A 144,179-nucleotide genomic window follows, 5' to 3' on the forward strand; every position below is an offset into this window, starting at 1 on the left:
CCGAACTCAGACAGGAAATGAGTAGAAATCAGTTTAGGGTGGTCCTCCTTTAAAGTGTCCTTTGCAGGCCTCTCTTCAGACATCATTTGGTGTAGATTAATGCTTCTCACAGCAAGAGAGTACCAAATCTGAGAACCCACAACAGAGGTACAACAAAGTTGCAAGGTTCCTGCACTTAGCTCTCATCAGCCAACTGAAGGAGTAATCAGGAAAAACAAAAGGGTAGCCTTCACATTAAGGTTTCCTCAATTATGCAAAACAGAGTCTGCAGTCCCACCCTTCTGTCCTACCATCTAGTAAATTGTAGTATTCAGGATGATTAATAAGCAGCTCCTTGCTAGCAAAAGGTCAAATTGGATTTCTATAAGGGTCCTTTCTCCCTTTCCTTCATGCAGGTTCCAGGCCTCCTCCCTCCAACCGCAGGAATCTCCAACTACTTCCACTGTCTGGGAAATCACCCGCAGCTCCATCTTCTGCAAAGATCAGGCCTGAAGTATCCACAATAGATCCTACAGACCCCCATCACTCTGACTCACCTAGACATACCAGGCCTGTTCCAAACATGTAACAAATCCTCACAACCAATAATTGGGATCCACTCCAGGTGCACAGATAAAAAGTTCTTGTCACAACTATGGATTCACTAAACAGTATTCTGCCTCCAATGCTCTATGTTTTAAATCCACCAGGTGGACAGTAGTCCTCTGTCAGTCAATGAGGACACACTTGTGTGTTCTCAAGATTACAGGACAAGTCCAGGACCTACTGTTGTAATGATTCATACATGCGCTAAGCCTGAAACTTCGGTAGCATCGAGACTCGCGTTCTGGAGCCTGGTTGATGCCAAAGTTTCAGGCTCGACAGTGTCGGTTGGATCGGTGGGAGCCGTACATCAGCTCGGCTCTTTGGGTTGTTATTCATCAATAAACTACTTTCTCGGAATTGCTGTACCGTCCTTTCATCTTTATAACACTGGCGACGAGGGACTAACAACCCGGAACCCACGTACTCACTTTTTTGGACTTCGAGCTGCATGTTTCAATCGGATGTCCGACAACCGGCTCCCATTGCTAATATTTGCGGATATTTAAAGCTTGGAAAAACCGCCATTCCTGAATGTCCTTAAAGTTCATCCTATCGTCTATTTCTTCGTGTAGCTGAGCATTTCCAAGCCGCCTCTCCTCCTGTTTTGAAGTGTGAGCTCTCCGTGTGCGCGGCTGACTTCGTTAATCCTACGCATTTTGTTTTTCTCCTCCTTCAAGCCGTCGCTGCCTATTGCGCTGCCTATTTCCTTCGGACTCACGGTCATCTGTTTTTTCTCATTCTAATTTGTAATATCGTGCCTTCCATTGCGTGTATATTTTTTTTTACTTTTTAAATGACAATTGCTATTGGCTCAACGTTACGTGCTTTTCTGACCTCAGCTGTTGCTAGGCAGGATTCTGAACATCGAAAAATAAACTAGACTACGTCCAATGATTCCCTGTTGGGGTAATTTCATTTTGTTTCCTTCCTTAATAATAGTGAGCATTTTTAGGAATAATAAGGTTACTCACTATATATATATATATATATATATATATATATATATTTTTTTTTTTTTTATTATCTTTTTTCCTGCTTTTCCTTCCTCGTTTTGTGTATTCAATTTCATTGATTGCCATGGCTACACCAGCCATGTCTCAACCACCTCCTTTTTTACTGGACAAAGGTGATCCAATTCTCCCATGGAAGCGATGGAAAAATATTTTTGACTCGTACCTTATAGCCATAGGTGGAGAGAAGTTCTCCCCAGCTAGGAAACAAGCTGTTCTTCTACACAATCTTGGGATTGAAGGCAGGAACATATATGACAGTCTGGAACCTCTGACATCGGTGGAGCTGATGGTGAACCCAGGGATGTCTATGAGATGTCAGTAGCAATGTTGGCAACCCATTTTGAGTCCAAAATAAACGTTGTTCTGGAAAGGCATAAGTTTTTTGCCAGATCCCAAGGCAATACTGAAAGTGTGGGCAATTTCATCGCTGCGTTGCGTACATTAGCACGCACTTGTGACTTTAGTGAGATGACAGACTCTCTTATACGTGATCAACTAGTGCGTTGCACCAACAACAAAAGGGTACAGGAGAAACTTTTAACTAAGAATCCCGATTTGAGAGAAGCAATTGCAATTGTTGAAGGCATGGAAAGTACTAGTAACTGGATCAAAGAAATGAATCATTCTGAGGGAGACAATCTCTCTGTGATTCAAGAATCGAGAATCCAAGAAGAGGTTTTGAGAGTTGGCATGGACAACAAGACGCAAACATCTAAACAAGAAAAAAAAAGAGACAGTAAGGCCCTCATTCTGACCCTGGCGGATACAATCCGCCAGGGCCAACGGGGGCGGGAGCACCGCCGACAGGCCGGCGGTGCTCCCTTGGTCATTCTGACCGCGGCGCTTTGGCCGCGGTCAGAACGGGAAAACCGGCGGTCTCCCGCCGGTTTTCCACTGCCCCCAGGAATCCTCCAAGCCGGCGCAGCTTGCTGCGCCGGCTTGGGGATTCCGACTCCCCCTCCCGCCATCCAGTTCCTGGCGGTTCTCCCGCCGGGAACCGGATGGCGGGAGGGGGAGTCGCGGGGCCCCTGGGGGCCCCTGCAGTGCCCATGCCAATGGCATGGGCACTGCAGGGGCCCCCGTAAGAGGGCCCCTATAAGTATTTCACTGTCTGCTTGGCAGACAGTGAAATACGCGACGGGTGCAACAGCACCCGTCGCACCTTCCCACTCCGCCGGCTCGATTACGAGCCGGCATCCTCGTGGGAAGGGAGTTTTTCCCTGGGCTGGCGGGCGGTCTTTTGGAGACCGCCCGCCAGCCCAGGGAAAAACTCATAATACCCTCCGCGGTCTTTTGACCGCGGAGCGGTATTATGGAGGGCTGAATTCTGGCGGGCGGCCTCCGCCGCCCACCAGAATCAGAATGAGGGGCTAAATCTTTACGTTGTTACTGCTGTGGTAACATGGGTCATGCAGCAAATAGTCTTAATTGCTTTGCACGAAACTCTGTGTGCAGGAAATGTGGAAAGAAAGGCCATTATGCCAGGGTGTGCAACAATGACAAAAACAGCATAGATTCTTTCACTGGAAATATTAGCAAAGTTGTTTTATATGTTGGGCAAAAGGTTGATCCAGTGGAACACAACGTTAGTATGATTGATGGAGGGCCAGTGATCATGCCTGAATGTACTATTGAACTTGACAATAAGGCTGTTACTCTTCTAGCAGATTCGGTTTCTCCACACACCATGCTTGGCGATAAGTACTGGCAGACATTTTTTGGAGAGACTTTGGATTCGCTTATTGAACCTGACATCAACCCTGTCAGTTATGGAGGTGCCAAGATTGATGTAGTGGGGTACAAGGTTATGAAAATTCAGTTTCGAGACAGAAGTACTGTAGGGAAGGTATACGTGACCAAACGGGGCAATAATTTACTAGGTTGGCGCCACCAACGGGACATGGGTATTAAATTGGATCCTAATTCAGAGAACCAGGTTATGGTGGTGACAGAGGTAAATGAGTCCTCAGAATTTGCAAGGAATTCCCAAGTGTGTTTAGCGACAAATTAGGTTGTTTGACAAATTTTGAACATAAAATTATTCTTAAGAAAAACGTAACCCCGGTTGTTCACAAAGTCAGAAGAGTACCTAAGTTGATGATAGAGCCACTGAAAGTTGAACTTGACAGGTTATTAGAGGCAGATGTCATCGAAGAGAGAGAATCCTCGGAATGGCTAGCCCCCGTTGTTTTGGCACCGAAAGACAATGGGAAGCGGATCCGCATGTGTTTTGATCTCAGGGATCTTAATAAGTATATTTGGATAGATCGTCAACCTCTACCAAATATTACTGAAGAGTTATCATGTTTAGGTGGGTCTAGGGTATTCAGTGTGTTGGATTTATCCTCGGCCTATCATCAGATAGTGTTGCACCCTGAGTCCAGGCATCTCACATCCTTTGTAACACCTTTAGGTGCGTATCAGTTTTTGAGGATGCCTTTTGGCTGGCCTCTGCGGCTGCATGTTTTCAACGCGTTATGAAGAAGATTTTAGGGAGGATTCCTGGCACATTATGTTTTCAAGATGACATATTGATTCACAGTGGAACGGTGAGGGAACATGACAAAATTTTAAGAGAAGTTTTGTGCAAATTAGCAGAGGCCGGTCTTACTGTAAAAAAAGAAAAGTGTAAATTTAGAGTTATTTCTGTGACATACTTGGGGCATACCATCTCTGGTGAGGGAATCAAACCGAAGTTGGAATTGGTTGATTCCATAATTCGTGCTCCTGAGACGAACAAGGATGATGTGAGGTCATTCCTAGGGTTGGCAGAATATTATTCCAAATTTATTCCCAATTTCGCTAGTGTGACACAACCGTTGAGAGCATTGTTGAAAAAGGGTTGTGAATTTGTTTGGAATAAGGAGTGTGAGACTGCTGTTTCGCTTGTAAAGAGTAGTATTGGGAAGATGCCTACCTTAGGGCATTTTGACGTGTGTGCTAAAACATACTTGTACACTGATGAGAGTGTTAAAGGGTTGGGGGCTGTCCTTACCCAGAAGGAGGGTGGTAAAGATAAAGTAATTGCTTTCGCTTCCCGTTCCCTTAAAGAGACAGAACAACATTATTCTATCATAGAAAGAGAGGCTCTTGCGTGTATGTGGGCGATCAAGCACTTTAAGTTTTATCTCTGGGGGTTACCCTTTGTAGTGAGAACTGATCACAGGCGTCTCGTACAAATTTTCACCCCTAAAAATAATGAGGTGTTGACTCCTAGAATACGAAGGTGGGCGGAGGGTTTATTGGAGTACAATTTTGTTGTAGAATATGTACCTGGACCGAGGAATATTGTAGCAGACTTTTTGTCCCGCTCTTCAGTCGACAGTAGCAAGGAAGAAGGGGATGAAATTACTATCAACTGGGTGAGAGAAATGGCTATCAATGAAGAAGAATGGAAGTTGGCTGTGGAAAGAGATTTGGATAGACATAAACTTGAAGTGTTTATTGTCAAGGGATGGCCAGAGTATAAGGACGTTTTTGACTCTTTGAAAGGTTTTTGGAATGTGAGGAATGAACTCTCTCTTAGTGACCAATAATGACAAAAGCAAAGTTGTGACGAGAGCTCCACTGTCTCCTGTAGAAGTTCCTGAAAAAACTTGGATGAAATTAGGTCTTGATTTTATGGGTCCTTTCCATCTCTTACCAGCGAATGAACAATATGTCTTGCTTTTGGTGGATTATACGTCCAAGTGGGTAGTGACCAAATGTGTGAATTCTGTAAATACCCATACTGTAATTGAGTTTCTTGAGGAGGAGTTCTCTAAGGAGGGCATACCTAGCCATTTAGTCACAGACAATGGAGTACAGTTGACTTCACAAGAGATGAAACATTTTTTGGATTCCCTAGCTATTGTGCATTTAAAGACAGCTTTATATTTACCACAGGCTAATGGTCTAGCTGAACGCATGAACAGAATGGTCAAAGCTTGTGTACAAGAAGCTATTGAGACTAGAACTCCTTTGGATAATCTTCTAAAGGACTTGTGGTGGGCATATCGTAACACTCCGAACAGCATCACCATCATAGCTCTTTTTGAATATATGAGAGGAAGGTTAGGTTGCTCTAAGTTGTTTCCAGCTTGGTTTGATAACAATTTGGCATGGTTTGATCTTAATCAGGAGAAATTTGATATGGCACCTGGTCTCAGGAAGAAATATCAATGCAATTACAAATTGAGTTTTGATTCTAAACATTGCGTTTGTAATGCTAAGTGGAAGGTTGGGGATTTGGTGTTAGTGAAGAGCCCTTGCTTTACAACCAAAGGGAAATCTGTCTTCAAGGGCCCCTTTTGTATTAAAGAAATAAAGGGAAACATTGTGATTCTGGACAATGAAGATACATGGAGCATGTCCAGGATCTTGAGGTGGAAAGGAGTGGTGGAAAACTCCAACTTTCCTGTGTTGCAAGAACAAAGAGGAAATTTCATGGGAACATCTAAGGAGTCATCACGCCCTAAAGTTTCATCCAGGTTACGTTCTAAACCTCTCTGGATGAAAGACTATACCACTTGACTCTTTTGTTATGTTGTTTGTTGTTTGGATATTATAAATTTTATGGTAACTTCATGGTAACACCTTAGGTGTCACCACTCTCAAGAATTCATTCAGGTTACGTTTTAAACCACTTTGAGCTAAAGATTTTATCATCTTACTCTTTTGCTACATTGTTTGTCATTTGGATATTTTGTGAGGGAGGGGGGATGTGTTGTAATGATTCATACATGCGCTAAGCCTGGAACTTCGGTAGCATCGAGACTCGCGTTCTGGAGCCTGATTGATGCCAAAGTTCCAGGCTCGACAGTGTCAGTTGGATCGGTGGGAGCCGTACATCAGCTCGGCTCTTTGGGTTGTTATTCATCAATAAACTACTTTCTCGGAATTGCTGTACCGTCCTTTCATCTTTATAACACCTACTTATGTCAAGAGACAAGCTAACGCCTCTACACACCTGCTAAATGAGTGTTACAACAAGGCCAAACATCCAAAACCAAGAAATCAGATACACGCAGTCAGGCACAGAAACATGACTAAACATCATCTAGTAAATAGTCCCATCCCAATATTTGGTCGGTACGTGTGTGTGCCATAGACTCTGGATATAATAACCTGATCCATGTCAGAAGTCATTCTTCAGTGCCCATTCTATTTAAAACTAGGCATTAATAATTCCAGTTGAGGTTATGGAATGATTGTGCCATGTCTTTGGACACTAACACTGAGAGGCAATCTAGATATGAAGCATTTTCCAGAACTTGAAATAGGCACCTGATGTTAGCTGGTTTATTTCTAGCTGGGATTATCCCATTTTGGTCAAAATGCCTCTCTTGAGACAGTACAGGTAATAAACTCATAGCTAATATATTCAATATTTCACAGTCTATGTTGAGCACTAATAATGGACTGGGAGACTTTTTATTCAAGGAATGACGTTTAGGTTCCGTAAGGGCACTATGACAACCCAATTGGTTGCCTCCTGCAGTAGACCTTTTTCTTGAGCTTTTTCTAAAAGATGAGCTAGGTGGGTAGCTAATACGTTTACTGATGTCATACAGGATTCCAATCCACTCCAGCTGGATTTGTAAAGCGCGACTAATCACCCCTGAGGGTATCAGGTGCTGATATCTGTTGCTGCCGGGCTCACTTAAACAACCAAGTCTTGAGTACTCTTGTGAATTCCAGTGGGGAAGGTGAGTTCCGTGGGTGAAGTGGGAGGCTGTTCCAAGATGTTGCGGTGGTATAGGTGATGGAGTGTCCTTCACTGTTGTCGCGACATATGCAGGGGGTGTGGGTGAGGGAGAGGGAGGTGGAGCACAGGTGTCTGGATGAGAGGTGGAAATTCAGTCAGTGGCTGATATACTCGGGTCCTTGGTTGTGGATGGCTTTGAGGCGTGGATCAATATCTTGAACTGGCCTCTCTTCTGCACGGGGAGCCAGAGGAGCTTTCTGAGGTGAGGTGTAATGTGGGTCCGCTAAGGAAGGGTAGATAATGAGTCTGGCTGCTGAATTCTGTATGGTCTGTAGTCTCTGTAGGAGTTGTGCAGTGATCCTTACATATAGAGTGTTACCATAGACCAGTCAGCTGATGATCAGGGCTTGGGCAATGGTCGCCTGAAGTCAACAGGGAGCCACTTAAAAATCTTGCATAGCATGCGGAGTGTGAGGAAGCAGGAGGAGGAGACTGCATTGATCTGTTTCCTCATGGTGAGTCTGTTATCCAGGACGGTGCCAAGGCTGCAGGCATGGCTGGCTGGTGTGGGTGAGGTTCCTAGTTCTGTGGATAACCATGTGTCGTTTCATGAGGAGGTGTTTCTGAAGATTAGTAGCTCTGCCTTGTCAGTGTTGAGTTGGAGGCAGTTGGTTCTCATTCAGTCAGTGATGTTTGTCATGCACTTGTGGAAATATGTTAGCGTGGTGCCAGGGTCTTCAGATAGTGAGTGGATGAGTTGGGTGTCGCCAGCGTAGGAGATTATGTTCAGTCCATGAGATCTAACAAGGTTGGCCAGTAGGGTCAGCTAGGCGTTGAACACGGTGGGGCTGAGGGATGAAGGATGAGATTCCAGTGAGAGCCTATCACATTCTGCAGTCTTCCGCTTAGCCAGGTTTGCTATTGTTTTTCCGATTTTCCCATATTGCTATGGAAGCATCCAGTATTTCTCTTTCTTCTATAGACCTACTTTTGATGATTGGTTAACTATGTAGGTTAAAGTGTTGGGCAAACTGGAAGCAGACTGATCTTTTACAACTGTGAGTAATATTTTACAAACAATTCAATGATTCCTAACTATGTATGTTTCAGAACACCATCTTCCCTCTTTAATTGTGTTATCAGTGATACTCGCAAATTGGTGTTTGACAACCATGCCAATAATCTATCAGATGTGTCCCCCTCATCAGGAGCTTTTAATAATAATTGCCTATAATCACCTTTTCTCACACTGTCCATGATTTCAGCATATTTTAGCATATTCCCCCTTCTTACTGAGTTTGTGTTTCCACGCCAGTGAGTTGTCAAATTGTTGCATTTGTGGTGATCCCATTCAATCTTGGTTAGTCTCTCATTGAGGGTTATTTCATTTCATATACTGTTTTATTGGCATTACTTCCCTTTACAACTTTAAATGCATCGCATTTTAGAAAGAGATTTCCAGTGGAACCACTAATGCCAGAAATTATAATTTTCTATTTACCTTCTAATAAAACACTTGGGTACTGTATCCTCTGACTCATACGCATGAAGGTGCCAAGATGATATCACTGTTACCAAAGGGATTGTGGGGTGACAATGTTTTGGACAAGAAAAGAGCATCTGTAATCCTACTTGCACTTCCTAGTACATAAAAAAAACACCCAACCTTGTATATCAATCATATATATGGGCATAACATTTGTATTCATTTTTCTTTGGATAAATCATTCTCCGGACATTAAGCAAATTCCAGTTCACGAACCACACTCGAAATTCTGTAGTTAGTGTCATCTGTGGCAAACCGGATAATAATAGGTAGGGTCAGTCCCTTTTTGGGTATAAACACAGTGGAGCTCCCCTCTCCATATCAACATATATGTGGCTTTGGCAGATGTATGTTCAGACGCCATCAAAATTCAATCTGGCTAAATATTAAGTTGTACATATTCACCAGAAACAGATTTTTCCCATCTTACTTACCCCTCATCTTTATGTATAAGCACTCTGGATCTATGAGCACTTTGGGCGGTTCAATGGGGACTTCTGGATACAGCCACATAAGTGTCCATCTAGCGAATCTAAAGTAGGGTGTTGTACAAAATATTTTGCCTCTCCATTTTCTCTTCTTCCTGTCCCCTTGGTTTCTATCCATGTGTGTTTATTTTGAAAACATTATTTGAATTGTGTGACTCCTCAAGTATTGGGATATCTCTTAAAGTATGAGCCCATCCCTCTGATGTTCCATGTAACAAAGCCTCAGTATGTAAAGCATACTACTAAGTCTGAGACGCTGAGGAAGAGCTTGGGAGCTGTTTCTGAAGCAGTTTCAAGAGTAGGGCATTGTTACAATCTATTCTATTGTTAAATAAGTACATAGCATGTCTCCAGTCATAGCCTCAAAGAAAACAAGCCCTTATGATGGAAAGGAAAAAGACACTATGACCCTCATTATCACTGTAGACCGCCGAAGTCCTGCCAGCCACAAGACCGCCAGTGATGGAGGTCATCGGACAGCCATATTATGACTGCTGGTGGCTCTCTGCCATAAATTGGGCGGAGAGCCGCCAGCAGCCATACTGGCAGTTGACGGTGCAGTGAAGGTTGCTCCTCTGACACCGCCACGTCAACAAAACAACACCACGCCTATTATGACGGTGTTGTGTTGGTGGGGGCGCTGGCAGCAGAGCAAGCACCATGGACCCCGTTCCCTCACAGACAACCACCAGGTAAGGTGATCGACCAACAGGGGAGGGAGGTGTTGAGTGTTGTGTGTGTGAATGGGGGGCTGTGTTTGTGTGAATGGAGGTGGGTGGGGGTGTTGTGTGTGTTTGTGTGCGTGTGTATGCAAGTGTGTGTGTGCGTGTGGGAATGCATGTTTGAGGGGTGGGGGGAGTGTCAAGGCCATGTGTGTGTGAATGAGTATGCGTGTATGTGTGCGTGTATGTATGTATGTGTGTGTGATGTGTGCCTGCGTGGATGTACAGGGGTGGGGGGTTTGTAATGGGGATTGGGGGGTTTGGAATGGGGATCGGGGTGGGAGCGTCACTTCTTGGGGGGGTGAGGGCTTCAGATGGGGTCAGGGGTGGGGGGAGGGTCCTACATGGAGGCGGGTTGGGGAGTCCTGCAGTGGCGACAGGAGTCACCAGTAACGTTACCGCCAGGGATTCTGTGGTGGGGCTGGCACCACAGAATCCCTGGCGGTAAGGATGCACAAAATACAGTGGGTAGTGTTAGGTGGACTGTCAGGTCAAAGGTGGTCAACATTCGGCCAGGCAGTCCTACCCCCCTGGCGGTACAGGTTGTGAACTGGCTGCAATACAGCTAGTTCACTTCCATTGTCATAATTTTGCGGTCCTCCACTGCCATGCTGTGGGCAGTCTGGCTGCCACTCCTGGCATGGCGGAGCAGGACCTTCACGGTCATAATGACTCCCTATACACCAATAGCACGCTATCTCCCCTCACAGACTAGCATTTACAAATGATCCGGAGCATTTATACATCCATTACATAGAAGCAGTTTTGGACTACCGGGAGCACTCCAATACCAATTGGAGTAGCAGTCACATATTACAGAAGTATTCCCACACCTCTCACAAATTAGTAGTCACACATAAAGGACAGCACTCACATCCCTCACACAGTAACCATCTGACACTACTGACAACACTGTCACACCTTTCACGCATTAGCAGTTTCACACTACCAAGAACCCACTCATTACCCTTACAGAATAGGCACAATCCTGAGTCAACAATCTCACAGCCTTCACAGACTAGCAGTCAGACACTATAGGAAGCAGTGTCACATCCCTCCCTCACAAACTTGGAGCGTGCCATTAGTGCCTCTTCATTGATTGGAGATTTTGTGTGCGTAATTTTGTAAATTGGTCAGTGGGTGAATGCAAGAGACAATGTATGAATGAAAAGATGCATGAATACACGAGTGAATAACTGGGTGTATGGGTGGGTAGATATGACTTCATGGATGGAAGCACTTATACCCCCGATCTATTGGCTATGTCGATGTTTTTTGCTTAGATGAAACGAGATCAAAGTGCTTAACAATTCATAAATGATTAACTTACAGAGGGATCATTGCATAAAGCACTCAAAAATAGGCTGCTCCATAAAAAACTGGATCTCCCTAGGAGAGTGCAATCGTTAGATCTACTCATGCCAGCCTGCTGGTACTTTTTGTATGCAGTCTCATTTCTTAATAAAGAATTAAACCAAAGTACTATTGAAGCAAAATTGTCCATCATGTGGGTTTCTTGCTTTTTTTTCCAAATGCACTTTTTGAAAAATGACCCCTGAGATATCTTTCCTGAAAGCATAAACAGAATCACAACAATCTCTGCAAAGCTTTTTTATTTTTAAAATCTGAAATTCACCCCTTGTGTACTGACAGTTACACATTCACAGATAAAAACAACGAATTGCTCTCTATTCCATTTCACAAAGTGAAATCTACATGTTAATGCTGAGAAACTGTTTGATTCAGTTCCACAGCAGTTGCATTAAGGGAAGGAGAACTAGAAATACGTTAATACATGAAAACGTCTGGAAATAGGCCTGGGCATGGTTACAGCACCCATTTGTACTGCCGGAAGGATGGCCAACGTGGAAGTTTGTCAGAAAATGAAGGTACCTGCTTGAATTAAGATATATGTTCTTCTCCCATGTACATCTGGCCTTTGTAGATTAACCTGAGAGCAATTATCTACTTGCAGTTTAGCTTCGCACAGCTTGGTTAATTGAAACACAGGGTCAGGGCAGTTTACCATGCCTAGCTTGCATAAGTAATGACAGACTTTTCTACATGAGAACCTTTTCCGAAGTTATAAATGTATTAAATATGGGGAACAAAAAACTGGGAATGGGAGTGCTTGAAACTTTGCATTGCAAGTTACTGGGAAAATATATGGTCTGCATCCCATCACCGGCTTGCATGCAAAGCGAAGACCTATGGAAATACTTTATCCCGACTTTAAGAGCAGGTTCCATTCTCTCTAAAAAGAGCAATACGAAGCCCCATTTGCATGTCTACTGCTTTCGGCTTCAGCTAAGTTTGTGTCTAGAGGCACATCACTGAAGGCCATGTCTGGAATATTGCCTACCATATACGCTTACAATAGAATTCAAATGTTGTGATGGAAATTCTTTGAATGACACTGGAGACCCTACTCTCTGAGCTGTGTTCCATCAACCTTAGTTTGCTCGCTGCTGTGCCCTTAATGAATACATCTGTCTAGGTCAGGGTCTATGAAGGTGAGACTGTATCAAACCATCTATGGAGGGCCTTCATCGGCTACTAATTGGAAATACATTCCAGTTTCCATACTGTGCATTGCCCCATATATATCCGTCAAACCAGTACAGGTCACGCTGCCAGCAATGGGCAGACATCTTTCACCTTATAGAAGACACTGAAGTAAGCTTTTCTCTGCGTCGAGGAATTGGAGTGGCAGAAGGAGATACATAACTGTGCAATGATCTGCCCCATCAGCTCAATACATTACAGCCAGAATAATGATAACAGCTAAAACCCCAGAGACAGAGTAGCACACCGCACTGCTATAAAGTTGAGCGATTTACGTGTAACGTTATGTGTCTGTGTTTCCGGATCGCATGTGTTGTTGGGAAGAGAGCACAGAACTCAACAGGTGTATCATTGCCGGCCTCAGTCAGCAGCGAGGGTGTAACGCTGAATGTCAGGCCTTTTATCTACAGCGGCCGCCAAGTTACTAGACTGTCTCTCTATGTGGAAGGGGCAGTAAGGAAGGATCCAGGACCGCTGATGGTTGGGTTTCTCGGTGGAGTGCAATAGGATGGAGAAAGGAGTGAATAAGGCAATGGGACAATAGCTACCATGGGGACTTCTGATCCTGTGATACCAGGAAGGGATAATAACATGCAACAACCATAAAGAGGACAATGACGAGGATCATGATCCATTATGGAGTAAAAGGAGAAAAATATATAAATGGAAGCATAAGGAGGAGGTGCCAGGGAGAGAGAAAAGGCATAGGAAAAGAGTGTTGGGAAGGAGCTAGAGCTGGAGACATGCCTTTAGGAACACACAGTGGAAGAGAGGAGGTGGGAAGGAGGTTCCGGGAGTGAGGAAGTAGATAGAGGAGAGAACAGTGGTGGAAGGGGAGAGATAGGGCGGGAAAGGAGGACATTGAGGGGAAGAGAATAACAGAAGAAGAAAGGGGAGGAAGAGGAGATTCGGGGGGAGGGAAAAGGAAAGAAGGAGAGAGCAAGGAAAAGAAAGGGAAAGGTAGGGAAAGATAAAGATAGAGAGGGCGACCACGGGGCGGGGGAGTGGAGGTGGGGGTGAGGTGGAAAGGGAGGAAGGAAAGGGATGGAGTCATTCGCAAGCCGAAGGAAAAGTGCCCAAGTATTCTGAAACACCTCCGTCCTGTCATGTATGGCATAGATAATGCATTCATGGGCAGCTGTTTGGAACATTGTTGACAGCCATTCACCATGAGAGGGGGTGTCGGTGCTCGCCAGTGTCCTAGAATACAAAGTTTAGCCATGGTCAATGCTGTGTGGAGGAGGCAGAGTTGTGTGCAGGAAATACCCCGGGCATCACCAGTATCATGCAGTAGAAGCAAGGGGGTGACTGAGAGGGCGGTAGCGGTAATACCTCCCTCAGCGTGGCCCCAACTGACACCCAGTATGGTTGTATACATGGACAGTCACATAGTATGTGTAATGGGTCACAACGTGAGTGGGTACAGCGCCAGCATTGCGTGTGGGGCAACATTCCAGCAGATCTAAGTTTCTGTGGCATCCAGTACCAGTCGTGCAAGGTTTTAAAGAGGTTACATTTCTGACCCCTCTTTCCGCATCTCCAACAGGACAATCCAGTCTTCCATATCATATTCCACCTGCAAAGAAGTTTGTCATTTAGCCTTGAGGGCGAGTAGGAGGGGGAGAGAGAACAAATGTTGATTCAGTAGCTTCTGCAGGCCCAACGTCACTCCAGGAAGGACCCCCAGGTTCACAAGTAATCAAGCACCTGTGAGCGGTGCAGTGTCCATGGATAAGACCCCATGTGGCTACGAAGACAATATGAGAGTTGTTGGTGCTGCCAAGAGTAATGATTAGGGAGCCCGAACTCAGTCTGCAGTGTCGGAAACAGGCTTTAGCATCCCATCAGCGAGAAGTTGATCAATAGTTATAATGCCCTTAGTCCGCCAGCCCTCCCAGTCGACTGCCTTTCCCCCTATCAGTAAGCTAGTGTTGCCCCAGAGTGGCGCAACTCCTGAATCTGAGGGTCCCCTCCTAGAAGACGGTGAGCCCGGCGCCATGTGTGCCACATGGCCTGCAACACTGGGTGCAAGGGTTGGGGTGGAGGAGCTTTGATGCCGTATAGCACACCCAGGTCTCTGGGCTTACCCGAGATTGAGCGTTCAGTCCTAACCCACTGTAGTGGGTCCAGTGTATCTGGGAGTAGATAGGTCAACTGAAATAGTTGAAGCACCAGCACATAGTGTTCCACAGAGGGCAATCCTAGGCCTCCGCATTCCCTCCACACCAGGAGTGTAGCTTTGGAGAGCTGTGGTTGCATTGAACCCCACATAAATTTACACATACAGGTATCTACCTTCCTGAGCGTTGGCAGGGGCACCAACAGCGTTAACATCCCAAGGACGTTTGTATATTGTGGTAAAGTAACCACACGAACGGCCTGTACTTTCCCCCAAAGGGAGAGGCCCAGTTGGGACCATTTTGCAAAGTTTTGTTGGGTGCGAACTAACAATGGCTCCAGATTATCCTGTACCATCTGCTCCAGGCCCCTGTAGAGAAGAATTCCTAGGTATTTGAGTTGTGATTGTTTCCACAAGATGGGGAATGCTGTTATAGCTGCGCTTTTGGTCACCAGGGATAGGGGTAGGGCTTCACTTTTGTCCCAGTTGATTTTATAACCCAATATTGCTTCAAATTCCGTCAGGATAGCATGTACTGCTGGGAGGGAGTGAATGAGGACAGTGAGCTGTAAGATGTCATCAGCATATAGGTATATCACAGAGCGGCCTCCCGGGACAGTGATGCCGGTAATCGATGGGGATATGTGCATAACCGCTGCTAATTGTTCAACAGACAAAAGAAATAGCAGTGGGGACAGAGGACAGCCCTGCCTCGTCCCTCGGTTAACTATGAACACATCGGAGAGGAATCCCCTGCAATTTACCTGCGCTGTGGGTGAGTCATACAGCCACCAATACTTTTTTAATAAAGCTGTCCCCTAATCCGAAGCATCTCAAAGTTTTGAAGAGATACCACCATTCTCATTCTATTCTATCGAAGGCTTTCTCTGCATCAAGGGAGAGAGCCTATGCCTCTTCCCTTGAATCCCTAGTAGTCGAGAGTATGAAGATGGTTTGTTGACAATCGCACTGGTACGAATTCTACCTGAGTGTGATGAATAAGGGACGGGATGACCTTTTTGAGACGGGTCGCCAAGATACTATCCAGTATCTTGACATCTCCATTGAGAAGGGAAATGGGACGCTAGCTGCCACATAGTAAGGGGTCGTTCTCTTGCTTTGGCAGGACCACTATGGATGCCCAATTGGAGAGAGGGTTCAAAGAGCCTGTCCGTTCAGTGCCCTGGAATGCTTCATATAAGGAGTCCACCGTTTCCGGTCCTGTCCATTTGTAAAACTCCACCGAAAAACCATCCTCCCCGGGAGCTTTGTGGTAGGGTAGATTGGAAATGGCCTGCAAAACCTCTTCATTGATAATCTCTCATTCTAACAGAGCCCTGCCCTCTCCTGTGAGATTGGGTATGCAAGCCTCATCAAAGAGCGCCACTAGGCCGTCATGATCCATTGCCGTTTCATGTGCGTATTTTCACCCTGCTCATAATGCCTGGCTTTCATCCTTTGTAGTGGATATTCTGCATGAGAGGTTTAGAGGGCATTAAGCTCCATTTGTGCCTTTTCGAGGGGACAGCACGTGGCCGCGGTGGGGTTCATGGTGTATTCATGTGTACGCTTTACTATCATGTCCTCTAGTTCCTGTCTACGGGAGCGTCTCTGGGTGTTAGCAAGGGTAGCATCTCTAATAAGTTGTCCTCTGATCGTTGCCTTCGCCGCAGCCCATAAAACCTGAGGGGAGGAGACTGAGCCTTTGTTGTCAGTTAGATAGGTAGAGATGTGGGCACGAAGTTGGTTCTTGCCCTGTGGTGTACGATATCGTGATACATTCAGGCGCCATGATTTGCGGCCTGGTGAAACAAGACCTAATTCTAGTGTTAGGAGCACCGAGGCATGGTCTGATAGTGCGGCTTCCAGAATCCGGGAATCCCAAACCATGGGAATCAATTTATGGAAGGTAATGAAATAGTCCAGCTGAGACTGCATTCCGTGGACCAGAGAGATAAAGGTGTATTCTCAGTCAAGCGAATGAGAGAGGCTCCAGTGGTCCACTAGTCCATGGTCCGCCATCATATCCCCCCATAGGGCTCTGTCTGCATTGTTACCAATATCTAATCTGCTGGTGCGATCTAGAATCATGTCTTGAGCCAAGTTCCAATCCCCACCCAGAAAGTAGTGAGAGCCCCCGATCTCAGTCAGGAGACAATTAAAATGTAAAAGGAATGGCTGTTTAGAACCAGTGGGGGCATAAACAGATCCTATGCAGAGTTTATGATCCTGAGTTTGGGGAGAATGTATCTACCCTCAGGATGGGTCCATGATTTGAGCATTTTGAATTGTAAAGAACGACACAGGAGGATCACCACCCCGCACTGGCGCACTAAATCGGAGCCTCCCGAGGTGGACGGTGGATGCTGCTATAGAGTACGCAGACCACCCATTCCCGATGCAGTTTTTAGGATTCTGAGGAGGACAGGTGTGTTTCTTGCAATAGGGCAACATCTGCATCTTTGGATTGCAAGTAAGATAGGACTATTTTCCTTTTGATATAGTAAGGCCATGAATGTTCCATGATATTATCGTTAGTGGGAGGGCAGCCCCCATATCTGGAATTGACACTTGGGTCTGCGGGGATAAAACTGGCACTACCGGATCTATGAGCTGAGGAGGGGCAATTCGGGCTGGCTGAAGGGGTGTGCAAGGCAGAGAGAGCGGGTAGGGGGCAGGACGGGGGAGGGAGGGCGGTGCTCGCGGTTGTACTCAGGAGCGTAGGACCTAACAAAAGAGAAGGATGAGAGAGGAGAGGGAAAGTGGAGAGAGGGAGGGAAGAGGAGACAAAGCGAAAAGAAGAGAGAATAAGAGAAAGGAGAAATGAGAAATGGACAAAGCTCAAAAGGGATGAAGAGAAGACACTTCAGATCTGTGACTGGATCAAGAGGTACAGCGTATGTGAGACTAATGTCTGTAAACCGTGGGTCTAACCCTGTAAAATCCGCGGGTGGGAGGAGTCAGGTTTGCTACCTCACAAGGGAAATCGCGGGCCCGCCAACAACCCAGGGCCCCGAGAGTGCAACAGCCATGCCTTTGCCCTCTATGCCGTGGTTCTGGTAATGTGTGCTGCCAAATGTGCCACAAATATCGAGGCGTAGACTTGTCTGCAATCGAGGGCAGTGTCAGAATCTAGTCCTAACGTGGGGTTAGATCAAATTGAGCCCACGTCTGCTCTCCCTTTTGCCGGCCACTGTCCTTTTCTTCGTCCCAGGCTTGGCGGCAGCCACCTATGAGGCCTCACCCCTGGCCCCCACTGTATACTGCTGTGATGTTGTATGCGCTGTAATCAATCCCACGGATGCTGCCTTCGTTGTAGGCCGCGACTTCCACCCACATCCTTAAGGTCTCGGTATTCACACATGGGGCCTTTGCCGCGGGGCACCCTTGTATGACTTCAGGTCAGTGCAGTCTTCTTTAGCGAGCCTGCGGTTACTGTTCCACGCGATACAGGCCACGTGCTTCACCGATGTCCCTGAAGAAGGGGCAGCAGCACGTGGGACCCCTCCTCCAGGTCTGTGCTGTGTGCTGCCAGGGCTCTGTGTTCCTCGTAGCTTAATATATGATGTGTGAGACCACGGTCACCACCTCGTTAGGGACTGCGGTCTCCTACATCCACTTGTGTGATGCAGCGTTCTTGCTCAGGACCCTCCTGGTGAGCCCCACTGTTCGTCGCCGAAGACTCACCCACCTCCCTCGAGATCTCACCTGGCCGCGGAGCTCAATGCTTAGGCAGCCACCATTCTCGTGTCCAGACCACGCCCCCCCACTTTTCTAAAGATATGAAATAACCCTACCCAGTGACCCTTTGAAAAAACAGGTCTACAGTGCAGCACAAACGAGGCATGGAGACGTTTGCCTACACTTGGATAAGTGAATGACCTTTAATTTTTTACAAACGCTATTCAGTACCTTGCATATACACTCTCTACTCTTTTGCCCTTTTGGATATTGTAATAGTAATATTATTTTTACAGCAAGGTTAGATACCTGGTTGACACTTTGTAGATGTAGGCATCAATCACACTGTGTTCCAATTGATAATAGTACAGCCTTTGCTCCCTGTTCTTTTCTGTTGCAGTGAATTCTTGTTTACATCAATCAAAGGATTTAATGGTGCTCTTTACAAAGAGATTACATTATGTACACAGCCATCTTGATTGCATCATTCGCGTGCAAAAGATGCTCAGTGATAATCACTAGCACAACATATAAAGCGAGAAGTTGCTAATCCACAATGCCCAGGTTTAGAAAATTGAGTTACTGGTTGAGTGGGGTGATACCCTACTCAAGCAAAAACCACAATTATTGTCAGAGTGAAACACAAGCAAACCCCAAACTAGCCTGTGCTTAGACCTCTTGTAGTTTGCCACAAAAGCAGGCAGACTTAATTTAGAGGCAATTTGTAAAATATTTATGCAGCACATAAACAGTAATAAAGTAAAAACACCAGACCAGAAAAATCCCACACCACTTTATAAAAATAGAGTACATTTTAACAAATGATTAAACACAAAAATGACAAAAATCCAATCTGTAGTACCTGAGATATGCACATGTAAAGGTTTAGGAAAAAATAGTGCTTAAAAGTACAAAGGACCAACTGGGGTTATCTGATTGCACCGGACAAGGACAAAGTCACAAGTACAGGCCGACTGTGATGGAGGGCTGGCGAGATACAAGGACCAAGTTAGGCCTGCTGAACAAAGGATCTTAAATCCTGGTTGCAGAGTATTACCATTTCTGGCGGAAAAGAATGTCACACAGCGGCGGTTTCAGGAAACTGTGAGGCTGCGATGTGAGGCCTTCCATCTACGATACATTGCACAGGAGCAGTTCTGAGGAGCTGCGGGGCTGTTATGCGAGGTCCTACGCCAAATATGTATCCTGCAGTGGTGGTTCCAATGATCTGTGGGGTGCGATGTGAAGTCCTGCATCAAAGAAGCATTTTGTAGTGGCACTTCCAATGTACAGCTATGAAGTGATGCGTTGAGCTACGTCAGTCCTGGTAGGACCATAGTTGGACTGGCAGAGTACCTTCACACCCACTTCCAAAGGTCCCGGACTGGAGTGACACTACACAGGGGGCAGGACTCACAGCAGGCAGAGTCCAGGTGCAGAGTTCAAGCTGGTTGGAGCCTTTTTCTGTCCCTGAGGCTCTGATCAGGATGCCAGCCAACTAACACTTGGAGTCACTCTACTGGTCCTAGGTTCAATATCCAGGTCCATTCCTTCTCATTCTGGCAGCAAGGCAGCAGAGTAGCATGGAAGCAGAGTAACACTCCTTCTTGCAGCCGAGCAGCACAGCAGTGCTTCTTCTGAGTCTTCCATAGGCCCAGCAGTGCACTAAAGAGTTGGGTCTGAGGGTCCACTAAATATACCTTGTGCCAACTCTTAAAGTAAGAGAAGCTTCTAGAGCCCTTCCCCTGCAGAAGTGTATGGAATTTCCTGCCTCCCTGCCCTGGCCCCAGCTTGCCTGGGGACACAAAACAATGTGCTGTAGCAAAGCATCTGTGATGTGCAAGTGTGGCAGGTGACAGTTCCTCCACCGCATCCTGCCAAAGATAGCCCATCCTGTCAAGACATATTCCCCCTTTCCTTCACTGCCAACTTCCAACTATGCCTAGTCATGTGACCTGGGATACAGGCTCCAGCAACCAAATGGGTTGGACAAGAAAATGCCAGCTTTCGAGAAGTGGTGTTTTCACAATTATGACTTAAAATCCAGCTTTACCTTTAAAGAGCATTTTAAATTACAATTCATTAGAGACCAAAATCAACATCCCTACCTGCTCCCAATTGAAAGCTAGCACATATTTAATGTAATAAGGTATCCCAGTGTTATCATATGAGAGAGGCAGGCCTTGCAGTGGTAAAAAACGGATATAAGAGTTGTTCACTACCAGGACATGCAAGAGTCAAAATGACAGGTTCAACTTTTTAATTACACTGCACCCTGCCCTACGGGGCATTAGGGCCTACCCCAGGAGTGACTTATATGTACTAAAAATGAAGGTTAAGGCCTGGTAAAAGATTTATATTTCCAAGTCAAAACTGCAGTTTAACACTGCACACACAAGCTGCAATGGCAGGCCTGAGACATATTTAAAAGGCTATTTAAGTGGGTGACCCACTTAAGTTATAATAAGTGCTGCAGACCCACTTAGGGTGATAAATGCAAAAAGAGCAGATGATGGACGGAATGCTGAATAATGTCAAACATTCCTCCAGTCACATATCTGGGCCTAAATCTATTGTTTCTTTGCTCGTCAAGCCATTCCATTTTGGACCCAGCCTTATGCAAATCAGTCTTGACCCTTCTCCCCATGAGAACAGTCTCGCCCGAACAGCCAGGTCCTCCCATAGACCAGAAACTAGCATCATGGGACCGCTTTCAGGGTATCACCCCTCATCAACTAGGATAGAGGTTGTCCTTCCCCTCTTTTCTTCCTACTGTTACAATACCAATACAATTGTGTTCTGTATCTATTATATGTCCATTTATACTCTTATGAGAACCACAGTGCTTCAGAAAATATTGTTATAGCCCGTGTTCTTCTTAGGTAGGGCTGCCTTTCTTGTGTTGTAGAAAATAGTGAAATTATAAAGCATACAATTTCCCACTGCACCAGTACTAAAAAGCCCTTTTTATGTGATAGAAGTCCACGGCTCATCCTGGATGCGTAAAGAATGCACACCAGAAGCCCTACCCTACCTACAATGTTTTGGGTTTGAGGCAACCCAACTTCTGGGATGAGCCCATAGAATCCATGTGTTTCAAAACTTCTCAAGTTCACTACAAATGTACACTGTAATCACTAGGGTGACTCTGGTCATCACTTAATCTTATATTATAAATAATAGTAAATGATTTATATGTGCTTAACACCACTAGTCCTGCAATTGCTGACACTTCTGCTGATGTTTTTGGGTGGGACTAGGTTTGTATTACATGGGATTCATATTTCAGGTCCACAAATCCTGTGCATTGTTTATGCTTCAATTGATTAGAAAAGCACATTGCTTACCTGTCATACTGAAAGAATGACAAAAACTTTACATGCAATAAATAAATAAATAAGTGGATTTTAGTGGTCAAATTATATGTATTCATCCTCATAAGCAAACAGTGCCCTTGCTCCATTGTAAGTCTTTGCAGAGTTCATAATTTCACAGCTGTTCCACTGAAGGAAGGCCCTTTTTTTAAAGAGTCAGTGTTTTTTCACTTCTCAACCAACTCACGCAAAAACTCCAGACCATCCAAAACACCAAAGCCAGACTCATCCTAGACACCCACCTCTCTCTCCCTGGCATGAATCCTGCGCATCCCCAGAAGCAAGACAAGACAGGAGGGTGAGCATTCTCTTTTATCGCCAACAAAAACTGAAACAAACTTCGGCATATATATGACAACTATATTGGGACCAACTAGTTATTACAGGTTTCACACTTCAACAATGATATGGCATCTTTACTCCAATCATTACAGTGCTTTCTGATTGGGAAAGCAGAAGCTATATCACAAGAAGGAACTGCCCTCAACATCTAGGAGAACTGCTCAGCTGGTAATAAAATCAGTCCGTTGGCAGCATCAGAAGAATATTTATATACATGGTTCCATGACATAGCAACATATCGTAGGCTTTGTCGAAACCATATTTCTCTGGGCAAACCTCACAACAAATAAATCCTCACCATCAGCAGTGCAATTACCCCTTTTTTGGTATGTCATAAACGTTATTTCTTTAAGTCTTTTGGCCAGTAGTGGCACAACGTGCATCTCTTGTTGCTAGGGCACATAGCCTAACTCAGAATGACAGTTCTACCTCAAGTACTGTTTCAGCCCTTTCCAATCTTCACGTCCTGCAAACCTTTAGGAGGTCTCCAAGGGCTCTGTTTCTAATTCACTGGGAGAGAGAAGATAAAGAATGGACTGAGGCAAAGTTTCCTACTTGTAGTGTCATGGCTTGACACAACTGCTTGCCCCCAATCCCACCGACCTCTAGTCCAGAGAATTATTTACCACTGGTGTTACAGGAGCCATGCCAACCATGATTGTGGATAGAACATGTGTTCCCCAGTTGTGACCCCACACCCATCACCTGCAGTCAATTCTGTCCCCATACAGGCACCACAAACGCAGTAACAATATGTACAGTCTGAGTGGCAGGCAGCAGTGAGAATCGAGGACCTGCTGCAGGATTAGAAGGTCCCTGGACTTGATAACCTACTGCACTATTTCAGGATGCCAGGATTCTGGGAGCTACTCAGGAGTTGAGGATCTTGCAGTCTATCAAAGCTACACCCAGGGCATGGCCAGGCACTTGGCATTCCATCTTGTTGATTAGAGGAAGCCTCTGTTTGGGCTGGGCTCTCCACCATGAGTATTTCTCTGCTCGGATTCTGCTGTTCACCTGAGTTTTTGGCTCTCCAGCTGAGACGATCATCAAGCCAGATGCTGAGTTCATCTTCTCAGATATTTTCTGCTTGTGGGATATTTCAGTTCTTCTTCTGCAGCGTTACTCCATATAGTTTCATTTTAATTTTGGAACTCATCAAAGAATTTCCTTGAAAATCTGTAGCCTTCTTGAGCACTGTCCTCAGATGCCCCCAGCTAGTTATTAGCTAAGAGTCAGATTTATTGATTTGGAATTCTGTTGAAATCATGAACTGCCCCTTGCATCTATGTTCTGGAACTTGGCCTGCCCCTTTAAGTTGTGATGTACGAAGTGTCTATTGGGCCTGTGCAGACTCAATTACAAATCCTGAGTGAATTTTTGTTTCTGTTTGGTGCATCATGTTGTGGAGCTTTAATAACTGTGAATTAGACATCAGAACAGGACCATTCCCTTGACAATTTTCTTTGCTCTAGCAATATAAAGGTACAGTGTCATTGATACATTGAGACTTTACTGTAATGCTCTTCTTGCTAATGTGATTTTTGGATATTTTTCCATTTGTGTACAGTGTTATCATTCTTGTAAAAATCCATGTAAAAGAAACATCTTTATGCCATTGGAACTGATGTAAGAGGAGACAGTAACAATAAATGACTGTTTTGTTTAGTATAAAAGAGTTGTCATCAATACTCTTGGTTACTTCTGAGACACTGCAGAACACCTGAGAGAGCCTCCATTTGATGACACAAAAAGGTGTGGTTATTACCCATCAACATCTCTTGTGTGCCTTCTTCATTATCCCTGTACCTTTGACCCCATTTGATCTCAGTATCAAGCAGGGTCTTAGACGTGTTCAGAACTGTCAATGGGGAAGGAGACTGGTGGGTTCCACACCTTCCTGAAGCAACATACAGGTCTAGAGGTTGGTGGTAACTTGGGTCTGACACCTAGGACTGGAAGACTGAGCATCATGGTTTTCATTTCCTCTTGTAGGGTCACTCAGCTGAGGTATATATGGGAATTGTCAAGTGAGGAAACAGTGTGCTATTGTGCCTCCAGGACCAAAGTCCAACAGGGAGGTCACTTGAGGAATACCTTTAGGTCAACAGGTGTGATTGGCTTAGATCACATTCAATTATCAGTGATTTTCACCACAATTTGGGATGAAATTTAATAACAAGAAATGTTTGACAAGTTACCTATCTGTCTTCACCCTGCTTTTTGGAACCTTTGATTTTCAGCGTAGGGTTAACAGGATGAAAGTTATAAGATTGCTATAACATATGACAATAATGTAATAGCTTTTCTGTATTCATTTTGCTGTTTATGTTATCAAAAATGTAGACATTGCCTCCATTTCTTTAGTGTTGGACACTATAATGCTTTAGAATCTAACATTTATTAACCGATTCTTTGTTTAATACATGCTCCTGTGGAATATATACAAAGATACAAACTCAGGGATTCTGATAAATCCCAGAACTCACTAAGCACTACCAAGGTGGAAATATATCACTTTATGGCTAACTTTCACGTAGCAGGGATCTGGTGGTGCGTGTGTTGTGGCATTCACAAACTGTTTTAGCAGCGGAAGTGCATTGTAACCGCTTTTCATTTTTCTTTGACTTTTAAAATTTTTCCATCCAAACGGCACCTATTTTTCACATGTGGAATAATATTTTCCTCCTGATGAGGAGAAATACAGTCTCGATACGTGTTTTGCAAATGGCTATCTGTATATATGAGAATATTAGTAATTGGTTACCTATTCTATGATTCATTTGAATTTTGGGGGGGGATCTTTTTTAATTGGATGCTTTTGGAAGAGTAATATTTTTAACTCGAACGAAAACAGTTTTTGTTTCTAGTTTAGAAACACATTTATTTTGTTTTACATGATCTTCACTACATAAATACTCTTTCTTGGACAACTGATATGAGATGCTGAATTAGTGGACTCTGTTTTAAGTTGGGTTAGAGATTTGCTCTCCCCATCAGCTGTGAAACCCTTGGCAGCGTGCAGTACATTTTGTTGTTACCACATATGCTATTTGCTCGATCTGCGACCAGAAATTCATCTGTTAATGCACACTTTGAGTTGGAGTCCCATTTTTGTGTGATGTTCCATCTAGTCTGTTTTCTTAAACCATGGTTATTGCTATTTGTATGATTGAGAATTGAGCAGAGAAGGCGTCCTTCAGATTTTAGCCTCGACCACATTATATACAATTTGGGGAAAAAAGATCAAAGTAATGTTTCACTATTATGGTTGATTTCATAGTAAAAAATAACAAATACACGTTGCTTTCGTTTTTAAATGGGATTTGTTTGAGGCACAATTTATTTTCTAAATCCAGTGTATTCCATCTTTCCCAGTTCCACAAATCGCAGTGTGGTAATGGCTGAAGCAATATATGTTTGATCAGTACCTTATTTCACAAGCAGCAAAAAAAGGTTGCTTATTTTTTTGAGAGGTCAACTTATATGCACTATGGCATTAGGAATTCACGGTTAAAAAAAAAACTCAGCGAGGATCAGTCTCTCCTGTGAAGGTTCTAACTTTGTCGCAAGCAGTACTACTGAAAGTCAGTTGGACTACGTGGTAGTAAGGGGCATATTTGTACTTTTTGATGCAAAACTGCACTGATGCAGTTTTGCATCAAAAAGTTTAGCACCAGCTTGTCCCATTCCTGAGAGCCAGCCGTGCGCCATATTTATGGAATGTCCCAAGCCGGAGCAAAGGGTGGGCTAGTGTAAAAAAAAAAAATGACATTAGCCGGTTGGGGGTGGCGGTATGGCAGAGGGGGGTTTTGCACCAAAAAATGACGTTAGACTGGTTAGAGGCAAAAAATGCCTCTAACCAGCCTAGTGTTATTTTCTGATGCAAAGCCATCCATACCACATGACTCCTGTCTTAAAAGAGACAGGAGTCATGCCCACCACCCCAGTGGCCAGCACCGGGGACTAGTGTCCCCTGGGCATGGCCATTTCACCCTCTGCCATGCAGGGGGCCCCAAGTTTGGCCCCTGATGGCACTTTAATTAAAAAAAATAAAAATACTTACCCTATTTACCTGGGATGGGGTCCCCCATCCTCCAGTGTCCCTCTGGTGTGGGTGGGGGTATTCCTGGGGCTTGAGGAGGGCACTTGTGGACCCATTCTATAATGTTTAACCATGGAAATAGGTCCACAGGTCCGCTAATGCCTGATGCAAGCTTTGCACCACTATTTAGCCCCTCTTCCCACCTGTGTGTAATTTTAGCACGGGGGATAAAAATGGGGCTATGGGTTAGCACCATTTTTTTTAGATAGAAACGCCTACCTTGCATCTCATTGACGCAAGGTAGGTTCACGCATCTAAAAAATGGAGCAAACTCCAATATTTTGACATTAGACCCGTCTAACATCAAAATATAAATATGGAGTTAGTATTGCGCTGAATTTGCGTAAAAAACAATTATGCAAATTCGGCGCAAATGGAGTATAAATATGCCCCTGGGTTTGCTGCCCTTACAGTGAGTGGCAGCAGCGCGATGCGTACTCTGGTGTATTTTATGCCGTCTGAGGTTAGACTCAAGATAGAGATAGAGCCTAATTGTTGTTTGTTGTTTCTTGATGTGCACTGTGTAAAGGTGATGATTGGCTGACTTTGCAGCAAGGGTTTTCCAGCAATTTGTTCATGTATTAGGAGGGTGTGAGGAAGTCTGATGCATACAAGTTCAGGTATGTAATTGATATCGTATGTGGGCGTGCTTTACTAAGCATTGTTCTGCAGAATCAGTGACACTTGAATCTAGAGCTCTTGCAGACGGGATACATTAGGGTTTTGCATATTCATTGGCACTGTAGAACGGGTCCCCTTCTAGTCCGCAGATTATTTGTTTTAGACCTGCAGTTGCATGTAACATATTGTGTACAGGTGTCATCGGCAGTACTTAAGCCATTATGGGGGTTATTCCAACTTTGGAGGAGGTGGTAATCCGTCCCAAATGTGACGGATTTACCACCAGCCGTATTACGAGTTCCATAGGATATAATGGACTCGTAATACGGCTGGTGGTATATCCGTCACTTTACCGTCACTTTTGGGACGGATTACCACTTCCTCCAAAGTTGGAATAACCCCCTATGTGTGCTTTAAAAACATCAGCATCTTCTCCTGCATTTGTCCTGTGCTGGAGCAAATATGCTAATTAGAAAATTATTAATGAATGTTTATGTGTTTAACCAATGAAAAACTCATAGAAAATAATGTGCACGCTTGAAAATGTGCCCACGGTCAGCCACTTATACGTGATTGTACTAATATAACTGAAATTGTGTGAAATAATGAAAATGTATAAGAATAATGTAGTAATATGTCATATTAAAGTGTATAACCTATGTTTTATATTAATTTGTAGAGTTAACTTAGCAGTGGATAAGGCCTAGCCTTTTTCCAGGCCTCACAAGAAGGGCTGAAACACTAACGCTCTGTAGAGAAGCAAATGCATGGTTTGACCCTGAACTACCCGATGTTAAAGTTGCTTAGCTAGAATGTTCCGCAGTGTACCGGCGGACAGGAGATGATGAAGACAATTTGATACAATTTGATACAATTATGTGTAGAGTAGGCTAAATGTACTTTCCCAGGTCTTGAACAATGGAAGCACCGACTGAAGAGGAACATGCAACATTTTCGATACTTGAAGAGCTGGATGATGAGGACATCGTATAGTGGACCAATCCGCGTCTTGTGAAAGGACTGATATTAAAATTTATAGATTTGGTAAATTAATGTTATAGGTTAAAGTCATATCTGCGGAAAGACTGACCAATTGGGAATTAGGGGGAATGGAATGGGAGACCCTAATAAAAAGTTGTGGCAAGGGGCTAAAACTTCAGATGAGAGGGGAGAATTGGTGACGTTTTCAGACGCTGTTCGAGATTCTGTTGTTGGGCTCATACTCTTGAAAGCCTGATGCGATTCTGATCTATTGATGACCTGAAGACAAAGACTGACTTTGTTGCTGATCCATTCTGTGGATAGGTAGCTATGGAAATGTGACTGACTAACTTGTGCCTTTTCTTCTAGGTACCAACTGTGCTGTTTTATACATTTTCACTTAGAAAGATGTTTTCCAAATTCATGCTTTCCTAAATTGTTTTGCATGAAGCCCCACATGCTAATGCTAACTTTCGTTAGGTAGGCTTCCTGGGGTGATGTTGACAGTGACAAATAACTGACAAACTAATTGCTGAACTCTGCTATTGATGCTGTGTATTCATTTACTGACTTATGTTAAAGCATTTGAGCATATGTTTCTTAAATTTGATTAGATTATGTTATTGAGGTTCATTAATGAACTAAGACTGAGATGAATGAATAAAGATGATCTAACTCAGTGACTTAGTATTGTAACCAAATAGGGAAATAAAAGTTGTTAAACAATTTTATGAGTTGTGGTTATTTATGAATATATGGTTTTAGTCATTCTCATTAAAATGGTGTTATTTGTTTTTGCTAGTTATTAATGCCATTGATCACCACATGATTAGGATATTCCATGCGATCCAAAAGGTTCATTGACCTATACGCGTCCTCTCGTAAGTTTACTTACTAAGGAACAGGCGCGTTAGCACCTCCATTCAGTTATCTCACAATGCATCTTTATTAAAGGGAATAAGTACCAACCCAGACACGTGACTTCTATATAACCACATCCTGAGTGTGCTATTACAAGGTTATTGTGGCAATACTGGAGACGTTTTCTTACATCTAACCCCCTCTCATTCTAATAAATTATCTCATATTGTTAGCTGACCCCAAAGTGTTGATATGTAATGTTATGTTTCTCGCAGTAGTTTAGCGCTAATGACTATTTCAGCGACATTATAGCTCATTCTCTACTTGTCATAAAAGCTTTTCTGTGCTTTTTGAATCATATATGGCCGTACATACGTGGATCTGCCCATCATATAAAGGTGATAATGTTTACTCTTATTGTTGTGGTGTACTAGATTGATATAAAGCATGTCAAGGCCCTCACGAGTGATTTGCCGTGCTCTATAAATGTTTGATTGATTGACTGAGATGAAGGGTGTGCGGTGGTCATTGTCACCTTTTGGATGAAGAGGCATTATGGCAGACGCCTGTGTGGAAGGTTGTAGTTCTGCACTTGGACTAAGGCTACTTATAGTGTCCTAGATTATCTTCTTTGATCCTGCATTTCCGCTCATTAACTAGTGTTGGTTTTCAGGTTTCAGAGAGAAAGCAGCGCAGCTGTACTCATAAAATAATGCTGTGCTGGAGAGGCAGATCCTCTGCTCTACCATCAGTGCAGTTTCAATTGATTTTCTTGCTAATTAAAATAAGGCTAACTATTTTGCCAGGAACTACGCACTTAATTCCTGAGAATTTCTCATCCATGCGAGCGTTGGTAGGTCAAACCGATGGCAGTGATTGCAGAGTGTCAGAGATGGGCTCAAAGCTTCTTTGAGTGGATTTCTTGCTATTACTGTACCATCACTCTGGGCGGCGGCTCTGGAAGAGTCAAAACATTGCAAATTAAGCACTACTTATAAAACTTACATTCCCAAGGCATAGCAGCACATCTGATGAATGCTTATCTGTGGATTTAGTACAGAGAATTCAGTATGATGCCTGTGAACTCCTCATGCTGATAACCTCACCCAATGCACGGCTTTTACTTGGAATGTCAATGTTTCCCCCCTACTCCCTCTGAGTCCTCTATGTTTTTTTATCAGTGCCTGAGAATTTACCTCAAGATCCCCTGGTCTTGCGAGGCTTTCCCTTTTGCACACACGCAATAACTTTTTAGAGTTTCCCCGCAGCATGCCGACTGTTGCTGGCAGTGTTGGCACAAATATTGGCCTGCTCCCAACTTCACTTCCTGGTTGGCTCATATACATCCATTGGCCACCTTCCTGTCTGCCAGTTCAAATGAACTTTTATACCTTGTTCCACTTGGTTGAACCCTTGTGCTCATCCTATTTGTTTCTTTTCCGGTCTGCTGCAATGAATATGCCATGGTGCAACGCTGGCAGGGATATATTGTGCAGGGAAATCTATGGGCGCTGGAGCTTGCCCCCTTCCATTATGAATCAAGATATATTTTTGACAAGATCAACATTTTCTCACATGCTAAGTTCAGTCAAACATCAGGCTGTCTCTAGCTGGGGTGAAGAGGTACTTTCTCACTCATATGTATTTTTAAGTAAGTATATATTGATCACCAAATCCTTGAACCAGTTACGAAAGCAGTATGAGCTCTTTCTAAACACAAGCACATTTAAAGGGGGAAGGAGTATCATGTGACTATATTTGTTTAAAACTTTTAGCAATTCAAAAGGCTAGGCCTTGGGGTATACTTTGAAAAATGTGTTAGGAATTCTAATATGAAAATGATTGCTGAGAGAAAACAAATGTTTGAGTCCACCCAGGCCCAATATAGAATTATAATGTAAGCAAATGTGCAAAAACTGACAATTGTGATTCTTACTATGGTCAGCATATTTCAATTTTACAGTAGTCATACATTTTCTATTTAAGAACTTGAATTGCTTACGTTTATGTGTAGAATTTGTTCACATTTATTTAACTTCTTGGTAAAATTGAAACCCTATTGTGTTTTCAATGGGATGATCCTTGCGACTTCTCTGTTTAAATTTGACAGGGACACATTCACATTTTTATAAATAATAGACATTGTATATTTACTTATTTTCAAACCTCAGATCAGGCAAAAAACTGTGTATGTGAAGATAGAAGGAGCTAATTGTGGATTTTCAGGCTTTCCATGGCATATAATCAGCGATGCCTTTAATATTTATTGTGTTTGGCCATGAAGTGTTTGGGTATACAATCATGAATCGTTACTTTTATCATTAGATATGCTCTGTTGATCCACACCTAGGTTTACACTCAAGAGATATCAACACATATGTTACATAAATACAGGGCCTGATTTACAATATATGGGATAAAGTATCCCCTGCTGTACATTATAAAGATATTGCAAGACACAGAGGATTTCCATAACTACAAAGAGGAACGAAGCTGAAGGCCAACTTCCTTTATACGGGTTTGGAACTCTGAGGTGACTTGCAATATCCTTATTATGTACACCTCTGGGTACTTTATCTCATATAATACATAGTCAAACCATAGCCTTTCCCGCAAACCACTTAAAACATTGATACGTAGCTCTTAAATATGAAAGAGTAAGCATGTTTGCAAACATGAAGTATAAAAGAGATATTGGAAACAAATAAATACACGTTTTCTTTTTTAAACAAATAAAAGCTGCAGTAGCCCTGAATGTGTAGAAACAGGCAGAAAGATTGTAGCTTTTCTCTATCTCAGAAGTGCAAAAAATAAACATGTGCTCTCTGCTTGTCATTGTAAGCTAGAAATATAGAGCAGAGGAAAGAAAATCAAGGTTCTGTTTTCATTCCTTTAAACGGCCTTCAATTACGCTCCCTTGGCCTGACAGGCCTTTCACATTGGCTGCTGGTTCTGGTAGCAGGCATTGTGATATCAGAACACAACTGTAATAACTTATAATAGTCGAGTTTGACGTTTCTTGTTTATAATCAGTGACTGGGTGTATCACAATTATAAAGAAATTAAAGACTTGCATTTATATGGGGATTACAGAACCCTATGAGTTATAGTGCAGGTACGTACATATGTGGAGCATTTTGCTTCTCACAGATGTGCAAGTGCATTTCAAAAGTGACATTGCTATAACTCAGTTTAGAGATGGTAATGTAAGCCTCTGCCCCAAAGTGGATGGCTTGCACAGGTCTGCAATTCAGGCAGAGGATTGTCCCCTGTCTGTACTGTATCTTCCTGTCCCAGGACAGTACTTCATTAGAGAAGAGAAATATAGCAGGCACTCATCTGTGCACATATTTCTGTGACGGAGGGATACACACAACACGGAGGGATACACACCACCTTCCCATTGAATACTTACACATGCCAGTTTGTGTCAAATGAGTGTACACAAAGTTGTTTGTGCAAGCGCAGTAAATGTTGGACAGGACAAATTTGTTTTGTTAATTTGAGCTTCTCCTCAAGCAGATTGAGGAAAAAGGTTTTGTGAATTGGACCCAGAGTGTACAGTTCACACAAATAATGTGTGCAACTGAGTGAAGAAATGAATATAGCTTTTTCAAAACCCTTCACAGTGGACACAGACCAATTGGCAAAAAATTGGTTGTGTGCCCTTCTGCCTACTGCGCATAATGTTACCCTGGTATGCCTTGGTTTAGTAATGAGGATCATTCCTGGCACCGTAAGTGTGCTAAAAGCAAACCCAATCTGAAGACACTGACACCTGTTAAAGGTTAGAGCAGGTTAGGGCTTAGATACTTGTGAGAAATTGGCTATATGGTTGAGGAGAGTGAATCATACTCAAGAAACAGCCACAATCCTTGTCATGGTGAACTACAAAAAGTCACTAATTTAGTCTGTGTTTAACCCTCTGATAGACTGGCACAAAAGCAGTCAGCCTTAATCTAAAGGCAATGTGTAAGGATGTATGCAGCACTCAAACAGCGATAAAGTGACAACATAAGAAAAATCCAACACAAATTTGGAAAAATAACGTTTTAATAAATTATATGACACCAAAGCAACAAAAGCTCAAACAGTAGAACCAGATGTATGAGGTTTTAAACCTTAAAGTGTAAAATAGCCCCAAAAAGATCAAAGCGCCTACCCGAACGTTATGGCCAACTGTGATGGAGCACGGGTCGGATGCACAAAGTAGATAGGGCTTTGCCCCGCTTAACTTTAGACTTAGAAGAAATTTTGAAGAAAAATGTCTGAGACAGTAAAGTTCAGCAGGGCAAGGAGGCTGGGGTTGTCCAAGAAGGAGGCGTCACCATCAGGGAGCCACTGGACAAAGTTGCAGTGAAGACTTCTATGTTCAAACATACTCACTTTAATAGAAGTAAAAAAACTCTAGTGGGATGGAGCTGCAGGCTGTAGCCAACCAGTGCTCCACGAGGCTGCATATCCGTGGTGCGAGGAGCCGCTGAACATAATTTGCTGCTGCAGAGAAGAACCTAGCGGTAACTGACACAAATCCAGGCTGACTGGCAATGCACCTTAGGTAGATCAGTAAGCAGGTAGGTGGAAAACTGCAGTAATATAGAACCATCTACTCTCTGTTCTTTGAGCACTTTTTGGGACAAAACCATCCAAGTCCCAGGGTTTGGATTGGGGATATCTGGGTACCCTTAGCACCATTTCCAAGAATTCAGGACTGGAGGAGCACTTCTTGGCGGATCAGGAATCACTCAGCCTGGGTCTAAGTGCAGTTCATGATGTTTGGACCCTTTTCTGTTCCCAAGACTTTCATCAGGAGGCCAGTAAGATAGCCATTGGTGCCAATTTGGAATTCTTGGGTTGAAGCAGAAGAGCAGGTCTCGTGCTGCACAGGGCCTCTGTGGGTTGAGGGCAGGCTTTGGGAATAAGGCCAGCTCTCCTGGTGCAGCAGGGCAGTCCTCTGAAGTACACAGCAGGCCACAGGCAGCAGGGTGGTCCTCTGAAAGTCCTTCTGCAGGTCCAGAAGTAAAAGGAAGAGTGGGTCTGACAGCTCTATTTTTATACCTGATGCCCCCTTTGAAAGGGAAGAACTTCCTCCTAACAGACGTGTCTGGAATTCCCTGCCTTCCTGCCCTGGTCCCAATCTGTCTGCAGGCACAATAGGCTAGTGTGAAGTTCTTTGTGTGTGAGGTGAGGCAGTGTCTCTGAGGTGCAAGTAGGGCTGTGCACAGCTCCTCATCCCATCCTGCCTCCAACAGCCCATCCTGCTAACATCCAGTCTCTCTATTGTGTCGCAGATAAGGGGTAATACACAAAGGGGAACTTCCAACTACACCTAGTCATGTGACCCAGGAAACAAGCTGCTGCCACCAAATGATTAGGGCAGGAAAATGCCAAATTTCTAAAAGTGCCATTTTCAGAATTGTATCTTAAAATCTGACTTTACCGCTTAAAAAGATCTTAAATTACAATTCACTAGCCACCAAACATGACTTCTCTACCTACTTCCAAACAAAGGTTATTACTTTTTAATTGTAATAAGGTAACCCAATGTTATCCTACGGGAGAGGTAGGCCACACAATAGTGAAAATCAAATGTTTTGTTTTTCACTACGGGGACATGTAAAACTTAAAAGTACACATCTAACTTTTTAAATACAATGCAGCCTGTCCTATAGGCTATTAAAGGCCTACCATTGAGGTGACTTATATGTATTGAAAAGGGAGTTTTAGGCTTGGCAAAAGGTTTATGTTGCCAAGTTCAATTGGCAGTTTAAAACTGCACACAGGTTGCCATGACAGACCTGAGACATGTTTTACAGGGACTACAATAAGTGCTGGCAGCCCACAAGTAGCACTTAATTTACTAGCCCTTGGTATTTGGTATTCCACTTTACTAGGGACTTATACATAAATTAAATATGCCAATAAGGTATAAGCCAAATTTACCATGTTTTAGGGAGAGAGCACAAGCACTTCAGCACATGTTAGAAGCGATAAAGTGCACAGATTCCTAAGACCAACAAAAACAAATTCAGCAAAACAGGAGGGAAGAAGGCAAAACGTTTTGGGGTGACCAAGCAAAGAGGGCCAAATGCAGTAAAGTGAGTGAAAATCACAGAATAATGATGGCTCTCCGTGGGTCTACAAGATGGCATTCTGTTTGCATTTCCATGCAGTGAGGTAAGATAGCTTTAGTTTCCTTGAGTGTTTAATTTTATCCCACAGTGCACACTGAATACGTTGTCAGGGGTAACATCTCAGATAGTTTTGAATGGAGAATAAATGCAAAGGCATCACTATGAATTGTGTGCACAGAAAACTATTCTGGATATGTCAGAGAATATAATATTTTGCACTCTTTTAATACAGGTATAGAACAGGTTTGGGTGGATAACCATATCATAACTAAACTATGTGAGGAGGATATTGGCACTACTTTACGTGGACCACTTACGATTCAGACACAAAACTGAGCATCTTGATCTTCCCTACAAATACAGAAAACCAACAAACGTCAGCATTGTCATAGCAGAACCGATTTAGGCCTGAGAATCCCCATTTGTAAAGTTAAACATTGGCGTATTAGAGCTTTCTCCTATCTCAAGTTACCCCCATCTCACTGCAAGTCAAAGGAGAAAAGTAATTCCCAAGATTTTGTTTTGTTGTGAAAACCTCCCTGTTTCCCAGTTCCAAATGTTGGCGTATGTTCCTGCTGCGGTGTTGAAAGTCCAGGGAGGGGGATAAGGGAGAGATAGAGCCATTTTTACTTTGTATCATAAGAGTAATGTTCTCCATACACCCTTAAAGATTTACTTTTTGAGTGCCCTAGCACTCAGATATTTTTTCAGATTTCTTTCTATCAACTGCAGACATATAATTATGAGAAGACACGAAACGATGACTACCAGGTAACCATTAAGTACACACATTGTTAGTGTTTATAACTGTTATCCAGAAGTTGAAATCCACAAAAACTAGGGCTTTCCTGTCACATGGATAGGTTATTCCAACTGTTGAAAAAATCACTGAACAGTAACAAAATAAGAAAGCAATTCCTCATACAAAAGTTTGTACATTTAAAAAGGCAAATATTTTACAAGAAAGAACGATGTGTTTGAGACATATTTGTGGCTATTTGATATTTGCCCAAGAAATGTGTTATGAAGGAGTTGTCATGTTCCTTGGTTTCAGATGCGGGCAAAGCATTGACACTCCTTTCCACTGAGTCCACCTCTACTGGCCGCTTTAAACTAGCTTTCATTCAAAGGAAAGTGTGCGAAGTGGCTTTGCACAAGAGAGGAAAAGGTGGCAGGTGCGTGTTTTGTAAAAACACCAGGTTAGTTCCACATACATTTACAGCAGGTGAATTAAGAATTGCCAAACCCTAAACAAGTGCGTGCGAGCCTTAGACCCCAGGCGTGGAACAAGCTGAGCCATCTGTGCGGCTGCAAAACACCCAAGATTCAAAGCGAAGCTTCTTTTTCTTCGGACAGGCCCTGGTGACCTAGAAAACTATGAATAAGCACAGGTGCTCTAAATGTTTCGAAACAAAAAACATTCCTCTAGACTTCCATACACCCCCACTGGGTCCCCTCCTTTCACTCTTAGCGCCACGAAGCAGCCTGTGAGCAGCAGGCAGCACAGAAGCTCAAAGGACATCACGAGGCATATAACAAATGTAAAGTAAATGGAATGTTTTACCATATTTTGTGAATTACTGTAACACCATTCTGATTTCTGCACGCCTCTCTTACCCTCCTCGCCTTACAACCCCGATGAAAAAAAATAACAAAATAAAACCAGTGCCTCTATTTGTGGGGATGTCCTGTGGTATGTAAAAACATGACATTAATATTCGTTTTTTAACCATGAACTTTGATTTACAACTGCAGAGTGAGGAGATGGGCGTGGTTACTGCTAACACTTACCATTGTGCATTTTCTAGAAATCATCCCAAGAATGTTTCTGCCTCCAAGTTTTATTTTTAGACTCTCAAAGAATGTACGTAGAATCTAGGCGTTGGCTTGGGTCATACATGTCAGCAGTTACAGGCCTGGTTGTGGCCTAGCTGCACCAGTACAAGATGAAGTTTTGAGCATACTTTTTACGAATAACATAAAAGTGAAGGGACGGTCCCACAGCACATAGAGATGGGGTTTTATTCCGAAACCTGAGCCACTGCGCTGTAGAACTCACTATATTGTGAAAACAGACCTCATTTATATAGCGTCAGAGAAACAAGCAACGCAGGAACTACTCACACTCACGTTTTGTGTGCTAGAAACCTCATCATCGGTTGTTCCCTAAAGTTTCCAAGTTCTGATGGCCGATACGCTCAAAATGAATAAAATACTACATTTATCTCCACTCAGAGGTATTTACCACTTAATGGAAGTCGATTTACTCTCCTTGTGAAGTCACAAAAGTAATCCTCGTAACGCCTGGAAACCTGCAACAGTCATTGATCTATAATTGACTCCTGAAATCCTTTTGTTAATTCTATTAATGCTGCAAAAATGGACATGCATAATTTTTGTGTGGAAACCGGAAGCAAGCTCAAATGCGCCTTTTTTCTCTCCAGTGGTAAAAGATGTTTTTTTTGCTGCAGAGAAGCCGATTCGGTTAAATACCCTTCCCACTCTTATCAAGAATACATTTACGAGGTTTGTTGTTTTTGCACTCATTTTGCACTAGGGAATAAGGCTATTTGTGTATGTGAATTTGCTTACACGCAACTAACTTTTAAGACTCGAGCCCATAGAGCATGCCATTAACATTACTATTTAAGGATATCATAAATGATCTGTTTTTATAATTGTTGCTTCAATTGCTTACTCTAATGGTGGTTTGTTACATATTCCCGTAGAACAAGTGGAAGAACATGATGATCCACTGAGTTCTCTCTTAACTACAGACATTTCCTAAGACATTCAATACTTATTGCAATACTGATGATTGTTAAAGAATTTCAAAGGGCAAAACAATACTGCAAATTAATGTGAAAAGACTCACTTTTTCTGTTAAATTTTCAAACCAATGATATATTGCAAATGTCCTTTGCGTCTCATTTGGAAAAATACATCTCCTAAAAATATGTTTCTGAAACTTGTGTGACAAGTGCACACTTTATAAAACAATCATTGGCAAAGCCAATAGGTTTAGTCTATACAAGAGCTTATGGCTTTGGTAATTTGCTTTGCCATGTTGTACACCACCGTGGCTGATGTTCAGCATAGCCAAAAGTTAGTGGCGTGGAGTGTCAGAGTGGAGTGGAGGAGTAGAGTGTCACAGAGTGGATTTGTTTGAATGTTGCAAAGTGGAGTAGAAGGAGTACAGTGTTGTAGAGTTGAGTAGAGGGGAGTAGAGTTCAGTGGTAGAGAGTGTAGTAGAGTGAAGTAGGGTGGAAGAGGGTTGAGTGGGCTTTAGTGGATTGAGGAAGTGAGGTGGGTTGAATTGGAGTAGAGTGGGGTGGATTGATGTGGGTTAGATTGGATTGAAGTGGATTTGAGTGGGGTGGATTAGATTGGAATGGGTGGGTGGTTTAGATTGGAGTGGTAGGGATGGGGTGGGGGATTGGAATGGAGTGGGGTAGAGTAGGGTGGATTATACTGGGACTGGAGAGGGATGGATTAGATTGGACTGGAGTGGATGGATTGGACTGAAGTGGAGTGGAATGGATTGGAGTGGAGTGGACTGGATTGGAATGGGTAGGAGGGGTGGAAAGTATTTAGGTGGGCTGGATGGATTGGAGTGGGGCGGTCTAGATGAATTGAAATGGGGTGAACTGAACTGGGTTGGGTGGGAATAGATTGGTTTGGGACAGAGTGGGTGGATATAAATAGAGTATGGTGGATTAGAGTGAGTGGGGTGGATTGGAGTGAGGTGGATTGGAAAGGGGTGAATTGGATTGAAGTGTGGTGGGCTGCAGTCGGATGGATTGGTTTGCAGTGGGGTGGGGAGGATTGGAGTGGGATGCATTGCATTGAGGTGGGGTGGGTGGATTGGAGGGAGGTAGGGGTGGGTGGGTTAGATTGAAGTGGGGTGGACCAAACTGGGATGGGGTGGGGAGGATTGGATTGGGACAGAGTGGGTGGATTTGAGTAGAGTATGGTGGATTGGAGTGAGTGGGTGGATTAGAGTGAGGTGGATTAAAATGGGGTGAATTGGATTGACGTGTGGTGGGCTGCAGTGAGATGGACTGGATTGCAGTGAGGTGAGGTGGATTGGAGAGGTGGATTGGAGTGGGATACATTGCATTGAGGTGGGTTGGGTGGATTGGAGTGAGGTGGGGTGGGTGGATTGGATTGGAGTGGGGTGGAATGATCTGGGATGGGGTGGGGTGGATTGGATTGGGGTGGATTGGGTTGGAGTGTGGTGGGCTGCAGTGGGATGAATTGGAGTGGGGTGGATTGGATTGACTGCGGTGGATTAGATTGGCATGGGGTGACTTAGATTGGTGTGGAGTGGATTGATTGGAAAGGGGTGTACTGGATTGAAGTGGGATAGATTAAGGTGGTTTGGAGTGCAGTGGTTTGGACTGGAGTAGGGTGCTTTACTGTGGACTGGATTGGACTGGAGTGGTGTGGATTAAAGTGGCTGGTAGTGGAGTGGGGTGCATTGGGGTGAGGTCGATTGGGTAGTGGCAGACGTGATTGGAGTGGGGTGGATTGGATTGGAGTAGGGTGGGTTGGATTGGAGTGGGATGGAATGGATTGGAGTGAGGTGGAGTGGGATGGATTGGAGTGGGCTGTTTTAGAGTGGGGTGATTTGGAATGGAGTGAGTTGGATTGGACTGGGGTGGATGGATTGGGGTTGGGTAGCATGGATTGGAATGGGATGAGATGTATTGTATTGGAGTGGGGTAGATTAGACTGGGCTAGATTGGGGTGGATTGGATTGGTGTGGAGTGAACTGGATTGTAGTGCGGTGGACTGTGGTTGATTGGTGTGGGGTGGGGCAGATTGTTGTGGATCGGAGTGTGGCAGGTTGTTTTGGATTGAAGTGAGGCAGATTGGAGTGGAGCAGATTGTTTTAGATTAGAGTGGGGCAGATTGTTTTAGATTGGAGTGTGGCAGATTGTTCTGGATTGAAATGGGACAGATTGGAGTGGGCAGCTTGTTTTGGATTGGAGTGGGGCAGACTGGAGTAGGGCAGATTGGAGTGGCACAGATTGTTTTGGATTGGAGGGGGCAGATTGGGACACCCGTGGGGTGGGGTCGAGTGGGACAGGTTGTTTTGGACTGAAGTGGGGAAAATGGAAATGGGGTGGATTGGGTTGGGGCAGATTGTTTTAGATTAAAGTGGGGCAGCTTGGAATGAGATAGACTGAAGTAGGACAAATTGTTTTGGATTGGAGTGGGGCAGATTGTTTTGGACTGCTGTGGGGCAGATTGTTTTGGACTGGAGTGCAGTAGATTGCCATGGGGCAGATTGTTTTGGATTGGGGCAGACTGCAGTGAGGCAGATTGTTTTGGATTGGAGCGGGGCAGATTGTTTTGGATTGGAATGGGGCACATTGCAGTGGGTTAATTGGGAGTGGGGCATATTGTTTTGAATTGGAGTGTGGCGTATTGTTGTGATTGTAGTGGGGCATATTGTAGCGGGCCAGATTGATTTGGATTCTAGTGGGGCAGATTGTTTTGGAGTGGTACAGATTGTTTTTATTAGAGTGGGGCAAGATGGAGTGGGGCAAATTAGATTGGCATGGGCTGAGAGGACTGGAGTAGGGGTGGATTGGAGTGAGTGGGGTGGATTGGAGTGAGGTGGATTAAAATGGGGTGAATTGGATTGAGGTGTGGTGAGGTGCAGTGGGATGGCTTGGAGTGGGGTGGGGTGGATTGGATTGGACTGCGGTGGATTAGATTGGTATGGGGTGACTTAGATTGGTGTGGGGTGGATTGATTGGAGAGGGGTGGACTGGATTGAAGTGGGGTAGATAAAGGTAGTTTGGAGTGCGGTGGATTGGGCTGGAGTAGGGTGGTTTAATGTGGACTGGATTGGTGGGGTAGCGTGGATTGGAATGGGATGAGATGTATTGTATTGAAGTGGGGTAGATTAGACTGGGCTAGATTGGGGTGGATTGGATTGGTGTGGAGTAAACTGGATTGTAGTGGGGTGGACTGTGGTGGATCGGAGTGGGGTGGGGCAGATTGTTGTGGATTGGAGTGGGGCAGGTTGTTTTGGATTGAAGTGAGGCAGATTGTTTTGGATTGGAGTGGGGCAGATTGTTTTAGATTGGAGTGTGGCAGGTTAGAATAGGGCAGATTGTTTTGGATTGTAGTTGGGCAGCTTGTTCTGGATTAAAATGGGACAGATTGGAGTGGGCAGATTGTTTTGGATTGGAGTGGGGCAGACTGGAGTAGGGCAGATTGGAGTGGGACAAATAGTTTTGGAATGGAGGGGGCAGATTGGAGTGGGGTGGGGTCGAGTGGGACAGGTTGTTTTGGACTGAAGTGGGAAAAATGGAAATGGGGTGATTGGGTTGGGGCAGATTGTTTTGGATTAAAGTGGGGCAGCTTGGAATGAGATAGACCGAAGTAGGTCAAATTGTTTTGGATTGGAGTTGGGCAGATTGTTTTGGACTGCTGTGGGGCAGATTGTTTTGGACTGGAGTGCAGTAGATTGCAGTGGGGCATATTGTTTTGGATTGGGGCAGATTGCAGTGAGGCAGATTGTTTTGGATTGGAGCGGGGTAGATTGTTTTGGATTGGAATGGGGCAGATTGCAGTGGGTTAATTGGTAGTGGGGCATATTGTTTTGAACTGGAGTGTGGCTTATTGTTGTGATTGTAGTGGGGTAGATTGTAGCGGGGCAGATTGATTTGGATTCTAGTGGGGCAGATTGTTTTGGAGAGGTACAAATTGTTTTTATTGGAGTGGGGCAAGATGGAGTGGGGCAAATTAGATTGGTGTGGGTTGAGAGGACTGGAGTAGGGGTGGATTGGTATGGGGTAAAGTGGGTTGGATTGTAGTGGGGTGGATTGGAGTAGGGTGGATTTGGGTGTACTGCATGATTATGTGTTAAAGCATCATTTCAGAAATAACACATAATAACAAAACAATGTTGCTTTGCAATACTTCGAACAAGGTAATTGTCATCTTTTGAGCAGAGCGCCCACGAGCAAAAACAAAAGAAAACATGAGTGAAAAGTGAGAGAAGATGACTTGGCAAAATATAAGAAAATTTGCATTAAAAATAAAACTTTGCAGTTTTGTTTGTCCTGCTTGGCACATTTATGTCAGTCACAAGCCTTCTATTTGCAGTGCACTAGGAGTTAAAAAGAACAAAATAGCACCTCAATCACGTCGGGAGCAGCAGACCTGCACTAATTAAATTAAATCAATCAGTGCTTGGTCCTTGCTCCAGGGGCAGGAATGGAAATTATGCCAGGCTTAAAGAAGAGTAAAGAAGAGTGCCATGCAATTCAACAAATGTTAAGTGACAGGGGGGGCTCCAAGCCCTTTACTGTACACAACAGAGTCTCGCAAGCAAGGGGCATGCGCCTGCCCATGCACTCGCAGGCTTGACTCTAAAAGTGTGCATTTGGTGGCATGGCTTGCCTGTCAGCTAGATGGCCACTCCTTGGAGCCCTTCTTCCTCAAAGCTTCCATTGATAACAAATAACTGTTGCTTACACCTCACAAAGGTTGATTAAACTATAACAAGGATCTTCCTAGTAACATGCACCAACAGTCTCCATTAGACCTAAACTGTTCCTGTGTTGCTGCAAAAGGATTAATGTGTCCCCCAGTAGTGCGAGGGGAAAATAAACGACTCTGTCTGCAGAGGAAGGGCATTCTACATGGTACAGATCTCCGCTGTGCTATTGTGAAGTGATGTTGAGCCTGGGTTATGTGTCATCTCACCTAGTTGAGGACAGAGTGCCTCCTGGGGGACTTTACGATTAGGATTTATAGAGCTGGGAACAGCAGACTGCTGAAGTTACCACAGGAAACTAAAGAAATGATTAGTCCTTACCTCAGTAAATGATTAGCCCAGGAGGGATTCCTTACAAGCCTTGTTTTGGTGTAGTTTCCTCCAATGCTGGAGACCAAGCTGGCACTTGCATGTCCACATGGCAACAATGGACAGCAGGATTAGAGACCCAGCATGACTTTGCATTGGTGGTAAGTGGAGTTCTGTACTGGCAGACAAATGCTTTGAAACCCACTGATTGAACTGAAAGGGAATGTGACAGAGCTTAGGTGAGCAACAAGCTACTTCGAACTGCTCCTGGTTTCACAATGGAAGCACTGAGGATGCATCACGGGAATAAATGGACATTATACAGCTTCATGCTTTAAGACGGGTAAAACATCCCATGGAAAAACAGCAAGAGTGGAAACCCCTTCTCAGTTTAATTTAAATCAGTCTTCATTCAACTTTTATCTAATTCCGTCTGGGTGGAGTCAGAAGGCAGACAGAGGCTACGGTGCCCCAACTCTGGAGGTTGATGTTTGCCACTGCGGTGGTTGATGTTGTTTGCCACTGGTGTCCTGAAGTCCTTCCCACAAAAGCTCTGTAAAGTTGGCAAAGTACAATCCTTTCCACACTTGATTCTCTGGGATGTAAGGGCCTGCAGTCACAGGCTTCTCAGGAAGTTAGTGTAGGGGTGTACGTGCTATAGCTGTGTCCAAACCAGTGATTGTCTTTTAAGAAAAAATAGTACTTTTAAAGCACACAGCAGTACTAAATAGTTCACAATTCAATCCAATATACTGGAGAGTGATCCTGCTTACAATTCTTCCTTTTGGTACTATACACACTGATTTCCCTCCAGGTGACCCCTTTATAACCTGTCCGCCCCCAGCAGATAGGGCAGTGGCATGAATCAGACATAGGTGTAGTGCCAACTACCCCAAGTGTTAAATGCACACTCAGTTCATGTTTCTCAAATTTCCCACCCCTGTAGATGTAGTGGGTAATGCATTTAATATCTCACAGTGGCCTTGCTCTCCTCCCACAGGCAGAATCCCATTGCAAGCAAAGACAGTCTTAGGGGCCGCTGTAGAGGCCAGATACAGCCCACATCTCCATACATGTGGTTGACTGTCTCACTTCAACACTGAGCAGGGTCCCTGAGGCTACACCCAGGAGTGGTCCTGGCTGCTGCAGCTCTGCCTGGCCATGGAATGGGAGCCACCCCAAGCCAATTCCTTAGCCGGCTCAGGTACGAGCCACAGCAGGACCAGTGTAGCCACCACAGCAGCTGTAGCCCTTAGAGGGCCAATGCATTCAGTTGCAGCTCCCATCAGGCTGACGCAAGCAGTTGCAGCCCTAGTTGGGGCAAAGGAAGCAGTTGCATGCCCAATCAGGCCATCACAATCAGAAAGACCTGAAGAAGTACCTGTCATGCTCAGATTTACTAATGCTTTGCACCGGGTTTGCATCACTATCCAACACAAATCAGGATTTGTCAAGGAGATGTTCCAAGGGTGGTGGGTGGCCAACCCATGGGTTTTGATGCAAATTTCTATCTACAAAAATAGGTAAACAATGATTTGCGCCAAACACCTGCTCCTCCTCTCTGTAGGCATAACAAGGAGAAACATTTTAATTGCTCCTTGTTCATCCGACATCGCATGTGTGCTGCAAAGTACAGCACATACACAAAGTGGGAAAAACCTGGAAGTATAGTTTTTAATTGGAGGCGAACCCTAAACAATTACCCTAAACAACACTGGTGGTATAGGGATCCACCATTCAATATCATCCATAAAATAATTGGAGCACAAACTGTTCAGTCCAGATGCCTTGGAGTTTTTCATCCTCTAAATAATCTTGAGAATAGTATCAGGATTTATAGTTATCTTTAGTGATCTATAGGGGGCTGATCTTGTGCTTGCACCTTCCTGTTGGGAGGGAATCTGGATTCAATATACACAACCCATGTGATTTTGGGGATAGCCCCGTCCAAACATTTTCTAGTGATTTCCTCGTCCATTTTGCTACCATCTCTTGCATTATAGTCAAGTGTGTATTGCATCATTGTTCCTTCTTGAATATTTTTTTTTATATTGCTGCTTAGCTATACGGATCGATGCCATATCAGGATTTCTATATTTCCTTCAAAACCTCTTGAGCTTCGAGAGAAGCTTTCCCCAGCAGCTTTCACTCCAGCACCAAATCAAGTGTATTGCGTTGCTCCCAGGTTTGCTCATTTGGACCTGCATATCCCCGCCATTGAGGACAGACATTGCGTTCTGTGCTTTAAGCTCACTGGTCGCTGTTTAAATGAGGCAGAAACCACCTTTTCTTTAAAAGAGAGAACAAAGATCCTGAGACAAACGTATAATCAATAATTGAAACAGAGGCGCACTGTGATCTAGTAAAATATCAGGCATCTCACCAGAAATGTTGGCATGGAGTCGGAGATTTTCGTTTGGAAGTATTAGCAACAGTAAGAGATGCACAGAAAATTATATTTGTAAAGGGAAAAAGGAGAAGTGTAGTCAGTGAATGTAAATGTATTCCCTCCTTCAGCAAATAACAGTTGCCTTCTGGCAAAAGGTATTATCTACTCTTGTTACAACTTATCCCAACCACACCTGCTTCATAATCTTCCCCTACTTAGAGGTCATCACCAGTCACAAGGAACAGCCGTACGTACCTCTGTGTGCCCGCTGAAGCAGAGGGCGCACACTTAGTCTCGTTTTTTGAGTGCGGCATGAAATATTTTATACCTTTATTAATGAATCATATTTGCTGCCATTGTACACAGGGGAAAATATAACTATGTGTGGTATTTTATGGGGGAAATTGTAAGTAACAGTGAGATGAGTTTTTATTATTGTGGATTAATTTTTGTTGAGAGATGACACAAATAATCAAGCTGAAAAAAGTATGGAGTTAATAAATAGCAACATAGTCTCACTTGACAGGAGAAGGGTACGTCAAGCGCAGTAAACAATGCAGTGTGACGTGGTGAGTTCATTTGGAGGTATCAATTTTCACGACTAACCCTGGGATTTGAAAGATAAACTTTAGCAACTGCGCTGTAAAGCTTCAAAGTTGCTACTCACGATAATAATCTGAAACACAACTACACACTATGCTCTAGGTTTACTTAGGAGATCCGCTGATGCAATGGCTGGAATGAATAGCCTTTGTTAATTGTTGCTTTCCCATCTGATCACAGTGTCACATTACCCGCTCTGCTTGTCTCCAAGTGAAGTAAAAGATTGTTAGAAATGGTAACAATGCATGAATGTGGCAGAGCTGGGCCCCTCAGGGGCATAGCTTGGTCAGTGAGATTGAGGGGTGTGAACTTCAGATTTTCTGACAATGAGGCTGGCATATGATGGTTAAATACATTATACTACAAGCAGCATGCATGGGAGAGACTTAAGGTGTAGCAGAAAGAGAGAGGAACGCGGATTGATAGGGATACTTAGGGCGATATTTATACTTTTTGACGCAAAATTGCGCTAATGCAGTTTTGCGTCAAAAAAATTAGCGCCGGCTAACGCCATTCTGAAGCGCCATGCGGGCGCCGTATTTAATCAATGACGTTAGCCGGCGTTAGCCGCCGGCGCTGCCTGGTGTGCGTGGAAAAAAACGACATACACCAGGCAGCGCCGGCGTAGGGGGATATGGAGCTTGGGCGCCAAAAAATGGGGCAAGTCAGGCTGAGGCAAATTTTTCGCCTCAACCCGATTTGCGCCATTTTTTTCGACTCCCAACCCCCATAGAAATGACTCCTGTCTTAGCAAAGACAGGAGTCATGCCCCCTTGCCCAATGGCCATGCCCAGGGGACTTCTGTCCCCTGGGCATGGTCATTGGGCATAGTGGCATGTAGGGGGGAACAAATCAGGCCCCCCTATGCCACAAAAAAAATAAAAATAATTACTTACCGGAACTTACATTAATGTCCCTGGGATGGGTCCCTCCAGCCTTGGGTGTCCTCCTGGGGTGGGCAAGGGTGACTGGGGGTGTCCCTGGGGGCATGGGAGGGCACCTCTGGGCTCCTTCCGAGCCCACAGGTCCCTTAACGCCTGCCTTGTCCAGGTGCTAAAAAACGGCGCAAAAGCGGCCGTACGTCATTTTTTTTGACCCGCCCACTCCCGGGCGTGAATTTTGCCCGGGAGTGTAAATACGGCGCACATGCCTCGGAGTCAATTTTTTAGACGGGAACGCCTACCTTGCATATCATTAACGCAAAGTAGGTGTCCACGCTAAAAAATGACGCAAACTCCATGGACTTTGGCGCTAGACGCGTCTAACGCCAAAGTATAAATATGGAGTTAGTTTTGCGTCGGAATTGCGTCAAAAAAACGACGCAATTCCGGCGCAAACAGAGTATAAATATGCCCCTGAGTGAGGGAAAACACAATATTTTGCTAAATTACCTATATTTTTGACGACTTTAAAAACTGAGGAGTCCGAGTGCGTTTCTGTATGAATGTATGTAAAAAATCCTAGTGAAATCTGGCAGACATCTCACCATACCGGACTAAAGCATCTGTACCAGTGCCTAATTTGTAAATAAAAACGTGCCGGTGCCCAAAGCTCTCTAGTGAAACACGCGGCTGCTGCAATTAAATATGCAAACACAGATCATCAAGGCAGCGTAATCCTAAAACCTTCTGGGGCCACTTTAATCCATTCACAGCCACTCCCTGTCCCTTCAGCTCAATCTTGCAGCTTTCTGCTCTCTCCCTTTGAACGCTTTTTCGAATTTTCTTTTCCTCCCCCTTTCCCATATGTGTCTTTTGCTCGCAGTAAATGCCTGATGCAGAAAACTAAGCTCCGGTCCTCAAAATAAAAGCAAGCAAAACTTAAGCACTGATCTATACCCAACTATTGATCAGTAAATTAATTTAATATGTGGGTTCCGCCCCCAACCACCCCTGTCCTCATTGCTAAGCTGTTTGGTGTAGTAAAAATACACACTCGGAGCTCAGGCAAGGAAGCCTGTGCCCTTGTCCCAAATTTGGGACACATATACAAAATGTGTCTACTTCCCTCAACCACACGACGCTTTTTTTGGTAGGGCAATGCTACTAAATCCTGGCACCCAAGAGATGTAGATTCTCCTCTAGTTCACGCCTTTCTGTGTCACTCCACAACCCACTGGATGCGGGAGGTTGCTGAGACTGTATTTCCTTACATCTAATTTCTTCTATGTCTTCTCTTTGAGCAGAGGAGAACGTCAGAGGAGGTAGATAGCCTTTGTTCAGAGAGTTCCTTGGGCGAAACCAGATTCGACACACCCTCCCACACGCTCTCTTAAATTATCTATGGCATGAAGATTTGAGAGTAGGCAGAAGGAGGGGGGGGCAAGATAAAGGAACACAATAAAAGGGAAAAAAACACAAAAAGCAGCCCACAGTGCTGCCAACGGCCTTCAGAGGTTAAAAAAAAAAAAAACATTTTTCTTTGGATCGAAGTAGTACAAGACTGCTTGCTGCAGGGAGTCTAAGTGCACCTCTTGAGCTCGGCGCCCCAGCTCACACATGCTGAAGGCCGGACATGACAGGGGTTCCAGGTGTACAGGCCCTTCAGAGGTGGACACTCTTAGGGGGGTCATTTAGAGCTAAGTGGAGGGAGAGGTCCGCCGTTAGTCGGGGATCCTGCTCTTCTAAACCTGCGGTTTTTCTGTCTAATATTCAGGTGGGGGAATTTGCAATCCAGGCAGGATTTGCAATTGGGCGCAATTTCCGAGTGTGTAAAGCACCTGTTGCTTGAGCCATCGGTATTAATGAGTGCATGAATGAATACATAATTAATGGATGAAACACATTTTGATTGTGACTAAAAGTCTTTAGGAACTGTCCTGGCTCTAGGAGCTGACTGCTTATAGGTACAATAGAGCACATGTTTTTATTAGTTCAGCGCTTTAATTTAATCACGTAAGGTGTTTATTACAAATGCATCAGTGACGAATGTTTTCGATCTTTACCCATTATATCTATTTTTAAAATACATTTCGTGGTGGAAAATAACTTGAGGTTCTCAAGTTACTGTGTAACTGGGAATTTGATGGCGTTGTTTTTATTTGAAAAAAATGAACTTTGACTTTGTTATGTTACCAACATTTGCACTGCTTCTCCTAACGTGAGTACAGGGCACTTGTACCTTTTTGATCTGGGCACCGATTGTGTATCTTTCTAGGATTTCCATTGACCAGCTGAGTATGGTTATTTGTTTGTTTAGTATTAATTATTTAGCTTGGAGTTTAATAATGCCAGTCAATATGAGAGTAAAAGGCGTACGATCATGTACAATATTTTTGCTTTAGTTAAATGGATGCATGGGTGTGCCAAAGGAAGTTGGTATTTTTAGTAGCGCTGGATGGTTTATTTTCCACAGCCCACCCTCCGCATAGGCTTTCCATCATCACAAGCGATGTGAATAGCTATGGTTTGATGTCATGTCCAAAAGGGTGTAATCTGTTTAAGCTAATTATCAGAATTGTTTTAAAGATGGATGTAGGTGTGATGCAGGGAGAGGTCTCAGAACTGCACTGGTTTGCTAACTATATGAATTTAGTGCTATTTTGTGCCCGTTGTGCACGTGAGGGTGTCATGGGCCTGTGTAGTGTGCTCTATTTGAGAAAGACGAGTTATAAGTGGATTGAAAGTGTAGTTTATAGTGAATATGTCTTGGTGTAAAGTGCTGTTGGGTATCTGGTGGTAGCCAATTACAACATATCAGCAGTGTTTGGATGGCTGTTGTGAAGTGCCTCTTTTGCCTACTGATTAGGCGTTGAGTGGTGTGTCTTAGGTTTGGTTAATGTTTGTAGCACCGTGACGGGTGACTGTATGGTAGATCGTAGATGTCTGGTTGCTTGTACAGGAAGATAGAACTGAAGATGCAAAGCAGGTCTAGGCAGGTTACTCGAGAGAGAGGGGAAGATGGAATCTGTGTGTGTGTGTATATGCGCGATTATATATGTATATGAGTGAGTGTCTGCCCGGGGACTGAAAACGTGGACCATCACAATGAAAAATGAAAAGTGGTCGGTTAGAATAATAGCTGGCTCAGTAGGAACTCAGTGGAGTTAGAAACTGACACTTCATACAGTTTTGGAAGTATTGTGGCTTCATTAAAAGAGGTAACGCCTTTGCCCATGCACCCATGCCATATTACCAATGTAGGTGCTGAGGCAAACAGGCTCTTAGGCACAGTTTAGCATCACACCAATGCTGCAGCGCATAATAGCTAGTGTACAGTTAGTGCCCCCTTCAAGTGTGCACTTTGAAAGGGACCACAAACACCTGCCACAAGTTGGTACCATGCTGATTGCGTTCAGTACACCTTCCAGAGGGCAGGCTGAGCCACTGCCGGAAAAAAACAGAGCAACAGTCTGAAACCTCTTCTTCACCTTTCAGTGTTGCACTCTCTTCCCCGCACCTGCAAGCAATTTGAGTTTGTTGCATCTTTGCTTGAGAAAGCACATTAAGTGGTCTTAGGCGCATGGTGACGGCCAGTGCCATATCCACCCAATGAGGGTGCACACTGGCTCAGACTAGGACTGTTATGGTATTACAGCATTGGTTTAGACTGCTCAGTATATACATGGCTGCCTTTCCTGACCGGTTAGTTTTAAACAGCTGTCAGGGTTGGGGCAACCGCTCCATTCTTAGCAGATGCCCCCATTGCGTCCCTGTGCAACAAAGGAGAGCAGAATTCCCCATCCGTGCTGTGGCCCCATTTATTGAAACATGAGTGAGGTTGTACATAAGCAGCTAATGAATTGGACAACGTAAGGTGTCCCTATAGCTGCATATGGCGCATAAGTAAATAAAATAAAGAAGCCACACGCTACATATTGTTGTGCCTGTTTTTTGCGCATAACGCCTTTAGAGTGTGATGATAAATACATTGTGATATGACCGAGTAAGCATTTTATCAGTACGATAGGTAATACTCAAGATGCTAAATCTTGCAATGTTATTGGAAACCTACTATTTCTGTAATTAATGTAGAACCAAACGCTGCCTACGCAATTGTTATTTCTCGGTGTGGACACTTTGGTTATATGTTCAATGTGGCTGCAAAGTGCACTTAGGCCCTCATTTTAACCTCAGCGTCTTTTTAAAAGACCGCCGAGGTAACTCCGGGCTGAAGACCGCCAGTGGTGCCAGTCTCCCGCCCACTGTATCATGACTGCTGGCAGCCCTCTGCCCTTTTTCGGACGGAGAGCCGCCAGCAGCCATACTGGCGGTCGGCAGTGAAGTAGAGGGTGCTCCACCTCCACCGCTACATCATCAGAACACTGCCCACCGAATCACGTCCCAGAATTCGGCGTGACGGTGTTCTGGTGACTGGGTGCTGGCGGCGGAGGAGCCCCCATGGATCCCGTTCCCTCCCGGAGGATCACCGGACCAGGTAAGATGGTTGTCCGTTAGGGGAGCCACCTTTGGGGGGTGGTAGGGTGGTCGTGGGTGTTGGGGGAGGACTCATGGGAGGGGGCAGGGGGAGGTGGAGACGCCTATCAGTGCCAGGGAATGAATTCCCTGGCACTGAGAGTGCCTACCGCCATGGATTTCATGGTGGTACAAAAATCCCACAAAGTCCATGGTGGTATGCGGGGTCCTGATACCACCGGCGGTCTAGTGACAGCCGCCGGCCTGGAGACCGAAGTCTCCAGCCCAGCGGTCGTTACCACCCTGGCGGTCGCAGTGTAGAAGGGGCGGTTTTGCATGGCGGTTCCGCTGGCCTGTTGGCGGTATTACCGCCTCTTCTACACCGACCGCCAGGGTTGTAATGAGGGCCTTAGTGTTGCTGACTCTCCTTGGGAAGAACTCCAAGGGTAGCGGACGACCCTGCCAGATGTGCACAATTATTTTGATTTTTACTAGTTTGAAACGCTGTTTTTGTTGCTAAACACAGTAGAGTAAAACTCTGCGGGGCAATTCGCTGTAGAGCAAAAAAGAGCGATAAAAATAACCAAGAAGCATTTAAAAGGAGAAAGCTGTAAAAATAAATGTAAAAGAAATGAGGTATCAATCATAAGGCACGGGTTTTACTGTCTATCTGTAAAAAAATAATCTGACAACATTTAAGCTTTAAAATTTAACCTGCGCTGTGGTTTTGCACAAGAACATAAAATGAACCGATAGTTGTGTCATGGCCAGCAAAGCCGAGTGATCCCAGCCTGAAGTAAATACTGAGGCTGGATGTCCTGCTGGATTGAACACCGTTTCTTATATACAAGGTCCTTCTGCACAAGTTGGGGGCATCAGGACATTTGAAATTATCACCATTCTTGTGAGAATAGGTGCAACCCGGCTCATCCCCTTCATCCTCTGCCCCATATTCCCCTACTAAAATGACAAAGAGACTGCCCTGTATAGCTTTGTCAGATTTCCCAGGGGGGTGGGGCCAGAGATGCCAGGCTGGCTGCTAATTTGCCAAGAATAAGCCTTCGTTAACCAGGGCCTTGGTTCAAGGCATCAGAGTGTCTATGCACATAGAGTACCTGAGGTCCAGACTTGCAGTCATCTGTAGAAGAGTGTGTTTGGTATCCATTAGGGGAGATGTGATGGCTGCTCCTGGCAAACAGGGTGAGTGAACATGCGTAGTAGAGAACGCAGTATACCACTGCAAATGCAAGTAGTAAAACAAGTGCTGATACAACACAACATGCACTTCATAATTCTTTGTACCAGAGTGCTTTACTTCATCAATTGCTGATTATCTATGTTAAAAAATAAAATAAAAGCAACATTATCGTGGATTCGGTTAAAATGCATATAGGTAACATCATACCATATCATGTTTGCAGTGTTGACTGTATTTCTCGTTCTTTTACATTTTTTATATTTTCTTATATTTTTCTAAAGAGGCATCAATAAGTCTCCTTTGCCACTCAGGTAGGCCTTGAGTGTGTGAATATAAAGCATTCCTTTTTCACTTGTGAGGTAGAACATTTGACTGCTCACACTTGTATGAATAGGGATCCTTAGACCTGAAGAATGCCCCAGACCAGGCTAAGACCATTGTCAGGGTAGAAACATGTTTGCTTTTTTCAAAGACGGGGTGAGTCATTAAACTCATGGGTACTGTCAATGTATGTTTTTAACCCTACCAACAGACACCACCACTAAAGGTGTACTACATTGGTAGTCCGCTAGGTATTTTTAAACACAACTGGATCCTATAACTATCCAGCAAACGTTATCTAAGAACTCCATCTTGGTGTAGTTGACCCTGAGGTTGAGTCCACTCTGGTGCCATCGTCATGCCAGGGTGGAGATAGGTGGTCTATGATGAAGCATGACACGATTAAGTGTGTGAGGTCACCTATTCCCAAAGGAGGAATCCCCGGCAAATATATCAACACAACAGTTTCAAGAAGAGACCACGAACAGTAATAGATCACAATCAAAGTGGTTGTGGCCATACCGAGCGACCTAATTTGCACCACATCTTTTGTGTATATTGCCTTATAATGAGACACTTTGGTCCATTGAGTAACCAGACTTTCTTCTAGGTAGCAGTGAATGGCCATTATGTACTCCAAAGGACACCATTTATCTGTCAATCCACATCATTTAACTTGGAGAACAGAGAATACAAATACTCTTGGAGTCACCCTAGAGCACACAGTGTATTGGCTACCATTTCAGGGGTCATTCTTTTAATCCGTACTCTGCTTGAGGTTCCTGCCACTCTTGCCGTCGCTTGTTCATGCCTCACATAGAACTGTAAATTTTGAGGAATTACTGCTTCATGCAACAACCACCTGAAGAAACATTAGGAGCACAACAATGAACAAGAGGAACGAAAGAAAGATACTCTAGAGATTGAATCCATCTAAAGATAAATTGGTGTTAAATTAAGTTACACATAAAGCTGAAATATAAAGAAATTTCGATTAATCACAACACGTAATTAGAGATGCATGTTGTCCTCTCCCACTGAATGGGCTAGCAGCCGCTTGATAATTGTCACGTATTTTGCACATCTATCCGAGGCCTAAGCAGCCGAATGTGAAAAACAGAGATTGGATGTCTCCATGCAAGTCCGCGCCCCAGATCCAAAGCTACTAGAATTATTAACTGTCTCCTATTGGCTGCTAATATTGGACAGCAGCACAGAAGGTGTAGCCAACTTTCATGATGGTATGAGCAGAGCCTACAGGCTCTTTTGTACCTATGTGCAAGCCAGGAAGAATTAAAGTCCTTGATTGGCAGGACTAATGTTTGCAGATACAAAATCTGGTGCTGAGTTCCTGCGTTTATTGCTTCTCGGAGGTATGGTTGAGGGGCTCTGACCAAGTAGGAATCATTTAATGCTGGCACTGTTGATGGTGATTTGGATGACAGTAGATCGTGCTCCCTTGAGAGTTCCTTTGCTCTTCTGTTGATTGGTTTCTTCCAAGCACTGAATGTCACAGTGTCTGCCAGCTGAATGGAGCTGCCGGTTTCAAAGGTCTTCAGTGCTTTACTTAGCTGTGTGAACCAGGGGTTGCCAGGAGTTCCAAAAATAGGTCTCAAGTAGTGTTTTAATGTGAGCGAATTAGCCTTCTTGAGCCTGTTGTAATATTCCAGGTTGGCAGCTTGACAATCTATCTGTGACAACACTAGGCCCATTGCCAATCTGAGCCTGGAGCGACGGGTGTACTTTGGTTGTTGGAAGATTTTTAAGTATGCTTTACAGTGAGCTTGTTATATGGCGGGTTCTAAAGACTCAGGAAGTGCCCTTTAATTGTATTGCAGAGCAGGAAGTAGAGTTGCATTTGTTACCCTCAGTATTGGGGCTGCTGAAGCTCTTCTTAGTTGGTTGCTCAGTTGGATGATTCCATATGAGATGGCAGCAGCTTTTTGTCTGATCGCGCTTTTCTCTATCCCTACCATGTTATTTTATGTGAACCACACCCCCAGGTAATTATATTTCCTGGCTGTGCTGTCTGGCTTCCCAGCTGCCAGGTGATGATCTTTTTGTTCTTGTACTTTCCAAATATGAGGACTTTTGTTTTCTCCTGGTTAACTTGAAGCTGATTAGCCATGTTGAAAATGTTCAGGGCGTTTAGAGCTCCGTGTAGGCCAGTTTTTGTGCAGTCCATTATCACAATGTCATCAGCATATTGGATGATTTGGAGTTTTGTGGGGCCAGTCCTTGGTAGAACCATGCTGCTGGCCTTCAGATGTTTCTCTAAGTCTGCGGTGTACAAATTAAACAGTAGTGGGGCCAAAATGCAGCCCTGCTTTAGACCTCTGTCGGTTTCTATTTTCTATGATAATGTTCCTGGACCTGTTAAACCACAGACCCAAGTATGGGTGTACAGTGAGATGATGGCTTTTAGGAGTTGTGTGGGGATGCCCCCTGCTGACAGCTTCCTCCATAGGGTTTCACGGTCTACCCTGTCAAAGGCTGCACTGTAATCAACAAAGCAGCAGAATAGCGGCCGGTGATTGGTGTTAGCTGCTTCATGCTGCAGGTATGAAAGCACCACAATGTTGTCCACTGTTGAGGCCCCAGGTTTGAAGCCAGATTGGAAGAATTGCTGGATTGGCACTCCTGAACCCAGGCTTCCAGTTGGCCCAACAGCAGTCGAGCGTAAATTTGTGCCTCCACATCCAGGAGAGCTATTAGTCGATAGTTTGAAGCTACTGAGCGGTCCCCCTTCTTGTAGATTGGACGGAGTATAGACCCTCTCCAGGAGTCTGAGACAGTGGTCAGCTGATATGTGTTGTTAAAGAGCTGAAACAACCTCTCTGTCCAGTCCAACAGAGAGCATTTGAACAGAGAAGCTGGTAGGCCATTTGGCCCTGGGGTGCCGTACTTCCTAGTGCTCTTTATAGTGTTCTCTATCATGCTGATTGAGAAAAGATTCAGCTCCACGCCTTTCACCTCGTCAGGTGCAACTGGCTGATCTACTTCCCTCACTAGGTATTCTTTAACCGTTGAAGGGGCCCTTGCACTGTGAAGGGGGATGGATGCTGATTCTTGTCAATCCTGTTGCTGGCCAAGTCTAGTTCTAGTTCGGAGTTCTTGTACAAGGGAGTGACGTGAGAGAATCATTCAGTATCTGCTACACCATTCTCCCTTGACTTGTGGCTGTTCCTTAGCTTGTTTACATGCACCCAGAAACGGGTGTGATTAGGGTCCTTTAGTTGCTGGAATATAGTTTCCCAATATTTACGGTCTTTTTCCACCTTGTGTACCCATATTTGTTTCTTGAGGGAACTTCGGATTTTTGTTATCTGAGCCGCGGTGTCCTGTGTGGGCTTTTGTTTATGCATACATAGGACTCTACAAAGTGCCCTCCTTGCCTTGAGAACATTTTTGTTGAGTTGTAGTGTCGTACTTCCCCGGGCGGGGCAAGGGGATTAAGCACCTGTTGGCTTAACATGCAGCAGAATGATTAGGTCGTCCACCGACTTTGTCCACCATTTGAGGTTCTGGCTAGGCTCCTGAGGCTGAGTTTTTAGACATAAGGCTATTTTAGATGAATGCTCTGATTTCCATTTAATTCTTCTTGCCAAGTGTACCTTCTCTGTGCCCACTGAGGCCCCTACCACAGTGTCTGCTCTGCTGCCTGAGCTTGTAGGTTGATAATGCATTTCAGAGGATTATGATCGCTCTCTGCCCTCTCAGTGACTTCAAAGTGGCTAAGTCTCTGTGTGAGCTTTTCTGAGAGGTACACGTAATCAATAGTTGAGCCTCCCTTAAAAGGATGGAGGAAAGGGGCAACCTTTCAGATTTTTCATGTACTCCTGGCGGGTTGAAAATAATGTGAAAGTTGTAAGAACATTTTTTAATAGTTGACGGCCTCTGCCCTGGGGAGAGTCCTCTAGTTGTGCATCTAACCCACGTACGTTAAAATCTCCCAGCATGGCTATTTCGTGACCGGGGTGAATGAAGATGACAGTTTCCAGGTGCTCCAGGAGTTCTAGAATTGTCACTACCTTTAATTTCCTTGGAGCACTTATGTAGCAGTTAATCAGTAACAAGTCTACTTTTCTTGATGAATGTTCACACCGCTAATGATGATTACTTGCCTCTGTGCTACGATTTTCCAGGTTGTTTTTGTAACCTCTCTGCTAGCGTTTAGGAGGGTGGCTCAAACCTGACCCAGTCCGTGTCTTCCGAGATGATGTGCCTGAGAGCTGGCACCTGAGAGAATAACTGCAATAAGTTTCTTCTGTTTAAAATGTCTATAAGTCCTTTTGAAATGTAGTGAGGGATGAAAAGGGGTTCCAGAGGGTCCAGTTCTTCTGGTTCTGGTGTGTAATGTGCAGCTGGCAGTGGGCACAGTCTGGCCCCCTGCTGAATACTTGCCACTCTAGCCAAATGAGAGGAATCTGTGCCAGAAGGGGCGCAATGAGTTGTGTTTGCCACTTAATAGTGGGCCAGCTCTCTGCCGCTCACATAGCTGGTTGTGACAACTGACTCCATGAGCTGTGATTGTTGTGCACTCCTTGTGTTAGTTTGCGGATCATGATAATTTTCTTGTGTTCTATGTGGACTAGAGTACTCTCTTGCACCTTCCTTGCTGGAGCAGGCTGTTGTTATCCTTACTGGCTTGTTTTTGGACAAGTGCTTAGATCTTGGATTCTGTGATCCACAGAGGCTTTCTGAGCTCCTGGGCTCCCTGGTATATCTGCTGGACCTCTTTTGCCATTTTCTGGTGGTGGACTAGGCACAGTGACTTTTGCTTCTTCATGATTCCTAGGAAGAACCCTCTTTGTCGCTGCTATGTGTTCTTGTAATTGAGGTAGTTGTGATAACCTGGGTGTGCCAAATGCTGGTGTTTGTGCTTGAAATGTGGCTTTCCCTTCCCTCCGTAAGGGGACTGGCAGCAATTCTGCTGCTTGTTCATATTGCAGGCCTTTTTGTGTTGTGAATGCCTGAAAGATTGGCAACAGCTTTGTTGTTCCACTGACTTCCGGAACTTTGGGAGCGATATTTGTTTTGTGAATTTTGCCCAGTCTCATTTTCCTTCTTTGTTTCCGGGCTTGCTTTTTTAGTTTCTTATTCGTTCTCCTTGCAAGGCCAATAGTTAACAATTGAGTGGGTTTTGAGGGGGAGTTGCTTGATAGTGTTGTGGTGACAACTTCAACATTTGGCTCTGGTTTTTCATACTTGCAGGGCTTAGTATCCCTACTTGGGAAAGGGAGGGTATCTGAGGTTAAGCTATTTACCCCACAAGATGTTTGGGAAGAGCTGCCTGGGGTTGTCATTCATTCTGCTGTATTTGGACCCTGGCCTTGGGCTGGTTGGACTGGTTGGCACATTTGGGGGGGAGATGTTGGCATTTGTCTCTTCTTGCTGTCACCTTGACTACTCCGACTAGACCACTCAGTATATTAGGTAGGGAGCATAGCTTGTCGATGATTGGGAAGCAGGAACAATGAGCTCCCTTGTTTGATGCGGTAAAGTGGCTCTCCATATGCGTTACCTTTGCTCTAATTTCGAAGAGGTGTATAGCCAGGGACTGAATCAATTTAAGTTGCAGCTCTATCTTGTTTGACTGCCAGAGAAGAGCCCTTGCCATAGTGTCCTTCGAGGGTCTTAGTGCCACCAGCTCTTGTGCGTCAGTGGTGTGCCCAGGAGTTGATCCATCCCATCCTCTCTGGAGTGCATCTTTCCTGTTGTAGTGCCGCTAAGTGTTCTGTCAATGTGCTCCTCAATGTTGAGGAACTGCTCGGACAGTGCCATGATCTCCTGGTCTGTGAGACTTGTCCTTCCCAGGTTGGTGGGCAAGGTTTTTATTTCTTCCTCAAGTATGTGAGATGTCTCTAAGGAGTTAGATACTGCCACTGACTGCATTGTACCGTAGACCACTCAAGTTTGTGGACTACTTAGGCAATGGTCGTCATCTTATGCATTTGATGTCCAACTTCCAAACGAGGAGAGCAGACCATGGATGGGTTGAATCACTGAGCAGCTTTGTCTTCTATTATAGTGAAATCTCTGTTCAGAGGTGGAGATGATACAGTCCCTGCTTGAGAGGAGGAATCACGGAAGGTGTGGGGATTGTGATGACCAACTGTTTACGCAGGGCATGAGAGTGACCTTTGCACATTGGGCCTCCCTATAAGTATCTCTGCTGAGGCAGTGCCGTGTGCAGGACCTAGCCCCAAGTTGTTGGGTTAGGCGACTTCTGCCTCCGTTACATGTGGCCCTGTGACTGCTTTCTCCCAACTCCGGACCCTCTGCTGCTGGTTTGCAGAGGAATCGTATTATGGAGTCCTTTCCTTCAGGTCAGACCTGTATTACTGTGTGATATAGGAGGTCTCTGTTTTATATAGCGCAAACTCGATCTGAAGGTATTGGAGTGCTTTACATGAGCACCAGTTACATTATACAAGGACACATTCTTTTTTTTGGTAGGCATGGAGAAATATGATTTGCCAAGATTCACAGGATGTTGAGCTGATGCTGAGACTCAAACCTGATTCCCCAGCTCCAAGGTCAGAAGTTCTGCCCACTACCCACATCCTCTCCCCAATCCACCTCGATCCAATCCAATCCAATCCAAACCAATGCAATCCACCCCACTCCAATCCAATCCATTCCAACACACTCAAATTCAATCCACCCCACTCCAATCCACCACAATCCACTCTACTCCAATCCACTCCAATCCAATCCACCTACCCACCCACCCCAATCCAATCCAATCCATTGTAACGCCACGCCTTGATGTGGCATCTCTTTCTGCCCTCGCGTCAGGAACGCGCTGCCGACACTCGGAGCGCCATTCCTCGCATTTTTTGGTAACGCGTCCTGGGAAGCATGTATTACGCTCCCGGTCGCGTTACACTTACCAGGAGTCATTTTTTCTTCCTTTCTGTTGGTGGTGGGTTTTTTCTGGTCTTTTTCCTTCTTGCCTTGCCATGCTTGTGTCCATCTTGTCTTCTTCCTTTTCGTGTCCCAGCCTGCTCTCTTTTTTTATATACTGCTTTCTTTTTCCTATTCTTATCTATGGGCTTTTCCCAATTCAAGATGGTGTCCTTTCCCTTTCCTGTGATGTCACTTCCCTTTTTTTCAGTATATAAGTCAGTCAGTGTTGCTCTACCTTGCGTTGCAAACACTTCCTTTTTGTTGTGCTCTTCGCTCCTGTTCTTCGTTCCTGCTTTTTTGCCTTGGAATATTTGTGCCTCATTTTGTTCCTGTTGTCAAGTCCTGTTTTTTCTTCTTCTCTTCAGGAGTTCCTGTTTGAGGTTTTTCCCCAGTGTTGTTTTTTTTTCCCTCTGGGACTCCTTCTGGAGGGTACGGTCTGCTTTGGCGTTTCCTGTCAAGCGGCACCGTGGCTACTAGAAAAGGTCGCCCTTATCTGGGATTATCCAGAACCTGTAGAAGACCGGGTGTATTCACCAACCCTGTATCCAGATGTGAGAAGTCAAGCGCAGTTTGTAACATCCATTCCAATCCAATCCACCACACTCAATCCAATCCACCCCACCCATCCTAGCCCACCCCATTCAATCCAATCTACCCCACTCAATCCAATCAAATCCACCACACTCCAGTCAACCTCACTCCAGTCCACCCCAATCAATCCACCCCACTCCAACCCAATTCACCCCATGCCGCTCGAATCAACCTCACATCAATGCAATCCACCACATTCCAATCCAACCCAACCCACCTCACCTAATCCAACCCATCAGCCCACTCCAATACAATCCACCCCTCCAGCCCACACCACCCCACCCCAATCCACCTCACCCCATTTCAATCCACTCCACCCCACCTAAATCCATTCCACTCAAATTCACCCCACTGCAACCCACCCACTCTACTACAATCCACCCTAGTGTGCCCCACTCAAATCCACCCCACCCCATCCCAGTTCAGTCCACTGCACTCCAATCCACTCCATCCAGCCTGCCCCACTCCAGTCCACCCTATTCCAATCCATTCCATCCCACTCCAATCCACCCATTCCACCCCAATTCAATCCACTCCACTCAACTTCAATCCACCTTACTCCTATTACTCCACCCTAAACCAATCCACCCATGCCACCTCAATGCAATCCACCCCACTCCAATCCAACCCACCCAACTCCAGTCCAACACACCCCACTCCAATCCACCCCACCTCACTCCAATACAATCCAACCCACTGTAGCCCACCACAACCCAATCCAATCCAATCCACTGCACCCCATTTCAATCCACCTCACTCCAATCAAATCTATCACACTCTATTTCAATCCAATCTCCCACACCCTAACCCAGTTCAGTCCACCCGCTCCAATCCAATCCAATCCAATCCAATCTAATCTGATCCATTTCATCCGATAAATCCGATCCAATCCAATCCAATCCAATCTAATCCAATCCAATCCAATCCAACACATCCAACTTCAGCCCACCACAACCCAATTTAATTCACCTGACCCTATTTCAGTCTACCCCATCCCCAATCCAATCCAACCCACTCCACCCTCTCCACTCCATTCCACTCACTCCAATCCACCACACTCTATCCCAATCCAATCCACCCCACCCCATCCCAGTTCAGCCCACCCCACTCCACTCCAATCCAATCCAATCCAATCCAAACCAATAAATCCAGTCTAATCAATTCCACCCCAATCCAGTCCACCCACCCCACTCCAGCCCAGTGAATCCTTTCCACTTCAGTCCTCCCCACTCCAGTCCAATTGATTCAACCTCACTCCACCCCATTCAATCTAATCCATCCTACTCCAATCCAATCCACCCCAACCTAGTCCAATCTACCTCACCCAGCCCTCTCACTCCAGTCCAAACCACCCACTCCAAACCAGTCTAATCCACTCCACTCAAATCCACCCCACTCTACTCAATCCACCCCACTCTACCCCAGTCCAATCCACCCCACTATAGTCCAATCCAATCCACCCCGCTACCTTAAATTCATTCCAACCCACTCACTGTGACACCCTCTGTCACTGAACTCTACTCCCAGTACTAAATTCTATGACAGTCTACTCCCCCAACCCCACTTTATGACACCCCAACAAATCCACTCTATGACACTCTACTCCCCACTCCACTCTAACACTCTATGCTACTAACGTTTAGCCATGTTGAACAACAGCCAAACTTGTACACAACATGGCATAACACATTGCCAAAGTCAACCGCCCTTGTGTAGGCGATACCTGTTGGCTTTGCCATTGCTTGTTTAGATAGCTGAAGATGTTGTGTGTTCTGTTCTGTGGACGATCATGAAAAAGTTTCTCCAATAATTTCTGAACAGTAATAGTATTCTTTTTCACAATCATGATAATTTTGAAACAGAGAGGCTACAAAAGATATTTGACTGGAAGAAGAGGAACATATGAAAAAGTATTGCTGATAACATTCTCCCGTCATCTAGTCAATTGTGTGAACTACTCACAAATTGTGCCTTAATTTAGACAATTGGGTGTTCCTAGGAGAAAGAAAGAAGTGTGTCAGGAAATGCAATGTGAAACATGCAATCATCCACACATTTGTAAATTTGTGTTTGTACAAATATTTTGCAATAGATTGCCCACACATTATTCCACATTGCTTTTCCACATGAAAGGTCCAACAGTTACATTTGTTTTGGGTGAGTGCTCCTAATAATATATTATTTCAAGCTAGGTGTGGGATGGTTACATGATAAAGTAAAATGTTTTGAAGTAAATGCCACAAATTCACCAGTCTGCATTTGTTAACACATTTTCCTTATCCTTTGCAGGATTAGAAAACACTTCTCGAAGATCGATGAGGTCTTTGGACCCAGTGAAGAGCATGATTAACCATACACAATTGATTCAAACCCAACAATAAATTTGACCTATGTGGCCACAGAAGAAAATTCCAATCAATAAAAGTTTCAAAGCTTTATTTTATAACCACAAAGCCAAAGTCATGTAAACAGTGCACAAAATCAGATTGTAAAGGTAAATAAACACCATTGGCTGACCAAATCTATGAAACAAGATTAATCTAATCAACATCAAGACCATTATACATTCAAGAATATTGCATATTAATAAAGACACAATTTGTGACACAGAAACATTCTTTAAATCAGACTGTGACATTAGTCAATCAAATTACAAAAATTTAGAAATCAGGATTTTGGACATATGTTGTCCCTTCTAGACAAATTAGAACAAGCATGTGTGGAAGCAGGCTAATACATGAGGGCAAAAGTCAAAAAAGGAAGAAAAAAATAATTTAAAAAATCATTTATCTCAGGCAAAGTCAAACTAAAAAATAAAAATAAAATAGGCATGTGTCAGAATGCTAACTTCTACTAATGAAACACAGGTCAGCAAAAAATAACATTTGTATTTGATTATACCTCTCCTAGGGTCAGCATTCAATTCAGTTTGGTCAGCAAAGCTTGTAGATCATCCGCAAAGTCCGTTAGAAAGCACCATCGGTGAAAGTGCGGAACATGGGCTGCACATCCGGAAACATCCAAGGGGCAAGTAAGCAACACAAGATTCTAAGGGGGACTGACTGAAACTTACAAAGTCCATCACAGACCAGAAATATTCAAAAGAGTTTAATTGATCAGATTGATGAGCCCATATCACGCATAAGGGGTAATGTCCAACTAGAATTTGAGCACAAATTGAGTTTGAAATCTGACAGAAAATTCTCAGGTTTGGTATGAAGTCGTCTCTTTCCTCTGTGTGACTTTAATAGTTGAACAATTTTGTACATCACTTGTTGCAATCCACATTCTTTCTCATGGTGCAAGACAGTTCACATGAGAAAAGTTCAGTTGAACAGTAGCAACTGCTTTATCTTACAGTCTCCAGGTCTCACTGTACCAAAATCAAGGTCATCGGTAAACAGGTTTTACACATTGAACAATGGGACCTTTTACTACATGGAAAGAAATGAATCATCACCTTTACAATGACTGCAAATATGAAGTCTTTCGGCATAGTTATGCTAACACAAGAAAGATAATGCATTGATATCGTTATTATTAAGACATACATGCAAACTTATAAATTCAGCATTAATATTATCTCATCAGGATATGTAAAAACATTTCATTAATATTTGCGAACTTTTTTAAAGGCCTCACATGAAGTATGACAGAGAAGTGCATTTATTTTTCTGTGCACATAACTTTTTACTAATAGATCACATTAAACATTATAAATCAAATTCATTTTACTACTAACCATTACTCTATGGATTCAATATACTTCAGCATCACTTTAATCTTGTTAGCACATTGTCAATTCTGGTAGGCACAATGTCCACCACAAAATAAAACGTGAGCACTTTTAAAATAAAATAAGTGTCAAAGCAGCTTTTTCACTGCTTCCATCAGCCCAACCTCCCCCTTTTGCTAACATGTTAGTCGGTTCTGAAGTACCAGGGCCACTCACTTCAGCCTAAAGTTTTCTAGGAGCAAAGTGATGAAGACAGATACCTTTATTAAAGACCTCCTACAATTCAGCCAAAACTAGGCCCCTACAATGACAAGATGGAGAGTGGCAGTGCAGAAATGGAGGAATCCCTAGGCTATGGGCCACAACCAGGTCAAGCAGTCACCAAAGACTTCCTGATACAGACCTGCTCTCAGCTCAAGAATGACATACAAAAAGTGAAATACTCAAGGAAGTCTTCAGCAGCTGCTCATGGAAATGAGAAAGCATGTTGCTGATCTTGCTGATCGGGGCCGGAGCTAGCACTTGCACTACCCAAAGGGTACGTTATAGCAAGAATCGACAGAGATAAAGGTAAAGGAGGGGGCATAGCTGTTATTCTTAAACAAGGTCTTCTTTTTAACTGCTCTGCTCTGGACCTCTTAGAATGCGAAGGGATGAGTTTCTCTCTAACCTTCAACCCAATGTTTACATTCACAGGAGTACTACTATATCGTCCACTGGGGCCATACAATGAATTCCTGAACTTATTACCAGAGAGGATTGCAGAACTTATCTGCAAAAAAAACAATTTTACGATGTTAGGAGATTTTAATATTCAAGTGGATAATCTAGAATTGACAGCAACTAAACGTCTAGTGAATGATTTGGAAGCATTAGGACTGCACCAACTGATTTATGGTCCTACACAGGAGAGAGGGCACACCTTAGATTTGGTATTTAGCAACCTTCCTTCGTTGTGTGCGCTATCCCCTGCTCTTGTAGCATGGTCTGATCACTTTTTAATTACATTAAAAATTAAGATGTCCAATCTGCATGGCTATTATCAACCTTTAAACAGCAAGGTCAGGAAATGGCACAGACTGAAGGTAGCAGAATGGGTTAACACACTAACTAGAAGTAAAAAAGATTTTATGAGGGACCCTCAGATGGACCCCACCCTTTTTAATGATTGGATTTCTGATAGTCTTGACACGGTGCTACCCTATAAATCTTCCTTTGGGCAAAAGAATGGAAGCAAGGCCCCATGGTTCTCCCCTCATCTAATGACATTAAAAAGAAATTGCAGGAGGATCGAAAGAAAATGGAGGAAATCATTAAAACGGGTAGAGAGAGAAGAATATAGATGTTCAATCAGGCTGTATCAGAAGGAGATTAGATTAGCTCAAGCTACCTATTATGGAGATAAAATTGAAAGGGCTGCAGGATCCCCAAAATAAATCTTTGACGTGCTGAAGGAGTTGCTGTATATTCCTATCTGCCCGGAAGCAACAGAAGCTTCAGTAGAGCATAGTAATAAGTTTGCCTCCTTGTTCTTACAGAAGATCAAGGATATCTATAAAAATTTCCCAGGGGAGGCAGGGGTAGGCTCTGGGCTGCCCATTGAGAAGAAGGGGGGTGATAGAGTGCTACAGAGCTTTCTCCCCATTTCAGAGGAAGGTGCCTCTGGGCTTCTCAGTAAATTAAAATCTGGTTCCCCACTAGATCTCGCACCTCCTCATATAGTTATGCAGGGAAGAGTAGCCTTAATTCCGGCGATAACGGAGCTACTAAATAGCTCACTACAAAGCAGTAGGGTACCTGAATCCTGGAAGAATGCAGTGTTAAAGCTCCTGCTAAAGAAACCCAATCTAAACGGAGCCGAATTTAAAAACTATAGGCCAATTTCGCTTCTTCCTTTTATGGCAAAACTGATTGACAAACATGTAAACATTCAACTATCTGGTTTTTTGGAGGAACATAAGATTTTGCATACAACACAAATGGGCTTTAGACCGGGTCACAGTACTGAATTAGCTATGATTGCGGTCACGGAAGAAGCTAGAAAACGGATGGATCTAGGACAGGCGACAGCAATAATAATGCTAGATTTAAGCGCAGCATTCGATACAGTCAACCATGGACCACTCATTCAAAGAATTGAAAAAAGCGGGATCAAAGGCCTGGTACTCAAATGGTTGAGCTCTTTTCTGCAAAATAGATCCTTCCAAGTCTTGGATCGCTCTTTCTTCTCGGATCAGTTCAGATTTCAATGTGGAGTTCCACAGGGCTCATCTCTGAGCTCCACTCTTTTTAATATTTATATGACCCCCCTGGCAGAGGTCGTAGAACCTTTCGGAGTATCTCTGGTATCATATGCGGATAATACGCAGCTAGTTGTCTCCTTTTCCTCCGATAAGGATGTTGATAATTCAGTTTTGCCTGCCTGCTTACAAGTGTCTTCCTGGATGACAGATAGCAGGCTTCAACAGATAGCAGGCTTCAACTCAATGAAGAAAAGACGGAAATAATGTTTTTGGGAAAATTGGCCAACCCGGCAAAGAGTATTTTGCCAGCAATACATTTAGACTATCTACCCCCACCGAAAGACCAGATTAAAGCTTTGGGAGTTTGGTTGGTTACCAAATTTACCCTAGACTATCAGGCCAGGAGAATTTCAGCCACCTGTTTTGGAATACTGAAGGTACTTCGTAAGGTCATTGGCTTGCTTCCGCCCTTGGCCGAAAGACTTGCAGTACAAGCCCTGATTTTATCCAGGTTAGATTACGGAAATAGTCTTTTCCTGGGATCTCCAGATTATGTGGTGAATAAATTACAGGTGGTTCAAAATGCGGCAGCCCGACTGTTGTTTAATCTGCCTAGGTCCACATCGGCTAAGAAAGCTTTGATTGAATTACATTGGCTCCCAGTAGTGAAAAGGATAAAGTTTAAGGCGCTGTGTATCTCTATATAAAGGGGCTCCTCACCACTTAAAATCATTAGTTTCATTCTACACACCTACGAGGGTCTTGAGATCGTCTTCCAAAGCCCTGGTAGTGATCCCTAAAGTAAAGAGAATATCTTGGGGAGGAAGATCCTTGAAGTACCAGGGAGCCAAACTCTGGAACTCTCTGCCAGCTAATATTCGTATGATGAGCCAGGAGATAGAATTTCGGAAGGCCATTAAAACTTGGCTATTCGAACAGCAAGGCAGCATTATTCTCTCTACGGAGGCGGTAAGATTCCTCCAGTTTGTTTTGTCTTCTAGTCTGATCAGCGCTACGAGGCCTCCGGGTAGTTTTGCGCTATATAAGAACTAGTAACATAACATAACATAACATAACATCTTGTGGCCTAGGTGAATGGTCTAGAAAAACTACAAGGAGCAGGCTGTTGACAGGAACCACCTCCAACAACGACTGCTCACCCTGGAACCAAGCTAAGGGCAAAAAACGGTCCTGGATTGCTTGAGTTAAATTTCAGAGAGGACCTGGCCTGGTAGTTCGGCTGGACTGTTCCCACTGGAGCAGGGTCAAGAATGATTTGCACCTGGCTGGGCCCAAACTGAGGTGACATGTACAAAATAATCATAGACTTGGGGGTCACACCAAGTTATTACCAGTAGCTGAAATTACTTAATGCGCTCCACCCATCACTTTTTGTATACCCTTGAAGACCAGCATATATTGCTCCATGAGAAATACAAAGACCATGAGGAGAGCTTAAGGTGGAACAGTATACATCTCAGAAGCATCTGGTGACTTTCTCTATGTTCAAATCCTCTTTGAGCCACTTATAGAGAACCATTGTGTAGGAAAGTACCATCTTGCCAGGCATGTTACCCCCATTTTTCACTGTATATATGTTGTTTTAGTGTATGTGTCACTGGGACCCTGCCAGCCAGGGCCCCAGTGCTCATAAGTGTGCCCTGTATGTGTTCCCTGTGTGATAACTAAATGTCTCACTGAGGCTCTGCTAACCAGAACCTCAGTGGTTATGCTCTCTCTGCTTTCTAAATTGTCACTAACAGGCTAGTGACCAACTTCACCAATTCACATTGGCATACTGGAACACCCTTATAATTCCCTAGTATATGGTACTGAGGTACCCAGGGTATTGGGGTTCCAGGAGATCCCTATGGGCTGCAGCATTTCTTTTGCCACCCATAGGGAGCTCTGACAATTCTTACATATGCCTGCCACTGCAGCCTGAGAGAAATAACGTCCACGTTATTTCACAGCCATTTACCACTGCACTTAAGTAACTTATAAGTCACCTATATGTCTAACCTTTACCTGGTAAAGGTTGGGTGCTAAATTACTTAGTGTGTGGGCACCCTGGCACTAGCCTAGGTGACCCCACATTGTTCAGGGCAAATTCCCCGGACTTTGTGAGTGCGGGACACCATTTCACGCGTGCACTATACATAGGTCACTACCTATGTATAGCGTCACAATGGTAACTCCGAACATGGCCATGTAACATGTCTAGGATCATGGAATTGTCACCCCAATGCCATTCTGGCATTGGGGAGACAATTCCATGATCCCCCGAGTCTCTAGCACAGACCCGGGTACTGGCAAACTACCTTTCCCGGGGTTTCACTGCAGCTGCTGCTGCTGCCAACCCCTCAGACAGGTTTCTGCCCTCCTGGGGTCCAGCCAGGCCTGGCCCAGGAAGGCAGAACAAAGGACTTCCTCAGAGAGAGGGTGTCAGGGCTGGGGAGGAGTAGCCTCCCCAGTCTCTGGAAATGCTTTGATGGGCACAGATGGTGCCCATCTCTGCAGAAGCCAGTCTACACCGGTTCAGGGATCCCCCAGCACTGCTCTGGCGCGAAACTGGACAAAGGAAAGGGGAGTGACCACTCCCCTGACCTGCACCTCCCAGGGGAGGTGCCCAGAGGTCCCCCAGTGTGCTCCAGACCTCTGCCAGCTTGGAAACAGAGGTGTTGCTGGCACACTGGACTGCTCTGAGTGGCCAGTGCCAGCAGGTGACGTCAGAGACTCTTTCTGATAGGGTCTTACCTGTGTTGCTAGCCTATCCTCCTTCCTAGGTAGCCAAACCTCCTTTCCTGGCTATTTAGGGTCTCTGCTTTGGGGAATTCTTTAGATAACGAATGTAATTCTCATCCGAGTTCCTCTGCATCTCTCTCTTCACCGTCTGCCAAAGGATCGACCGCTGACTGCTCAGGATGCCTGCAAAACCGCAACAAAGTAGCAAAGACGACTACTGCAACCTTGTATCGCTTCTACTGCCGCTTTCTCGCCTGTTTCCTGGTGGTGCATGCTCTGGGGGTAGCCTGCCTCCTCTCTGCACCAGGAGCTCTGAAGAAATCTCCTGAGGGACGACGGAATCCTCCCCCTGCAACCGCAGGCAACAAAAGACTGCATCACCGGTCCTCTGGGTCCCCTCTCAGCACAACGAACGTGGTCCCTGGAACTCAGCAACTCTGCCCAAGTGACTCCCACAGTCCAGTGACTCTTCAGTCCAAGTTTGGTGGAGGTAAGTCCTTGCCTCCCCACGCTAGACTGCATTGCTGGGTACTGCGTGATTTGCAGCTGCTCCGGCTCCTGTGCACTCTTCCAGGATTTACTTCGTGCACAGCAAGCCTGGGTCCCCGACACTCTAACCTGCAGTGCACAAACTTCTGAGTTGTCCTCCGGCGTCGTGGGACTCCCTTTTATGCCTTCGGGTGGACTCCGGTTCACTCCTCTTCCAAGTGCCTGTTCCGGTACTTCTGCGGGTGTTGCCTGCTTCTGCGCCCCCTCTGTCTCCTCATCCAAGTGGCAACATCCTGGTCCCTCCTGGGCCACAGCAGCATCCAAAAATCCTAACCGCGCCCCTTGCAGCTAGCAAGGCTTGTTTGCGGTCTTTCTGCATGGGAACACCTCTGCAAGCTTTTACACGACGTGGGACATCCATCCTCCAAAGGGGAAGTTTCTAGCCCCCTTCGTTCTTGCAGAATCCCCAGCTTCTACCATCCGGTGGCAGCTTCTTTGCACCCTCAGCTGGCATTTCCTGGGCATCTGCCCACTCTCGACATTGTCGCGACTCTTGGACTTGGTCCCCTTGTTTTACAGGTACTCAGGTCCGGAAATCCACTTTGGTTGCATTGCTGGTGTTGGTCTTCCTTGCAGAATTCCCCTATCACGACATGCATATGACACCAGTGTTATAGTAGGAGCTTTGCATGTCTCCTAGTTCAGCCTAAGATGCTTTGCTATAGCTACCTTCTATCAGCCTAAGCTGCTAGAAACGCCTCTTCTACACTAATAAGGGATAACTGGACCTGCTACAGAGTGTAAGTACCCCTTGGTACCCACTACAAGCCAGGCCAGCCTCCTACATTGGTTGTGCAGCGGTGGGATAAGTACTTGCAACTACTTACCACTTTGTCATTGTGTACTTTTCATAAGAGAATAATATACAAAACAAGTTCAGTGTATGCTTTTCTTCTCTTATACTATTTGCTAAGTGCTGAAAAGTACTCCTAAACTTTCAAAAAGTTTCTAAAAAGTTGAAAAAGTTTTTTTTCTGTTTCCTTAAAAAAGTCCTGAAACTTTTTCTCTCTTTTATCTGTCCCTAAACCTTTTTCTATCATGTCTGATGTAGGAACTCCTCTTAATTTGGTCAATACAGCTTATGACCACCTTAACTTTAAGGGCCTAAAGAGTCTCTGCATTGATAGAGGTTTAGTGGTAGGAAAGAACCCCTCTACAGAATTATTGTCTAACATGCTTATTGAAAATGATAAGGCCTTAGCTGGCACTTCAATTGAGAAGTTAGGAGATAGCTCACACTCTGACTCAGGGGAGCCCCCAGTAAGAGTGTTAGAGGGTGCCCTTCCTAACCTGCCCCCTAGCAGACCACCTAGCATAGCTGGTAGTAATGAAAGCTCCCATCACTGTAGGGATGTTTTTGTTCCTGGAGGCCAGGTTGTTAGAGTGCCAACTGTTAGGGAAAGGTCTCCCTCTGTTCATTCACATCATTCTTCTTAGTCAAAGCATTCCCAACCCACCCACCCTGATGACAGAATGTTAGAAAGGGAACTCAATAGATTGAGAGTGGAAGAGTCCAGGCTGAAACTTAAACAGCAACAGCTGGCTCTAGACAGGGAATCACTAGACTTAGAAAAAGAGAGACAGAGGTTGGGGTTTGGACCCCATGGTGGCAGCAGCAGTATTCCTGATAGCAATCCTGTGAAAGAGCATGATTCTAGGAATCTGCATAAGATAGTTCCCCCTTACAAGGAGGGGGATAACATTAACAAGTGGTTTGCTGCACTTGAGAGGGCCTGTGTGGTACAGGGGGTCCCTCAAAGGCAGTGGGCTGCTATCCTATGGCTATCTTTCAGTGAAAAGGATAGGGATAAGCTCCTTACTGTGAAGGAAAGTGATGCCAATAATTTTACAGTTTTGAAGAATGCACTCTTGGATGGATTTGGCTTAACCACTGAACAATACAGGATTAAGTTCAGAGAAACCAGAAAAGAGTCTTCACAAGACTGGGTAGACTTTGTTGACCATTCAGTGAATGCCTTGGAGGGGTGGTTACATGGCAGTAAAGTTTCTGACTATGAAAGCCTGTATAATCTGATCCTGAGAGAGCATATTCTGAATAACTGTGTGTCTGATTTGTTACACCAATATCTAGTGGACTCAGATCTGACCTCTCCCCAAGAATTGGGAAAGAAGGCAGACAAATGGGTCAGAACAAGAGTGAACAGAAAAGTTCATACAGGGGGTGACAAGGATGGCAAGAAGAAGGATGGTAAGTCTTCAGACAAGGGTGGGAACAAATCTAAAAATGCGTCTTCATCAGGCCCACAAAAACACTCTGGTGGGGGTGGTGGGTCCAAATCCTCTTCTAATCCAGTAAAGAAACCATGGTGCTATTTATGTAAAGTAAAAGGCCATTGGACAACTGATGCCAGTTGTCCAAAGAAAAGCACCAACCCTCCCACTACCACAACCCCTACTGCAACCTCTAGTGCCCCTAGTAATATCATTGGTGGTGGAAGCAAACCTACTAATAGAGAAACTGGTACGCCCTGAACAACACCTACTTGGTCACCAGTACCAAGTGACAGACGCTCATAACAACACTCTTAGCCACCCCATGGCTGTTGTAATTCTCAACTGGGGGGGGTTACTGGTCCAAAGAAAGTTGTGGTTGCCTCATATTTACCTGTAGACTGTCTACTAGGGAACGATTTAGAGACATCAGCTTGGGCAGAAGTGGAGTTGGAGGCTCATGCAGCAATGCTGGGCATTCCTGGGCATATTTTTGCTTTGACAAGGGCTCAGGCCAAAAAGCAAAAAGGACAGGGTGACTTGGATCCTGGAATAATGGACCAAGCAAGTGCTCCCTAAAGCTAGGGTTAGTAAGGGTAAATCCCTACCCACTACCCCCCCTACAGATGATTCTACTTCTGAGGAAAAAGAATTTCCCCCCCCTGTGCAGAACCTTCACCAGAGGAGCTGGCAGCAGACACTGCTGAGCTTTTGGGTGGAGGGGGGCCTGCCAGGGAGGAGCTGAGTGTGGCACAGCAAACCTGTCCCACATTAGAGGGTCTAAGACAGCAAGCTGTCAAACAGCAAAATGGGGATGTCAGTGACTCACATAGAGTTTACTGGGAGGACAACCTCTTGTATACAGAGGCAAGGGACCCAAAACCTGGAGCAGCGAGGAGATTGGTCATTCCCCTTCAATACAGAGAGTTCCCCCTAACTCTGGCACACAACATTCCCTTGGCTGGACATTTGGGTGAGATTAAAACATGGGAAAGGCTTGTCCCCCTGTTTCACTGGCCTAGGATGTCAGAGGACACAAAGTATTTTTGTAAGTCCTGCGCGACCTGCCAAGCCAGTGGCAAGACTGGTGGCACCCCAAAGGCTCCCCTTATTCCACTGCCTGTGGTTGGGGTTCCCTTTGAAAGGGTAGGGGTTGACATAGTTGGCCCCCTTGACCCTCCTACTGCTTCAGGCAATAGGTTTATCTTGGTGGTAGTGGACCATGCCACAAGATATCCTGAAGCTATTCCTCTAAGGACCACTACAGCTCCTGCAGTGGCAAAAGCCCTCCTGGGAATCTTTTCCAGGGTGGGTTTCCCACAAGAGGTTGTATCAGACAGGGGTAGCAACTTTATGTCTGCATACTTGAAGGCCATGTGGAAGGAATTTGGTGTAACATACAAATTCACCACACCTTATCATCCACAAACAAATGGACTGGTAGAGAGGTTTAATAAAACTCTCAATGGAATGCTAATGGGACTCCCTGAAAAACTCAGGAGGAGATGGGATGGCCTGTTACCTTGCCTCCTTTTTGCATACAGGGAGGTACCACAGAAAGGAGTGGGCTTCAGCCCCTTTGAACTCCTATTTGGACACCCTGTAAGAGGTCCCCTAACACTTGTGAAGGAGGGTTGGGAACAACCTTTAAAAGCTCCAAAGCAAGACATAGTGGACTATGTACTCGGCCTAAGATCCAGAATGGCTGAGTACATGAAAAAGGCCAGTAAAAAACCTTCAGGCCAGCCAAGAGCTCCAAAAGCAATGGCATGACCAGAAGGCTGTTCTGATTCAGTACCAACCAGGACAGAAGGTGTGGGTATTGGAGCCTGTGGCCCCAAGAGCACTCCAAGACAAATGGAGTGGACCCCACCTCATTGTTGAAAAAAAGGGAGAGGTCACCTACTTGGTTGACCTGGGCACTTCCAGGAGTCCCCTTAGGGTGTTCCATGTCAATCGCCTAAAACCCTACTATGACAGGGCTGATCTCACACTGCTCATAGCAACAGATGAAGGACAGGAAGAAGAGAGTGACCCTCTCCCTGATCTCTTCTCTTCCACAGAAGAAGATGCTCTAGTGGAAGGTGTAGTTTTGGCAGACTGTCTTACTGCTGAGCAGAAAGACAACGGCATAAATCTCCTAGGTCAGTTTTCTGAACTCTTTTCTACTGTGCCAGGCACCACTTCTTGGTGTGAGCACACTATAGATACTGGAGACAGCATGCCTGTCAAAAGTAAGATCTATAGGCAGCCTGACCATGTCAGGGACTGCATAAAACAAGAAGTTCAGAAAATGCTTGAACTGGGAGTGGTTGAACACTCTGAAAGCCCATGGGCCTCTCCTGTGGTGCTTGTACCAAAGCCTCCCTCAAAAGATGGGAAAAGAGAGATGAGGTTTTGTGTAGATTACATAGGTCTCAACCAGGTAACTAAAACTGATGCTCACCCTATACCCAGGGAAGATGAGCTCATAGATGCACTGGCATCTGCCAAGTATCTAAGCACCTTTGATTTGACTGCAGGGTATTGGCAGATCAAGTTATCAGAGGATGCTAAAGCAAAAACTGCATTTTCGACTATTGGAGGGCACTACCAATTCACAGTAATGCCCTTTGGTTTGAAAAATGCACCTGCCACTTTTCAGAGGTTGGTGAATACAGTCCTGCAAGGGTTGGAGGCTTTTAGTGCAGCATATCTAGATGATATAGCTGTCTTTAGCTCCACCTGGGATGATCACCTGGTCCACCTGTGGAAAGTTTTGGAGGCCCTGCAGAAGGCAGGCCTCACTATCAAGGCTTCAAAGTGGCAGATAGGGCAGGGGAAAGTGGTTTATCTGGGACACCTGGTAGGTGGTGAACAGATTGCACCACTTCAGGGGAAAATCCAAACTATCATGGATTGGGTTCCCCCTACAACTCAGACCCAGGTGAGAGCCTTCTTAGGCCTCACTGGGTATTACAGGAGGTTCATTAAGAACTATGGCTCCATTGCAGCCCCTCTTAATGACCTCGCTTCCAAGAAAATGCCTAAAAAGGTATTGTGGACAGCTAGCTATCAGAAAGCTTTTGAGGAGCTGAAACAGGCCATGTGCACTGCACCTGTCCTAAAAAGCCCATGTTACTCCAAGAAATTCATTGTTCAAACTGATGCATCTGAATTAGGGGTAGGGGCAGTCTTATCACAACTCAATTCTGAGGGCCAGGATCAACCTGTTGCTTTTATCAGCAGGAGGTTGACCCCTAGAGAAAAGCGTTGGTCTGCCATAGAGAGGAAGGCCTTTGCTGTGGTCTGGGCACTGAAGAAGTTGAGGCCATACCTGTTTGGCACTCACTTCATTGTTCAGACAGACCACAAACCTCTACTTTGGCTAAAACAAATGAAAGGTGAAAACCCTAAATTGTTGAGGTGGTCCATATCTCTACAGGGAATGGACTATACAGTGGAACATAGACCTGGGAGTACCCACTCCAATGCAGATGGACTCTCGAGATATTTCCACTTAGACAATGAAGACTCATCAGGTCATGGCTAGTCTTATTGTCCTTCGTTTGGGGGGGGGGGGGTTGTGCAGGAAAGTACCATCTTGCCTGGCATGTTACCCCCATATTTCACTGTATATATGTTGTTTTAGTGTATGTGTCACTGGGACCCTGCCAGCCAGGGCCCCAGTGCTCATAAGTGTGCCCTCTATGTGTTCCCTGTGTGGTGACTAACTGTCTCACTGAGGCTCTGCTAACCAGAACCTCAGTGGTTATGCTCTCTCTGCTTTCTAAATTGTCACTAACAGGCTAGTGACCAACTTCACCAATTCACATTGGCATACTGGAACACCCTTATAATTCCCTAGTATATGGTACTGAGGTACCCAGGGTATTGGGGTTCAAGGAGATCCCTATGGGCTGCAGCATTTCTTTTGCCACCCATAGGGAGCTCTGACAATTCTTACACAGGCCTGACACTGCAGCCTGAGTGAAATAACGTCCACGTTATTTCACAGCCATTTACCACTGCACTTAAGTAACTTATAAGTCACCTATATGTCTAACCTTCACCTGGTAAAGGTTGGGTGCTAAATTACTTAGTGTGTGGGCACCCTGGCACTAGCCAAGGTGCCCCCACATTTTTCAGGGCAAATTCCCCGGACTTTGTGAGTGCGGGGACACCATTTCACGCGTGCACTATACATAGGTCACTACCTATGTATAGCGTCACAATGGTAACTCCGAACATGGCCATGTAACATGTCTAGGATCATGGAATTTTCACCCCAATGCCAGAGACAATTCCATGATCCCCTGAGTCTCTAGCACAGACCCGGGTACTGCCAAACTACCTTTCCCGGGGTTTCACTGCAGCTGCTGCTGCTGCCAACCCCTCAGACAGGTGGCTGCCCTCCTGGGGTCCAGCCAGGCCTGGCCCAGGAAGGCAGAACAAAGGACTTCCTCAGAGAGAGGGTGGTACACCCTCTCCCTTTGGAAAAAGGTGTCAGGGCTGGGGAGGAGTAGCCTCTCCCAGCCTCTGGAAATGCTTTGATGGGCATCCTATATTATCCCTTTGCAGAGCTTGCAGGAGTCATAACGCACCAGATACTAGAGGCTCCTTTCTTTCACTTCTTGAAGTGCCATTGGGTCCTTCATCAGAAAATCACTTTGGTGCACGTAGGTGCCACTGGCCCCTAAGTACTGGGCAGTTGCATCTAGCCGGCTTTAAAGTCATGGAGTTAGGGTCATGATATGATAATGTTTGCAGGTGCTGATCAGATTCCTGTATGCAGTAAATCAACTTGCTGTCAGGGAACAGACAATTGATACAGACATGCGTTTGTTGAGCTGCTGAGAAGTGGGAGTAGGCAGTCTTCATGAGATGGCAATATCATCAAACATGAACTAGGCCAAGGTCATCTGGAAACATCTGGCCCTCCAATGTCCACCCTAAGTGAAGATTTATCTTCTATAGCATCCATTACTATATTAAAGTCGCTGTCGAAGAGTAATAGTAAAGGGAGAAATCCACAGGGCCTGTTTCAGGAATCTTTACTGGCCTGTGGTAGGGGTGTACAAGGACACCAGAGTTGCATGCTGACCAGCCCACAGATGCTCAGCTATCCACCCACCCCACTTGTTGGCTTTCAACCAGTGGTAAACCCAATGATGGCTGTGTTGTAAAACATAAATCTCCTAGATGACGTACGCACATAGCACGAAACACCTCCAGGATGCCCAGTCTGTCAGCGGGGTAGTGGTGGCCTCTAGCATTGTATGTAATGGCTTTAGGGGTAGAGGCATGTGTGTGCGGCACTGAGAGTTAAGCATCCTAGTGTGCTGGGTTTGAGCATTAGAACGGGGGAGCCCCATACTGGGACTAAATTGTGAAACAATAGTTAAGGATAGTGGAACAGGACCCAGCCCAAAGTACAGTGTTATAAAACAAAACCACATTATAAAAATCAAAATGTGAGTTAACATGTTAATTAAAGTGGCACAACTCTGAGTAAGGGAATGTTGATTTTGAGAGAGAACACAAATCTTAAACATCATCTACGATAAGGAGTTATAGAACTGGTTCCTAATTCCAGATCACCACTTCTGGGCCAGCCCCCCCAGTCCAAATGAACAATTAATAGTGGAGTCTGATCAAACGTTCACTGCCTGATGGAAGTGTTACTGGTCATCCTCAGGTCCCTTCTGGCTAAATGAAGGACAGCTACAGCTCAAATTGGTGGAGCTTCTCAGGTATGACAAGACCATCCTTCTGCCAGCTGTGATCTTGTGTCTTCCCAGTTTTGATCTCCAGCATTTGTTGCTAGCAATCTTCCAGGACCTTCTCAGAGTCTTCATTTGTATTCAGAGTTGTTATTCTTTCCAGTCAAAGATGATCTTAAATCATATTCAACAATATCTAATGCCCATGGAATACAGAAATTCAGTGCTTAAAAAGGAGCATCAATTCAGTAGGGTGATTGGGGCTAGATCTTTAAAGATAAAAACCCATTGAATAAAGTGAGCCCTGTGCATCTGGCACTTTTCATGATAGTTTCTTTGACTTTCTAGAAGTGACTCTGGGTGGGGCATCTTTTTGTTGTGATGTGCTCCCTCCGATCTTGATGGTGTCCAGTGTGTTCTGTCAGCTTAACAGAAGTCTCCCTGGCTTGTAGTGGGTACCAAGGCGTACTTACACTCTGTACCAGGCCCAGTTATCCCTTATTAGTGTAGAAGAGGTGTTTCTAGCAGCTTAGGCTGATAGAAGGTAGCTATAGCAGAGCAGCTTAGGCTGAACTAGGAGACATGCAAAGCTCCTACTATACCACTGGTGTCATATGCACAATATCATAAGAAAACACAATACACAGATATACTAAAAATAAAAGTACTTTATTTTTATGACAATATGCCAAAAGTATCTCAGTGAGTACCCTCAGTATGAGGATGCCAAATAGCAAAAGGAAATAATGCAAGCAATGTAAAGTTACAGTAGATTGCAATAGGAGCACATAGGTATAGGGGCAACACAAACCATATACTCCAAAAGTGGAATGCGAACCACTAATGGACCCCAAACCTATGTGAACTTGTAGAGGGTCGCTGGTACTGTAAGAAAACAGTGAGGGTTAGAAAAATAGCCCACCCCAGGACCCTGAAAAGTAGGTGTAAACTGCACCTATCTTCCCCAGAGAGCACAGAAGTCGTGATGGGGGAATTCTGCAAGGAAGACCAACACCAGCAATGCAACCAAAGTGGATTTCCGGACCTGAGCACCTGTGAAACAAGGGGACCAAGTCCAAGAGTCGCGACAATGTTGAGAGTGGGCAGATGCCCAGGAAATGCCAGCTGAGGGTGCAAAGAAGCTGCCACCGGATGGTAGAAGCTGGGGATTCTGCAAGAACGAAGAGGGGTAGAAACTTCTCCTTTGGAGGATGGATGTCCCACGTCGTGTAGAAGCTTGCAGAGGTGTTCCCATGCAGAAAGACCGCAAACAAGCCTTGCTAGCTGCAAGGGGCGTGGTTAGGGTTTTTGGATGCTGCTGTGGCTCAGGAGGGACCAGGATGTTGCCACTTGGATGAGGAGACAGAGGGGGCGCCCAGCAAGTCAAGGAGCCCTCACAAAAGCAGGCAGCACCCGCAGAAGTACCAGAACAGGCACTTGGAAGAGGAGTGAACCGGAGTCCACCCGAAGACACAAAAGGGAGTCCCACGACGCCGGAGGACAACTCAGAAGGTTGTGCACTGCAGGTAAGAATGTCGGGGACCCAGGCTTGGCTGTGCACGAAGGAAATCCTGGAAGAGTGCACAGGAGCCGGAGCAGCTGCAAATCACGCGGTACCCAGCAATGCAGTCTAGCGTGGGGAGGCAAGGACTTACCTCCACCAAACTTGGACTGAAGAGTCACTGGACTGTGGGAGTCACTTGGACAGAGTTGCTGAGTTCCAGGGACCACGCTCGTCGTGCTGAAAGGGGACCCAGAAGACCGGTGATGCAGTCTTTTGTTGCCTGCGGTTGCAGGGGGAGGATTCCGTCATCCGACTGGAGATTTCTTCAGAGCTCCTGGTGCAGAGAGGAGGCAGGCTACCCCCAGAGCATGCACCACCAGGAAACAGGCGAGAAAGCGGCAGTAGAAGCTATACAAGGTTGCAGTAGTCGTCTTTGCTACTTTGTTGCGGTTTTGCAGGCGTCCTGAGCAGTCAGCGGTCGATCTTTCGCAGAAGGTGAAGAGAGAGATGCAGAGGAACTCGGATGAGCACTTGCATTCGTTATCTAAAGAATTCCCCAAAGCAGAGACCCTAAATAGCCAGGAAAGGAGGTTTGGCTACCTAGGAAGGAGGATAGGCTAGCAACACAGGTAAGAGCCTATCAGAAAGAGTCTCTGACGTCACCTGCTGGCACTGGCCACTCAGAGCAGTCTAGTCCAGAGAGGCATTTATCCAGGAAGCAGCCAGACTTAAATGCATGGGGCTTTTAGTTTTGCAAAGCTATCCAAGGAGCTTGCAACTTTAGAATCCATTCATAAAGCCAACCCTTTGAAGAAGGTCTGTAGATACCTGACTGCGGTTCTGGGTCTACTGTGAGCTAATTATGCCCTCACTAAAATGGATGCCCATTTCTATGACAGTGGAAATGAGGCAGGAAAATTGCTGGCTAGTAAGTTGCACGCTTGACAATCCTGACAATATATTGGGTAAAGGATAGCAAAGGATTCATCGAATCCACTGAGCAGGGGAAGCTAAAGGCCTTCCATTTATACTATCAACATCTATATCATGGAGGCACTTGTGACACGGAGGCCTTAGTTTCCTTTCTTGTCTCGATCTCCCTTCCCAAATTGAATGATTCTGGCAGAGGTGACCCTAATACTAAATGTTCTGATTCCCTTCCTGGTCTAAAAGCCATCAACAGCTCCAGGCCCTGGTGGGTTTTTGCCAACCTTTTATATAAGATATGCACCTCAAGTCTTTGGTACCTTGACAAAGGCTTTCAATCACTTCTCCTGGTTCCAGAAGATCACTCCCATCCCATTGGGAGAATGAATATCTCTGCTTCCTAAAGATAGTGAGGATCCACTACATTTATATTATCCAATCTCGGTCCTCAATACCAACGTCACCAGTTTTTCCAAAGCCCTGGCTAACAAGCTGGATAAAATACTCAGCCAAATTATGCATTCAGACAAGACTGGCTTCATCTTGGGCTGCTCAACCAGAGACAACAAGAAAATGATCAACCAACTTATAGACCTAATAAGTGAGGAAGAGCTAGTTCTTCTCTCTCTCAACACAGAAAAAGCCCTTGACACGGTTGACTGGGTCTTGATGCAGGACACTCTTTTGACTTTGGCCAACGCTCTTGCAGGTGTATATCATTCTTATGTAATTCACCTTGGGCAGAGAAAAGACTCAACAACAATACTTCTGAAATCATCTACATGAAGAGGGGAACCAGATTGGAGTGCCGCCTTTTACCCACCTTTTCACCCTTGTCTTAGAACCCCTACTTCAAACCTTTAGTGAATGCCCTGACATTGTTAGAATACATTTTTGGATGGATGTGTTTAAGACCGCCACATTAATTTGTTGTTGCTGATGGAGGCAGAGATATCATTGAAAGCCTTGGTCCCCTTGCAAGACAGGGTCAGGGGCAACTCTGGATTGCCCATCAACATGACTAAATTGGTGAGCCTAATCCTGATTGGTGGCATACTATTAGCTACACACAGCAAGCTGTGACCCCCTTCCACTGTGCCACTGACCAAATCACCTATCTTGGCATCCAGCTCACACCTAACATTGAGCTGTGTGCATTGTGCAACTATGTCACCCATCTGCATGAGGCAAATGCCAACTTGAGTAACTGGAGGAAATTTACTCTCTCTTGGGTAGGGAAGATTGCAGCATTCAAACTGATGCTTCTCCCCGAGCTTGTTTATCTTTTTTATGCTTCATTCTTAACCATCAGGATAGATAGGTTGTCACAACTTCAAAGCACATATAATGCTTATGGATGGTCTGGTAGCAGGGCTCACCTAGACTGGAATATTTGTGTTTGACTGCTGAGTACAAGGAGGAAAAATCTCTATATCTCGCCAGTGGCTTTGACAGCCCTGGGTGTTTGGAATAGCCTGGCTTTTAAACAGGGCCATACCACAAATCCCTCACTCTTGACTCCTATTCTTAATAATACAGACTTCACTCCAGGCCTTGACAAAGTGACTTTTGGGGCTGGAAACTATGCTACTAATACACTAAGGCTAGATTAAGCCTGTTGAAGATATCAGGCATGCCTATGGCATTCCCGATTTAGAGCACTTTTGGTATCTTCAATTTAGAGACTGGATAGTATAACCGTAAATCAAAATTGGGGAAATCACTTTGTGCGGCATGCGCATGGGTGTGAGGTACTATGCAAAACATTGTATGGATGGCACTGCACCCATGCTTGCCTTTGTGTGATTGACCACTCTAAGTCACAGTTCTTTTTTGGTTTGCTCTTGTGAGGCTGGTTCCATTGGCCCCACGATTGAGCAGCTTTTAGGATGAGGCCTATCAAATATATCCCAGATCTGGTGGGGCTGACCGTCCAATCTGTTGGTTGTCCGCACTGAGGACTCACATATTTTGCTTTTAAGATGGGCCAGGATGATATCCTTACTCCTACTCTTTTAGAAACAGGCATTAATTGCTAGATTGGGCCTACTCATCTGCACTGACTCCATCGACTCTGGAGCCTTCTATGCCATTAGAAGCTGGCTTATGATATAATCTACAATGGGATCAGCTTGAATAGAATATGGAAGCTTGTTCTTGAGTACCTCAGTAATGATATAGAGGGCTCACATGCCTGCAGAAATGTGGGGCACTTGGCCTAATAGATGACTTACCCAGATTTGAGACGACCGCTGTAGCTTCACAGGGCAGTGAATGGTTAACCATGCATTTTGATCTCTAGCTGGATAGTGACTGGAGGTATCTGGGTGGGGTGGTTAGTGGAGTGTCCTGTTTTTGACATTTTTTGATGGAGGAATTATTTATTGCATACTTAAAAAGTGTTTTTTAAAATCAACCACTAAGTTTGGGTTCTGTGATCTGGAGCATTGTACAAACCTACATTTCATAGCCATAGTGGCTCTTTCACATCGAAAATTCAACTACAAGTTATTTACTTCTAAAAAGGATAGACATATTAGCATAGCATCTTGCAGTTTATAAGGTGTACATTAGTAGACTTTGACACTTTTCAAACCTTATCATCCACAGACCTCTATTTTTTGCAATTTCATTTAGTGTGTTATAATTGATCATCCTCTCGGTATTGGTAATATTTTGCCATAATTTCAGAACTCGCATGTGCAAAAAAAGAACAGACTGGATAGAAATGCCAACAATAATTAGAAACAATGGGTAATTGTGAGAAACTGGGTTACTGGTTGAGGAGGTTTTAATTCTAATCAAGCACAATCTTTGTCAGGGTGAAGCACAAGCAAACCCTTCTGAATTAACTGGTAGCTTGGCACAGAGCAGCCAGGTTTAACTTAGAGGCAATGTGTAAAGTATTTATGCAGTACTTAAAACAGTAATAAAGTGAAATCACAACACAAGAAACATCCCAAGCCAATTTAGAAGAATAGAGAGAATTATAATAAAGAAAATAAGACCAAAACAACAAAAATCCAATCAGTAGAACTGGATATATCCAATTGTAAATATTTCACTGAAAATAGAGCCTCAAAGCGCCACTTGCAGCTATTGGCAGTGCAAGACTGGGAGAATAGTCACAAGCTCTGGGGGTGCTTTATATATAGGGACCAGTTTATTCCCACTGAAAAGTTAACTTCCCATTCCATCACAAAGAGTCCCACTGTTTGTGGAGGGTGCCGCTAGGAGCAGGGACATGTCGCAGACGGTTGTGGTTGTGGAGGGATGAGCAGGCCAGGTGTTGTCGATGATCGGCGCTGTAGCACGATTGTCCTGTTGTAATTGTGGGCGATCATGCCAGAGGTTAATGGTTAATGATAGCGTCCCCGTTTGCAGTTGATGCTGTAGGTCAAAGGATTGGTTTGACTGAACTTAGCTTTTACAGGTAGTGTGAGGAACAAGACTTGGTATCAACGGGCCTATTCGCTCTTGTAAAGAGCCCATAAACTTCAATTCCTTTCAGCTCCACTGAGGCCACACCAAGGGGGTCATTCTGACCTCGGCGGTAAAAGGCGCTTACTGCCGGTCAGAAGACCGCCATAACACCGCCGCGGCCACGGTAAACCGCCACGGTCATTCTGACCCGCAACTGGCAAACCGCCAAAAACCCGACATCCACAAAAGTCCGCCACACCAAAGGTCAGCGAAAAAATGGCGATGACCAAACCTCCACCGTCACGCCAACAGAAATACGCCCATACCATTCCGACCCACAAATCCACGCGCGGTCTTTCAAACGCGGTATTCCATTGGCGGTACACACCGCCGCGCTCAAAATACACACACACATAGAAAACTCAGCCACATTGGTCAGTTTGAAATACACACACCTGATACACATACTAACACCACTCCCACACACCCAACACACTATAAAACACACACCCACATCACCCACAAGCCCCTACGACCCGAAATCATTGATGAAGGCTAGAGAGAGAGCACAGAATAGACAATCCCACAACACAGAGGCACACAACACCATCACCCACACAGAATCCACGCACCAAACAGCACACAACACCACACGCACCACACTCATCACTACAAACGCCACCCCACACCTCAACCACACCACCCCATGGCACCCCAAAGACACCCCAGGTTCAGTGACGCCGAACTCAGGGTCATGGTGGAGGAAATAGTCCGTGTAGAGCCCCAGCTCTTCGGGGCACAGGTGCAGCACACCACAATTGCCAGGATGATGGAGCTCTGGCAAAGGATAGTGGACAGGGTTAACGCGGTGGGACAGCATCCACGCAATCGGGAGGACATCAGGAAGAGATGGAACGACCTACGGGGGAAGGTGCAGTCCATGGTATCAAGGCACAACATTGCGATGCAGAAGACTGGCGGCGGACCCCCACCTACTACCCCAGAATTTACCGCGTGGGAGGAGGAAGTCTTGCACATCCTGCATCCTGAGGGCCTCGCAGGAGTAGGCGGAGGAATGGACTCTGGTAAGGCAAATCTTCACTACTGCTTCCCACCCCCACCCCACCTGCATGCCAAATCATACCCCCACCCTCACCCCCTCCCCCATCACACCAACCCCTAGCAAAAGGCTCACCATCACAACCCACCCATCCCAACACCAAGCCCTGCATGCGACCACAAAGCATGGACACCCATCACCAAAGCATGCCCACTGCACACACACATCACCCCCACAAGCCACCCTCACAAAAGCCCCCACGAGGAAATGCCTGCACATGGGTACACGGACACCCACCCATCACACGAAATGCCACACACAGAAGCAATAACCATACCTTTATACCCCTGCAGGACCCGAACGCCACCACACCGCCACGAAGGGTTCAGAGATGTCCATCCCACCCCCAGAAGAGGCCCCCAGCGATGACAGCAGCTCTGTCTCCCTGGAGCCAGACGACCAGCCCGGCCCATCGGGGACCTCTGGACAGTCGGTTCCCCACAGACAGCCACAGGCTACACCAGACCCAACCCCCTCTGGGAACACCAGCACAGCTCCCACCCAGCGGGCCCATGCCTCTGTCTCCAGGACACGTAAATCAGCGGTGTGTCCACCACTACAGGGCACCCAGGTTGACCCACCACCCCAACAACAACAGGGACCTGGGGGCAGTGGTAGTGGGCACACCGTCCAGGGGACAGAGGCCCAGGAACACAGGGGAACTGGGAGGGCTGCTGTGCGACAGGGGGGGGACAGGCCCAGGGAACCGACTCTCCAAGAGGCCCTCTCCTCCATCATGGGAGCATACCACCGCTCCCAGGAGACAATGGCGACGGTACTGGCCCGGTTCAAGGAGATCCAGGAACTGCAGGAGGAACGGTACATGGGGTTCAGGTAGGAACTGAGGAACATCGGTTCCGCAATGGGGACTATCGTCGTGGCCCTTACCCAGATCGTCACCACATTGCGGGACCATGTGGCACCCCAAAGGGCCCCTGTCACTAGCCCAGGCCAGGAACAGCCTACCACCTCCGCCGGCGCTAGTGGACAGGAGGCCCCCACACAACGAAAGGCCACCAGAACCCCACCTCCTGCAGAAGAAGAACCACCCCGCAAGCGGAACCTGAGATCTCACAAGAAGACAGAGTAGGATTGCAAGACCCCCGCCAGCCTAAGATACCCCCTGATGTCATCCCACTGTCCCACATTGTCACCCTGTCCAACCTTGAACTGCCCCAGCTCCATCCTTCCCCAGGCATATGGACAATGCACCTGTGCGACTGAGAACTGGACTCTGCCATGGACATTACTCCACCCCCACCCATCACCGTTTCCCAATCATGTACCTATATGTAGCACTTAAAATAAATCACTTATTCCACTTTAAAAAACAGGAGTCTGCTTGTATTCTTAACAAATGTATTACACATAACGGTGCAATAATGTCCAGTTTCTTTGTGATGACAACATACCAATTTCAATAAGCTTTAGTCCATGGGCAAACAAAGCTGAAGTCAGGCAGTGGGTCATACAGCTCTGAAAAGGGAAGGGGAAGTCACAAATCAGTTAACAGGAACTGGGGGGAAACACAGACAGTGGAGACGCATGAGGCCTTAAGTAAATGTAAAATGGGGTGGCTGATTCTTACCTGTGTGCTACTGAAAGTATTGTTGTATGACTGTATCCCTGTTGTCCGTGTCGTCCCCGTCGTCTTCCTCCTCTACACTCTCCACAGGCTCCACAGCTGCTCCAACACCACCATCTGGACCATCCTCCTGCAGAAAAGGCACCTGGCGTCGCAATGCAAGATTGTGAAGCATACAGCAGGCCACGATGATCTGGCACACCTTCTTTGGTGAGTACATGAGGGATCCCCCTGTCATATGCAGGCACCTAAACCTGGCCTTCAGGACCCCGAAGGTCTTTCCTATGATCCTCCTAGATCGCCCATGGGCCTCATTGTACCGTTCCTCTGCCCTGGTCCGGGGATTCCTCACTGGGGTCAGTAGCCACGACAGGTTGGGGTAACCAGAGTCACCAATTAGCCACACACGGTGTCTCTGTAGCTGTTCCATCACATAAGGGATGCTGCTATTTCGCATGACATACGCATCATGCACTGACCCAGGGAACTTGGCATTTACATGGGAGATGTACTGGTCAGCCAAACAGACCACCTGGACATTCATCGAATGATAACTTTTTCTGTTTCGGTACACCTGCTCACTTTCTTTGGGGGGAACAAAAGCCACATGGGTCCCATCAATGGCACCAATGATGTTGGGGATATGTCCAAGGGCATAGAAATCACCCTTCACTGTAGCCAATTCACCCACCTCAGGGAAAATAATGTAGCTCCGCATGTATTTCATCAGGGCAGACAACACTCTGGACAAAACCTTAGAAAACATAGGCTGAGACATCCCAGATGATATGGCCACTGTTGTCTGAAAAGACCCACTTGCCAAAAAATGGAGTACTGACAGAACCTGCACCAGAGGGGGAATCCCTGTGGGTTAGCGGATGGGGGACATCAGGTCTGGCTCCAGCTGGGCACATAGTTCATGTATAGTTGCTCTGTCAAGCCTGTATGTAAGTATGATATGTCGTTCTTCCATTGTCGACAGGTCCACCAGCGGTCGGTACACGGGAGGATTCATCCTTCTCCTCACACAGCTTGCACAGTACACGAATCGCTATGCATTGAACGGCTTGTATGAGTGGCAATGCAAGGCCTAGGCCTGTGTGACGCAGTAGAAATCATGCCATGTGGGCCCTTGAAATGGCGGCTGCCTGACCTGTGAAGTGTGACAGTGGGATGTGAGGTCACTGCGCTGGCGTGGCACACCGTGGCGGTAGGCGGTCGAAGACCGCGGCGCAAAGCAGCATTGGTTAACATTGAACCCTATGGCTCTCAGGAGCCAATGACGATGTGCGCCGGCGGTCGCGGTACGCACCGCCGCGGTACGCACCGCCACGGGCGTGACCGCCATTTTCTATCTGCTTAATCACTCGAGACCTGATCATCCACAGGAGAGGACCTATACTGCAAGTGCTGCTGTGACCTCGGTCTGGGAGATACAATGGCTGCTGCGACTGGGGAAAGGGCCCCTGCCTTCACTTCCGAAGAATTGGAGAAACTTGTTGATGGGGTCCTCCCCCAGTATGCGCTACTCTACGGTCCTCCAGACCAACAGGTTAGTACACAGGGTTCACGTTGAATGGGCTATGCCTGTGTTGAGTGGGGTGTATGTAAGATGGTGGGGAGGGGAGCGAATGAGGAGTGCAACGCATGAAAGATGAGAGCATGTGCCACATTGCAAGGTTGGGAAGGGGGGGGCCACTCACATTGACCAGGCAGAAAACTGATGCGATTTCCTTTACCACCCTGTACATGTCACATAGGTCAGCGCCCATCAGAAGATCGACATTTGGCGTGCCATCGCCAAGGACGTCCGGGCCCTGGGGGTCCACAACAGACGGGGCACCCACTGCCGAAAGAGGTGGGAGGACATCCGCCGCGGGACCAGAAAGACCGCCGAGTCTCTGCTGGGGATGGCCTCCCAACATAGGAGGGGTGCCAGCCGCCAATTGACCCCCCTGATGTCCCGGATCCTGGCGGTGGCCTACCCCGATTTGGATGGGCGCGTGAGGACATCACAGCAGACACAAGGGGGTGAGTATCAGCACATTCTGCTATCTTTGCGCGCAGTGAAGGTGTCTGGGTGGGGGAGGAGGGCTGTGGCTATCTCCAGGCCAGGGCGCATTCTGTAGGCTAGGCCCCTCCGCTAGACACGGCCCTGTGCCCCCGCCCCCCACCTCTGTAGGGTGCCAAGTACAGCTATCCATGGTCCGGCCTCACCCATGTGTGCATTTGTCGTCCATAGACCTGTAGGCCTAGTCACAATAACTGAGTAGTGTACCCCCATTGCGCGGCCTAGTTCAGGGGGCTTCTGTGTCTGTCCTCTCCGACAACGGTGTTGCCAATGCATGCACTCAACCTGTCTTCATTTCTCCCCCCCCCATTTTCTTTTTCTTCCTGTTCATGTGTGCATTAGCATCATCAGGTGGAGGAGAAGTGGCATCGGCGCACGAGGGAGCTGCATCTCACATGGCCCCGGAGGGCCATACAACAGACTCCGAGTACACCAGTGAGACGGAGGGCGAGTGGAGCTCCACAACGGGGACCCGTGGAGACGTCAGCGACACTGACACGTCCTCGGAAGGGAGCTCCCTAGCGGTGGCAGCAACATCCGTGCCCACCGCCACAACAGGTACAGCCGCCACCCAGCGCACCAGCCCCGCCCTCCCAGCAGCCCCTCACCCTTCGCTCTGTGCCCGCTCGGCCAGGAAGGCGGGCATCTCCTTCGCCCCAGGCACCTCAGGCCCTGCCCCAGTTACCCCTGCTGCCCTCAGTGAGGAGGTCATTGACCTCCTCAGGACACTCATTGTTGGGCAGTCTACCCTTTTGAATGCCATCCAGGGTGTAGAAAGGGAGGTGCATCGGAGCAATGCATACCTGGAGGGCATTCATTCGGGTCAGGCTGCCCATCAGCGATCGTTCAACGCTCTGGCCTCAGCACTGACGGCAGCCATTGTCCATGTCTCCAGCCTCCCTCTTCTGACTCACTCCACCCAGTCCCAGTCTCCTGTTCCTCTGCCTATCCCATCCACACCATCAGACCAGCCTGCACACACCTCTACACCCAAGGGCAGCTCATCCAGACATAAGCACCACCGATCCCACAAGCATTCACCCAAGCAACATCCAGATGCAGACATGCCAACAGTCACTACCACCTCTGTGTCCCCCACCTCCTCATCTCCCTCCTCCCTCCCTGTGACGTCTCCACTCACACCTGCATGCATACCACCATCAGCCAGTACTTCCATCACCAGCACACCCTCCATTACAGTCCGCACACGTGCAGTCACCACCCCCACTGCCATTTACACGTCCCCTGTGTCCTCTCCCAGTGTGTCTGTCACCCCCTCTTCCAAAGCACACAAACGAAGGCAGCCACCCACCCAACAGCCATCCACCTCACGACAGCCTCCGTCACAAGCACCTGCACCCAAAGACAGCACACTTGACTGTCCTACAACCACATCCTCTTCCTCCACTCCCAAACCCACTACACCTCCCCTTCCCTGTCCTTCCAAAGTCCTTTTCCTTTCCAACCTTGAGCTCGTTCCAATCACTGACCCACCCCCTCCATCTGGTAAGAGTAAAAAAAGCACCTCAGCCACCACCAGCCCTGCATCTACTGTGACCAAAGTGCAGGGCTATTGGAGTCCACCAGATCCTAGGGCAGGAACATCGGCCAGCAGCAAGGGGACAGCCAGCCCACCCCCTGGGAAGAGGACAAAAAAGAAAAAGGCCCGGCGCGACAAGACTGAGACGGCTGCCACCAAGGACAGTAGCCTTGCCCCATCACCTGCCACATCATCCAAGGGAGGCAAGGGCCACAGAGCTTCAGCGAAGGAGGGCAAGGGCAGCAGGGCGGAGAAGTCAGGCAGCAGGCGAGCTGCCCAGGAGGGCCCCACCAGCCCCATTCCGGGTGTGACGGACGACACCCACGGGCCCAGGACTCCATCACAGGAGGGCGCCGCGACCGCAAGTTCGGATGGTGAATGAGCGGGAAGTCTTGCCCAGGTCTGGCTCCCTAGACACACAGGACAAGCACCGCTGAACAGGGCCCCGCCGGGAGGAGCACCGCTGAACAGGGCCCCGCCAGGAGGAGCACCGCTGAACAGGGCCCCGCCGGGACAAGAACCGCTGAACGGGCCCCGCCGGGAGGAGCACCGCTGAACAGGGCCCCGTCGGGACAAGAACCGCTGAACGGGCCCCGCCGGGAGGAGCACTGCTGAACAGGGCCCCGCCGGGAGGAGCACCGCTGAACAGGGCCCCGCCGGGAGGAGCACCGCTGAACAGGGCCCCGCCAGGACAAGAACCGCTGAACGGGCCCCGCCGGGAGGAGCACCGCTGAACAGGGCCCCGCCGGGACAAGAACCGCTGAACAGGGCCCCGCCGGGAGGAGCACCGCTGAACAGGGCCCCGCCGGGACAAGAACCGCTGAACGGGCCCCACCGGGAGGAGCACCGCTGAACAGGGCCCCGCCGGAAGGAGCACCGCTGAACAGGGCCCCGCCGGGACAAGAACCGCTGAACAAGGCCCCGCCGGGAGGAGCACCGCTGAACAGGGCCCGCCGGGACAAGCACCACTGAACAGGGGCCCTTCATCTCAAGCACCGCTCCGCTGGGCCCTTCATCTCAAGCACCGCTCCGCTGGGCCCTTCCTGTCGAGCGCCGCTCCGCTGGGCCCTTCCTGTCAAGCACCGCTCCGCTGGGCCCAGCCGTCTCAAGCACTGCTCCGCTGGGCCCTTCATCTCAAGCACCGCTCCGCTGGGCCCTTCATCTCAACCACCGCTCCGCTGGGCCCTTCATCTCAAGCACCGCTCCGCTGGGCCCTTCATCTCAAGCACCGCTCCGCTGGGCCCCGCCATCTCAAACACTGCTCCGCTGGGCCCTTCATCTCAAGCACCGCTCCGCTGGGCCCTTCCTGTCAAGCACCGCTCCGCTGGACCCTTCCTGTCAAGCACTGCTCCGCTGGGCCCTTCATCTCAAGCACCGCTCCGCTGGGCCCTTCCTGTCAAGCACCGCTCCGTTGGGCCCTTCATCTCAAGCACCGCTCCGCTGGGCCCTTCCTGTCAAGCGCCGCTCCGCTGGGCCCTTCCTGTCAAGCACCGCTCCGATGGGCCCTTCCTGTCAAGCGCCGCTCCGCTGGGCCCTTCATCTCAAGCACCGCTCCGCTGGGCCCTTCCTGTCAAGCACCGCTCCGCTGGGCCCTTCATCTCAAGCACCGCTCCGCTGGGCCCTTTCTGTCAAGCGCCGCTCCGCTGGGCCCTTCCTGTCAAGCGCCGCTCCGCTGGGCCCTTCATCTCAAGCACTGCTCCGCTGGGCCCTTCCTGTCAAGCACTGCTCCACTGGGCCCTTCATCTCAAGCACCGCTCCGCTGGGCCCTTCCTGTCAAGCACTGCTCCGCTGGGCCCTTCATCTCAAGCACCGCTCCGCTGGGCCCTTCCTGTCAAGCACCACTCCGCTGGGCCCTTCATCTCAAGCACCACTCCGCTGGGCCCTTCCTGTCAAGCGCCGCTCCGCTGGGCCCTTCCTGTCAAGCACCGCTACGCTGGGCCCTTCATCTCAAGCACCGCTCCGCTGGGCCCTTCATCTCAAGCACCGCTCCGCTGGGCCCTTCCTGTCAAGCACCGCTCTGCTGGGCCCTTCATCTCAAGCACCGCTCCGCTGGGCCCTTCCTGTCAAGCACCGCTCCGCTGGGCCCTTCATCTCAAGCACCGCTCCGCTGGGCCCTTCCTGTCAAGCGCCGCTCCGCTGGGCCCTTCATGTCAAGCACCGCTCCGCTGGGCCCCGCCGTCTCAAGCACCGCTCCGCTGGGCCCTTCATCTCAAGCACCGCTCCGCTGGGCCCTTCATCTCAAGCACCGCTCCGCTGGGCCCTTCCTGTCAAGCACCGCTCCGCTGGACCCTTCCTGTCAAGCACCGCTCCGCTGGGACCCGCCGTCACAAGCACCGCTCCGCTGGGCCCTTCCTGTCAAGCACCGCTCCGCTGGGCCCTTCATCTCAAGCACCGCTGGCCCATTGACAGTGCCGGTTCTGTGTCGAGCAGGGCTTCAGGAAGCACTCTGGGCACCATGCCTCCTCCATTAACAGTGGAGTCGGTAATCCATCTGATGGACTGTGGCTTGGCACTTCCCAGGATGGTCCAGTGGGCAAGCCACCCACTGTAGAGACTTGAGAGACTGTGGCTTTGCACTCCCCAGGATGGTCCAGTGGGCAAGCCACCCACTGTAGGGACTTGTGAGACTGTGGCTTTGCACTCCCCAGGATGGGACAGTGGGCAAGCCACCCACTGTAGGGACTTGTGAGACTGTGGCTTTGCACTCCCCAGGATGGGACAGTGGGCATGGAGGCCCCTCGTGGATCTGCCGTTGTGGACTCATGTGGCTGAGGTGCCCCCCCTTCCCTTCCCCCTGAGGTGCCTGTAGTTTTATCATCTGATGCCCCTGCAGTGTTCTCTCCAATGGTATCTGGTCTCCTGTGTGGGCTTTGCCCATGTGTTAGTGCACATTGGCCCACGGACTATGGAACTTTGACGGAATGTGCAGGACTTTTTGCCTATGTATATATTGTTGAATATGTTCATTCCTTATTTTTGTATCTTTTATATGGCATATTTCCCATACCTTCAATGGAGCTATTTATACATATATTTTATAGATCATTTTAATTGTGTCTTTGCATTATTCCGGGGGGTTTGTGTGGTGTCACTCTGACTTGTTGCTCGGCATTGGGGTGTAGGTATTTGTGGTGGGGGGGTGGGTGTATGGCACATGCGTGTGCCCGTAAGCTTTCCTCCTCCCCCCTCGCCTGTGTCGTAGGTGCAGTACTCACCGTTGTCGTCTGCGCCGGCGTTCGTACTCCTGGTAGATGAGCAGGTAGACAATAGCTGGTAGGATGTGTAATTCGGGTTCCATGCTGTCCTCCTTCCTCGTGGAGTGTGTATAGGTGAGCGTTTTCCCGTTCGTAGTCTGTTTCCGCCGTGTTTTTATCGGCGGGGCTCCCGCCCCGGAAAAGGTGGCGGATTGGTGAGTTGTGATAGGTGGGCGGTACATTGTCTGCCGCCTGCCTGTTGGCGGTGACCGCCGCGCTGTTTGTCTGTCCCGCTGTGGCGGTCGGAGTGGTAAAGTAGCGGGCTGTGTTGGCGGTTCCCGCCAGGGTCAGAATTCCTTTTTTTTGACCGCCTGCCTGTTGGCGGGTTGGCCGCCGCTTTATCACCGACCGCCACGGTCAGAATGACCCCCCAAGTGTCCAGGATCTGAGTAGCACCACTTGATGGTCAGGTACTTACTCCAGTTGGATCTAAATGCTGGTTTGGGTGGTTGGAAGCATTATATCCCTGTGACCCTGAACAAGAGGTAAACAGGCTAGACCTTGCAGTCACTTTGGGCGGGAGTCCTGAGTTCAGGGGCAGGTCCATTCCATCTGACTCAAGCAAGAGGGTAGCAGGGCAGCAATCCAGCCAGCAAGGCAGCAGTCCAGCAGGGCAGCAGTCCAGCAGAGTGGCAGTACTCTCAGCAACACACCAGTACTTCTTCATGCCAGAGTCTCCATAGGTCCTGAACTGTACAAAAGAATTGGTGTCTGAGGCTCAGTATTTATACCAAGTTACTCCGTTGAAGTTGGAGAAGCTTCCAGATGTTTCCCTTTCAAAAACACAGGTTTCCTCCCTCCCCTGGCACCAGCCTAACTACAGGGGGTATGTAGCCCTTTGTGTGGAGGCAGGGCACAGCCTATTCAAGTGTATGTAGGGCTGTGCCCAGCTCCACACTCCCATCCTGCCATTGATGGCTCAACCAGGCACAGCTAAGCTCTCTGTTGTGTGTCGCTGTCTAGGAGAACTACACAAAGCCCAACTGTCAGCTACACCCAATCATGTGACCCAAAGGCAGGCACTAAATGACTAAGGCAGGAAAAGGCAACCTTTCTAAAAACAGCATTTTCAAAATTGTAATTTAAAATCCGCCTTTACCATATGAGAGGATTTTTCATCACTATTCAGAAGATATCAAACATGAACTCGTTACTTGTTCACATTTGAAAGTGACAGCTTATTAAATGTAATAAGGTAACTTCAATGTTATCCTAAGGGAGAAGTAGGCCTTGCAGTAGTGAAAAACTAATTTAACCGTTTTTTACTATCAGGACATGAAAAACTTAAAAGTACATGCCCAATTTTTTTAACTACACTGCACTTTCCCTCTGGGTTGTCCAGGGCGTACGCTAGGGGTGAAGTATATGTATTAAAAAAGAAGGTTTGGGCTTGATAAAAAGGTGCTTTTGTTTGAAATTAAAACTGCACACACAGGTGGAAATAGTAGGTCTGAGACATGTTTAAAGGGCTACTTAAGTGGGTGGCACAATCAGCGCTGCAGGCCTACTGGTAGCATTTTACTAACAGGCCCTGGGTACCAGTAGTGCCACTTTACTAGGAACGTAAAGTAAATATGCCAATTGGGTATAAGCTAGCTCTACCATGTTTTAGCAGTGGTTAGCAGTGATAAAGTGTGCAGAGTCCTGAGGCCAGCAAAAATGAAATCAGCAAAAGAGGAGACTTGAAGGCAAAACGTTAGGGGGCAAGCAACACCAAGGATGCCACGTCTAACAGTGAGTCACTACAACTGTGTCGTAAACAATTCGTCAACACCCACCAGAAGGTTAACATGATGCTTTAGCCGTTCATTGAATTAATTTGCGTAATCGAGCATGTGAGCTGCATGATTCTCAGAGATGAAGATGGTGCTGCATCAGAACGTTTTTCATTTTGTTTTTCATGGCCTTATCGAATTAGGTGGGCCTACGAGTGGGAAGAGAGTTTGAGATTTGAGATGAATACCCTCATCCGCTGAGTGGAATTAAGGATTTTCTAAGCTTCACTTGCTCACGGCAGGACTGGTCATTCAGCCACTGTAGCATTTTTCTGGTGGGCTGCAAATCTAGGAGCTGCTTTGGGATGCCATGACCCAACCACGAAAGTAGCTTTGGTCCAATTTTAGTAACTGTCTCCTGCAGTTTGAGGCTGATATATGCATTTTGTCAGAGACTATGAGGGTCATTCTGACCCTGGCGGGCGCCGGGGTCAGAAGACCGCGGAGGCCATTCTGGCTTTCCCGCTGGGCCGGCGGGTGACCGCCAAAAGAGCGCCCGCCGGCCCAGCGGGAAAGACCCTGCAACAATGAAGCCGGCTCCGAATGGAGCCGGCGGAGTTGCAGGGGTGCGACGGGTGCAGTTGCACCCGTCGCGATTTTCACTGTCTGCTAAGCAGACAGTGAAAATCATGGTGGGGCCCTGTCAGGGGGCCCCTGCACTGCCCATGCCAGTGGCATGGGCAGTGCAGGGGCCCGCAGGGGCCCCACGACACCCGTTCCCGCCATCCTGTTCCTGGCGGTAAAAACCGCCAGAAACAGGATGGTGGGAAGGGGGTCGGAATCTCCATGGCGGCGCTGCTTGCAGCGCCGCCATGGAGATTCAGCCCATGCAGGGGAAATCCGGCGGGAAACCGCCGGATTCCCTTTTCTGACCGCGGCTTTACCGCCGCGGTCAGAATGGGCTGGGAAGCATCGCCAGCCTGTTGGCGGTGCTACCGTGGTCCTCGGCCTTGGCGGTCCTGTACCGCCAGGGTCGGAATGACCCCCTATGTTTGCTTTTCACCGGGCCGTGCACTTGCTTTTCAGTGCTTACACAATAAGTTACGTTTAAAAACGTACTTTGAGTTGTAGTGTAAAAAGGCTATGAAAGTTAAACTTGCATTAGCGAAACCTCTGTAAGACATTCAGTAAAAGTAAAAGTATACAACAGGTAAAGGGGACTTTGTAATTTGTGCCAAGTACCAAGGGAAGGAGAAGGAGCTTCAGCTGTCTTATCCGTGCTAAAACTAAGTTAAGCAAAAGTACATATTTGTTCTTTGATAGAGTGATGTATGTTTCCGTACAGCTTGCTGGAAAGCTAATAAGATAAAGAGGTTATCTTGTGTTAAGCCCCAGGGAATAACATAGTTTATTAATGGTGAACAGGAATGCTGCCCAAAGAATTTCGCCTTCAATTGTATTTTTTTTAAACTATGTACCCGGTACTCACGAGAAATAACTCTTACTGTCAGCTGCTGTAGCGCAATTCATGGCAATTCAAATGGACTTACCAGCTCACTGCCACAATGACATAAGGGTCCCCCATTTTATTTACTAGCATTTAACAAACATACAACTTGTGTTTTTAATAAGAGTATTTTACGAAAGGGTTTTTGGGAAAAAAATGTTGAACAGATTAATTAGCGAAGTGGAGGTCGTGAATGAAAAAGCATTAGCATGTCCAGTAGGTGGAGGTGCATTGGGCTAAGTACAGTAAACAGCGTTAGCAAATTAACGCAAGACACACGGGAGGGAGTCATCAGGAGGGGACTTCAGCGGAGGCAGAAGGATAGACCCAAACAGCCAATAGCATTGCACTTGTTGAACCGTGACATGATTATCTAGGTCTCAAGCCAATAATTGAAGTTTGTACAAGAAATCTAACATTACAAATATGTGGGCCCTAAGTCCGACATACGTATATTATTAGCAGTAGATCAGTTGGACAGCTTTTGGCCACAATTTAAACCTAGAAATGAAATGAACTAGGGTAATGTTTTAGGTATTTGATTCAGATGGAGTTCAACTTTAGGCTTGTGGCACTTGAGTAATTATTATGAGCTGACCTGTGATTTGTTGAATTGCAGGTAGTGGTGGAGAGTGGGACATGGTGTTTGGGCCTGCATACGTATTTTATCTCATGTCTTAGTGGTGGGAAATATTGACTGCACTTGGGTTCCACGTTTTTTAATTCAACATGGGTTTCCGATCACATGTGTGGCTGAGAATTAACTTTTATTTCAGGTTCTTGGGTGCTGAGGTAACTAACTACAATCAAGATGAATAGATGGGGAAATCCCAATCCACTGATATAGGGAATGCACCCAGAAAGCACCAATATTTTGGGACCATTGGTGCCAGCTTTGAGGGATACCTTAAGACACAAGTGTAAGACAAGAAGTAGGATAAAGACTGTAAGAAACAAGTTTTGAATGTTGAGGTTGTGACTCAGACATCCTGATATGTAAGGGGAAGCGTGCTTACCACCTCATGGTGTCCTCCTCATCCCAGACCTTACAAACTGAGAGTTATGCCCTTGTGACTGACATAGCACGCTAGTCCCTTTTCTATTATTATATATAGATATATATATAATTTTCATTTAAACTCCCCGCTCACCTCCTCAGGTTATTGTTCCTGTCACGCGCAGCCATGCAGGCTGGCCTCTAGTACATCGGGTGAGTGTTTACTTCTTTTTGGCATACGTTGGCTCTGTTTGTTGTTGCATGTATCCAAGGCCTTTTTTCTTCTGGCTGCTGCCTCGCTGTAGCAGGTGGAGTGCGTTGTGCGCCGGCTATGGTTTAGGCTCCCTGCCCATGTGCTGAGCTGGGGGAGGAAGCGTTTTGCACGCTGGGGTTTGCTCCTCCAAATGTGGTGGATGAGGACTTTCTGACCCAATATCATTCAGTGTCCAAGGATGCCCTACCACTTCATGATGTAATCCAGTCCTTGCTGCAGAACGAATGAAAGGACATTGATAAGTCTACTGTTCCCTGTTTCCTTTCCAAGCATTTCTTGTTGGCAGGGTTTGATGAGCAGTTCCCTCAGGCACCCAAGGCGAATATTATTCTTACCTCCATGTCTCCTTCATTGTCCATGGCCTCAGAGGATGCTGCCCTCTATGATCCAGTGGATAAGCGTGTTGAAGCCACTTTGAAACAGGCATATGCTGCTTCCAATTATGGCATTCACAATACCACGTATGCTTCCTTTGCTATTCAGGTGCTCCGTAAGGACTTTCATGCTCTCTTTGGCTGTCTTCAATTCAGGATGATCCCACAGCTCTTCTTTCCAATATGAAAATGCTGTCTCATTTCTTATCTGATTCTGTTTTTTATTGTCTTTGGGCTTCCATGATGGCAGCCAGAGTATGTATTTCTCGTCATCGGTCCCTCTGGTTGAAATCCTGAAAGCTGGAAGCGTCCCAGTGATCTCATCTTCATAAACCTCCTTTTTTGGGCCCCAACCTATTTGGGCCTGAGCTGACTGATATGGTGGGGAAGGTGGCAGAGGAGAAGAAGATCTTGAGGCTTTTAAGCAGGTTCAGGATTATAAGCAACTTTGGTTCAAGCGGCCTGCTTTCCAGTTAGCTGAGAGGCGTCCCTTTTGTGGGCGACCCATGGTCGGGGCTGCATTTTATAACAAATTCTGGCCTTCATCCTCCCATGCAGCAGAGATGCAGCAGCAGCAGAAGTGACTATATGATGGTGGGAGGTCGTCTTTGGCTGTTTCTACCTCAGTGGAAGAAAGAGGTGATGAATGCTTGAGTCCTTTCGATAGCGACCATGGTTATCAGATTCCATATAAAGGTCTCTCTCCACTGCCTCATTTCAGACCTACTCCTTCTCTAAGGGACCTTGTCAGGGTTCAGTGGCTCTGTTCAGGGGCCCAGTTTCTGCTTCTTAAAAGGGTGATTGTTCCAATTCCAGTTAGCCAGGAGGGTTCGGGGTTTTACTGCACTCTATTTTTGGATCCAGAGCTGGACTGGTCCTTTCATCCCATCCTCAGCCTAAAGGCCCTGTAAACCTTTATTCTGTTGGAATATTTCAGGATGGTGTCTCTCCAAGCCATCATTCCCCTGGATCTGCAGGATTTATATTTTCACATTCATGTGGAGAGTCAGCAATCCCTGAGGTTTACGGTGGAGGATCTTCATGACCAGTTTTAGGTTCTGCCCTTTGGTCTGGCCATGTCTCCCCATGTTTACACCTAGTTATTGGCTCCATTTGTTGCTTTTTTGCATTTGCAGGGTATTGTTTTGTATTTTTATCTTGACAATTGGTTGATGTCTGCTCTTTCTTTTTCTGAAGCAAGCCTAGATGTGACTTTGGTCCTCTCCACACTGCAGGACTTTGGTCTTCTGGTGAATGCGTCCAAGTTGCATCTCACACCTTCTCAAGAACCGACTTTCATAGGAGCTTGTATGGACACTCGAGTGGGTGCAGCTTTTCTCCCAGAGGACAGATGGCTCTCTCTCCAAATGGGGGTACAGACTTTGTTGACACATTGACAAAATTCTGCAAGGTGTTGGTTGTTGGCAGCCTCGATAGCAGTGGCCCAGTGAGCACGTTTTGATTTACTGCCCATTGTGAACCACATCCCCAGGCATTGGGTTCCCACCTCGCAGCGTTATGATGTGTTGATTCCTATGATAGATCAAGTTGTGCAGATCCTGTCATGGCGGCTCAATCGGACCAACTTGGTGAAGGGGTTCCTTTCCAGTGGCCAACTCCTGTTCTGGTACCAACAGATGCCAGCATGTGGGGTTGAGGGGCAGTGTTGGGTTCCCAGGAACTGAGTGCCCTTTGGTCCCTGTGGGAGAGTCAACAGTCTTTGAACTGGAGGGAATTGATGGCTGTCCAGAACACATTGCTGGAGTTCCAAAACAGTCTACAACCAATGTTGTAGTCTGCACTGGCAATGAAGTGGCAAGGGAGTACTTGAGCAGGCGGGGGGTACAAAGTGCAGATCCCTGAATCAGATTGTGTCCCTGATCTTCCTTTGGGCAGAGGAGTATGTTCTAAGTCTGACTGCAGTTTACATTCAGTGGGAGTTGAATTTGTGGGCCAACAGCCTCAGCGGCATATCACCTGTCTCTTCCCCTCTCCTGTCTTGTCTGTCAGAAGTTTGGGGAACCTTGGCTAGGCCTGTTTGCCTCCTAAGACAATGCTCAGTACCTTGTTTTTTTTCACAGAGAGCCCGTCTCCTCTGGCATGGGCAGTGGATGCCCTGTCAATCTCATGGCCTCAGGGGCTGCTGTATTCCTTCCCTAAGATTCTCCTCCTGCTTTGGGCCCTCCAGAAAGTCAGACAGGAAAACTCTCATGTGATCCTTATTGCTCCTAATTGGCTCAGACAACATTGGTTTCCTTTTTTTTGGCTCTGTCCCAGAGTCGGGTGTCCCATCTCTCTTGCCTGCCCTTCCCTCTTTGGTTTCCATGTCTATCTCTTCAGATGCTCCTTAGGTTGAATCTGACGGCTTGGCACTTGAGCGCTTACGGTTGGAGTTTCTGGGTTGCTCCTCTCAGGTAGCTTCAGAAATTCAGTTGTCTCATAGGCAGTTGTCAATGACTGCCCAATCGCCGGCAGAACAAGATCTCATTACATCCCGCTTCTCCCCTGCAGGACAAATACCATCCCTTTAAAGGAAGTTTACATTCTGAAGAGGAGGAGCTGCTAGAGGATAACTTCCGGGTACTGACCCTGGCGTCAGGAAGAAAAGAGGGACCAGACTTGGAGACGGCATCTTCGCAGTGGCAACCAAAGGTGAAGCCAGTCGAGAACAGTGCAGAGCGACAGGAAGAAGAACAGACGCTCGGACATCTTCGAGGTTCAACTGGAGTTGAAGAAGACAGTGGGAACTGCCCCCTTCACTGTGACCCAGAGCAGGAGATGACAAAAGGGAAGAAACCCGAAACAGACCAGGAGATGACTCAGGAGGCCATTTGCATGGAGCTGCGTCTTCCCGCCATGCTTTAGGGGGAGCGTGGCTCCTCAGGTGTGTGGCCGGGTGCAGAGACTGGGAAGAATGCTTGTGGCTATCCAACCGCCTCAGTAGGTTTAACAAAGAGAAATCACGAGGTGGAGGGTGGGGGGCTCTGTCTTGTATTTCGAGGAAGGGGGAGTCCAATCCTTGCTACCCTATTGGGGAAACGTATATGTTTCTTTATATTCTACTTTTTCCTCCCATACCTAAAAGGGAAAGACATATTTATCTTCCCGCCATTCCACCCCCCTGAGTTTTCAGTGCACATTCATGGTGTTTAAGGTGATGGTAACATACTAAGAAGGAGAATCAAATACTCATTAATACTTACTGTGCTTCTCTCGAGGGAACAGCGGACGGACCTCCTCCTTGGAACCTAGAAGACAGAAGAAAAAGAAGAAGCATTAATCTTCATCTGATATTTATTTTGAAATATCTTGAGAAGAATAAATATAAAAAGTGCAATCCTTAATTAGAGTGCTACTAATTTCTAAGAAGTGCTGCCAAAGCATCACAGCAGTCTACCTTTAAGTCCTATAAGAAACACTGAGCTTGTTTTTCCAAGTAGTGTTTGGCCCAGTCTAAGGTTCCTACGGTCATTGACCCTTTCCAAATTCTTGACTTTTTAAGTGATTGTTTTTTCAAGGGTCTGACTCCTAGTACTCTTTCTGCTCACTGGGCTGCAGTTAAGGCATTCCGGACCTTTTCTGATGATTTCTCTACTATTTTTTCTTTGATTTTCAGGCTGTTTCAGAGTTTCTGACTGCAGTGTTCCTCTGTTTGAAAGGAGGTTCCTTCATGGGACCTGGCTCTTGTTCTGAAGGGGTTGCAAGGTGCCTCTTTTGAACCTTCGGAAGAGGTGGAGCTGGTGTGGCTTTATGCTACGGTGGTCTTCTTGGTGGCCGTTACTTCTGCCCGATGCCTTGATGAGATCGGGGCTCTCATGAAATTTTTTCCTTATCTGAAGTTCTGTCCAGAGCATGCAGTGCTTTGCCTGAACCCTAAGTTTGTTCCTAAAGTGGCTTCTTCCTTTCATTTGGCTCAGGAGGTCATTTTACTGTTTTTTGTGGATTCTTCCTCCATGCTCCCTTCCACTCTATATGGCAGGAGGGCCCTTCTGATTTATTTGGAGTGCACAAAGCCGTTTAGGGTGTCTAAATCTTTGTTCATTGCTTATGGGTGCTGTTTAGGGTGTCCAACTCTTTGTTCATTGCTTATGGGTCAGGGCTGAGAGGTAAGAAGGTCTCCACTCAGACTCGTAGTCGCTGGGTCATTACCGTCTTTCTGTTGGTGCTGACTTGGAGGGCAGTTTTAGGTCACCATTTTTGGCTACTGCTGCAAAACAATGTTGTTTTGGTTTGAATAAAAACCTGTTCTGCATTTGCATCTTGTGTGCTTGTGGTCTTTCTAAGCTTGCTTTATCCTCTGTTTGTAAGGACTGGGACAAAGAGGACACCATGAGGGGTAATGACATTTGTACTTACCGGTAAACTTCATAACCCCAATTAGGGGTCCTACTCATCCCAGTCCTCATCTCTCCCTCCCTCCCTGGCTGTTCTTGTGTCTTGCTTGAACATAACAGGAGGAGGTGGAAGGGAGGTGCTTAAATTAAAAAAATGTATATATATATATATATATATATATATATATATATATATATATATCCTGTTTGCACCTCACACTTTACAATGGAAAAAGAAGAAAATAAATGGAATTTCTGATTTCCGACTTAGTGGTGCCTCTGTCTGCCATTAATTTCTGTGTCCTTGAGCCAGGGAAATGATTGGGAGGCAATCGTGGGATAACATGACAAACAAATATGTGTGTGTGTGTGTATATATATATATATATATATATATATAAATAAATATATATAATGATAATAGAAAAAGGACTAGCATGCTATGACTTTTACAAGTGCATATCCCTGAGTTTGTAAGGACTGGGATAAGGAACACCCCTAATTGGGGTAATGAAGATTACCAGTAAGTAATAATGTAATCATCTGTGGCACACAGTAGTTCAGTAGTTTCTAACATGGCTGTATAAGTTATGTACTGAACACTGTATTGCTTCTTACATATTCATCGACACCAATACAAAAGTTTTTTTTTTTTTAAAGATGCATAAATGGGATTCCAGATTGGTAGTTTGTTTTGATGTCTAGTAGACATGCACCTGCGGCTCACCCATGTAGGTAGGTATGATAGGTCTGATGTGTACTTGCAGAGGAAACTACCCTCACCAAAATATTCAAGGTATTTTTTTGCTTGCAAAGTGTACTTTATCATCAACTTCTGGCAAATAATTTCTACCTCATTAAATATTGAGGGCTTCATTTACTACTTTTTGGTGCAGGGCAGCAGCGCAAGGCTTCTTGCTGCACTGTCCTCTGTCAAAGGGAAAAGACAGGAATGAGCCGTATTAGTGACAAAGAGGGCATTCTTGTCCTTTCTACCTGCGTCGGCACACATTTTGGTGCCATGTGCCAACGAAGTCATCCTTGAGGTTGTCTGTGTTGTTGGCACAATCATTGGAGGCATTTCCCTCTTTCTGTATGTGCTGCAGAATGCAGCACAAAGAGGAAAAACAAGAGGAAAAACAAGGAGAAATACATTTATTTCTCTTTCTTACGCCTCTCCCAGGGAGGTGCACAGTTTTGATGCATTCCCAGGTTTACAGATTCTTGTAAATGGGGAATGTGTCAAAACTTATGGGTTTTACGTGGGAAAGCCCACTGCAACACCTCTGAAACACCTCCTTGACATAGAGTAAGGCAATGCAGCACTTTGCGCTGCTTTACCTTACACGTATCTGAGGCCAAGTGGAGCCACGCAGGATGGCTTTGCGTCGCCTCAGATATGATTGTGGGACCTGTGCACAGATGCATCATAAAATGTGATGCTCCAGTGGCGCAAGCCGCTTGCAAATGAGGCCTTGAGTCCAGACATCATTATTAAGCTTTTATTAAATTCTTTTACAAATCCTTTGTATGCAAAAGAAGGTACATTTTTATATTTTTCTATAGAATATTATTTTTGGTGTTTTGTATAGTACTCTTGTATGAGAAAAACCTTCCTCCTATTGCCTTTATATGCGTCTCTACACCTTTTCTTTATCGTTCCGCAATCTCATGTTCTTACTCTTGTCCTTAACAGGGAAATTCCTATGCTCTTCAGTTTCTGCTGCTTTCTAACAGTGAAAAATGAGACAATGGCAATGCGGCCAGGCGATGAGCACTGTACTGGAAAGCACTCTTACAAATTCCACATTGTACAGAACAGTCCTCTGCACTAGAGAAGGCTCTGCTTTTCCTGCTCTATTTCAACAGCATCAGCATGTTGCACAAAACATGGTGGGTCTCTCTCATGGACACTTCTCTGAATGTTTATTCAGGCTTTGGCTACAATGCTTAAATCGGAAGTGAGTTGAAACTTAAAAAGTAGCCCAAAGAGGGCAAAGGGATTGCAGTTGTAGAACTAACCTCAGGTGATGAACCTATACATGAGCAAGAGCTGGTACACAAAATACCTGAAACAGACAGGGGGCGGTGTTCTGCATATTAAGTATAACTTGAATCGCTCAGGCTCTGCACTTAATAAAGAAGGTCTCTCTATGGAATAGGGCATTAAAATAATTAAGCATACTAGTGACTCCCCATTTCCTGATTCAATATCAGTGGGTTTCATAATATGCTTCATTTTACTATGAATGTGTCAGTGTAGAACAGGAAATCACCATTATACCACAAATACCCTATACTCCTTCCTATTAGACTACTGACTTCCAGAGCCTAAGAACATTAGAGCAGAAAAATCCAGGTTGCGTGCATTTATAAGGTATGATGGAATGGCAGGTGATTTCTTACTGTATATTTCCATTATCAGTCTCTGCTACAAAACTACAAAATCTGGCTCTTCCAATGCATTGACATGCCTGATTGTAGTCATGGCACGCAGATGACACCAGGAAGATGTTCCTACAAAGTTTTTTGTTACAGTTACCGCTCAGTAACTGAATTCGTGATCAACTGAAAGATGTAAAGGTTTTATTACAAATGCAAAGCAAGGTGATACAGAGCCAATGCCATAAAGTTTCTAAGTGATTAGGGCAATACGGAGAAGTTTAAAATCAGAAAATTAGTCTAAGTCCCAAGTGGACAGCAAAATCAAGACAAAAACGACAACATCCCTAAGAGCATCTAAGTCTTTAGGAACTTCTTCTGGCTCACCCCCCAAAAATCGAGAGATTTTATATATTATTTTTGCGTATTAAATTAACAGAACTGCAGAATCGCTACGATGTGATGAAAAAAGTTAAATTCTCAGCAAATGACAGTACAATCAAATTCAATGCCACATTGTCTTAGCACCTAAGCACTATCCCACTACATGAATAATATTCTGCCCATTTTATGCTAATGCCATTTAGAGATGGTAGAACAAACTATTTGTAGAAACAACAGCATATTTCTTATAAATGAATATGGTACAGTGAACTAGCAGAAGCTCCTTGAAACAGTTATAGTTTCATGGCCGAGCCAGGGAAGGTTCACCAAGAACAGCATAAACGATAGCAATGGAAATATGTGTGACTATATGCTGCTGAAACATCGAGCAGTGTAATCTGCATGTGAGAGAACGTTGGCACCCAGTCACAGCTCGTGCTAAACAGCAGGGGCGGGGCAGCACGCATGCAGGGAGAGAGAAGAATTAAATGAAATGAAAAATAATTAAGAAAAACTAATACTTACCTCCTCCGCCGCGCGCCGCACCTCTGTCCCTCGTTGACTGCAGGCACAGGCTCCCAGTCTTCCCTGTGGCCAATCCTGACATTGCTCAAAGCAGCATCAGGATTGGCTGGAAGCGTCTAGCCAGGGCGCTCCCAGGCAGACTGGGAGCCTGTGCAGGCTCACTGTTGCCCAGCAAATGGGTTGCTGGGCTGGAGAGAGCCCTGTGCGCATGTGTGTTTGGCCGGCCCGAGACAGCCGGCCAAACACACATGTGCTCTGAGGGGGAGTGCACACCTCATTGCTCGTCACCCCGTGGCCCCACCCCTTTCCCTAAAAAACAATCATAAACACAGTTAATGATCGTTTTTTGGGAAAAGGTTTGCAGCTGCTGCTGCTGGCGGGGGTTTGACGCTCCTCCGCCCTTATAGAGGAGCCGCCCCTGGTGACAGCCACCTTTTTTTAGGAAAAAAATGGCTTTCACATCCTAACTTTAGCCTAGAAAGCACACTTCTTTACACCCTAGGACACCTTTTTTAAAAGACAATAACATTATGTCAGTGTATACATGTGTATTAAAGTGTAAAATCACATATTGCACTTTGTATAAACTGAAGAAAAACGTAAATGGACACAAATTCCTCAACAACAGTTGTGGTACCACTTGCCTGTGTTATCACTCATGCATCTTTCTCTTCTGCTTTTTAATCTCTCTACTTTTTTCTCCTCGATCCTCTTCCATGGACTGTTTTGTCTCATTCCTTCATCGTCTACTCTCTTCTCTCCTTCTCTCTTTCCTTTCCTCTTTCCCTTTTACTTTTGGTGTCACTCATCATTTCTCTGTATGTTCTGGCCTTTTCCCTCCCTTATCCTAAATCTTTACCATGTCGCCCCACTCCTTCCACCTATTCTTTCAGCACTCAGGGCCAGATTTAAAGAAAAGTGGCACCGCGCGGTGCTGTGCCAAAATTGGCAGCGCCGCGCAACGTCACTTTAGAAACGCAGGGACGAGCTGTATTTAAGGGAATACAGCGCACCCCTGTGTTTTCCCCTGCGCTGGTGCCAAATTTAGCTGCCAGTGCCAAATCAGGCATCCTTGCACCGTTGTGCAAGGATGTCTGTTTTGAGGGGTGTGATTGTTTATGTGCGGAAAGGTGTTCCTTTCTGCACAGAAACAATCTCTAAAGGCGCTTTGGTACTTCTGTGTGTGCTCCAGTCACACACAGAAGCGCCAAAGCTCAGTCTTTCTCCTTTCTGCTACTTAATCATTTTGTACTTTCTGATCTTTCATCTATGTCCTATACCTTCCCTTTTACTTTCTGGCACTTGTTTATTCCTACTTCTTCCCCTGTTCACTCTCTGCTCTTTATTATCTCTCCCACGCTTGCACTTTTGATCGTGAGTCTCTCTTATCCACTTTTTTTCTGCATTTTGCTTGCAGTCAGTTACCAAGGACCTGCCAAAGGATGAGCGTGGTAAAACACCAGAAGACCGTATTGTAAGCCAGACACGATCAAATTTACGGATGAAAAATTGCCTGCAGATTTGACCAAAGCTGGCAACAGACATGTTTCTGATTTCCGAGTGTTCCAGTTTGGCTTTAACATCTGGAATATATATTTACTCCATCAGGTCTGCCCTCTTAAAAAATCACTGCCAAACGATTTTGCTCTTTGAGCACAGTGCTTCAATGAGGATATGTGGCTTTTTTTTTATTTTTATTAAAAAAGGCATGTAAAGAATCTGAATACATTGAAAAGTCAAATATTTCAGGGCAGGTTATTTTTATCTTACCACGCAAAGGAAAAAGAAAAAGAAAATTAGGAGTGATCTTGGTAATTAGTAAGATAGTACAATCATTAGTGGTCACAATGCTACCAGGGAGGTCCTCGTTATGTTGAAACATTTGCTCCTCGCTGCTGCTTTACCACCATTTCCTACATCACATACTTTCTACTCAGACAACGCAGAACATTCCATTCTAAAACGGGGGAAATTAGAATAGGTTTTCTGACATCTTCTGCCTGTAGTATTTCCTTCACTGTCTACTCCCACGTCTCTTCCAACACGTACTGCATTATCTCTCAGTAGGCAAGAATTCACTTTCAAGATGATCAGAAATACCAAATCAGGTTTTGTTACACCTATTGTGCCATGAAGACCATTAGATTGGTCTCTGAAAGCATTTTAAAGTTCTCTCTGGGATGCCTAATTTGCCGTTATCCACTTCAAAGCTTTAGAGTCAATATGTGGTTCCTCTTTTGTTTTTAACCATGCTGATCCTTTGATCTGCTCCATTTCAGATGGAGAATATTGACAAGGTGGAACCAAGAGTCGAAGAGGAGCCCACGCAGCACAACTGGAGAAGGGACCCACGCTGCAGGAGAGGCACGCAGAAGGCTGTGCATTGCAGGAAGGAGTGCTGGGGCTACACAGAGCCTGAAGATCCCTTGGAGAAGATGCCAACAGGCCTTGGTAGCTGCAGGAGATGCGGTGCACGGGGAAATGCCCTGCAAGGGATGGCAAGGGCTTACCTACACCAAAAATGGCCAGTTGGCAGACAGGACCAAGAGGACTACTTTGGACCACCACCCGTGATGCAGGATCCATGCAGCTCAGGATGAGAGGAGATTCACACAGCCGGTCATTGTTGCAGTTGGTGCCTGCGGATGCAGGGAAGTGACTCCTTCACTCCAAGGGAGATTCCTTCTTCCGTCTCGTGCAGACTGAAGACTTGCTGCCCTCACAGGATGCACAGCCTGGGAAATGTTGCAGAAGCTGGAAGGAGCCGTGGAAACAATGTTGCAAGCAGAGTCTTCATCGTGGATGCAGATTATCGGTTCCTGGAGGGTCCAGTCGCGGTTCCAGTGGCTAGAAGTCAAAGTAGAGGTTGCAGAGGAGTCCTGCTGGAATCTTGCAAGCCGAATTGGAGGACCCGCCCAGGACCCAGTCACTAAATAGCCCTGAAAGGGGGATTGGTCACCTAGCGATGTGACCATCTATCAGGAGGGTGCTCTGACATCACCTGCTGGACCTGGACACTCAGATACTCCCAAGGGTCCCTGCCAACCTTGGATTGAAGATGGCAGAAACCAGGGACCCTCAGGAGGAGCTCTGGGCACCTGGTGTGGTGATGGACAGGGGAGTGGTCACTCCCCTTTCCATTGTCTAGTTTTGCACCAGAGCAGGGACTGGTGGGGGGGGGGTCCCTGAATCGGTGCAGACTGGTTAATGCACAGAGGGCACCAAATGTGCCCTTCAAAGCATACCAGTGGCTTGGAGAGGCTACCCTTCCCTAGCCATGTAACACCTATTTCCAAAGGGAGAGGGTGTTAACCCCCTCTCCCAAAGGAAATCCTTTGTTCTGCCTTCCTGGTCTTGAGCTGTTCAAGTAGCAGGAAGGCAGAAACCTGTCTGAGGGGTGGAAGCAGCTTGGGCTGCCCGGAAAACCCCAGAATGCTGGTAGGGGCAATACTTCTCTAAGGAGCCCCCATAGTGCATGGAATCACACTTCAAACACTGGCAACAATATTGGGGCATGATTCCAACATGTTTGATACCAAACATGCCTAAGTTCGGAGTTACCATTATGTAGCTGGACGTATGTCCAGTACATGCATAAAATGGCATCCCCGCACTCACGAAGTCCAGGAAAATGAAACTGGAGTTCGTGGGGGCACCTCTGCTAGTGCTAGCCCTCTGGGCTAAAAGGGCATGTCATAGGGGTGACTTATAGTGACCTGGTGTAGTGACCTGCTGTGAAAAAGGTGTGTGCACCCTTTCATGCAGGTTGGAATGGCAGGCCTGCAGATACACTTTCCATGGGGTCCCCATGGGTGACATAAAACATGCTGCAGCCCATGTGGATCCTCTGGTATCCCAATGCCCTGGGTACCATATACTAGGCACTGACATGGGGGCACCAGTATGCCAAATGTGGGGTGTAAGTGGTTCAAGTAACCATGTTTGGAGGGAGAGAGCATAATCACTGGGGTCCTGGTTAGCAGGATCCCAGTGAACACGGTCAAATACACTGACAAACAGGCAAAAAGCAGTGGTAACCATGCTAAAGAGAGGCTACTTTCCTGCAATTCACCACTGACTCTCATTCCACTTTCTTACAAAAACATTTTTACTATTATGGTGAAGGACTGAGTATTAGCCTGTATCGACCCATCTTTATTTTTTTCTTTTTGCCCTTTGATTTATAGCATAACTCAGGGATAGTCCCTTAGTCCTATTCTCTTTAATGTTGATTTCCCACTTCACTTCTTGATTTCAGCCTTAGATTTCTTTTTCTGTTATGCAGATGATACGCAGTTCATTTTTCACTTTGATAATGTGCTGGAGCCTACCCAAGGATGCTTAACAGGTGTCGTGTCACTGCTGTTGAAATGATGGGAATAAACTCTTTGAAACTCAGCAACGAAAAGACAGATGGTTCTTTTTTCCAAGGGAAGCTACCTCTCTCTTGACTGGTCCATGGTGGTTGTTTGAGGTGGGCTCTGTGCTCACTCTTACCTAATAGTCCATAGTTTGAGAATCACAGCTGATAGTTGTTCTTTCATAGGTACACACATTACTAAATTAACATAGCTTGTTTCCTCTGTTGAAGATTTGTCAGTAAAAAAATGTTGCCAAGATGCTAACAGTATCCCACCTAGTCCACAGGAATCCTCTTTACCTAGGCGAAGCTGGTATTCATTAACAATGTGACTGCGCAACTTGTGTTAGATCATCAAATAGGGAACACGGGCTCCATACAGAGAACATGTATTTAAATATTTTGATGATCTGGCAAAAGATCCAGTTTTTGGGTCTCTGCTCAACAGTTCTGGACCTAATGTTTGCAGTCTCATTTACACTGGTAGGTGCCATCATGCACACTACTGTCTTCTTCTTTGTTGTAATATCATTTTTTCAGAGGAGGAAGGCCAACATCCTTTCATAGTGCCAGAACCTTCTTTACTTACCCCTAAGGCATGGAACAAGTTGTCTGCAACTTTATGTAAGAACCTGACACTAATTCTGTTTCACAGCTATAAGATATATCTATTATTGCTGATATTACAGTATTAATTATTGAGATTTAAGACCGTTGTTGGGTCACTGAAAATTCTATAGATCTAATATCCTCATTGTCATCATGAATGTGATACACCCAGTCCACTCAATAAACTCATAAACACATAGGAACTGATTTGTAGCACTCAGTATCTGTATCCTTTTGGGATACGCTAGAACGAAATAGGAAGCACCATGCACTCTACGTGAAGCCTTCAGGGCCCTGGCGTAGAAGCGCCTATTGCTACAATCTGAAACTAAAGTGAAGACTCCAACCCCTTAGGAAGAAACTATGACTGAATGGAACACACTTCGATTACTGTGGGGAAACCTAGGATTCAATTGAATGCCCCTATGGAAAATAACCTAATATCCTAGAAAAACTCTCAGCCCCTAATGGGATGAGAAACAGATGATATTAAAACACTCATCACGTCTTGGAAAGCACAAAGATGCATCCAATACATAAGGGGGAAATTGATAAGGGAGTGGCACAAAAGGTAAACCTAATCTTGGCATTGTTATGTGGTGCAGACAATGCAGATCTTCCTCCAACCGCGGTCCACAGACCCCAGCAGTCTCCCCACTCCTGGCATAGTGTGGGAGGCAGGCTCCTATGTTTGCTCCAGCATGCACATGCCACTCTTTCTGGGAACCACTCTTGACTCATTCTGTACATTCTTCCAACTCCTAGGGTGCTAAACACTACATTAACTGTTCCCTTACTTATAGTTCAATTTCCCGCACTTTTTCTGAATTTCCTTTTCAGTCAATGGATGTAAGATATTTTTTTCAAAAGATGGCTCCATAAAGAAACAGAACTGACACTTTTGGTTCCTCTTAAACTATCATGGTCCCCTCTGCAGTCTTTCATACTGTCGCAACACAACCTAACGTGGTTGCACCACTTCTTGTATGGCACTTCTTGCTTCCACTTTCACCTACTTCCTGTTCCTCCTATAAATGAAGCTGGAACCCTCAGTATGATGTGTCACAAATGCTGCACCAACTGTGGTGGTGGGATTTCTCTCCTGGTGATTTGAACTGGCTTCCTATGTTTTCATGTTCAATTTCCTGGAATCTTGCTACATGTGCTGGAATTGTTGCATCATCTCTTGGCACCCTGCTCAATGTCCTGGAATTCTTCTGTTGCTGAATTCAGTTCTTATCTACTCCAGTGCAGATTTTGTAGTCCCTGGATCCTCCACAAATCTCTGCCTAGGATTTTCCTGCAATCAGTGATCCTTCAAGGAGACACCTGTTGTTTCCACATGGTATTCCTAAGTGACAAGAAACACTGCACTTACAGGAAAGATGTGACCCGTGAGTCTAACTATTGTCAGGCTTGCAGCTTCCTCCTCTCGAGGTGCTGTAATGAGCATTTCCTTGCACTCTTTGATCATCCGTGTGCATTGTGGCCCCCGAAATTGACTAAATTCCCTAAATATAGCCATGACAACTGGGTACAATATGCCACAGAGATCTCTAACCATCAGTAGCAACTTTCAGGTGCGTATGAGCAGCAGCCTAGTGCTTGTACTGCTGCCAAGTTGCCTGTGTGTTGTAGGATACCCAGGGCATGAAGAACTTACGTAAATCAAGGACTCTGTTACCATAAGATTGTGTAACTCTCCTGGCTACCAGGGCTGGGTAACTTTGGAACCTCTGTACCGAGAGGCTACAGATCTTGCAGCAGGACTTGACTCTTGGTAGGCAAACGTGAGCGAGCAAACTAGGCTCTCTACAAAGGTGACATGGCTCTGAGAACTCACACGATAGCATTCAAACACAAAGCACACAAAATAAACACTGCTCCCTGGTCAACTGTTGTTGCTTTAAATAAGTCAAGAATGATTTCATAATTAATAAAAAAATATATATATATAGAGCAGAGGAGGAAAGACGAAAGGATGCAAATCCCCCTAAAGAGTAAACGTAATACTTGTCTCCTTTAGGGAGGAACAACATTATGTCAGAAGCAAATGTAAACGTGGGCCTGGACTCACAGTCAGTCACAGCTTGTCACCGATTAGAATGGCTGTGATTATAAACCGGACGGTGGAAATTCTCCTCCACGTGATTACAACTGGTGGTGTTCCCGCATCCATTTTTCACAGCTGCAGGAAAAAAGATCTACTTTTGCCGGCTGGTGAAATTGCATGAAACCTTGGCTACATTATTAGTTTAGCCTTGTCCGCTGCTCCATGAAAAGTTTTACTTTGGCAAAAAGGAAGCATGCAAATCTCTCCCCAGCCAAAATGTGTCTTCTCTTACTCTCCCTTCTCTTTGCATTTCCCCACAGCTCCCTGTCCCACAGGAAAGCCACTGCTCCTATTTACCACCTGTCAGAGCATTCAACCCTTGACTACGTGCAGAATTCCGCACAATAATTGCATATCTGCACAAGTATTCCCCTTTCAAAGGGGTCTAACTCTTGCTAATGCGTCCCTTTATGATATTTTATTACACCTCAGGACTCGTTTTAGGCCAATGAATCTTTTGACCCAGTTGAGAGACACCTTAGGACGAGATAGCTAATCAATATATCAATCAATACATCGATAATATCATCAATATTTACCACGACAATGCATTTCACCTTAGTCAAAGTCATTAATCAATTCAAAGACCCTACCATGACCTTTCAGCCATGAATAACCACACTTTGTTTAGTAGAATTTTATGAGTTTTATTCCCTATTAATTACAGTCTATTAGCAAATGTGTTAATCTCAACACCAAGTAACATAATAGCATAGTCACAATATGGCAACTTTGATAAGCTTTCATGAAGGCGAGAATCACAAACATCAGAACATAACACAGCGTGAACATAGATCAATTTTAGCAGAGTGTCAATAACGCGTCAGTTCAACAAAGCATAATCTTGGTCGTTTGTCTATTTGCGTCAGTTTGACGAACACCCGTCCTAACCATTGATTAGCATTCGCATGTTGGGCTTCATGCAAAACAATTTAGAACACCAATTTGGAAAACATCTATCTAAGGTCTCTGTCAAAAGCAAGCAGTTGGTACCTAGAAAGGAAAAGCAAACAGACAAATTGCAATTGCATTGTCATAATTACCCTCCAAGGATTAGATCAGCACACAGGTTCAGTCTTCGTCTTCAGGACATAAGTCAAATCGCCATCAGTCAGAACTCAGCTCTGGGGCAAAAGGGCACTCTCCTCATAAGGAGGTAAAGTGTAAAATGGACAATCTAAGTGCGAGGATGGTTTTAAGTAAACCCACCAAGTCACCAAACTGAGGGGGTGATTCTGACCGCGGCGGTCGGCGGTCGCCGCCCGCCAAGCGGTTCCCGCCGAAAGACCGCGGCGGTCATTCTGGCTTTCCCGCAGGGCTGGCGGGTGACCGCCAGAAGACCGCCGGCCGGCCCAGCGGGAAAGCCCCGTCAATTGAGCCGGCGGAGTTGAAGGGGTGCGACGGGTGCAGTGGCACCCGTCGCGATGTTCACTGTCTGCATAGCAGACAGTGAAAATCTTTGTGGGGCCCTCTTACGGGCATGGGCACTGCAGGGGCCCCCAGGGGCCCCTCGACACCCCATACCGCCATCCTGTTCCTGGCGGGCGAACCGCCAGGAACAGGATGGCGGTATGGGGTGTCAGAATCCCCATGGCGGATTCCCATGGGCAGCGGAAAGTCGGCGGTACACCACCGGCTTTCCACTTCTGGCCGCGGCTGTACCGCCGCGGTCAGAATGCCCGGCGGAGCACTGCCAGCCTGTTGGCGGTGCTACCGCCAACCTCCGCCCTGGCGGTATTTACCGCCAGGGTCAGAATGACCCCCTGAGTGACAGAGTTTCTGGATAAAATCAATAGCATTCCCTAACCCACCTAAATTACTCCCTGTGACATGGGTTTTTATCCCTTTTTCGAGGTACATCCCCCCAAAATTCTATTGGACATTTGCTATATCCCACTATCTTTAACCTATCATAAAGCACATTAGGTAATCTAACTCTTCACCCCCATATTGATTTACAAGTCTCTGATTGGTTGTCCTGTTCGATATCTTCAGAGGTGGCGCGTCCGGTATGATTTCATCTTTCTGTAATTCTTTGCACATCTTTTGGTCAGAAGTTTCATTGTCTTCACCGGTTTGAATGATCTTGTACATTACATTAATCTACATTGTTTCAATTCACTTTTAACATTTAGGGGGTTATTCCAACTTTGGAGGAGGTGGTAATCCGTCCCAAATGTGACGGATTTACCACCAGTCGTATTACGAGTTCCATAGGATATAATGGACTCGTAATACGGCTGGTGGTATATCCGTCACTTTACCGTCACTTTTGGGACGTATTACCACTTCCTCCAAAGTTGGAATAACCCCCTTAGTCTGTGGACGAGGGGAGATGGTTAGAACGGATCTAACATGGTTACATTCATCTTCCAAGTTGAAGAAAAAGAATAAACAGGGTCATGGCCCCTTGTGAGTCAGCACACTGGAAAATAGAAAAATGCTTTTAATATGAGAGCCAGGCAGCTAAGATTCGGCTCATGCTAACTTAAGGCCTATGAGGTTTTCAGTACAGATTTAATAACGCAAATGTTAGTATAAACTTATTTAAACGTAATATAAACATTTTGATTATCATTATTAGTTCGCGTCTACATTGGTGGCCACTCATCGTGGTCACAATTCAAGCGCACGTCTAAGCAAAATTACTATTATTATAGTTTCTATGCGGCAGCATCACACACTAATTCATAAACATTTCATGTTAATATAGATTATATAAGCTACGCTCTCTCACTCTCAATAGGCGGGACTCCATTCAGGGATACTAACTGGTAATGGAAATGTCGGTCACTGTGAGTCGCTGCATGGACTTTATCCTAACTCTAATCAGGGCCAACGTATCTTCAAGCAAGAAGTGGGAAGCAGAATATGTCTAGAAGCATGGAGTGAAAATCCTGGGATTGCAGTATGAATGCTTTAGAGGAGAAATACGTTTAAGTCGGCGCAGACACAGTTCCTCTGCCCAGTATTTCAAAATGACCTTCAGAACAGTACGTAAGTGGAGGCAGACACAGTTGCTCTGCCTGGTGTTTCAAAACAACTTCCAGCATAGAACAGATAGGGAACTTGAAAAACAACATTCTTCACACGTCAAACTGAGGTAAATACATCCATTGCATGACTTGAGTACATCCCATCCCAGCTCACATATCAAATTGTAAGCGAGCAAAAGTAACCTAAAATCCAAGTCGTAGAGCGCGCCATCGACCAGGAGCGGCGAAGTCCCGACACGAGCTTTGGGGCTCCCTGACTAGAGCCCTCACTTTCAGTCAATTGATTAAGCATCGTAGCAGGTGATACATATTCTTGGAAAAATAACAGACAAGGGTTGTTGTTCAAAGGTTTAAGTAAGGAATTGAACAGCAGTTACATAGAACACGCCATAAGTAAATTCAGCTGCAAAGTACACAGATCATAAGTATAGAAATCACAGTACTGATGTGAGTGAAATCCGGCAGCGATTTGCCTTCAAAATGTGTGTGGGGGGGTGGGGAGGGGTCTTTTCCTGTAAGGGGGCAGGCGGAAATAAGACCTAGGAGGCTTAGCTGATTTACATATCTCGGATTTACATATCTAGGCTTTTATTGGTACGATGTACAAACAAAAACAGAGTATGGATTGATATTCCTTAGGTATCTAGTGCTGCTAGTTGGTTGTCATCCTTCAACCTGATAGCATGTGATAAGACTTTCTTTCTTTCTTTCTTTCTTTCTTTCTTTCTTTCTTTCTTTCTTTCTTTTCCACAGGTCCTAGGAGGTGGTTCCCTCCCAGCGCCCTAAGGGAGACTGCTGTGATTTCTAATGCCTTTGTGCCTTTATCCCTCGAAGGGCCTCACACCTTTAGTGTGTTGCAAGGATTAGAGTAGACAAATAAATGGGTTTCCTAGTGATCTAGGAATATCTCATGGTGGTGCCTCTTTCTTATATGTCCCCTTCAGTGATACAGCATGGGAAGGTATGGATATATGACCCCCAACCAAGGGACTTCGGTGTCCCTAATTTAAACAAGTCTTTAGTGACTGTAATGGCAGAAAGGTAAAGAGAACCAAAGGATTAGTGCAACACCCCCGTGATCACAGTACAAAAAGAACAACTTTATCTAATTGAACTAAAAAAAGAATCACCACATGCTTTCACGAGCTTCCCCATCCCGGGTCAGTCACTACACTTGCCACCACTCTTCTGAATTGTGGCTGGCTTTTGGGCGTCCTTGGGCGGCGTCGACCAGTCCTCGCATCAGGTCTCCAGGGGATCCTCAGTGGAGTCGGCTTCTCCGGGCCTCTCATCCGTCACTCCAGTGGGAGCTGCAGTCTCCCACCAAACCGGTTCCTCTCCTCCTCGAGCGCAATTCTGGTGAGCTCCTTCGGCACCCTTCCTCCTAGCATCACTTCCTGGATTCTGCTGGTCTGGGTTTTCATTGTTCGCCTCTTTTTTCTGTTTCACTAAATACTACACCCACTTCACCTGAAAGGAGAAGTCTGTTCTTAATGTTTGCAGTGTTTTTTCTGTATGCTCCGTCTCCTCTGTTCTAATGTCCTTCCTTTGTTTTATCTGTAGGTTCCGACGATGCAGCAGGAGGAACAAAGGAGGATCAATGTTCATTTTTACAGTTAAGGGTGACGAGCAGTATGAGTCCTTTAAACATCTCTCCAACTTCACATTTTTCCCTGGAAGAAATTAATTCAGAGGGTATCAGGACACAAGGTCTGCATTAGTTTGCTCCTTTCCCTCCTGATGATGTGTTTTAAAATGAAAGGAGTGAATTGCCAAAAACCATCGTGATATGTGAGCATTGTTACCTTTATTTTGGGACATCCACTCCAAGGGGGTGTGGGCGGTACATAGTGTGAACTCCCATCCCTAGAGATAATACCAGGGGGATTCAATAGCCCATTTGATGGCTAATTCCTCTTTTTGTTCCAAAAAGGGAGAGAGGGCCCCACTTAACGTATCACCCCATTGGGACAGGGCACCGTGACAGAGTGATAAGAAAACATATCTCCAGGGGGAACAAAAGACTATCCACCACTCAATACACTACTTCAAACACGCATTCACTCCAATATCAGTCTCAATAAAGTAATAAACTAGAAAATTATTTAATAAATAATCCCAGATAAATACAAAGATAAAAACCACAATTAAAAAACCGGCAGAGAGCTGCTGCAAGAAAGTTAATAAAAACAATACATCTGGGAAACAAAACACAACATCTGGGAGACAAAACACAAGACATCCACCCTAGTCTTTTATGTTAGGCTGTCCCAAGTTTGGTATAGTCTGGCTAATTGATTTGTGTACTCAGTCTCTATTCTATTTTAGGCCAGTTAAAAAGGGTCCAGCAATCCAAGTTGTGTCTTTCAAAGTCCTTCCACCACCTTCTTTAGGACAAGTGAATATCCCCCAATATGTAACTTTCATATGTGTGCAAAAATAAAGGACAAACAAACAAAATACATGAATTCCCAAGTTCCCTACATTCCCCATAGTTCTAAAAACATTCACATAAAGAACTGTTATGTGTGAGATTCTGTACTCTATAAATTAGGTGTATTTAGAGTGGGGGCTCTTTAAGGTTTGATTCCCAATGAGGTGAGACCCCTTACTGAATTGAAGGTTAAGTGTATTTTCTATACGGTCCCAATAGGTAGATCGTGGTAGCATGGTTAGCGGTATTTAGTTCTAGTTATGCGCTTTTTCTGTATGAGAACACTTATTTTATTAATTAGGTGTATTAATAATTTTAACACCACATTAATTAAAGGACTACTAATGTATAGTTTTTGATCAGTGACAAATTAGAACTGAGAATAGATTATATATTAGAGTTTTTTGTCAATGATTAATCAAAACATAGAATACAATAAATAACACAATAATTCTAGTATGAATTCCTAAAAATCCCTTCATCATAAATCTTAATTGTATCTAAGGATTTTTATAAATTCAATAAGGTACAATTAGGAGGACCGTTGGGGCCTTTATGCGGGCATTGCTTAGTTCATGAATGGAATTCCTTAATGATGATTTGATGGATTTTTTGATTGGGTGTTTCATGATATTCTAGATGTGATGTAAAGTTATTTTTGCACTGGAAGAGTTTCCACCCGATATACGTGTTGGCGCGTCGGTACTTAATAAGTAAAAAGCAAGGGGACGCGTATAGGTCGATTAACCTTTTGATGCGTATAGGGTGTTCTTACCATAGCTTCGACACAGAATCAGTAATCAACACACAATAATCAATAACCATTAGTCAAATCAATAAATCAATGGAGTCAGTAATTTTCACACACCATGACTCTTTAGCCATGAATAACCACACCTTTAGGTATTAATTTAGTAAGTTTATTCCCTATTCGTTAACAATACGAAGTCAGAAATCTTAATTCATCTCAACTCAAATTGGAACCAAAATTTAATATACTCATTAATCAGCAAGTTGCACAAGATGTGATCTAATCAAAGGTTGAATCAAAAGACATTCTAATGCATCAACCCATAACATTAGTAAAAACCAATTCAGCAAAACTATGACATCCATCAAGTTCAGCAAGATAGTCCGTCACCCATTCGTCTCTGTAATTTGTCAGTCATCATGTAAGTAACATCAACTAACTCCAATTAGCATCAGCATGTGGGGCTTCATGCAAAACAATTTAGAACTCAAATTTGGAAAAGATCTACCTAGAGAAAGTACTAAGTGAAGGCAGTTGGTACCTACGAAGGAAAGGCATAAAAATGCCATTCAGTCATTGTCATATCTACCTATCCACGGTATAGGTCAGCAAACAGAATCAGTCTTCGTCCTCAGGTCATCAGTCGATCAGCAAAACATCAGGCTCTCAAAGAGTATGAGCCCAATGACAGAACCTCGAAACTCTTCTTCTCAATATCGCAGTAAATCTGAATAAGTCTGACTAAAGTCTAATCTCTGTCATGTTGTTATATCAATGTTTCCCAAACCATCCCCCAATTTCCAATTGGTCAATTAATCATACATTATCACTGTACCTAATAATGTCCCTTTACCAAATCTATGAATTCTAATGTTTCACAGTTCACATGTTGTTGATTGGTCTGCTTAACGATGTTCTCATCACGCGGCCCGTCAGGTATAAATTTTGTTGCATCTTCGTCTCCAGTCAGTGTCTTCATTGTTCGCGTCCTGGGAAAGAACCCTTTGCTTACTTTACAGACATTTAGTTACTTTATGAGAGACCTTATCCCCTGTCAGTCGACTCCCATAGAAAGCTTTTGCTAAGCATTTTATTAAAACAATGAGCATTTCACAGTTAGTTCACTCTGTCAGCATTTTTCATTAAACGCTAAGAAATACAGCTTCTGCATGAGACCTGGCAAAACTTGGCCAAGACAATAGCTAGGTTAAGGCCTACAATTAATAAGCAAAAACATAATTCATAACCCTTAATATGACATATTACTACATTCATCTAATACATTCTCAATATTTCATATGGATTAATCATAATTTTAGTACATTTCGTGAACCCTGATGGCCATTCTTCAAGGACACAATTTCAAATGTGCACATTATTTTCTATGTTATTCATTTTTCTACATGAGTCATTATTCAAAATACATAAACATTCATTAAAAATTTCTAATTAAGACATCTGTATTAGCATACGCAATAGGTCTCTCAATTCCTGGTACATTCACTTGTGATAAGAGTGCATCAAAGCCCACTTCAGAGGTGTATGTGTGCAGAATAAATTGGCATGACTAATCAGGGCTGCGAAGAACAGGTTCCGAAGTAAGGGTATTCTGTAACACATGAAAGGCTTCTAAGACATGTTGTGAGGGATGTCCTAAGCCTTGTTCTGCTGCTTTATTGTTCTTCAAGAGGTCAGTCAGTGGTGTGGCTATTTGAGAGAATCGTGGAAAAACCTTTTGTAATAGCTGACCAAACCAAGGAAGGCTTGGTCTTTGAGAAAGGCACCTGCATGATAGCCATAATTTTTTCTGATTGGAGTTATATGAGGCTTTCCCAAGTAAATATCATATATACTTAACACATTTCGCTGCTAGATCGCTTTTTACTGAGTTCACGTAAGACCAACAGACCAACAGACCCTAATGCACGTAGGACATTCTGTAGAGGTCTTATGTGGGCTTCCCAAGAAGAGCTATATAGGATAATGTCATCAGTGTACACAACTACGTACCCTGTGGGATTTTAGGATGCTATTCAACATTCTCTGAAAGGTGGCAGGGGCCCCATATAACCCAAACACGAGAATAGTAAACTGGTACAACCCTCCTGGTGTGGAAAAGGCCAATTTCTCCTTATCACTAGTGTTAAGAGGGATCTGCCAGTACCCTTTACATAGGTCTGGGGTGCTAATGCATTTAGAATCACCTAATCTCTTGATCATTTCTTCAAAACAAGGGATGGGGTAGGTATTGAACTTGGAAATCTTGTTTACATCCCGAAAGTCAAAGCAAAAGCGTCTGGAGCCATCTAGTTTTGGTAGCAAGACAATGGGTGAGTTCCATTCACTCACACAAGGCTCTATAACTCCCATTTTCAACATATTCTGTACATCCTGATCAATAGACTGTCTGCAAACTGCAGGTACTCTCTAAGGCTGAAGGTGTACTTTCTGCCCCGGTTCAGTGATAGCAGAATGAGTGTGTAATGTTAGTGATACTTTAAGGTTCACAAAGGGCGCAGCGACACTTATTTCTAGAAGTTAGCTTTCCCTTTATTGTTTTTCTCTTCAAATTATGAGTCTTTAGGTCAGGTTGGCGTGGACTTGTTCTGGAGTAGACTTCCAGGCTTGGCTTCCAGCCACCATCGGTTTGTTCTTCGGTATAAGAGGAAAGTAGGAGCAGGTAAGCATGATTTAAGTCAATTCACCCTTGGGTTAGCTCTTTGTGCTCTTTGAGACAACATTACTTCTCTAGTGACCACATGAAAGAGAACAAGGTACTTTTAGACAAGCAGTGTCAGCGAGACCAAAGAGAGTGAACCTTTTGACTTATTTCTGCAGGTGCCAATAGTGTTAACCAATTCAAAAGAAAAGAAGGCAGGGAGCGAAACCTTTGATCTTCAAGCAACCCTGTTACCACCATGAGTTAGTAATATGAATAGACATCTAGAAACAATGAAAATATACGACCCACTACCTTTCACCCGCCTCTCGAATCCCTAGAGTGATTTCATTTTAATTTTAATTTCCCACAACTGTAATCGTCCATGAACCTGCAAGAGTCATGCTCCTCCTGAAGAGTGGCTGGCAATCTCGTCTGACTGGTGGGATCCACCCTCTCTCAGTCTTTCAGTGCAGTGTTGTCTTCTTCCGATGCCCTGATGCCATCCTTCGAGGTCAATTTTGGCCGTTGTCCTCCTTCTGTGCTTGTTGTCGCGTCTCCTCTCGTTCCTCAGGTCATGGGACACCATGCGTCTTCCTCCGCATAGTTGACCATATCTTTTACCTAAGCCCGGCCCTTGAGCTCCACTGGAGTCCCGACTATGCCCCTGGGCCACACCTTCTGCCTAAAGGAAAGACACCATTTAAAAAAAACATGCTCCCGTCACAGGAATGTCCAGGTTTACAACATAAACAGTTCAAGCTACAGTATCAATCCGGGGACACCAGAGTCTCCGATAATGACTGTAATTCGTGACAGATGGATAATACTAGATTTCCCTGGGTTTCTGGAGAACACCCTGTGATAAGGCCCCAATTCTTTAGTCACTTTCTGTTGTAATTCAACCTCAAGATCGGGATCGATACACTGTAAATCAGGTGCTCTCTTCTCTATAGTAGCCCCAATCAAGACTGGAAAAGGTCCTTCCCATTTCATTAGCAAGTTCATGTGATAGATTTGCGACTCTTTCTTCTTTTTGTTGATCTCTGCCCAGTAAGACACTGGGGTCATCTGTTCTAATATTGCAAATGGATCCTGCCACTGGCACAACATTTTGTGTTCAGAAGAGGGTAACAGTAATGTTAGACCTGGCATCTTTTGGCATGTTTCCACGTCTTTTTACCTTCTTACCTCCTGTTTTAAGGGTATGCTGGAATCTGTTTTTGCTGGTTTATTGTCTCTGTGTACTTTACCACTGCTGATCGGTGCTAAAGTGCAAGTGCTCCCTGTGTACATTGTATTGGTGAATTGGTTTATCTATGTCTGACATTTTTGATTTACTAGTAAGTCCCTAGTAAAGTGCACTATATGTGCCAAGGGCCTGTAAATCAAATGCTATTAGTGGGCCTGCAGAACTGATTGTGCCACCCACCTGAGTAGCCCTGTGAACATGTATCAGACCTGTCACTACAGTGTCTGTGCATGCAGTTTTAAAACTGTCAATTTGCCCTGGCAAGCGTAGCCACTTGCCATGCCCAAACATTCCCTTTTACTACGTGTAAGTCACCCTAAGATAGGCCCTGCATAGCCCATTTGGCAGCTTACAGTATATTTTAAAGGTAGGACATGTACTGGTGTGTTTTCCATGTCCTGATAGTGAAATATTGCCAAATTTCTTTTTCACTATTGCAAGGCCGAACTCTCCCATAGTTTAACATGGGGACTGCCTTTAAATGTCTTTAAAGGCGAGTTTCCTATTGGGAGCAAATAGAGATGTGGAGTTTGGGGTCTCTGATCTCACAATTTTAAAATACATCTTTTAGTGGCGTTGGTTTTTAGATTGTCTGTTTAAAAAGGCCACTTTTATAAAGTGGGCATTTTCTTGCTTAACCATTCTGTGCCTCTGTGGGCCTGTGGAATCTACGTCTGGGTCACACTGACAGTTGGACTGTTTGTGAATTCCCTCTACACAGTGACACAAAGGGAGATGAGGTGTGCCCTGCATACCCTGATGAGTCTCCTGGGCTAGAGTGGGGAGGGAGGAGCTGAAACCTGCACCTGAAAGGGCTGTGCCTGTCCTTACACAATACAGTCTCCAACCCCCTGGAGTGTGTCTGGGGCCAGGGCTGGGCAAGGCAGGATCTTGTGAACAACAGAGACTTTCCTTTGATGTTTGCCTACTTCAAAAGGCAGAAATGAATATAAGAGGTGGACCCAACCCAGACTTTTAGAACACTTCTGGATCAATAGTTACCTCTGTCAAGGAGAAGAGCTGAAGAGCTGGAGGAGGAGTACTGCCCCTTTGCTGTGTGTGCTTTGCTGGGTTGGCATGCAGTTGCTGTTTCTGCCTTAAAGTGGGCAAAGACTGAACTTTTCTGTGTATTCAGCTTGTGAAGTTTGTCCCAGGGCTTGAAGTAGAGCTCGCCTCCTATTGGAAGCCTCAGGAATATCAAAGACTTCAGATTCATCTGCCTACAGCACTGGAAACTGTGTGTTTTGTGTTGCAACAGAAGAAAAACCACCACAATGCCATCAATGGCGCCACTGCCTGCACCGTGACCTGATGAAGACACTGAAAGCCGTGCTCCACATTGCACCGCAACCCTGGTCTTACCGACGCTGCCACCTGACGCTATCACAGAACCACTGCTTGCACATGACCTGTGGGCCTGCACTCTGCTTCCTCTTGCTCACAGTGCAGCCTTGGTATCTCCAACAACGCCGCTCCATGCTGACACTGATGCCGCTGTCTGCACCGTGGCCTGCACTGTGGCCTGAGGACAGCGCTTGTGAGGTACACTTCGTACCGTCCCATCCACTACCGCAGCTACGGTCCTCTGACACCAGCGCCATCGACGTCCCTGTCTGCACCACGACCTTTGGGCGCCACCTTGGGCCTCCCAAAGACAGCACTTCAGCAACAACAATGCCGCTGCCTGCACCGTGAATTGGAGACACTGCATGTCACACTGCCCCGCTTCACACTGCAGCCCTGGTCTCACTGACCCCGCAGGATGCCTTCACCGAGCCACTGCCTGTATCATGTTGTGGGCACCTCACTTCACACTGGAGCCCTGATGCAATCAACGGCAGCGCTCCTGACTTCATTATCATCCCGGAGCTTGATCTGCAAAGCGTGTGACTTCAAGGGCTCGACAACCCCTGCACTGATCTCTGGAACCGACACCTGTGACTTCTCATTGCAAGGAACATGACACCCTACATTTCCAAGGTACTGTTTGCAGGTCGTCCAGACACTGTAGCTGGCCTGCGATGCTGCGGCCGGCCTGAATTGTTAGACTTGTTGTTCACGATGCCGTGATAGCCCCAGACAAAGCTATCGACTTCAAGGAACTGTATTTTTAAGTTAACTCTTTCAAAATTCATATCTTTATCATTGTATGTTGGATTGTTCTCATTTTCATCTTGTTTTACACAGATACATATTGGCAATTTTTTTAAAATAAGTGAGGTGTCCTTTTGCATTTTCATGTTGTTACAACAGTAATCAAGAAACTGGCGTATAGCAGCACTTATATAATAGTATAGTACTGCAAGAATCACAGTAATGTAACATTGGAATATAAAGCAATATGGAGAAATGTGTGGTGCATATGTAGACCAGATTTCTTATGTTTGATTTTAGCCCTCGTACACGGGAGGTAGACTAGGTCAATACATTCCCCAGGTCAATGCCATTAATATAGAATCAATCAACAGCAATGTTCAAAACTATACAATCAAAAACATGTTTGAACAATCCAGCAAACTTGGGGCAACCATGAGAACTCGGTGATATGATCCATATGGGTTCCTTTCTATACTTCTCGTAAGGGATATTTCTTGGCACTCCTATCTCTCCTTCTTTTCTTTCCTTGAACCCTCTCTCTACTGCTCCACCATAACCTTTGTCTCCCAAAAGTTCTCAGTATCACTCAGTTTCCTAATGTTTTCCAACAATTCCTTCATATTTATTCCCAATTTTAACATTCTTAGCTCCTGCGCTCCCATTACCATCCTCACATTATTGTTCAGCTTTTTACGTAGAGTAATATCTATTCCACATTCATCCACCACCCTTTTTATCCTTTGCATGTGCCTCTCTTGCCACTCTCACTGCCTCTTCACTCATATAAAGCAATTCATTCTTACCATGATGTCCTAGATAATCCATCCCCATATTCCTTTTGACGATTTCCTCAAACAAGGTTTTCAGCAGGACAAAGTTTATTTGTTGTGAGGTCTTTCTTGTGCCTGGCAAATCACCTGTTAAATCTGTGCTAGTATTTTGACCTCCTGTTCTGCCCTAACCAAGCTTCCTCCTTGCAGCCTTCCATGCCTCAGTGATGTGTCCTGGGGTACACTTGGGATAGGTTGGCTCGGAATGGTACTAACAAGCACTTTGGTTGGGGGAGCGATCATGGCACTTGATGAAGATAAAATGCTTCAGAGTGTCGGTGTATGGATCTGAGCAGAGGATGGGACGAGTTTCTGTGCAGCTCAGGGGAACACTGACTCTTGTGGATGATTTGGTTGTTTTGATCTCAGTCACGGTCGGGGCTGTGGCACTTTGATAATTGTCTATTACTTTGTATGGGCATGGTCTTACACTGAGGAGTTCATCTATAAAGGTATCCTCCTCCTCACTATCCATTTCTGTTTCCTTTCTTGAGTTCTCCTTTTTCTTTTCCTCAATCTCTATCAAGGAGTAGGCTCCAACAGCTTCAATTACTTCCTCTCTCCATCTTCTCTGTGTCTCCTCATCCTGCACACTTCTCCGTGAATGAGCCCTACACTGGATTTTTAGTTAAAATGTCTTCCTTTTCTTTTCACTTGCCATTTGCTCCCAAAGAGTTAAGACTTCAAAGTCTGTGAGCCTAGGCTGTGATTTTAAATTGTACATTCTTCTCCTCAAACTCTCGATTTGAGGAATATGGAAAGGTACACTCAATGGGAATCGAAGTTCCCTATCTTTGGATGTATATTAATACCATTGGCTAAGACACATACATGTGTGCATAACCCTTTTCTTTGTCACCATTTTCCTGGCTGGAGTGCCTTCGGGGGAGAACTTTTCCTCCCTACTTACATCTTTCTCTTTCTTTGACATGTCAAACTCACTCCTTACTCTTCACTTTATTCTCTGATTCTATCTGCACCAACAAGCTTGCAATCTGTCAACCAATACCAGCCCATCTCTGTCAAAGGTCCCCTTATCACAGCATGGTTATGGCAGCTGTCATCCATTTCCTATGTGGAACTTTAGTGCTCCAATGCCACTGAGCTGTTTCTGAGCCGATCTAGAATGTTTTCACCATTTGCCTGTTTTAACTACACAGATGTTTCTACAATAATAAGAATGGTACCTGCTTTCCTAAAAAGTGAAGCCCTTGATCTGTTAAAGCCATTATACTCAGTATGTCTGCGACCCCATTCACTAAGAAGTACATTTCCACTGAGCTTGGTTAGTATACTCATACAAGAAGGTTATTCATCTCTCTTGGTGTAACTGATGGCACCTAACAGCACATTTCACCTACCATGCAAGTTCAACATTTCAATGCTCTAACTTGAAGTATCTCTCTTTAAATCTAAACCATGTGTGTGCAACAACTTCCACACTCGTCCCTTTCAAAAGTCCAAGAATATCATCAAAATCATACTAATGATTGCTCCCATATGTCCAAAAGTCAAGGCTATGTGATAGCTATTCTCAAAACCTGTCCACTGCATTCCACCAAAATTCACCTATTACAACTCCCAACATGCAGTGCTTCACAACTACTTTTCCTCTATTTTGCACACAATCCTTATGGATGCTCACATTGTTTTTTTTTTTAAGCCAGCTCCTTTGCTCTAGCACAAGGATCGAGCTGGGACTTGGTCAATTTAGATCTCAAGGGAAACTGAACCATGAAGGTGCAGTATTCGGTTCTAAAACCAGTTGGTTAGTCAATTATGGGTCGCATCCAATCGGAACAATCACCTCTGCTACCAGATCTGTCAGCATGCAAAACTACCAAAAAATAGGACCAGGAGCGGTGTCGTTTCTATTTTGTCGTGGAGCTCCTTGACTGGAGCTGTCACTTTTTAGTCAAATGATTAAGCTTAGTAGTAAGTAATAAACATTCTTTTAAGAATGACAGAGAAGGGTTGGCATTCAAAGGTTTATATAAAGAATTAATAAGCAGTTACATATAACATGTTATAAACAAATTCAGGGGCAAAGTATGCAAACATAAGTAAAGAAAACTCATGGATACATGATTCTCAAGATATGCACCAACAGAGAACAAGCAAGAAGAAATATTTTAACTACCAAATAGACTCAAAGTTTATCTCATGGTAATACTGCATTGTGCCTGCAGAGGTTCTCAGAGTTTATTCAGGTAATTCACTTGAAACATTGTTTAGCAATAGCCTGGGGCAGTTGAACTGTCCTTGGTTAGGGACAGAGAAGAGACGTTTCTGGCTACACTCTCTGTTTGTTAGTGTGAGACTTACAATTTTTTATTTAGAAGAAGACGAACAGCAACAGTTAACATGTGATATTTTGTGACCTTGGGGAAAGATGGAGGACACTGTAAGCACAACCTAAATTTGTGTAAACCCAATTTGTAATGCGTTTAATGTGCAGGAAGACAGCTCTCACACAATGCAATACAAACCCCACTGATCAGGGGACACAATTCAGCAAACACGAGCAATATCAATTGTCAACATTCCTCATCTGAGGACACATTTCAAACACATCTTTCAGAATTCCCAACACGCGTTTCACCTGTGACAATATAAAACGTTTTAAATTTATTTAAACTTTTGGGAGCTCAATAACAACTGTCAAAATCATCAGATTCTGAAAAGATGTGTGTGTCACCATTTGCACCAGGGTTGTATTTTAATTGTTTCAAGCAATGGCTTTTTAGGGGACATGGATGGCCAGCTCTGCCTATGGCGACATTTTTACTTGTTTTTTTATTGTTATGTCCACTGCTAATCTTGGCCATTTTGTAAATGTTCATAAAGGCCTTTACCAGGTGTGAAGATCTATAGTTTCTTACATGGAGGCAATCTAAGAATTAGTGTCAGTGGTGGCGACTTACCCCGGGGTCCTGACATCCACATGGGGATGTTGGAAAAGGCAGTGTGTCATAGTGCTTATGACTCCCACAAGACCATGGTGCCCTCATAATTCCCAGGATGGGCCATGATTTGGGGTGTTCATGGTATTCCAGGTGTTGTGATTAGAGAGTAGGTCTGGGAGGTGGACAGTCAGACTCTGCAAATACTTGTGTGATAACAGGTTGCCATGAGGGACATACTGTTGTGTGACCTTTGTCAGATACATATATAAGCCGACTCTAATGATTTCTCTCTGAGGGCAACCATTAATCTTTTGTTCTGCTCTAAAATCACAAAGGAGCAAGTATATTGTAGTTGAGAGTTGTAGAGCAGTTTGACGCAAGCCTACCAATCATGCCACCAAGCCCTCAATGTCAGCTGAAAAAAATGTGTTGTTCACAGCCCCCATCTATTGTAAAATGCTGGCAGCTGTGGAGCTGACCAAGCGTGGACCTCGTTATTTAATGATGTTCTAAGCTGCATGCACCATATGCCCTGCAACACCACACCCTTCCTGAGCAGGGACCGGTAAACAATGTATGTTGGTATATGCTGAAATACTGACACAATAGAAAGCATTGAACATTGCTGTACGGCACCTTCAGTGTTCCAAGGTCAGCTACTGCTCATTTCTCCGTTCAAAATGCTGATGAATTGGGTTTATGTTCTCTCTCACCACAGCTCAGTCCTCGCTGTTTAAGTTGCTGAAATAAAATTACACTGTTTGCATATTAACTGACCTCAACAGGACCGAAGAGGCTCTGTTAGGGAGAGTGGATCTTAAGAGTGAAGACATACCAAGTGCATCCTGTGCATCAATAAAGTAATACAAAACAATTACACAGTTGCCTGTGCAACCTTTATTCGAGCAAATTCCCTCACTGATTGCCTTCTGGAGCTCCAGTACTGATTGTCCAGTCCAAAGATCAACACCGTCATGAACCACTTCCGGGTTGTATTGCTTTCTCCCTGCACAAACCGGTGTTACCAGTTCGTTTAGTTCTCATTCGATTCAATACAGTTACATTTAACCAAATACATTTTGTTTCATAATTGTAAACGTTTCTGAAAATTCCTTCTCAGCCAAAACTTGATTGGTAAATTACCCTTTCTCTTTCCAGTGTCTAGCGCTAAGGCTCAAAATTCAAGAGTCGACATTTAGAAATTGGTGCAAGATGGAAAAAAGCTAACTTTTCAATCAATCAATCAATCAGGTTCTTGTAGAGTGCGACTAATCACCCATAAGGGTCTCAAGGCACTAGGGGTGCAGGGGGAGTAGGAGTTCAGTCGAAGAGCCAGGTCTTGAGGTCCTTCCTGAATTGGGGTAGTGAGGGTGATTGCCTGAGGTGTAGCAGAAGACCCTTCCAGGTCTTTGCAGCAAGGTAAGAGAAGGATCTTTCTCCAGCTGAGTGCTTGTGTATCCTTGGGGTTGTGGTAAGGGCCAGTTGGGCGGTGCAGAGGTGTCTGGTGGGCGTGTAAATGGTCAGGTGGTGGTTGAAGTATGCAGGTCCGATTTTGTGGAGTCCCTTATAGGTGTGCCTGAGGAGCTTGAAGGTGATTCTTTTGTTGATCGGGAGCCAGTGAAGGTCTCTAGGTGACCGGAGAAGTGGCTGCAGTGGGGGATGTCCAGGATGAGTCTGGCCAAGATGTTCTGGATTCTTTGTAGTTTCTTTTGGAGTGTTCGGGTGGTGCCAGCATAGAGTGTGTTGCCATGGTCTAGTTTGCTGATGATGAGCAGCTGGGTGACTGTTCTCCTATCCCCAATTAGGATCCATTTGAAGATCTTCTGGAGCAAGCGGAGTATGTGGAAACACAAGGATGAGATGGTGTTGACTTGGTGGCTCATTGAGAGCGAGGAATCGAGGATGATGCTGAGGTTACATGCGTGGTTGGTTGGTGTGAGGGGGGTGTCAGAGAGCTGAGGGCCACCAGGAGTCATCCCAGGCGGAGGGGAAGCTTATTGCACAACTGGTAGTGATTGATCAGATCAGTATTTGAAGTTCCAGGGAGAGTGCATTCCAGTGCTTAACAGCAAAATAAACAAAAGAGTGCCCATCCAGTCTTGCTTTTTTTTATCCCGGGTATCTGCAGGCCGCTTGCATCAGCAAAGTGTAAGTTCCTTAAAGGCATGCACCTTGTAAAGAGATTCTGAAGGTAATTTGGGCCAAATTGGTAAAGTCTGTCTGACATATGCAAAGAGCCTTGAAACTAGACCATGAAGCCACTTGTAACTAATGAAGGTAAATTATGTGTTGTTCAACAGATGAACTGCTTGTCCAAGTTAAAGCGAATTACAGTAATCCAGTCTAGAAGTAATAACAGTCTAGATAACCACTTTACCGCTATTTGCTGGAGTAAAACTAACATTTTCTAAAAATCTTCGGGTCGAAAAAACAGAGAGAGTTGATTGTTAACCTCCTTTACCTCGAGCTTCGTTACTAACTGAAGCAAGTCAATGGGCGGAAAATTCCTTAATACTTTCAGATCTGCTATAGGCTTTTCAAGAAACGGGAACATCACGGATTCTTTCAAGCTAAGAGGGTTTATCAAAGAAGATATTACATAACTCCGATATAACAGGAGAAATGATATGTAATGCCTTTAGGAAGTAGTGAGATGGTACATGGGTCCACACGAGCACTTGATTTAATGGAGGAACCTAGACCGCACACCTTACCGGGGATAAGAGGTGATCTATGACCTTTTATATTGGAAGCCAGCTGCACCCATATAAATTGCAGCAAAATATGTACTGTTTATTTTCAATTCTATCTGCGAGACTTGTGAACTGCAGGAGGATATTCTGCCCGCGTCCTCAGCTGAACTCTTGACCTCAGCTGAGGTTGGGAGTGAGTAGGACATGCTCTCTCTGCTTCTGAAAACAACTCTAAAGACCTCCTATAACTCCTAGATAACCACAGCACAGTGGTCTGAGAAACAATTTAAACATCTTTGAATGTTTGGACTGTGAGACACTTGTATCCTAACTCTTAACTTTGGTACAATTTCAGTTCTGCGCTGGGGAATAAAGTTAAGATGGGGCATGCTCCTGCAGTGCTCTGCACAACTACTTCTCAGTGTTTATTCATTTCATGAGGATGTCTGATTTTCATCCTAAATCCAGCACCACGTGTAATTGTACTTGTAGTCAGGATTAATTCCATCAACATCAACAATTAAATGAACTGAAACCTAAGGACTGCACTGCGACATCGGACGGGATCCTGGAGCTAAAGGATTAGAGCAGACCCCTGAATAAAATAATTCAGTATTGTTGAATAGAGGCTTCAAAAATCCAGGTTTTGAGTTGTTGTCTAAAGTTAGTTGGTTAGATTTAACCTGGAGCCTCAGACGAAGAGAGTTTAGAAGTGCAATGGGCAAATGCTTGACCCCCCTCAATTAGTCCTGCGAATTCAGAAAGCTTCTGCAAAAATGGTAGAGGAAGAGCAATGCAAATGGGGAGGTGAGCATAGCAAGATGAGCTAAGGCTGAAGGAACTATTGAACAATTGTAGGATTGAACTGTAGATGGTTCGATGGAGAGTGGTTAAGTCATTTAAAAATTACTGCTTTTTGAATAGTTAGCCTGGATTAAGTTAGCACTAGAATGTAAATGAAAAAAATCATATTTACTGGATGAGCTTTTACACATGGAACTGATAAGCTCTGGCTTTCATTTGTGCTAGTCCAGGTGGGTGTCTGCTAGCAGTCTGTGGTGAGCAAACTGCATGGGCTGAACACTAGAGAGGGACAGAGGTCTGGCCTGTTTTGGGTGTACTGGCCGCATTGCAGATACTCACCTGATGCTGACTGAGGAGTGACCTTTTTCTGACTATTGCAACTGTGGGTGTTTGTCCCCGATGTACTATGTACACTGCTGTGTACAGATGACCTAAGTGACCAAGGTAAGGCTGGAGCAGGCTGCTTGCGTGCACTGCTTGCATGATTGTCTTACCCCTTGCCATTGACTACATACTTGTGAACAGTGGTGGTACATTGCACTTACAGTTCATCAGGCCTATGTTTGGGCAGCTTGCTATTGCCAGGCTGCTCCAGTGTTGGGGAGTTGGGAACTGTTTGTATGTTTATTGGTTTCTAGGACTTGTATATTCTTGCATGGGGGTTTGTCTATGTGGGGACGGGTGGGTTTGGGATGAACCGGCTGAAACACACGGGGTACCTTGTTGCTATGGCAGCATCACATGAAGTGTTTAAATTGATGATGTGGAAAATTAGGGGCATGGAAAATCGGGTTGTTGAGTGACTGGGATGTGAGCTCTGGTCAAGAAACAGCCACAATCCCTCGCAGGGCGAACCACAAAAAGTAATTAATATAACCTGTGCCTAACCGTGGGTAGCTTGGCACAAAAAGCAGTCAGGCTGGCACAAGAAGCAGTCAGGCTAACCTTAGAGGCAATGTATTAAATATTTATGCAGCACACAAACAGCAATACAGTAAAAACACAACACAATAAAAAAATCCAAAATCAATTTAGAAAAATAGAAAACATTTTAATAACTTATTTGGCAACAAAACCATCAAAATCCAAATAGTAGAAACAGAGTTATGATTTTTTAAAGTTTAAAATAGCAAGTAATCAGTTTTAGAAAATACCCACTTGGGAATCTTGAGCACCACAACAAAGGGTCAAGGAGTGGATGGAGCAGCAGCCTGGTAAAATGCACAGCAGGTCACAACAGCAGACAGTTCTCTGAGAGTCCTTCTGCAGGCCCAGTAGTGAATTGAGGAGCAGGTTTGAGAGTCCTATTTTTATACAATTGTGCCCTGCTCCTAGAAGTTGGGAGAAGTTTCCAGAAGGTTTCTCTTGGGAGTTTCCTAGCTCCCCTGTCCTGGCACCTAACTGGCTGCAATGTCAATACAGGGTTGTTAGGCCTATTGTGTGGCAGTAGAGCCCTGCCTATTCAGCTGTAAGTTTGGCTGTGCTTAGCTCTGCCCCCCCAATCAAGTCAGTTAATGGCCCATTCAGACTCTGTTAATCCAATCATTGTGTGACTGTCTGGGATGAATTCACAAAGTTGTCAGTTACACCCAGTCATGTGACCTAAGGCAGGCTATAAGCACAGAGGGCTAAGGGATGGAAAATGCCAAAATCTGTGCTGGAAAATACCAACTTTCCGGGAGTGGCATTATCAAACTTGTGATGATAAATCCAACTTTACCATTAAAGAGAGTTTGTCAGTAAAACATGACATATCTACTACCTCTGGTTTGGGAATTATAGCTTATTATTACATATATTAAGGAATTCCCAATGTTATTGTATGGGAGGGGTAGGCCTCACAGTAGAGAGAAAAGGAATTTGGGAGTTTTTAATTACTAGGACATGCAAAACTAACAAGTACATGTCCTGCCTTTTAATTACACAGCACCCTGCTCAATGGGCTATCAAGGGCCTACATTAGGGGTGACGTATATGTGATAAAATGGGAGTTTAAGACTCAGCAAGGGGTTTTAAATGCCAAGGTGACATGGCAGTGAGGCTGCAATGGCAGGCCTGGATCACGTTTGAAAGGCTACTTATGTGGGTGGTGCAATCGGCGCTGCAGACCCACTAATAGCATTTAATATACAAGCCCTGGGTATATGGTATATGTAGGAGGCTGGACTGGCTTGTAGTGAGTACCAAGGGGTACTTACACCTTGCACCAGGCCCAGGTATCCCTTATTAGTGTAGAGGGGTGACTAGCAGCTTAGGCTGATAGAAAAGGTAGCTTAGCAGAGCAGCTTAGGCTGAACTAGGAGACGAGTGAAGCTCCTACAGTACCACTTATGTCATATGCACAATATCATAAGAAAACACAATACACAGATAAACTAAAAATAAAGGTACTTTATTTTTATGACAATATGCCAAAGTATCTCAGTGAGTACCCTCAGTATGAGGATAGCAAATATACACAAGATATATGTACACAATACCAAAATATGCAGTAATAGTACTAGAAAACAGTGCAAACAATGTATAGTCACAATAGAATGCAATGGGGGCACATAGGGATAGGGGCAACACAAACCATATACTCTAGAAGTGGAGTGCGAACCACGAATGGACCCCAAACCTATGTGACCTTGTAGAGAGTCGCTGGGACTGTAAGAAAACAGTGAGGTTTGAAAAATAGCCCACCCCAAGACCCTGAAAAGTGGGTGCAAAATGCACCTAAGTTCCCCAAACAGCACAGAAGTCGTGATAGGGGAATTCTGCAGGAAAGAACAACACCAGCAATGCAACAACGATGGATTTCCAGACAAGAGTACCTGTGGAACAAGGGGACCAAGTCCAAAAGTCACGATCAAGTCGGGAGTGGGCAGATGCCCAGGAAATGCCAGCTGTGGGTGCAAAGAAGCTGCCACCGGATGGTAGAAGCTGTGGATTCTGCAAGAATGACAAGGGTTAGAAACTTCCCCTTTAAAGGATGGATGTCCCATGTCGTGAAGAGTCGTGCAGAGGTGTTTCCGTGCAGAAAGACCGCAAACAAGCCTTGCTAGCTGCAAGGGTCACAGTTAGGGTTTTTGGATGCTGCTGTGGCCCAGGAGGGACCAGGATGTCGCCAATTGTGTGAGGAGACAGAGGGGGCGTCCAGCAAGACAAAGAGCCCCCTCAGAAGCAAGCAGCATCCGCAGAAGTGCCGGAACAGGCACTACAAAGTGGAGTGAACTGGAGCTCACCCGAAGTTGCACAAGAGGGTCCCACGAAGCCAGAGGACAACTCAGGAGGTCGTGCAATGCAGGTTAGAATGCCGGGGACCCAGGCTTGGCTGTGCACAAAGGAAATCCTGGAAGAGTGCACAGGAGCCGGAGTAGCTGCAAAACACGCGGTTCCCAGCAATGCAGTCTAGCGTGGGGAGGCAAGGACTTACCTCCACCAAACTTGGACTGAAGAGTCACTGGACTGTGGGAGTCACTTGGACAGAGTTGCTGAGTTCAAGGGACCTCGCTCGTCGTGCTGAGAGGAGACCCAGAGGACCGGTGATGCATTTCTTTGGTGCCTGCGGTTGCAGGGGGAAGATTCCGTCGACTCACGGGAGGTTTCTTCGGAGCTTCTAGTGCAGAGAGGAGGCAGACTACCCCCACAGCATGCACCACCAGGAAAACAGTCGAGAAGGCGGCAGGATCAGCGTTACAAGGTCGCAGTAGTCGTCTTTGCTACTTTGTTGCAGTTTTGCAGGCTTCCAGCGCGGTCAGCAGTCGATTCCTTGGCAGAAGGTGAAGAGAGAGATGCAGAGGAACTCTGATGAGCTCTTGCATTCGTTATCTAAGGAATTCCCCAAAGCAGAGACCCTAAATAGCCAGAAAAGGAGGTTTGGCTACTTAGGAGAGAGGATAGGCTAGCAAAACCTGAAGGAGCCTATCAGAAGGAGTCTCTGACGTCACCTGCTGGCACTGGCCACTCAGAGCAGTCCAGTGTGCCAGCAGCACCTCTGTTTCCAAGATGGCAGAGGTCTGGAGCACACTGGAGGAGCTCTGGGCACCTCCCAGGGGAGGTGCATGTCAGGGGAGTGGTCACTCCCCTTTCCTTTGTCCAGTTTCGCGCCAGAGCAGGGCTGAGGGATCCCTGAACCGGTGCAGACTGGCTTATGCAGAGATGGGCACCATCTGTGCCCATCAAAGCATTTCCAGAGGCTGGGGGAGGCTACTCCTCCTCAGCCCTGACACCTTTTTCCAAAGGGAGAGGGTGTAACACCCTCTCTCTGAGGAAGTCCTTTGTTCTGCCTTTCTGGGCCAAGCCTGGCTGGACCCCAGGAGGGCAGAAACCTGTCTGAGGGGTTGGCAGCAGCAGCAGCTGCAGCGAAACCCCGGGAAAGGTAGTTTGGCAGTAGCCGGGTCTGAGCTAGAGACTCGGGGTATCATGGAATTGTCTCCCCAATGCCAGAATGGCATTGGGGTGACAATTCCATGATCTTAGACATGTTACATGGCCATGTTCGGAGTTACCATTGTGACGCTATGCATATGTCGTGTCATATATATAGTGCACGCGTGTAATGGTGTCCCCGCACTCACAAAGTCCGGGGAATTTGCCCTGAACAACGTGGGAGCACCTTGGCTAGTGCCAGGGTGCCCACACACTAAGTAACTTAGCACCCAACCTTTACCAGGTAAAGGTTAGACATATAGGTGACTTATAAGGTACTTAAGTGCAATGGTAAATGGCTGTGAAATAACGTGGACGTTATTTCACTCAGGCTGCAAGGGCAGGCCTGTGTAAGAATTGTCAGATATCCCTATGGGTGGCACAAGAAATGCTGCAACCCATAGGGATCTCCTGGAACCCCAATACCCTGGGTACCTCAGTACCATATACTAGGGAATTATAAGGGTGTTCCAGTATGCCAATGCAAATTTGTGAAATTGGTCACTAGCCTGTTAGTGACAATTTGGAAAGAAAATGAGAGAGCATAACCACTGAGGTTCTGAATAGCAGAGCCTCAGTGAGACAGTTAGTCATAACACAGGTAACACATACAGGGCACACTTATGAGCACTGGGGCCCTGGCTGGCAGGGTCCCAGTGACACATACAACTAAAACAACATATATACAGTGAAATATGGGGGTAACATGCCAGGCAAGATGGTACTTTCCTACACAACCCCCCCCCCCCCAAACGAAGGACAATAAGACTAGCCATGACCTGATGAGTCTTCATTGTCTAAGTGGAAATATCTGGAGAGTCCATCTGCATTGGAGTGGGTACTCCCAGGTCTATGTTCCACTGTATAGTCCATTCCCTGTAGGGATATGGACCACCTCAACAATTTAGGGTTTTCACCTTTCATTTGTTTTAGACAAAGTAGAGGTTTGTGGTCTGTCTGAACAATGAAGTGAGTGCCAAACAGGTATGGCCTCAACTTCTTCAGTGTCCAGACCACAGCAAAGGCCTCCCTCTCTATGGCAGACCAACGCTTTTCTCTAGGGGTCAACCTCCTGCTGATAAAAGCAACAGGTTGATCCTGGCCCTCAGAATTAAGTTGTGATAAGACTGCCCCTACCCCTAATTCAGATGCATCAGTTTGGACAATGAATTTTTTGGAGTAACAGGGGCTTTTCAGGACAGGTGCAGAGCACATGGCCTGCTTCAGCTCCTCAAAAGCTTTCTGACAGTTGGCTGTCCATAATACCTTTTTAGGCATTGTCTTAGATGTGAGGTCATTAAGAGGGGCTGCTATGGAGCCATTGTTCTTTATGAACCTCCTGTAGTACCCAGTGAGGCCTAAGAAGGCTCTCACCTGAGTCTGAGTTGTAGGGGGAACCCAATCTATAATAGTTTGGATTTTCCCCTGAAGTGGTGCAATCTGTTCTCCACCTACCAGGTGTCCCAGATAAACCACTTTCCCCTGCCCTATCTGGCACTTTGAAGCCTTGATATTGAGGCCTGCCTTTTGCAGGGCCTCTAAAACTTTCCATAGGTGGACCAGGTGATCATCGCAGCTGGAGCTAAAGACAGCTATATCATCTAGATATGCTGCACTAAAAGCTTCCAGCCCTTGCAGGACTGTATTCACCAACCTTTGAAAAGTGGCAGGTGCATTTTTCAATCCAAAAGGCATTACTGTGAATTGGTAATGGCCTCCAATGGTTGAAAATTCAGTTTTTGCTTTTGTATCCTCTGATAACTTGATCTGCCAATACCCTGCAGTCAAATCAAAGGTGCTTAGATACTTGGCAGATGCCAGTGTATCTATTAGCTCATCTGCCCTGGGTATAGGGTGAGCATCAGTTTTGGTTACCTGGTTGAGACCTCTGTAGTCCACACAAAATCTCATTTCCCTTTTACCATCTTTGGAATGAGGTTTTGGTACAAGTACCACAGGAGAGGCCCATGGACTTTCAGAGTGCTCAACCACTCCCAGTTCAAGCATTTTCTGCACTTCTTGCTTTATGCAGTCTCTGACATGGTCAGGCTGCCTATAGATCTTACTTTTGACAGGCAAGCTGTCTCCAGTATCTATAGTGTGCTCACATCAAGAAGTGGTGCCTGGCACAGTAGAGAAGAGTTCAGAAAACTGACCCAGGAGATTTATGCAGTGGTCTTTCTGCTCAGCAGTAAGACAATCTGCCAAAACTACACCTTCCACTAGAGCATTTTGTTCTGTGGAAGAGAAGAGTTCAGGGAGAGGGTCACTCTCTTCTTCCTGTCCCTCATCTGTTGCCATGAGCAGGGTGAGATCAGCCCTGTCATAGTAGGGTTTCAGGCGATTGACATGGAGCACCCTAAGGGGACTCCTGGCAGTGCCTAAGTCAACTAAGTAGGTGACTTCTCCCTTCTTTTCAACAATTATGTGGGGTCCACTCCATTTGTCTTGGAGTGCTCTTGGGGCCACAGGCTCCAAGACCCACACTTTCTGCCCTGGTTGGTACTGAACCAAAACAGCCTTCTGGTCATGTCATTGCTTTTGGAGCTCTTGGCTGGCCTGAAGGTTTTTACTGGCCTTTTTCATGTACTCAGCCATTCTAGATCTTAGGTCAAGTACATAGTCCACTATGTCTTGCTTTGGAGCTTTTAAAGGTTGTTCCCAACCCTCTTTAAAAAGTGTTAGGGGACCTCTTACAGGGTGTCCAAATAGGAGTTCAAAGGGGCTGAAGCCCACTCCTTTTTGGGGTACCTCCCTGTAAGAAAAAAGGAGGCAAGGTAACAGGATATCCCATCTCCTGCGGAGTTTTTCAGGGAGTCCCATTATCATACCTTTGAGAGTTTTGTTAAATCTCTCCACCAGTCCATTTGTTTGTGGATGATAGGGTGTGGTGAACTTGTATGTCACACCACATTCCTTCCACATGGCCTTTAAGTAAGCAGACATGAAATTGCTTCCCCTGTCTGATACCACCTCTTTTGGGAAACCCACCCTGGAAAAGATTCCCAGTAGGGCCTTTGCCACTGCAGGAGCTGTAGTGGTCCTTAGAGGAATTGCTTCAGGATATCTGGTGGCATGGTCCACTACCACCAAGATAAATCTATTGCCTGAAGCAGTAGGAGGGTCAAGGGGGCCAACTATGTCAACCCCTACCCTTTCAAAGGGAACCCCAACCACAGGCAGTGGAATAAGGGGTCCCTTTGGAGTGCCACCTGTCTTGCCACTGGCTTGACAGGTTTCACAGGACTTACAAAATTCCTTTGTGTCCTCTGACATTCTAGGCCAATGAAACAAGGGGACAAGCCTGTCCCAAGTTTTCATTTGCCCCAAATGTCCAGCTAAGGGAATGTCGTGGGCTAGAGTTAGGAGGAACTTTATGTATTCCTGAGGAATCACCAATCTCCTGGCAGCTCCAGGTTTTGGATCCCTTGCTTCAGTATACAAAAGGTTATCCTCCCAGTAAACTCTGTGAGAGTCACTGACATCCCCATTTGCTTGTTTGACAGCTTGCTGCCTTAGACCCTCTAGTGTGGGACAGGTATGCTGTGCCACACTCAGCTCCTCCCTGGCAGGCCCCCCTTCACCCAAAAGCTCAGCAGTGTCTGCTTCCAGCTCCTCTGGTGTAGGTTCTGCACAGGGTGGAAATTCTTCTTCCTCAGAAGTTGAATCCACTGTAGAGGGAGGGATAGTAGGTAGTGTTTTACCTTTACTAACACTAGCTTTAGGGAGCACTTGGTCATTCTTCCAGGATCCAAGTCACCCTGTCCTTTTTGCTTTTTGGCCTGAGCCCTGGTTAAAGCAAATATATGCCCTGGAATGCCCAGCATTGCTGCATGAGCCTCCAACTCCACTTCTGCCCAAGCTGATGTCTCTAAATCGTTCCCTAGTAGACAGTCTACAGGTAAATCTGAGGCAACCACAACTTTCTTTGGACCAGTAACCCCCCCCCAGTTGAGATTCACAACAGCCATGGGGTGGCTAAGAGTGTTGTTATGAGCATCGGTTACTTGGTACTGGTGACCAAGTAGGTGTTGTTCAGGGTGGACCAGTTTCTCTATTACCATGGTAACGCTGGCACCTGTGTCCCTGTAGGCCTGAACCTCAACACCATTTATTAGGGGCAGTTGCTTATACTTATCCATATTAAGGGGACAAGCAACCAAGGTGGCTAAATCAATAGCCCCCTCAGAGACTAACACAGCCTCTGTGGTCTCCCTAACAAGACCAACCCCAACTAAATTACCAAAAGTGAGCCCAGCTACTCCCTTGGATTGGCTATTAGTAGGTTTGCTCCCACCACCACTGCTATTACTAGGGGCACTAGGTGTAGCAGCAGGGGTTGTAGTGGTAGGAGGCTTGGTGCTTTTCTTTGGGCAACTGGGATCAGTTGTCCAATGGCCTTTTATTTTACATAAATAGCACCATGGTTTCTTTTCTTTGTTTTGATTTGAAGAGGATTTGGGCCCACCACCCCCACCAGAGTGTTTTTGTGGGCCTGATGAAGACTCATTTTTAGATTTGTCCCCACCCTTGTCAGAAGACTTACCATCCTTCTTCTTGCCATCCTTGTCACCCCCTGTATGAACATTTCTGTTCACCCTTGTTCTGACCCATTTGTCTGCCTTCTTTCCCAATTCTTGGGGAGAGGTCAGATCAGAGTCTACCAGGTACTGGTGCAACAAATCAGGCACACAATTATTAAGAATATGCTCTCTCAGGATTAAGTTATACAGGCTTTCATAGTCAGAAACTTTACTGCCATGTAACGACCCCTCCAAGGCCTTCACTGAATGGTCAACAAAGTCTACCCAGTCTTGTGAAGACTCCTTTTTGGTTTCTCTGAACTTCATCCTGTACTGTTCAGTGGTTAAGCCATAACCATCTAGGAGTGCATTCTTAAGAACTGTAAAATTATTGGCATCACTTTCTTTAACAGTAAGGAGCCTATCCCTACCCTTTCCACTGAAAGATAGCCATAGGATAGCAGCCCACTGCCTTTGAGGGACTTCCTGTACAACACAGGCCCTCTCAAGTGCAGCAAACCACTTGTTAATGTCATCCCCCTCCTTGTAAGGGGGAACTATCTTGTGCAGATTCCTAGAATCATGCTCTTTTGCAGGATGACTATTTGGAATACTGCTGCTGCCACCATGGGGTGCTAACCCCAACCTCTGCCTTTCTTTTTTCAAATCAAAGGACTGCCTATCTAAATCCAGCTGTTGCTTCTTGAGCTTCAGCCTGGATTGTTCCACTATCAATCTATTGAGCTCCCTTTCTAACATTCTGTCTTCAGGGAGGGTGGGTTGGGCATGCCTTGACACAGAAGAATGGTGAGAATGAACAGAGGGAGACCTGGCCCTAACAGATGGCACTCTAACATTCTGGCCTACAGAAGTAACACTCCTACTGTGATGAGAAGTAACACTATTACTGTGATGTGAATTCACATCAGTACCAGCTATGCTAGGTGGCCTGCTAAGGGGCTGGGAAGGTTCCCTTCTAAATCTTTTGCTAGGGGTGCCCCAGGGTCAGATTGAGAACCATCAGCTAATTTCTCACCAGAAGTGCCACCTAAGGTCTTATCTTGTTCAATGAGCATATTAACTAACAGTTGTCTTGAGGGATTCTTACCTACCCCTAAACCTCTATCTATGCAGAGACTCCTTGCTTCCTTCCAGCTAAGGTTGTCATAAGCTATGCTGGCCAGATCAAGAGTTTGGCCTGTACCAGACATGATAGAAAAGGTTTAAGGGACAGAAAAAGAGAGAAAAAATTTCAGAACTTTTTAAAGGACAGAAAAAAAAACTTTTAAAACTTTTAAAGAACTTTTTGAAATTTTTAGAGGTACTTTTCAGCATTTGGCAAAGAAGTGAGAGAAGAAAAGCAAAACTTTTTGGTTAGGTGTACATACACTGAACTTGTTTTGTATATTTTTCTCTAATGAAAAGTACAATATGACAAAGTGGTAAGTAGTTGCAAAGTACTTATCCCACCGCTGCACAACCAATGTAGGAGGCTGGACTGGCTTGTAGTGAGTACCAAGGGGTACTTATACCTTGCACCAGGCCCTGGTATCTCTTATTAGTGTAGAGGGGTGTCTAGCAGCTTAGGTTGATAGAAAAGGTAGCTTAGCAGAGCAGCTTAGGCTGAACTAGGAGACGAGTGAAGCTCCTACAGTACCACTAGTGTCATATGCACAATATCATAAGAAAACACAATACAGAGATATACCAAAAATAAAGGTACTTTATTTTTATGACAATATGCCAAAGTATCTCAGTGAGTACCCTCAGTATGAGGATAGCAAATATACACAAGATATATGTACACAATACCAAAATATGCAGTAATAGTACTAGAAAACAGTGCAAACAATGTATAGTCACAATAGAATGCAATGGGGGCACATAGGGATAGGGGCAACACAAACCATATACTCTAGAAGTGGAATGCGAACCACGAATGGACCCCAAACCTATGTGACCTTGTAGAGGGTCGCTGGGACTGTAAGAAAACAGTGAGGGTTAGAAAAATAGCCCACCTCAAGACCCTGAAAAGTAGATGCAAAGTGCACCTAAGTTCCCCAAAGAGCACAGAAGTCGTGATAGGGGAATTCTGCAGGAAAGACCAACACCAGCAATGCAACAACAATGGATTTCCAGACGAGAGTACCTGTGGAACAAGGGGACCAAGTCCAAAAGTCACGATCAAGTCGGGAGTGGGCAGATGCCCAGGAAATGCCAGCTGTGGGTGCAAAGAAGCTGCCACCGGATGGTAGAAGCTGTGGATTCTGCAAGAATGACAAGGGCTAGAAACTTCCCTTTTGGAGGATGGATGTCCCACGTCGTGAAGAGTCGTGCAGAGGTGTTTCCGTGCAGAAAGACCGCAAACAAGCCTTGCTAGCTGCAAGGGTCGCGGTTAGGGTTTTTGGATGCTGCTGTGGCCTAGGAGGGACCAGGATGTCGCCAATTGCGTGAGGAGACAGAGGGGACGTCCAGCAAGACAAAGAGCCCACTCAGAAGCAAGCAGCACCCGCAGAAGTGCCAGAACAGGCACTACGAAGGTTAGAGTGCCGGGGACCCAGGCTTGGCTGTGCACAAAGGAAACCCTGGAAGAGTGCACAGGAGCCGGAGTAGCTGCAAAACATGCGGTTCCCAGCAATGCAGTCTAGCGTGGGGAGGCAAGGACTTACCTCCACCAAACTTGGACTGAAGAGTCACTGGACTGTGGGAGTCACTTGGACAGAGTTGCTGAGTTCAAGGGACCTCGCTCGTCGTGCTGAGAGGAGACCCAGATGACCGGTGATGCAGTTCTTTGGTGCCTGCGGTTGCAGGGGGAAGATTCCGTCGACCCACGGGAGATTTCTTCGGAGCTTCTAGTGCAGAGAGGAGGCAGACTACCCCCACAGCATGCACCACCAGGAAAACAGTCGAGAAGGCGGCAGGATCAGCGTTACAAGGTTGCAGTAGTCGTCTTTGCTACTTTGTTGCAGTTTTGCAGGCTTCCAGCGCGGTCAGCAGTCGATTCCTTGGCAGAAGGTGAAGAGAGAGATGCAGAGGAACTCTGATGAGCTCTTGCATTCGTTATCTAAGGAATTCCCCAAAGCAGAGACCCTAAATAGCCAGAAAAGGAGGTTTGGCTACTTAGGAGAGAGTATAGGCTAGCAACACCTGAAGGAGCCTATCAGAAGGAGTCTCTGACGTCGCCTGCTGGCACTGGCCACTCAGAGCAGTCCAGTGTGCCAGCATCACCTCTGTTTCCAAGATGGCAGAGGTCTGGAGCACACTGGAGGAGCTCTGGGCACCTCCCAGGGGAGGTGCATGTCAGGGGAGTGGTCACTCCCTTTCCTTTGTCCAGTTTCGCGCCAGAGCAGGGCTGAGGGATCCCTGAACCGGTGCAGACTGGATTATGCAGAGATGGGCACCATCTGTGCCCATCAAAGCATTTCCAGAGGCTGGGGGAGGCTACTCCTCCCCAGCCCTGACACCTTTTTCCAAAGGGAGAGGGTGTAACACCCTCTCTCTGAGGAAGTCCTTTGTTCTGCCTTCCTGGGCCAAGCCTGGCTGGACCCCAGGAGGGCAGAAACCTGTCTGAGGGGTTGGCAGCAGCAGCAGCTGCAG

General features: G+C 45.7%; 1 long non-coding RNA gene across 1 annotated transcript; it reads right to left on the reverse strand.

The window, feature by feature from the left end:
• Positions 1–21,757: 21,757 nt before the first annotated feature.
• Positions 21,758–116,602, reverse strand: LOC138287766 (uncharacterized). Its single transcript, XR_011202272.1, has 3 exons — positions 116,351–116,602; positions 100,721–100,765; positions 21,758–29,646 (listed from the first exon to the last, which is right to left on the reverse strand). It is a non-coding gene; the product is annotated as an uncharacterized lncRNA (long non-coding RNA).
• Between the last annotated feature and the right edge of the window lie 27,577 nt (positions 116,603–144,179).

The sequence above is a fragment of the Pleurodeles waltl genome, chromosome 4_1, assembly GCF_031143425.1.
Source record: "Pleurodeles waltl isolate 20211129_DDA chromosome 4_1, aPleWal1.hap1.20221129, whole genome shotgun sequence".
In the NCBI taxonomy this organism is placed as follows: Eukaryota; Metazoa; Chordata; class Amphibia; order Caudata; family Salamandridae; genus Pleurodeles; species Pleurodeles waltl.